Source organism: Rousettus aegyptiacus, unplaced genomic scaffold (assembly GCF_014176215.1).
Source record: "Rousettus aegyptiacus isolate mRouAeg1 unplaced genomic scaffold, mRouAeg1.p scaffold_m13_p_4, whole genome shotgun sequence".
Taxonomy (NCBI): domain Eukaryota; kingdom Metazoa; phylum Chordata; class Mammalia; order Chiroptera; family Pteropodidae; genus Rousettus; species Rousettus aegyptiacus.
Window position 1 is genome coordinate 51,222,032 of NW_023416307.1, and position 107,532 is coordinate 51,329,563.

Here is a 107,532-nt window from a genome sequence, read left to right on the forward strand (position 1 = left end):
AGACTGTCCTCCAGATAATTCTCTTGCTCTAGCTTGTAACTGTTTTGTTGCAATTAGCATTCGGAATATGCACTGTCATCTTATTAAAATTTATATTTTTTAATGGAGAAAACACATGGAGAGTTGATTGTGGAGCTGTGGCTTACCCTTGCACTTCTTAGTTACCTGTATCTAAATTAAGCTGAACCTCTGAGCCTCAGCTATTCTAAACAGGCATCAGGGTTTACTAAGGTTAATGCCTGGGGAAACATTAACCTTGCAGACATTAATCTAATTCAGTGCCATCACAAGTGTATAATGCGAGTTTGGAATTTTGCCAAAAAGCACTATTCAGATGAGCATTTAGTTGGCAAGGGGTGTGAAGGTGGGTGTGGTGTGGACAAGGGAAGAAGTCGAGAAATGGTTATAGAGGTATTTTAACGCCTTTCTGTTTCCTCTCCCCTAAGAGGTTGTTTAAATATTGCAGAGACACTCTAAATAAATCTTCAGACTATCATGAAGAAATAGTAATGAAGGTGTTTCATCTCATGGTTAAGCTTCTGATGCTCATAACCACTCAACATTCACTGAGCACCTTTTCTATCACATGGCTGACCTTGTGAGGGTGGGGACATAAAGATGAGTAATTGTCAACCATCTAGTATGCACAAGCACCTCAGGGTGCCTAATAAACGTTAGTTGAATAAAGGCAGGAGTAAGGAGGTCACAATTTGGCAAAGGTCACTTAAAGGGCCTCCAAGGGATGGGACATAGTTGTGCAATTCTAGCTTTACATAGATCATTACCAAGTCTTTGACATACAGACCGAGAAGGTTTGGGCCGCAGGTGAAGTAAGTGAGAAATAACAGCTAAGACCTTGCGCAACGGGATCCAGTGCCGGATCTCTTGATCTTCCTCTGTGCTCACATTTTGCATCTCAGTTTGCAGACACTAACAGGGTTTGCTAGTTTCAAGGCCGCAGGGTTGCCGCTTCCGGAAAAGGTGGCATTTAGGGTGGTAGAGGCCGAACGACTTGAGGTAGCTGGGAAGAGGGCGAGGGAGGAGAGGCCAAACGAAAAGGCCAAGAAATTCTAGCAGATAACCTTTCACCCAGGTCCCCGCCCCCTGCTTATCCCCAGGCCTGAAACACACACAGCCCTCGAGTCCTCCACTTCTCAGGCACTGGGCACTAATGAAGGCTGCAGGCGGACCCCGAATCCAAGAGAGTTCTGATCTTTTTCAAACTGCTATCCTCCCAGGCCCTCAGCTCGGGGCCAGTTTTCCCGGCCACGCTGTGCTGATGACACGCAGGCGCCGGAATCGAAGTCACGCTGGGTCTTGCCAGCTGCGTCCCGAGGCCAGGGAGGGCCAGCGCCGCGGAGCGCTTCCCGTGTGCGGGGCTTCCCACAATGCACCGCGCCGGCATCGGCGGCGACCGCGGCGGCACTCTAGCCGCGGCATGTCTGCGTCTCTACTGCCCTGGGAGGAGGAAGAGAAGGAGGAAGAGGAGGAGGAGGAGGAGGAGGAGGGGGAGGAAGAGGAGAAAGGCGCAGGGGTGGGAGCTGTTGCTGAAGCTGCCACAGCAAAAGTTCTTCCCCCTCCCCCCTTCCCCTCTCCTCAAGGCCCCTAGGAAGGTTGGGGCCGCCGCCGTGTGCTGTCGGTGACCGCGCGACTCGGCGCCCGCCCGCGGTAAAGAGCTCGGCCTGGCAGGCCTGGGCCCGGGGGAGGGCGGGGGAGGGGAGGGGGCGGCGCGCGGGGGCAGCGCGCGGCGGTAACGGCCTGACCCCGGGGGGAGTGCGCCGCGGCGAGGCTGCGGGTGGCCGGGGGACCGGCCGAGGCCGAGGCCAATGCAGCAGCAGGCTGAGGGGACGGGAGGAAGCGGGCGCGGATGGTGGGTTGGGGGGTTGAGAAAGGATAATGACGGGGGTGGCGGAGGTGAGCAGGCGGCCTCCGAGGCCCGAGGAGGGTGTCAGGGGTAGGGAAGGAGGTGGGATGTTTGCCTGGGGAGGGCAGTGGGTGCTCTGTGTGGGTGTGAAAAGGCTAGGGAGACACCAGGTCTCTGTCCACCTTGCCTGGTGCAGTGCTTTATGCACCGCAGGCCTCAGTCGCTGTTGCTGCCGGAGTGTGTTCTTTGGAAGCAGGGAAGGGCAGGGGTTGGAGAAAAGGGAATCCTTGCAGGAAACCTAGTGGGAGCTCGGACAAGGAGAGAGGCCGGGTAAGGGGGTGGGGGGAGAATGTCGAATAGGTGGAGGAATGCCGGGGGTGGCTGCGGAGGAGTCTTTAGGATTCTGGGGTGGAGGGGGGGAGGTGTTCATTGTGTAGATAGATATTAGGTATTTCGTGGTGGAAGGAACGGAAGCATTTCTTAAGAAAGGAAGGAATGAATATAAGGAGTTTCAGTGAATAGAAAGGATAGCGTTTGAAGCAAGAGGGAGTGTTAAATACTAGAGAATATGAAGAGAATGCATGATAGAATAGACAGATGTGGTAGAGTTAATAAATGTTGGCCCAAGGACTAAAGAGTTATTCCAGATGGGCCAGGATGGCCTAGTTCCGAAATTGTTCGGGCTCTTCTATACATGACATCTGGTAAGTGTGGGTCCCGGTAGTGTTTGGGGTCGCTGAGAATTAGGCTTCACTGTGTAGTTTGGTCTGAGACTTTTTAGAACAGCACCAGTGAATGCGAGAATCTCTGAAACAGATCTTAGCAAAACACCTGGCTCACAGCTATTCTCTAGGTCATGGAGTTTAGATTTTAGCAAATGTGAAGTCTTACCACTTACTAGGGGTTGGATGAACACTATTCTGCCAAATGCTGGAATGGAAATTACTTGACTTGGTGGTTTTCTTTTTCACTGTCCAGCTTTAATGGTCCTGGAGGACCGGTGCCACGTTATTCAGCCTGGGGTGCAGTACACAGGGTTATAGTTAATGGTGAGGGGTATTCTATGCATGGTGGTCCTTCTTTGGAGGTTCCATTTGTAGCTCAAATTAGTCTGATTGACTGGATTGGTTCCATAACTCTGGGGCTGGTGGGAGACCTTTTGCCATTCACAGTTCCTGAATGTATACTCTCACTGAGGCATGGCGATATTGAAGAAAATGCATCAGCCTACAAAGTGTGGGTAGGCAGAATAAAGGATCTAGAATATCTAGGTCTTAAGTTGCAAGGTCGGGAATTGTCTAGGGGAACCTGAAGAGGCTGGATGATTCTAGATCCGGGTTGGAGAGAGTATTAGCATTTTTATATTGGGAAATGAACCAAGGCCAGTTGGATTTGCTGAGTTCACACCAGACCAGCTTTCCAAGAGGGACTCTGGGCTAGGAGTGTGCCCTTAATATTTTATTCCCCTTGCGTACACATTATATTGTACTATTAATTCAGCTGAGGAGAGGGTAATATGAAAATTTTTTTATGAAAGTAGAGAGTGGAGAGATTAATGGGAAAGATGGAAAGAAATGTGGGAAGGGGTGGAAAAATTCTGCCATTCATTTAGCAGATATCTAAAGGAGGATGATAATTTAGCATTGGAGCAAAGAGAGGCTTTTATTAAAAATTTTCTTATAGAAATAATCCAGAATTATTTTTCAAAAGTTGGAAAACTTTCTATGTCAGTACATTATATATTACTGTAGGATGCTTTAGTATATCGCATAGTAGGACGTGCCCACTTTTATTGTCATCACAGTATGAGAGGGTCTGTTTTCTTTCCCCTCACAGGCACCGTGTTATCATCAGTTTTTTTAATTTCTGTAAGTTCATGGACTTAAATATAGTATGTCATTATTGCTTTTCTTCCCTTTTAAATGATAAGAAATAACACATGTACATAATTTAAAACTAAAATTGTACTAAAGGAGCTTATAAAGAAAAGCAATAGCCCCTGTCTCACTTGTTCAGTTGCATTTCCACTTTCCAGAGTCTACTGCTTCTAAACATTAATTTTTGTTGTTCTTATCATGCTCTTCTCCAGGTCCACAAATAATATGCACGTACTTATTATTTCTTGATTGGTCAGAATGACATTATGAAGGAGTTGAGATAGTATGAATGAAAAGGACTCATGTCACTGGCATTAATTATCTCCGCTTCTCCTGTTCAACCTTTGATAGTTACAATTTTCGCTTTTTTATTTGATGTCTTTATATCTTTAAATAATATGCTTAAATAGAGAGCTTTTAATATTAGAATGGAAATATTGAGTGAGACGATAAAGGAAAGTTTGATGGATGAACCTATGTAAGAAAGACTAGATTGTAGAAAACAACATCTTTGCAGCATAAGGGTTGCTAGTTAGAGATGAGGAGGAGTTGCTTGGCAGGGATAGTTGTTCATCTTGGAATTAGTTATCAGGTCAATTGTGCAGTATTCTTGGACAGTGGTCTGGAGAGTTTTAGTGTGGGGAGTCTGGGAATGGATTAAAATGACCCTTAATTGTTCTTTCCAGGCTTCTATGGCAATTCTGTTTTTCAGGAAGGAATTGATTAGTGTGGATATATGTTTCAGGGAGGCATGGAGAAATGTGATAAGGGGAAGGAGGATGAAGAACAGGGTATGATGAAGGTGGTGATAATTTTGTGGGAGGCTGTAGAAAAGGTAAAGAATTCTGAGGACATTTGGATATATTTGGTGTGAAGGAGATTTAAACTGCAGATTTGTTTCAGTTTTAAGGAAATTAGCATATTTAAGCCACGAATATGTTGGTAATATGGTGGAAAAAGGTGTGAGGATCACACCTTTTTAATTCATAAAATACTGTTTTTTGGAATTGTGTATGAGGTGCACCATCACCAAGTCAGTGTGACTGAGATTGAGAGAAAATTCTTGCTCCCATTTTAGGAAATCTTGTTTAAGTAACCCCACCCTTTGACATCTTCCTTACTTTGAATAAAAACAGCATTCACTTGTAGATTATATACTGCTAAATGTTGTCTTTGCTTATGGGAATTATTCTTGCTTTGCAAACGGTGGCTAGATTGTAACCTGCTCTAGAGCTGAGACTTTCTTTAATCTCACTCAAAAGTTTGATTCTTAAGTGCTCAATAAATACCTGTTGAATGACTGATAGAAAGCAGTGTTCACTGCTTTAGTAATAATAGTGGGAATGTGTGAAATTGCCGAGCACCGTATGGGTATTACAGACAAAATTGTGTGTGTGTGTGTGTGTGTGTTTGCGAATGTGAAGGACAAAGGGGATACTCAACTGGGGAAGGCCTTTAGATTTAAGGGAAAAAACAGAATGGATTAGAATAGAACCAACAGTCCTGAAAAACCATTAAAAACCTGGGACCAAAGGTTCTCTTCTAAGCTGAGGCTAGTTTAATTTGAGTAAATCTGGTCTGCAGCTGGTGAGCTGATATAATTTGGGTTTTCTTATTTTAGGCCTAAGTGACTGTTTAGAGATTTTAGTTGTTTTAAGAATCTGATTGGATTTAATTCATTTTTAAGATAATGAAAAAGTGTTAGATGAAGTTTCTTCCCTCTGGGAATTTATAATATTTATGTTCTTTTAGGGGGAGAAAGGTAGTTTTGAATTAATTCAGAAACAGTGTAAGATTTCAGAAAATTGATTTTTAGAAAACAAATATCAGGTATACCTTCGATGAGAATTTTTGTATATAGACAGTCATATTCGGAGTAGTGTTCAGAACTTTTTTGGAACACCTTTTCTGAATTATCTTCTGAGCCTCTAGCACATTCTATGCAATTTACCTATTTACTGAGTACCTATTGTGTGCTGTTGGAGGAGGGAGCCTGTAAAAGTGAGTAAAACATGGTCCCTATCTTCTAGGAGTTAATAATCCCTCCAGTTTGGCAGGGTTACAAATAATACAGGGCGTAATGTCATTCTGAATGGTCTCATTGGTGACAGATCTTTTTAATTTGAAAGATTTTATTTTTAGAAATGCTAAGAATCTGTTGATAACAAGTAGACTGGATAAAGACTAGTTTTGGTTTAAACTCACTTAGTCACAGAAATGGGAATGATTTTTTTGGTTGACTTATTAACTGACTTTGGAAAACATTCCCAAAGAGGAAGTTGGAACTATTTTGAATGTTGGTGACAGTTCACATGTAGATAATGAGGCACTAGATGAATGTTGGTTAAATGCATCAGATGGTTGGGTGAATGGAGTGAATAAATAAGTAAGTGGTAGCCTCCCAAGGTAGATATTTTAAAGAGGACCACATTGATTTTGATAATCAATAAATTCTGGGTATGTCAATAGTTTCATTACTGTGAACAAGATAGTTTATGATTAAGTTTCCAAATGAGTTTTACAGACAGTACGTGCTCTAGGAGTTCAGAGAACAGAGAAATGAATATTGGCTAAGGCTTGGCAAAAGGATTTTAACATACCATACTTTAGATATTTGCCGTAGGGACCTCAGGCGAGGAACTAAATCGCTCCAAATTTCTCTTGCAGCCCTAGAATGAACCTAGAGTCCTGATCTATTTTTGTCTGAATGCTTTCTGCCTATTTCATTTTAGCTACTCCTACTGGTTTGTTCTTTTTCAAATTCACCTTTGCTGGGTAGATTTTGAGCCCTCTGAAACAAGTTTGGGGTGGGGGGGTGGGGGAAGGGAGGTCTGTTTCCATCTATGTCTGGTGTCACTTTCAGTTTTTCCTTTTTTTGAGCCTGTACCCCACAAATTACTTGATCTCTATGAGTGAAGAGCATGAGTCAATTTGGCTCTGTTATTCTGGCATTTTCCTGCATGCTTTTCTCATAGCTGCTTTTTGCATTACAGAATAGAATAGAGAATTGAGGGCATATGTCTCGTAGACACAAGCTTGTCGAATAAATGAATGAATGAGAAAGTATCTGAGATAATTTAGTATGTGTCCTGTTTGTTCAAATTTATTTGTTCATAATCAGTCTTTTTCTACAAGAGATTTAATAGAGCTGCCAAATATATATGTACATGAATCGAAATAATTGAGGAAGTCTAGTTGAAGACAAAATAAAAGGAAAATCTGTTGAAAGGATATAAGATCTATCATTATGGATATTAGAAGACTAGGAATAAAATGGAAGATAAGCAGATGGAGAAGGAAAGATGTTAGTCGATAGAAAGTATGATTTTAAAAGAAGAAAAAGATTAATATATGACAAGTTATGTTTAGAGGAAAGTAAGAGAAGATTGAAGGTAAAGAGGATTATTTGAAATGGCAGTTTTGGGAAGGAAGATAGTAAGACTATTTCAAGGATAAGAGTTAACAGAAGTTGCAGTGTAGTAGAAATTATGTTGATTTATAACAGGTTTTGGGAAATGATTGGATGGGTTTCTTTAGTCCACAGATAATGCACATTTGTTATATGCAAAACTATTGTTAGATTCAATCAAGAATAAATCCTTTGAGATTTATATTCTAATAAGGGAGCTGGATTTGTGCACAAATAACTACACAATGATCATAAATGTATCATAAGAAAAATACCAAATGTTACTGAAGATAAAAGGGAATAAAAAACATTCGACTATGGAAAAACCTGGGACTGCATTTAGTGGCATGGAAGTGGCATTTTAGCTAGTCTTGGAAGGGCTGGATAGGATCCTGACTGGCAGAAATTACTGGAAAGAGCATTCCAACCTGAGAGATTAGCAAAAGCAAACGTTTGGAGGTAAGAAGCCAAGGCTATATGGAGAATAGTGAGTTTTAAATTATTTTACTATGACCCACAGTAAGAATATACATGTTACATCATCACCTAATATAATCATATATGGATATTTGTGGATATGTATAAAACAAAAAGTTTCAATAACAGTAACAGTCCTTACCATGTTGGATGTGCTCTGATGTTTTCTATTATGTTTGGCTAAAAAGAAAAAAAAAGATGGCTGTCAAACTGATTTCAAGACTAACTAAATAATTGATCACAACCTGTATTTTGGAATATAAGAAAGTGTTCATGAATAGGGCATAATATGATACAAGGCAGGAAAAGATTAATTTGGGATTGAGTACAAAATGGATGGCCTTGAAAGCTAAGATAAGTAGTTTTTGTTTGCTAAGATGTAGTGTTGTGCTTAGTAAGTAAACAAAAGCTGGGTTTTAGTATTGGCTCTTCTGTTTACCCATGCCGTGATTATGGAGAAAATTGCTTCCTTTCTGAGACTCGGTTTTCTCATCAGGAAACTGATAATAATTATATTGTCTGGCAAGGCTTTTAAGATTAAAGTTATTAACATGTATCATTAAAGTGTTGAGCTTTTTTGAGAATTGAATCAAGGACTGTATGTTAGATTATTTAATCTGACAATAGCTGTATCATACAGGATAGATTGGAGGCAGTGTGATGGTAGAGTAAGATTGGAGGTGAGAAGCCCAGTTAGGAGGCTACTGGAGAAACTAAGAAGGACTTGAATTAGTTTGATAGTAGCAAGTTTAGAAGTGAGGGGGGTAGGATGTGGTTGGGTGGAGAGAAAAGAGGAAGATAACTGGAAATTTAGAGTGTGAAAAGATTCAACGGCAGTAGCTAAAATTGGATTATATTTTTTGGGTAGTGGGGTACATTAAAGCAGGTTGTTATAGTTTTTTACATATAGTAGGTCCTATATTTGTTGAATGATTAAATATGTAAACTGAAAAATTGTGAGTGGAGAATGTGATGGATAGGTTTGAGAAGGTGGGGTTAGATTGAAGGTTGCTTTTGATGGGCTGAAGAATTTATTCATTCAGGGAATACTTTTGTATACTTACTGTGTGCAAAATTCCATGGTAGGCAGTGTGAAGGATATCTGTTTATATACAACACAATGCATGTTCTTTAGGAATTTCTCCAGGAACAAAAATATGTACACATCTGTCTATGACAGAAGTACTATGGCAGGTTCAACTTTGCGGAGGAATTGGTGTGTTGCTTATACCTTGAAAGATAAATAAGATTATAATAGGCAAGATGGTGAGAGTTGGTATTCCAAGAATAGGGAGTGATATGAGTGACAGAAAAGTTTTGGATATATTTAGGGATTGCGGTCCAGATTAGCTAGAATTTAGGGTTCATGTTGATGAATGGAGGGAAATAAAACTGTAAAGCAGTTGCAACATCTACAAATCCAGACTAAACTGGTTTTTAAAATTTTATTTATTAAAGGGCTCAAATCTTAAGTGTACAGGTTAATGAAATTTTTTAGGTATACAATTACATAACCACTGTTGAGTTCAATATATAGACTATTTTCCCACATCCCAGAAGGCTTTCTTCCCATATGTCACCTTCAAACTGATGTCTCCTCCAACCATGACCTGTATCGCAGTGGAGTACTTTTGTATGTTTTTGCATTTCATATAAGTGGAATTCTACTTATGTGTCTGGTTTTTTATGCTCAATATATATCTGTGAGATTCATCTATGATATGTATTGCAGTAGTTCATTCATTTTCACTGCTCAGTGAGATTCCATTTATGGATATACCACAGTGTATTTAGCCATTCCATGATCGTTGGACAATTGAGCAGTTTCTATTTATAACTTGAATCAGTATGCGGTGAGGAATACTAGTTTAAGAATACTAATCTGGTGAGCTTTTTTTTGTTGTTTGTTTTGCAATGAATAGAACCTAGTGATTAGGAGACAAAGTTAGAAGGCCGAAAAAAAAGGTAGTTAAAAGTGAAGTATTGAGAATAAATTGGGATGGTGGTAGTGGGAATAAAAGGCAAGGGATAGATATAAGAAATATTTCAAAGAAAGGAAGGATTTGATGGCACACGGGCTTTGGGAAACAGTGGAGAAAAAGTGAACAAGATAGTTATGGGAAATTCTAGGGCTTTTAACATGGGTGACAGTGAGAATGGTGGTGTCATTAACAGAAATTATAGGATCCGTTAAAACTATTTTGGTGGGGAAGAATGGCTACTTTAGTTAAGAAACATTGGCTGGTGTGTGAGGCACCAGTGGAAGTGGGAATATGTACATAGAGTTGATAATTGAAGCTACTAATTCTGAATTTGGTAGGGTGCTGATGGCTATGAAATTATTTGAACTGATAATTGAGTTGTTAATTGAAGCAATAATTGAAGAATCTAGTTAAAAAGATTCTTATTCTTCAGGAATAAATTATAACAGAGGGTGATAGTTTAAAGATTCTTTTGGGGAGCTGGGGGAAGATAACTAAGAGAAATGTAGAAGCAATGGGAAGAGATGAGACTGTGAGAGGGAGGGAAAGAGTGAGAGAAAGCTCCAGGACAGAACTTGGGGAAATACCTACTATTGGGGGTAAGAAGAGGACCAATAGTCAATGGAGACAGAAGCAGCAACTAGAGAGACCAGAGTAGAGCCTTGTGCTACAGTGACCTAAACAAAAGGAGGTAGTTTAAGGGTCATTGCCAAAGAGAGGACAAGGACTTGGTAGTAGGTCATAAGATTTGGGAATAGTTTTTTTTTTTGGTCTTCAAGAGAACAGTTCAGAAACCGGAGTGCATGGAGGTGAAGAACTGGGTAGGTTGGGAGACTGTGGAAGCACTGACTGTAGGAATTGTATTACATTTAAGAAAGAGGAACAACTCTTTTTCCAAAACTGGAGGTAAGAAGTAACAGATGAAGATACAGACTTTTAGAACTGTAAAGAGGTGGAGAAGGTGTGATTTGAGGGAATTTTGTGGAAAAGATTATTCGATGGGATTAAGGATTTCAATATAAATGATTTGGATTAGTTAATGTGATGAGAATTGTATTTAGAATAAATCTTTAGAAAAGTTGTAGATAATTTCATAGCTTTCTGGTGTTGCTTAACATCTAGTATGTGGGTGGGTGTGGAGAAAACAGTTGGTGAAAATTGTCTTTTCATTGGGGAGATACATGTTGAATATAATGGAAGGTCATGCTATTCTGGAGAGGGCAGTATTAAAATGGCTGATAGACAAATTTAAATTGTGTAGGGAGACAAGTAAAGCTAAAAGGAGTTGAAGAGCAGATGTAGAACTAGAAAATAAAGCAGTTGTGGTTAAAAAGGGTTTCTGAAGTTACAGTCATAGTGGTACAACACTTCCAATTGATGACTTGTTTTCAGCATATGTGCATGGGCGACTGGTGTACAGATGAAGGTTTTAGGACTTGAGGAAGGTCTATAGGGAGTTCTTCAGCATCATTATTTGAAGTCATTGAGAATAATGGCTGAATATGGGGCAAAGTAGAATGGGAATTATTGAGGAAGGAAGGTGGGAGAGTATTCTGGAACTTGGTAGATGTTTCAGATGGAATGATTTGAGTAATGTGAACTGCAAAGAGATTTTTTTAGTGATAGAGAATAGTGGGAGTGTCCCTGAGGAATATGAAGCAGGTGGTCCTTTTGTCAAGCTGAAGGTATAGGAGAATGGATAGCTAAGTCATGAGAGAAGCAGGTTGTCCAGGAAAAGCCAAGCTTGAGATAAAATGAGGAGGTGATCGCAACAATTTAGAGAAGAGATGATAGTGATCCGAATTTTTGTGGCACTGAAATGAAGATAGTTGGAGTTGTTCACCAGTTCTTGAAATTTTTTATAACTAGATTATACTTTCAGAATCATAACCATTCATACGTAATACACTGATGTAAATTCAGCTGAGAGATTTGTATATTATAAATGAGACAAGAAAGAAAAAAGATGGTGGTGTATTAATATGAAAGGCAAAAGACATGGGATATTTTGTTGACAAAACATGGACAAGCTGATAGAAGCTAGTAAATGGATAATATGGAAATGAATGAGGTTGGACTTGACCTGATTAGGAATAAGAGTAAGATGAAGAAGAGAGTAGCTTTTAGCAGAGTAAATATGGAGAAAATATAATGTTACCTAGGAAATAATGCCAGAAGCCTGTTTCTTCTCTGTGTGTATAAGTACAGTCCTTGCCAACCATGATGCTATAAAAGTGATAGTACATCATGCATAACTAAAAAAAAAACCCCAGCATAAATGAAAGACATTAAGATCTTTGATCTCTACTTGACTGCCTCAAAACACATCAAACTTCTTTGCAAAAACTGTGTGGAAATTGTATATGTAAAGAGGTTCAGGTAAAAAGTAGAAAGAATGAGGTGGATGGTAGGAAGGAGGTGTCCTAAGGGATCTCAAATAGCTTCTGTAGTTTTTTTTCTTCTTTGTTTAAATGACTTTTATCTCATATTTCTTAGTGTTCTTAAGAGGCTGATCTGCTGTCTTCTCATTTCATTTATTGTATATGGGTGACTTGCAGATAGGTAGTTCCGAAAATGCTTTCTTTTTCTATTTCTAGTTATTTATCATTTATTGAACATCTCTAAAGGAACTACTTTGCCAATTTAAGAAAACAATATAGCTAAAACTGAAACACTGCTACTTTTTTTTGTTTTGTTTTGCTTTTAAATCTTGGACGTTATAACCCCAGTGGTTGAAACCTTCATCATCATCCATTGATATTTGAGACTCAGACCATTTTTTGGCTTGTGTCTCTGCTCTCAAACTTTTGCAAGTTCAGTTCTACAGTAGTATTCATTTATGTCAGACTTTTTGTCCTCTGTCAACTTCCCCTCGTACTATCAAAGGTTTGACTCTCAAGTGCTTACCTAACTGGTTTTTGAGATTCTCTATCAGTGCCTTGCTGTGGTCTTGGCAACTCACATTTTAAACCATAAAGGAACCAGTGCTCTATGCTTCAGACCCTTTGTATTTGCTTTATATTCCTCACATGATTCACTTCTTCAACCTCTGAGCAAAGACTACTTTCTGACCCTTCCTGTTCACATCAGAGTTTTTGATGTTATTCTATGTTTCAGAGAGAGCATATTTAATGGCGGTGAGAAAAATATGACAAGGTACAAAATACATAGTATTGGTGTTCCATCCTGGAGCATCTTCGCTTCAAGATTAGTTCCAGAATCTAGCCCTGGGTCATTTGTCACTTTTCCCCTCTCCTTTTGGCATTTAGTCAGTTACCAAATTTAATAATGAAGGGCCTATGGGGAGACCCAGAGCTTTGAAAGCCTAAGTAGGCCCAGCGATGTCACTTTGCCCAACTCACATCTTTGTTGTAACTTGCCTGATTTGGTTTAGAATTGTTTCCAACACCAGCCTCAGACATAGCTGGGCCTTGGTGAGTAGGGGTATAATCTGAATATTTGAGTGGATTGTTTGCATTGTACTAATGATGGCTATTTTAAGGAAAGTGTTGGGAATGATTATAGTAGAAATGGAGAATGTTTTAAGTAATTATATTAATTTAACATAGATAAGTGACTTCACAGGATAGGGGTTGGATGTCTGAAAATCTTGGTTGGCAAGGAGTTTTCCTTTTAAATTTGAGAAGAGCCAATATCCAGTGGATTCAAATGAAATACACATTTGACGTTTTGCAGGGTCCTGTGTATGTATGCTTGTCAACACATACACACCTCCATGTGTAGATACATATAATGGTAGAGATAATGGGTTAATTCGATTAGGTTCTATAATTAGTTTTCAGGGAAATGAGCATGGTAGTTTTGAGTTATGAGTGATCAAATGAATTGGTAGAGAATATTTGGAAAGATCATTGTCATTTTATTGGAGGTGTGCTTAAGAAATGGATTTTCAAGTGACTGAAGTAGGTTCACAAAATTTCAGGGCAGTTTGGGGCAAGTTTGTGTGTTGTGTGTATAATAAAAATTATAAAACTTGTAGAAATGTTTGAATAGGTAAGTGGGAGATAGAAGGGATTTATGAGGAAACAGAAAAGTAAGTTTAAAGAGTAAAATTGGAAAGATGGTTTAGGGAAGATTATTCTTTTGGGAAAAGGCAATTCTTAGGTTAAAAACAGGAAGGCAAAGGCAAACTAAAATGAGGAAATTAAGGTGTGGAAAACTAAGAGGAAGGCTTAAGGAAGAGGTTACTGAAAGAGATTTCTTATTGTGTTGGGTTCTACTTTTGATTAGCAGTTCAGTAAGGAAAGGGGCTTAAATATCCATAGTTTGTAGGGGTGGGGGATTTTACTGAGGATAATTAAGTATAATAGTTTTATTTCTTAGGGAAACCGGGAAGTAGGGAGCCCTCATGTTCCTTGGGCTTTTGGAGCTCAGGCCCGATCCGACAGCCGCACGGGTGCGATTTTGCCGGCGCTCTGCTGGGCGGCGGGCGGAGCAGTGGCGTGGAGCCTCAGCAAGTTGTGGGCCCACGTCCGCCGCGCAGCCGCCGGCTCCGCCCGCTCGGCCCGCAAGGGCGGCCGAGCAAAGCCGGGCCGGTGGGCTGCCGGCCGCCGGGATCGGTGCACCTACCAGCAGCTCCCGGGGCGCTCCGGTAAGTGAGCAGGCTCCGGGCCGCGCGGCGGGGGCCGGGGGGAGGGGCTTCCTGAGCGCCCCGACTAAACCTCTGCACGCGGTTCGCACGGCTTCCTTTTGTTGTGTGTGTACGTGTGCGAATGTGCGCGCGCGTGCGTTAGTGCGCCCGTGTGCAGGGAGGCGGCGGAGGAGTGTGGAGAAGCCGGGGCTTTTCCTGCTTGGGTGGCTGGCGCGCCCGGCCCTCGGAGGGCGGTGGGGCCTCCCAGACACCGGCCTTCCGGGTCGCGGCCCGCGGCGCAGTCAGGCCCCTTCCCCCAGCGAGATGGCAAACTTTGTGAGTGGCTTCTGAGCGCTTAAAGAGTGTCTGCCTGACAGCTGGGGCCGCTGAACGTTGACACCCCCTTTTCCCTCCTAACACTGTTTTGTCAAATCTTCTGTTGGGACTGCATTGTGTTTGTGATTTTCGAAAAGGTCAGGTGGGTAACTTAGTCTGATAGACAGTAATTTTTACTTGGTATCAAGAGCAAAAAATGTACGCTGGTATTCACATACTGGTTGCGTTATAAAACCTTTATGTTTAGTGGTAAGAACAGTCCTAAGACCTTTCCCGATTTAGGCTATGGGGCATACTTTTGCTTTCCAGACTTGGCGAAGCACTTCTTACAGTGTCAGGAAAGAACTGCTTGTGTAGTAGACTTAAAGCTAGATAGAGTCAGGAAATGCAAAATTAAAGCCCTTTCCAAGAGCTTGAATTAAAAAACAGCCTTTTTCTTTTTTTTGGTTTATGTAATAATTATGAATTGTGTATCTTACATATAGTTTTGTGAAATTGGGCATAGGGATAAAAAAAGCATTTCTTATTTTATAGAGGGCGATGATAAAGGCACCACACAGTTTTGAAATTTCAAGTATGTTAAATGTTGCTATAAATAAAATCCTATTCAGATTTTTAGATTTAATAAATCTAAAAATACGTTTGCAGTTGTCCTTTGGGTGCAGGAGGAAGTCCTATGTTTCTCAGTGCTTGCTTCTGGGCACTTTTTCAGTATTGTCAGCATGATACGGGTATAGAACCTTAACCTGAGTGAATAATTTGCTTGAGATTACCAGTCTGTTTTGCAGCTGGGAATAGACTCTGGGTCTCTTATTCCCAGTCTGGTGATCTGTCCAAGAATAGACTAAGGAAACTGGGTATTTGTCTCTTTGGTGGAAAATATAGCTGAGTTGATTTTATAATGAGCATTAAAGATCCAAAAAGTGAATGTGTGAACGTTTAATTTTGTTGTAACATTTTAAGTGTGGTTTTGCCACGCTGAATGTCTTTGGCCTTTCTTCAACTACATAAAGGACTTGAGCATATTTCTCAATGTTACTTTTCATGACATATGTAGCACATTTACACTTGATTAAAACAGATGTTTATTGTGTTTAACTGTGGGTGGATGTGTTTTTCATGTGGGTATTCTCAGTGGTTAGAGAATAGCAGGTAACTTGAGAATGTTTAGTCTCACAAATGCTAGGGCGAATAATTAGTAAATTTCATTACTCTCTGATTAAAAAACCTTTGGCTTTCTTTACTGAGGATGGAATACCTGTGGATTTTCCCCTCAGCTTTTTATACTGTTATTTTCGTTATTATTACTCTATTAGCTCTGGACGAAAGTATTTGGTTAACATGTTTTTCAGTAGGCCTCATACAAAAGAGTACCTTTTCTTTTTATAGTATGTGAGTTGCAGTTGAACCTTTTTGTTTTGTTCATTCATAGCCTTTCTTATGTCATTCCTCCTTTATCACAAAAAAATGATATTTTTCTTTCTCCTTCCTATTTCCAAAGAACCCTCAAAATTTTCAATCTAGTACCAGAGGTTCTCCACCATAAGTGATATTTTGACAGTGTCTGGAGATGTTTTTGGTTGTCACACTGGGGAGTCTATTAGTATTTAGTAGATAGATGCTAGACATCCTACAATGCACACAATAGCTCCCACAACAAAGGCCTATCTAGTGCAAAATGTCAGTAGTGTTGATGTTGAGAAACCCAGATCTAATATATTGAGAATAATAATTTCCCAAATAACTTAAACCTATAAAAGTTATTTGTAATAACAGTTTTAAGTATGTAATTATATGTTATAACATTATATAGTTATATTTATAATGGTATTTCTGTATCACATCTGTTATAAATGTTTTCCAAAGGTGTCATTGGAATGATTATAGGTCAAAGGTTATAAGGCATATTTTAGAGCATCATTACATAGGACTTTGTAGTTGGAAGATTAACAAGTATTACCCTTTCAGTATGCAGATAAGGAAATGGAGTTTCAGAGAGATCGAGACTTACCCAAGGTACCACAGATAATGCAGAGCTCAGGTCTCTTGTTATTTCTATTACAGTTTAATTTTAACTTAATTAAAACTAATTTAAATTATTACTGAAGGAAACAGTATTGTATCATTTTTGCTTGATATACAAATAAAATAAATAAATAAAAATACTACATCATGAGAATGTCAGTAGTCAGTGAATTGTTGCTTTTTCACGTTCACATGTGTTGAATTCTTCAGCATGGCTTTGTAACGATTGTAAACTTGAGCATCTGCTCTTGAAAATTTAAAAAGAGCACATACAATTTAAAAACAAAATTCAAAGTTAATTATGATACCTTAGACAACATTGCGAATGCAAACCTTAACTGGGATTGTTAAAATGTCTGATGGTTTCTCGAACTTAGACATCTGATCTGTTGTGTGAGGATCACCATAATAGTTATTGTGCTGATTGTTAATCTATTCTAGCAAGAGTGTTTTGGCTAATTTTAGAAAAAGATAATGGAAATTTTGGGTGAAATGTAATCGAGTGAAATACACATTGGGTATTTAGATGAAATATTTTCAAATTAAGCTGTGTTTTGTCAGAGGAAAATGTATCTGTGGTGTTCTTTTTATGTTTAAAATTTTTAAAAGTAGTGCTACTTTTTAAAATATGAAAACAATGAGGACAAAATACCATGTGAGCAAAGATTTCTTTAAAAATTGTTTTAGATAAAAAAATAAATTTAAAATGCATATTAGCAAAAAGAAAAAAATCGATTGGAAAAGCTGCTTTTAATATTTTGATACGTGACTTTCTTATATTTTCATTAACCTTTTATAATAGAAAATCTTAAATAGCTGAAAAATAGAGTAGTATTATGAATGTCCATGTATCCTTGACCTAGCTTCAGCAGTTAGCAATTAATGGCCAGTCTTGTTTCATCTATACAGGCATACCTTATTTTGTTGTGCTCCACTTTATTGCTCCTCACAGATGTTGCATTTTTAACAAATTGAAGGCAACATCCTCCACCAGCAAAAAGATTACTACTTGCTTTATTGGAATACTTGCTTTATTGTGGTGGTCTGGAACCAAAACTGCAGTATCTCTGAGGTATGCCTATACCTCTATCCACTTTCTCTCCTCATTATTTAAAACAAACAAACAAACAAACCTTTATTTTGAAATAATTGTAGACTCACAAGAAGTTGCAGAATTAGTACAAAGTCCCATATATACTTTACCCAGCTTTCCTCCAATGGTGACATCAAAACCAGGAGATTGACACCGGTACATCACTGTTAATTAAATCATTAACTAAATTTACTCAGTTTTCAACCCAATTTTATTTTCATGTGTATAGTTCTATGTGGTTTTCTCCCTTCTATAAATTCTCGTTACTACCACCACAGCAATGATAACAGGACTGTTACACCACCATAAAGAAAACTCCTCTTGCTGCCCTTTATATTTGCACCTCAACCCAAAACTCTTTCCTGTCCCCTGCCAACCTATTCTCTCTTTATAGTTCTGTCATTTCAAGAATGGTATATGATGGTATATTAATATATACTTTGTTTAACCATTCACCTGTTGAAGGACTTTGTGAGTTATTTTGCTATTAATAAAGTGGTTATGAACATTCATGTACCAAATTTTGTGTATAATTCTCTGAGATGAAGAGTGAGCTTCCTGGTTGTGCGGCAAGGACATGTTTATTTTTATAAGAAACTTCCATAATGTTTTCCATTTTGTATCATTTTAGATTCCCATATGAGAAATCTGCTTTTTCTTCATCCTTGTCAGCATTTGTTATTACTGCTATTTTTTTGTTTTAACTGTTCAAATAGATATATAGTGATATCTTATTGTAGTTTTAATTTGCATTTCCCTAATGGCTAATGATATTGAACATCTTTATATGTACTCATTTGCTGTCTATGTCTTTTGCTCATTTTCTAATCAATTTTTTTTTTTTTTTACTATTAAGAGAGTTCTTTATATATTCTAGATAAAAGACCTTTGTCAGATACATGGTTTGCAAACATTTTTCTCTCAATCGACAGCTTGTTTATCTTTTTATCTTCTTAAACAAGGTCTTTCACAGGACAGTTTGGTTTTTTTTTTAATTTTGATGAAGTCTGGTTTATTTTCTTTTATATGGAGCATGCTTCTGGTGCCAGGTCCAAGAACCCTTTATTTTAGGTCCCGAAAGATCTTGCCTGTATTTTCTTCTAAAATTTCTATAGTTTCATGTTTAAATTCATGATTCATTTTGAATTAATTTTTGTACATGATTTAGGTCAGTACTCTTGGGTCTTTTTGCCTATGGCTGTGCAACTGTTCCAACACTGTTTGTTGAAAGGACTATTCTTCCTACACTGAATTGTCTTTGCCCCATTGTCAAAAATCAGTTGGGCATATTTGTGTTGGTCTATTTTTGGGTTCTGTATTCTGTTCTGTTGATCTATTTGTTTATCTCTCTGTCAGTACCCCACTGTCTTGTAATTGTGTAGTAAGTCTTAACATCAGGTAGAGTATTCCTCCCACTTTGTCAAGATTGCTCTAGCTATTATAGTTCCCTGCTTTTTCATATGAATTTTAGAATAATCTTGTTTGTGTGTACAAAAGACTTGCTAGGATTTTGATAGAAATAGAATAAACCTATAATTCACTTGGGAGAGAATTTATTATATATTTTCAATCTATGACCACAGGACATTTCTCCATTCTTATATATTATTTTGAAACAAATTCTAGGCATCATATAATTTTTCTTAAACAGCTTTATTGAGATATAACTCACATGCCATACAATTTACCCATTGAAAGTGTACATTTCAATCATTTTTAGTGTATTTACAGATTTGTGCCGCAATCACCATAATCAATTTTAGAACATTTTCATCACTCTAAAAAGAAACTCTGTCCATTAGCGGTCACTCTTTATTCCCCCTTTGTCCTGGTCCCTGCAGCCACTAATTTGCTTTTCTCTATGAATTTGCCTATTCTGGACATGTCATATTAATGGAATCATACAATAGGTGGTCTTTTATGTCAGGCTTCTTTAACTTAGCATAATGTTATGTGATGTAGCATGTTTCAGGAGTTCATTCCTTTTTGTTGCTTAATAGTATTCTATTATATAGATATACCACATTTTGTCTATCCATTCATCAATTGACATGGGTTGTTTCCACTTTTGGCTATTATGAATAATGCTGCTGTGAACATTCATGATGTAAGTTTTTATGTGAACATTTATATTCGATTCTCTTGGATATGTACCTAGGAGTAGAATTGCTGAATCATATTCAGTAAATCATCACCAAGACCAATGTCATGAATCTTTCCCCCTTATGCTTTCTTTTAGGGGTTTTAACTGTTTTAAATCTCATGTTGAAGTCTTTAATCCATTTTGAGTTCATTTTTGTGTCTAGTATAAGGTAAAGGTCCATTTTCATTCTTTTGATTGTGGATATCTAGTTTTTTCAGCACCATTTGTTGAAAAGCCTTTCCTTTCCTCATTGTTTATTCTTGGTATCCTTGTTTAAGATCAGTTTTTTGTGCATATGTATGTTGGTCTATTTCTGGGCTCTGTTCTCTTTCATTGGTCTGTATGTCTTTATGCGGAGACTATGCTGTTTTAATTGTAGCTTTGTAATATGGTTTGAAATTAGCAAATGTGAGACCTCTTGCTTTGTTCTTTAAAATTGTTTTGGCTTTGTGTTTCTATTTTTTTTGAGTTTCTTTGCGGTTCCATTTGATTTTTAGGATTATATTTCTATTTCAGTAAAAAGGCCATTGGGATTTCGATAGGGATTGCATTGAATCTAAATTGCTTGGGGTAGTATGGACATTTTAACAGTCCATGAATGTGGGATGTCTTTTCATTTATTTGTGTTTCCTTTCATCAGTGTTTTGTAGTTTTCAAAATACAAGTCTTTTGCCTCCTTGGTTAAGTTTATTCCTAAGTATCTATTCTTTTCTTGCTTCTTGGAGTCATATCTAAGAAGGCTTTGCCTTATCCAGGGTCACAAAGATTTCCTTCACATAATTTGGTGAAATATTTCTTCTAAGTTTTATATCTTTAGGTCTTAAATCCATTTAGATTTAATCTTGTATATGGTATGAGGAAAGCATCCAACTTGATTCTTTTGCATGTGGTTATATGTTGGTCCCAACACCATTTGTTGAAATGATTTTTTCCCCCCTGAATTGTCTTGGCATCCTATCAGAAATCATTTAACTATAAATGTAGGTATTCTATCAGAAATCTTTCGATTATAAATGTAGGTATTTATTTCTGGACTCTCAATTTTATTCCTTGATTAGTATGTCCATCTTTATGCCAGTACTGCAGTGTCTTGATTACTAAAGCTTTGTCATAAGTTCTGAAACCAGGAAGTATGCATCCTCTAACTTTGCTCTCTTTCAAGATTGTTTTGGGTATTCTGGGTCCCTTGCATTTCCTTATGAATTTTAGGATCCATTTGTCAATTTTTACAAAACTACAGTTGGGATTTTGACATGGGTTGTTTTGAATCTGCAGATTAATTTGGTGAAATATTTTTATCTTAACAATATTAAGTTTTCCAATCCATGAACACCAGATGTCTGTTTCTTTAAGTCTTTGTTAATTTCTTTCAAGTGTTTTATAGTTTTAATATGTCTTGTGCCTCTTGGTAAATTTATTGCTAAGTACTTTTGTCTTTTTGGATGCTGTATAAGTGACATTACTTTCTTAATTTTATTGATGCTTTGTTCATTGCTAGTATATAGAAATACAGTTGATTTTTGTATAATGTTCTCATAGTCTGCAAACTTGCTTGTTTATTCTTATAGTTTTTTAGTGAATTCTCTAGGGTTTTCTGTATATAAGATCATGTCATCTGCAAATAGAGACAATTCACTTCTTCTTTTTTCAGCGTGAATGCTTTTTATTTTATCTTCTTGCCTAATTCCTCTTGCTAGAAAAGTCTAGTACGGTGTTGAATAGAAATAGCAAAAGTAGACATCTTTGTCTTGTTTCTGGTCTTGGGGAAAGCATTCAGTACTTCGCTATTAGGTATAATATCAGGTCTGGGTATTTCATAGATAGTCTTTGTCAGCTTGCGGAAAGTTGCTTTTATTCCTGATTTGTTGGTATTTTTTATTGTATAAGTTTGTTGGCTTTCATCCCATGTTCTTCTGCATTTACTGAGATGATCTACAAAAAAACAAAGGTTTATGTCGTTTATTCTGTTGACATGGTGTAATAATATACTAGTTGATTTTCAGAGGTTTTTGTATTCCCAAGATAAATCTCACTTGGTCTTGGTGCATAATAGTTGTTGTGTTAGTGAAGTCAGTTTCTAGTATTGTGTTGAGGATTTTTGTGTCTATAATCATAAGAGATAATGGTTTGTCATGATCTTGTGAGGTTTTTACCTTGTTTTGGTATCAGTAACACTGACCTCTTAAATGAATTGAGGGATAGTTATCCCTTGTATATTTTTGAGAGGAATTTTACTTCTTCATTAAATTCTTGGTAGAACTCTCCACTGAAGCTTTGTGAGCCTTGAGGTTAGGTTCTTGGGGGAGTTTTATAATTTAAGAATTTATTTTTCTTTAATGGTTATAGAATTATTTAGGTAGATTATGGATTTCATTTTGGTTTAGTTTTAGTGTGATTTTGAGAAATTTGTTCATTTTTTCTAAGTGTTAACTTTAAGAGTGTGAAATTGTTTCGTAGTATTATCTTATAATCTTTTTGCTTCAAATCTGTAGTTAATAGTTCTATTTCAATCCCGATATTGGTGATTGCTGTCTTCTCTCTCTCTCTCTCTCTCTCTCTCTCTCTATTTATTTATTTATTTATTTACTTACTCACTCACTTATGCTTAAGTTTCTTTTTTAACTAATTAAATTTTATTATGATGACATTGGTTAACGATATCCAGTAAGTTTCAGGTGTACAGTACAAAAGTAAAGCATATGTATATTGCATTGTATCTCTCTATGTTTGTTAGTTAGTGGCTTATAAAATTTTGGCTTCATTGATTTTATCTATTTTAATTTCATTTATTTCTCCTCTTATTTCCTTCCTACTGCTTGCTTTGGATTTATGTTTTACCTTTTTTTTTTTTCTTACTTTTTTAGTTTCTCGGGGCAAGTAATTAAGTTACTGATTTAGGATCTTTTGTCATTTCAAGTGTAAAATATTGTGCTGTAAATTTTCTTTATAATTACTGCTTTATCTGCATTCCACATATTTTCACTTGTGTTTCTCTTCATTTATTTTTATGAATATATTTTAAAATTTTCTTTGCAGTTTCCTGTTCAGCTCATGGACTTTTTAGAAGTGTGTTGTTTTATTCTTGTATGTTTAGAAATTTTTCTGTTGTCTTTCTGGTTTGAGTCCACTATATGCTCAGATAATGAACTCAGTGTTTAAGTTCCTTTAAATTTGTTGAGGTTTATTTTATGGCCCAAGATATGGTCTGTCTTGGTGAATGTTCCATGTACTTCAAAAGAAATGTGTATCCTGCTGTCGTTGGGTGGAGTGTTCTGTATATGTCTTTTAGACCCTTGATTGATTGTTATTAACATGGCCACTTTGCTTTTTTAAAAAAAGTTGCTACAGCTTTTTCATTCTTTTACTTTCAGTGTATGTTAGAATTTCTTGTTAGCTACATATAGGTGGATAATTACAAAAATCAACCTGCTAGTCTTTTGATTGGTTTATTTAGATCATCTTCACTTGAGGTATTTATTGATATTATCACTTAAGTCTGCCATTTTATTATTTGTTTCTTTTCTGTTTTGTTTGCTTGTTTGTTTGTTTCTCTTTTCTTGCCTTCCTGCAGATTACTAGAACATTTTTTTAGGATTCCATCTTTTATAATTTATAAAAGATCTATTTATAATGTTTTTAATCTGTCACAATATACTTACGTGAGTTTTAATAGTCTGCTGGTATCCACATTTTATTTGGCTGAAGTGTCGAAACTTCTATTTTACCTTTCTCAGCTTTGAAATATAATTGTCTTATGTATCAGGTGGTGGTATAATTTTTGCTTCAATCATCAAGTGTGATTTATAAGACTATTGATGGGAAAGATAATCTGTTATATATACATATATATATATATTTTCCTTTTGTTTAGAACATTCTCTTAAGCCAGTTTTTATGGGTAGGGCTACTAGTGACATTTTTCCCCCCATTTTTCTTTTGGGAATACTTCAAAAATATATCCCCTTTGTTACTTCCTGTCATCTGAGTGTATTCTCCTGAAATTTATATGCTCAATATGATGGTATTAGGAGTTGGGGTCTTTGGGAGGTTATTAGGTCATGAATGGGGAGCTCTCATGAGTAGTATTAATACTATAATAAAAGAGGCCCCCTTTTTGTCATATGAGGAAGAGGACTCTCACCTGACTATGTTGGGACCCTGATTTTGGACTTCCAGCTTCCAGAACTGTGAGAAGTAAATTTCTCGTTTATAAACCGCCATTCTGTGGTATTTTGTTATAGCAGCCCAGATGGACTAAGACATTCTTGAAGAATAGTTTCATTCTTGGTTGGTTGGTCTTTTTCTCCTTAGTTTTCAAAAAATACTGTACCACTTTTTTTGGCCTTTGATGGTCTCAGATAAGAAATCTGGTGTCATTTGAATTGTTCTATTATAGGTGATTTGTCCTTTGTGTTTGGCTGCCTTTCAAGCTTTTTCTTTGTCTTTAGCTTTTGAACATTTAAGTATGTATTTTGGTGTAAATGTCTTTGGGTTTATCCTGTTTTGGCTTTGCTCAATTTATTGCATCTGCAAGTTTATATTTGCCACATTTGAGAAGTTCGCAGCCATTATTTCTTCAAATACTGTTTCATCCCCTCTCTCATTCTCCTTTCTATCTGGGGCTCCTGTGATATGAATGTTGGGTCTTTTGTTAGTACTTCAAGACTCTGTGCGATCAGGCAAGAGGAAGTTCTAAAAGGCATCCTAATAGGAAATGAAGAAGTCATACTGTCACTATTTGCAGATGACATGATTTCTCTATATAGAAAACCCTAAAGACTCCACAAGAACACTACTAGAAACAATAAGCAAATACAGTAAAGTCTCTGGATACAAATTCAACATTCAGAAATCCATAGCTTTCCTATACTCTAATAATGAAGTGTCAGAAAAAAGAAGTGGAAAAAATAATTCATTTTGCAATTGCAACAAAAAGAATAGACTACCTAGGAATAAATTTAATGAAACAAGTGACGGACCTATATAATGAAAACTATAAGACCCTGTTAAAAGAAATCGAAAAAGATACAAAGAAATGGAAAGATATTCCATGTTCTTGGATTGGAAGAATCAACATAGTTGAAATGACCATATTACCTAAAGCACTATACAGATTTAATGCAATCCCCATCAAAATCCCATCGGCATTTTTAAAGAAATGGAACAAAAACACATCAGATTTGTATGGAAGCACGAAAGACCCTGAATTGCCAAAGCCATCCTGAGAAAAAAGAATGAAGCTGGAGGCATCACTCTGCCTGACTTCAAATTATACTACAAAGCGACAGTAATCAAAACAGCATGGTATTGGCAGCAAAACAGACATACAGACCAGTGGAACAGAATCAAGAGTCCAGAAGTAAACCCATCTTTATATGGGCAAATAATTTTTGACAAAAAAGCCAAAAACATACATTAGAGAAAGGAAAGCCTCTTCAATAAATTGTGTTGGGAAGTCTGGGAAGCCACCTGCAAAAGAATGAAACTAGACTGTTGCTTGTTATCACATACCAAAATCACATACCAAAATCAGGTCTTATATTCATATATAAGACCTGAAACAATCAGATGCATAGAAGAAAACATAGTAACTAAACTCAGGGACTTTGGACTTAAAAAGGATTTTATGAATTTGATCTCAAAAGCCAGGGAAGTTAAAGCTAAAATAAATGAATGAGACTGCATCAATCTAAAAAGCTTCTGCTCAGCAAAAGAAATTGTCAACAAGGTAAAAAGAGAACCATCTACATGGGACAATATATTTGCAAGCAATACCTCTGATAAGGGCCTAATCTCCAAAATATACAAAGAACTCATACAACTCAATAACAACAACAACAAAAAACAAACGATCCAATCAAAAAATGGGCAGAGGACATGAACAGATACTTCTCCCTAGAGGACATACAAATGGCCAACAACTATATGAAAAGATGCTCAACATTGCTAGCTGTTAGGGAAACGCAAATCAAAACCACAATGAGATACCATCTTACACCTGTTAGAATAGCTATCATCAACAGGACAAGTAATAAGAAGTAATAACAAATGTTGGAGAGGATGCGGAGAAAATGGAACGCTCATACACCGCTGGTGGGACTTCACATTGGTACAGCCACTATGGAAAACAGTATGGAGGTTCCTCAAAAAACTAAGAATTGATCTAGCAATCCCTCTACTGGGTATTTACCCCAAAGACTTGAAAGCACATATCCGAAAAGATATTTGCATACTGACATTCATAGCAGCATTATTCACAGTGGCCAGGACATGGAAGCAGCCGAAGTGTCCTATGATAGATGATTTGCTAACGAAGCTATGGTACATATATACAATGGAGTATTAGCCATAAGAAGAGATGAAATACTGCCATTTACAACATGGATGGTCTTTGAGATAGGCATGCTTAGTGAAATAAGCCAGACAGAAAAAGTTGAAAATCACGTAATATTATATGTGGGATATAAACCTAAAAGCAACAAATGAGCAGGACAAACAGAGACTCATGGACATGGTCTATAGGCTAGTGGTTACTAGTGGGGAAGGAGAAGAGGGGGGTAGACAGGGTAAAGGGTGTAGGGGAAGGGTGAAGTGGGTAAAGGGGATCAAATATGTGGTAGCTGAAGCAAACTGGGCTTTGAGTGGTAATTACACAATAAAATATATAGATGTCAAATTATAATGTGCACCTGAAAATTATGTAATTATACTAACCAGTGTTACCCCAGTAAACTTAATTTTTTTAAAAAGGACAAAAAAAGACTTAATTTTTAAATTTTCTCTCTGTTAAGATCGGGCGAGTTTTATTTTTGTGTCAAGTACAGTGATTATCATCTCCATGTTTGTATGGAGCCTTACAGTGAGTTTTAAAATTTTCTGTTACAGTAGTTTTCCCTCATCCATGGTTTTGCTTTTCATGGTTTCAGTTTTTCATGGTAAACTGCAGTCCGAAAATACTAAAATTTCCCAAACATCAGTATTGTCTGCTGCTGACATTCAGCCATTGACATTATCATGGCTTGATGATCCAGGATCACCTGAAGCAGATGATCCTCCTTCTGACCTTTGTAGTAGCCTGATGCTACATCAGAATGCCTGTCATTTACCTCACTTCATCCCATCATGTAGGCATTTTATCATCTCACACCACATGAAGGAGAAAGGTGAATACAGTACAATAAGTTGTTTGGGGAAAGACCACATTCACATAACTTTTAATGTAGTATATTGTTATAATTATTGTATTTTATTGTTGTTAATTTCTGACTATGGTTAGCTTATAAATTAAACTTTATCAGAGGTATGTATATATAAGAAAAAACATAGAACATGTAGGGTTTGGTACTATCTGTGGTTTCAGGCATCCACTTGGGGTCTTGGAACACATCATTCACTACTGTATTGTGTTCTTCAGTTCTAGAATTTCCTTTTGCTTTTTTATAGCTTCTCCCTTGCTGAGATTTTCCTTTTTTCCCACTTGTTACAGAAAAATTTATAATTGATTGCTAAAACATTTTTATTATGATTTAAAATCCTTGTTCGATAATTCTAACATTTGATTGATCTTGTTGGCCTTAGTTGATTATCTTTTCTCATTTATGTTGTGATTTTCTTGGGTAATTTCTATTTTATTTATTATATTAGGTGGTCCTGGGCCCTATTTAACATTTTTTATCTTAGCAGGCAGTCACCCAATTTAGATTTAGCATACAGGTCTTGGCCTACTTTTGTGGGCTCTGGTTCTAGTGGCAGTTTAATTTTCAGACTCATTGGTCAGCTTGATTCATTACGATGCTACTGGGCTCACATTGGTCTTTGCTGGTGCTTCCTGAGAAAGCAAAAGGGATTTCCCCATGTCAGGCTTCTAACTATCTCTAGATGGGAGAGAATATGATGGGATCCTCCTACTGGTTCCTCTGATCCCAGCATTCATTCCTGTCTCTGAATTTCTGGGCGAGGGAGGAGAGTTTTGGACCAAACTAAGCTGCTTGCTCTGGCTGGGTCCCTTAGTTTTGCCTACTTGACTTTGTATCTCAAGGTAGAAAATGGGAGTCTCAGGCCAGGTGGGGAAGGAAGAATTGCTTCTCCTAGTCTTTGCTCTTGGCTGGGCTTCCAGTTTATCTCCCCCTGATATTGCAGAGGGACTCCATTTAATTTGGGAGAGGAATGTAACTATCTGGTCTGCCTTCAGTTGCTAAATTGGTGGTCAGGAAGTACCAGTCTGGATTGCCTTCTTCTGTTGGGTGTAGGGACGGAAAACACCCTGCTATTCTTCTGTTTGTCCTGTCTTGGGGCCCAAAACTGGCTTGCTGCCTTCTTACCACTTCTCAGAGTTTAACTTTTGTTGTCTCTTATATAATTTTCATGATTTATAGTTGTGTTTTGTGAGGCAGGGCAGGGAAAAACAGATCTCTGCCATTTGTATCCAGACAGAAAGTTCAAATCCCTTAATTTTTGTGAGCCTGCATGATCTTCATTTAGTGGGTTATTTCAGCTTTGAAAATAATGGTATATGGATATATGCTTTGTGAAGTTTTAATCAAGCACTATATAAATGTTTGCTTCAGTTATAAATCACAGCATCAGATACCTAAAAAGTTTTTGGGAGGTCAGTTATGACCAGTTCAAGAGGATGAGACGGAATAGATGCATGCTGTTTTACTAGGGTGCTATCATATAAACAGAATTTTACTATATAGTTAATTAAAATGAGATTATAAAGTCTGGGTATTTTCTTCAACGATGTGTTTGTTTAATAGATTATTTGTCTATAAGATGTTTAATAATTCCAGTAATACATGATAGTGTTTTAATATTAATAAACATTTTTCAAAACAGCACTGAAAATCTTGTATTATGCATCCAGTTTAATTTGTTTCTTTCTAATTCACAGACTGAAATGGAAAGATAAAAATCCTGCTCTTATATTTCCCAGTTTTGTAATTAAGAATAAATTGACCCAAATAAGAAAATGTCCATTCTAAATTAGTGGAAGGTAGTGTTTCTAAACAATGAGTTAACTTGCTAAATTGACTTCTAATAACAAAAAATCACTAACATATTTCATGAATTTTCAAACTTAACACAGTTACTGCAGTTAAAGAGAAATCACTGGTCTCCATTGCAGCTACTTCTTGAGAAATTCTCTGACTCTGATGGTGAATCTCAGTTTCCAAATCAGATTAAAAACCATTTTCTTTATGTATGGGCACACCTCTACATTGTGTCTAGTGCCTCGTATAATTGTGGACATGTGTTCTAGAAATAGGAGATAAGAATGATTGATTTTTGTATTGAATAAGGTGAAAATTGTCAAAAGATGAGCTGGCCTTTTATGAACTATATGCAAGTTTTTTAAATGAGAGTAATTGTATTTCATATTAGAAGTAATAATTTCAGTTTCCTCTTTGATTTTTAATAGTATTCTGACATGTTTTTGTGCTCAAAGCCTTGACACTTTAAAAAATCAAATTAAATAAACATTTGAAAATGATTATTCCTATAATCTTTTGTAGGATTCTCTTACTAGAGTGGAATAATTTTTGTGTCATAAAAATCAGATGAATTAAATTTTCTCTGATCATGTGGTAACTGTCGTTATAGATAGCATTTTAATTTCAAATTTTGTGTTCATTGATGTTAGACTTACTTCAGAGATATTTTTGTTATTATTTGACTCCCAGACCATGTCTGAGAGTAACGTTAAATATATTTTAACGTGGGAATGACTTTTCTTTTGGTGCTGTGTCAGAAGAGACATTTGTTAGGAGGTAGAGGATCTGGTTGAAGTCTTTGACTTGACACTTAGGTGTTGTGTACCCTTGTGTACTTAACCCATTGAACCCAGGTTTCAACATCTATGCAACAGAGACAAATAATAATGCCTGTCCACGTAGTTGTAAGGGTCAAATGAAACGTTACGTGTGTTTACTGGTTAGGTGATTTGAAAAGGTCAAGGGCAGATGAAAATTTCCAGTTGGTGGCTGTAGCAGTTTCTTTTTCAACTAAGTACATTAATTGCATTAATTGAAAAGTTTTGTGAGATTTTGGCTTGATTTTTGATGAGAGTAGAAATGGAAAATGGTTCTAGAAAGACCAAGGTAGGGTAATGTCTAAGGTGGTTGGTTTGAATTTGTTGGGCTGTTATTCCTCCTTGGGATGGATAGATCTAGATCTGGGTCATAAAAATTATACTGTTAGACCATCATTCAGATAGAGTTCTTAAAAGAACACATATGTCTGTGCTTTGTTGCTATTTAGAAATTCTAACCATATTCATAGAACATGCTTTTTTCTTTATTAAAAAAAACTTCATTCAGAAAGCATCATTAAATTGCAAAATAACTAATATAAAAGTAGAACTTTACTAATTACGTTAAAATAATTTTCTAGTTAAAGGATGCTAGAGGACTTTTAAAAGATGCTAAAGCATTTTTTGTTTCAGATTCTTATGCCATGTGTGCCATTATGTATTCTTTCATTGCTTTGGAGTTTTTTTCTGGATTACAGAGTAGAAGTAACCTTTTTATTTGGCAGTGCTTGTGAGAGCATAAAAGGTTAAAAATTTATAAGCATACCCATTTCAGTAAAACTTTAAAAATGAGGTTTTAAAAAAGACAATCTTAACTAACCAAATAACTATTGTTTATCAGTGAATGGCTTTTCTAGAATGGTCATTTGTAAGTGACGTTGTTTGTAGTATAATGAAGTCATTATAAAACATTTAAGTTTTGATTAGATTCTTTTTTTACGTTAAATTTTATTTATTGCTTTATAAATTTATTCTTGACAGTTTTTGTGGGGGTTTCTTTTACTAACACATTTCTTATCTGGATTTTGATACATTAATTCATAAAACCTCATCTTTTGCAGTCTTACTTTTCTAGGCAAAGATCACAGTTGAAATATAATTTGGTAGACTGAAAGTACACCCTGCAAACAATATAAAGGTATACTTTAAAAATATTCTATTAGGTAGAAGTTGTCCTAGAACTAAAACATGAAGCATGTGAGATATTCGAAAAAGCTAAAGAAACTCTTTCTACTTATTGTAAAGTGTATGCAATTTTTGTAACTTTCTAACAGAGTACTTCTGAAAACCATGTTTTACATTGCTAAGAATTATTGTTTCTGTTTGATAACTGTTTCATAAAGTTTACAGTAGACTCAATAGGTTCAATCTCTTTATCATTAAGACCTTCAAGCATTTTTAGGGAAGTTTCCCAGCTGGATGTTAATGTTGCCAGAACCTTACCAGGTTGGTTTTGATAACCAGGTTCTGCTGTTTCATTAGGTTAATGTGGCTTCTCTGGATGCCTTACTGTCATTATCTGTGATTCCATAATTGAGAGATAGTGTTGTGTGGCACTATTTTAGGTACATGAAATATATTAGTGAATAAAACAAAAATTCCTGCCCTTGTGGAGCTTATAGTTGGGGACTGTAAAACTATAAATATCATAAGTAAGTAGGTTATATATGTTAAAAGGTGGTAAATACGATTCAAAATGTATAATGGATACAAGGGGGACTGAGTGAGTGTATGTAAGGGCAGGTTACAATTTTAAATGTTATGGCAAGAAAAAGCCTCATTAACATGATGATGATTGAGCAAAGGCTTGAAGTAGGGGGGAAATTTTTAGTTTGGAGTACCTGAAATTGGGGAAGAGTGTTCCAGGCCTGGGAACTGCCAGTGCTGTAGGCCCTATGGTGACAGCACACTGGAAGATCTAGAAAGATAAAAAGGTCAGGTCAGTGAGGCATGAGTGGAGTGAGCAAGGGGAAGAGTATAGAAGGTGAGGTCTGAAAGATGACTTGGGAGTGGTGGGAGTGGTGGGGAGGAGGGGACAGCACAGTGGATTGTGAAGGGCCTTGTCGACCATCATAAGGGATAGAAACTTGGAAGGAGACATGAAATTGGTAGATAATGCTAAATGAGACAGAGGCCTTGTGGCAGGTGAGTTAGGGGAAATTGTGTGTTTCCATGGTGGAGGAAAGGTTGTGATGGGAAAGAGATTCCAAAATTTGTTTATAGATTTAGAGTTTGGGGTTGTATTATTTTGTATGTGAGAGAGTGTATGCATGTTTGAGAGAATCACGTTTATTTCTTCTCGTTTCACTATTTTAAGTTTTGTCTCTCTTTCAAATCTCTAGTTATGTTCTTTAATATATAATAGCCTTAATTTAGGCCTTTCAATAAAAAGCGATGCAAGGTGTGTAGGCTTTTTGTGAAAATGTTTTAAATAGAGTGTTAACATTTCAAAAACATTTGTCTAGTATGTAGATGCTACCGTATTATGTGACGGCATATGTAATGTCTTGATTGTGGACTAGATACATCCAGTCAATTTTTTAAAAGGCTCATAATGTAAAATATTAAAATGTATAATTTCAGATAGTTTTATTTCCTGTATGTAGACTTTGCCATCCATTTCTGTTCAACTTTATTTCTGTAGCTATGTTAGAAATTCTGAAAGTTGATTACAGTAAAGAACATGGAATACTAATAGCAGTGTAGGGTAGATAGTTGTGCTTTACTTTACCTGTTTTTAATAATGTCTACCACAACATAGTCATGTGTTGCATGAGGACACATCCTGCAGTGATGGGGACTGCATTTACAACCTTAGTCCCGTGAGATTATGATGGAGCTGAAAAATTCCTATGGCCTAGTGATGGCCTAGCCCTCCCAACTACGTCTGTTTGGCATAAGTATTATTTTAGGCTGGTTAATTTTAAGACTTGGGAGAAGCTCTAAAAACCAAGTAGAAGGTACAATTTGTAAAATACATTCGTAAGGGAAATCTCCATTAGTAAGGGTGTCTCTCTTGTTTGGGGTGGTGATCTTATCTCTAGAAACTCTCTTTAGTTCTGAGGACTTATGTCTGCATAACAATCTTATTACCCTGTCTACTGTGCTTTTACTGGTAACCTCCCATAACTGACTCCCCCAAGCCATATTTTTTTTTTGTCTTTAGTGAAATGATTTTTAAGGTAGTGGCTTCAGTTGTTTTGGTGAGTTACCCAGTTTTCCTGGGTCTCTCCCATGTATACATGTTATTAAACTTTTATTTTTCTCCTGTTTATCTGTCTCTTATTACAGGATGTCTCAGCCAAGAACCCAGAAAGGTAGAGGGGAATTTTTTTTTCCTTTTCCTACAGAGTAATAGGTGTGTAGTGGATTATACCATCTAGGTTTGTGTAAGTGCATTTTATGATGTTTGCACAACGACCTAATGACAAATTGCTCAGAACATATCCCTGTTGTTAAGTGGCACATGACTTTAGTGCATTTTATGGCTTTTATTATCTTTTTGACGATAACTATAGAAATAACATTTGAAAATAGTTTAACATAATTGAGAAGAATGGCATATATACTCTTGAATGTCTGGGAGCAAAACTTTGAGGCAGCCACTTAGAACTTAATAGAAATAATTTTTTTTTAAGATAGATTTATTTTGTTTGTAACAAAGCTGACTGGCTCAGGACTAGAAAATGCTGAATTGTCTGAAGGTTGTAGTGTTTGTAATCCCTTGATAAAATTATAGAAACACAACTTTGAATTAATAAACTTGGTTATTTTCTACAGATTTAAAGTTTTCTTAATTTTTCTGCTTTTTGTAGCTTATTGATTTGCAAGGTATTTATTGAGCCCTAAGATGTGTTAGGACTGTTATATAAAATACTTCATTATTTTCAAGTAAAAAATTATATTTGCTGTGTTGTTTCTAATAAAATTTCAACTGTTAATGTTCATTATCTCCATTTCAAATGCCAGGTAAAAATAGTTACACAAAGAAAATTATGTGTCTGATATCAGTGCAATATTAACATAAGGTGTTAATTTTCTGCATTATCCTTGGCTAAAAGATTGATTATAGCATAATTAAATACCTTTGCCTTGAAAATGTTAAATACTTTATATTTTCAGAAACGATATTCTTTTTATGTTTAGACTCGTGAGCTGAGGGGAATGTTACTGTGGGTTTTCATCAAGAAATAGTACTATTTAAGTAATGGAGGATATTGCATAAGATTTTAATGAAACACATTTTGTACTGTTTCCTATTTTAAGTTGTTTAAGATAATTCTAGGTTATTGCCTTGATTTTAAAGAAATCTTTGTCCTCAACTAGAAGTTAAATTTGAAAAAGTCTAGTTAGTGCCTGGGTCATTTTTTATATTCATGATATCATTTAGTACTGATAGGTCATTAAGTGTTAGTTGCTACTAATTTGATTTAATCTAGAAGTATTTATCATGGAAAGAATTTTATTAGACATAACACATTTAGATCCAACTATTTTACCTGACTTTAAGACTGTCTAATCCTGATTCGTTTGGAGGATAACCTGTATTTTCGTACTTTTGTAGGATAGAGGGAGGAATCAACAGCTTGGAAATTCAGCCAAGTGATCTGGCAGGATGGGTATTTGCCTGACATGTTTTATAGAGGTAATCCAACACTGTTTTCTTCAGTCTTTATTTTTTTACCTGTGTTAGATGCCCATATGCTTGTATGTGAACACACCTTTACAACTGCATTTACTAGACAATCCCTTTTCCTTTTTTATTTTTTATATGTAGCATGAATATTATTTATACATAGCATGATACCACTATATATAAATATAAATGTTTGTATCTTGAAGTGAATTAACATTACTAGTTTTATAGGATGAAGACCATTATCTTCTCTCACTTAACTAGACTACTTTCACGTCTCTTTTTTAGGCCCCAGTTTCCTTATTTTAGAAAAAGGAAGCAATTTTCTCTTTTCTTATGGCCTATGTTGTACATGTATTGGACCTGTGCTTTTATCTTTCAGAGTGAAAGCAAATCAGATATTTAACAGTTTTCATGGTATTTACATATCACTTCATGGCACACGTTTTCATGTCAGTTATTAATGGTCATAAAAATTCTAAAGTTTCTCATAAGTTTTACTTGGGAATTCTTTTAAAACAAGTATGTGAAAATATTAACAGTTTTAATGGCCATGTTTTCAGATTTTCTCCTTTTTTGCATTTTCTGGTAATTGTCGTGTTCACCATTTCTTACTCCTTACGGAGGCTTGTTATAAGAAGAGTACACATTTAAGCAGTAGGGAATTTCTAAGGTTAAAAAAAAAAAAGAGGCTTTCCTCATTTCTGCTCACTATTAACGTGTGTGTGTGTGTTTGTATGTGTGTATCCTTCCATACATTTTCTACATATGCAAGCATTTACATCTATACCTGTATTTACATATTCATCATACAAATGAGATCATACCATACATGTTGTTCAGCAACATATCTTTTTTGTTGTTGTTAACTAATATATCTTTGCATAGCATTCCTTCTTATTCTGTGTAGTATTCCAATATTTCGATGTACCATAATTATTTTAACTAGTCACATTTTACAGCTATTTAGCTTTTTAATTTTTTTTACTATAACAAATGATAATATAGTGAATATTGGGTGTGTCTTTGTACATATTTTAAAACATATTTGCAGTAGCAATTCCTAACAGAAAAATTATTGAGTGAAAGAGTGTGTATGTTTAATAATAATCTGGCAGATTAATTGCCCAACTTAAAAGATTGCCTCACTACGGCCATGCCACCTTGAACACGCTCTATCGCGTCCGATCTCAGAAGCTAAGCAGGGTCAGGCCTGGTTAGTACTTTGATGGGAGGCCACCTGGGAATACCAGGTGCTGTAGGCTTTAAAAATAAAAAACAAACAAAAAACAAAAAAGCAAAAAGATTGCCCCAATATCAGTAGTCTAGGAAAATGGGAATCTCTTCATTCCTAGCTAGTGTCAAACTTTTTAGTATTTGTCAGTTTTTTGTTGCCTAGTATTTTCAAAATTTCATTATGAGTGAGTTTGAGCATTTTTTCCATTATTATTGGCTATATGTATCTTTAGTGATCCATTTAGTCATATGTTGAGCCACTTGTCATTTGTTAGGTGGATTATTTTCAGTGAGTTTTTGCTTATCTTTTGATTTTGTTTTTGCCTTATAGAATTTTTAATTTTTTATGCTTGAATGTAATGATCTTTTCCTTCATGGCTGGGGCTGGGAAGGTTTCTGTGTAAGGTTTAGAAAGTCTTAACCTTTGATTATAGGACTCACAGTTCACTCCATATTTTAACATCTTTGAATGACATGAATCACTGGTTTGTGATGCTTTAACATTGTTATTTTCTTTCTAAGTGACACATAAAATAGTTACGTGTTTTAAAGTTGGTAGTTTTCAATTTAGTGAACTGTGGTACTTGAATAAAAGTTACACAGGTTTTTTAAATTACTTTTTATGGTTTAAATTGTTTAAAATCTTGATTAATGTAGAATATATTTGCTATTAGCAATGGATTTAGAGATTCAGTTTTACTTTTTCCTACATGGCTAACCAGTTGTCCCCATTTCAGTTATTAAATGATGGTTTTTTTTTTTTTTTTTTTTTACACGTAATCGAAATGCCACATTTATTATATACTAAATTCTCATGTTATCAGTGGGGGCAGGGGTAACCGTTTCTGAAATCAGTTCCATTCAATTCACTTGCCTGCCTATTTTTGTGCTGATAGCATTAAGAGAATTCAGTAAAAGGACTGCTTATAAAATTAATATACCTAAACAATTTTTATACAAATAGACATCAGGACTAATAATAGAAGAATAGGTATACGTTTACAAAAACAACTAAAAAGATAAAATACCTGGGGTCAATTTCCTTGAAGAAAATTTTGAAGCTCTACTGAAGGATAAGAAAGAAAATTTGAATCAATCCAAATTTTTGATAGGAAAATACGATATAAAGCTGTCATTTCACTATGGAAATATAATAGATTTCTGTTTATTGATTTAATATCTTGTGACCTTGCTGAACTTGTTTTTTAAGACCACGCTGAACTCATTTGTTAGTTTTTGTAGTTCATTTGCGCTTTCATTGGAAAATTTCTACATGCAGGATCACTAGAGAATAAAGATGGTTTTATTTCTTCCATTCTAATCTGGATCCCTTTAGTTGCTTTTATTTATTTTTACCTGCTTTATTTTACTAGCTGGAACCTTCCTTCAGTGTTGAATAGACATCCTGACTTTGAGGAGAAAAACATTTAGCGTTTAACCATTAAGTATGATGTTGTGGGTGTTTTGTAGATGCTTTTTATTAAGTTGAAGTTATCTTCTAGCCTTAGTTTACTAAGTTTTTGTCATGAATGGGTATTGAGTAGTTTACTAAGTTTTTGTCATGAATGGGTATTGAGTTTTGTCAAATCATTTTTTCTGTGTGTGTTGAGAGAGTCTTGTAGTTTTTGTCCTTTATTCTCTTAATATGGCACATTACATTAAATTGATTTTCAGTTGTTAAACCAACTTTATATTCATGCAATAAATCCTACTTGGTCATTATGTATAGGCCTTCTTATATGTTGCTGGATTAAGTTTGCTGATATTTGGTAATCATTTTTGTATTTTTGTTTGAGACATTGGTGGTGTGTAGTTTTTATGTGATGGTTTTGTCTGACTTTGGTATCAGAGAAATTCTGTTTTCATAGATGAAGTTGCAGAATATACCCTCTTCCTCTGTTTTGTGAGGGAGTCTATAAAGGTTTGGTATTTCTTCCTTAAATATTTGCTGGAATTCATCAGTGAATCCATTTGGGCCTGGTCTTTGTTTTTGTGGGAAGATTTTTAAACACTAATTCAGTTTGTTTATTTGTCATATTCAGATTTTTCTATTTCCTCTTTAGTTAGTTTTGATAATATGTCTTTTTAGGAATTTGTCTTTTGTAAAAGTTGTTTAATTTGTTGGAATAAATTTGTTTATAATATACCTTCCTTTATAAATCTCGAAAATAATTTTTTGAGGTATAATTGACCTATAAATAACATTAGTTTCAGGTTCTTAGAATACTTTAATTTGGGGACATAAATAGTAATGTCCCATCTTTCCTTCCTAATTTTGGTAATTAGAATATTTTTCTATTTGAAATTATCCAATCTACCTAAAAAATTTTTCAGTTTCATTGAGTTCTTGAAAAAGAACCAAGTTTTTCTCTATTTTTCTGTTTTATATTTCATTAATTTCTGCTTTTCTCTTTCATCTGCTCACTTTAGGGTTTAGTTTGCTCTTTTTCTGTTTTATTAAGGTAGAGAATCATGTTATTGATTTGAGACTTTTTTTTTAAATATGTACTTAGAGTTATAAATGTCCTTCTAAGTATTGCTTTAGCAGCATCTCACAAATTTTGATGTTTGTTTTGTTTTCATTCAGTTAAAAATATTCTCTGATTTCTCTCATAATTCTTGACTCCTATATTATTTAGGAGTTTGTGGAGTTTAATTTCTAGATACTTGAGAATTTTTCAGTTCCTAATTTAATTGATATCTAATTTAATTCTTTTATAGTTAGAGAACATACTTTGTATGACTTCATTTATTTTAAATTTATGAGACTTGTTTTATGGCCTAGCATTTGGTGTGTCTTGTAGAATGTTCCATGTGTGCCTGAAAATAATATATATTTTGTTGTTTGCTGTAGTTTTCTATATATGCCAGTTAAGTCTAGGTGGTTAATAGTGCGGTTCAAGTTTTCTGTATCATTGCTAATTTTTTGTCTAATTACTCTATCAGTTAGTTAGAATATTGAAATCTTCCACTATAATTGTTTAATTTTCTATATTAATTTTTAATCATCTTAGTTATTGCTTCATTATTTTGGGACACTGTTTTTAGATACATATACATTTATAATTGTTATAATGTCTTCCTGATTTATTGACTCTTTACCATTATGGAATATCATTCTTTGTCTTTAGTAATATTCATCTTAAAGTCTGTTTTGTCTAATAGTCATACAAGTATTCTCTTAAGGTTACTATTTTCATGGTATATCCTTTTTTCCCCATAATTTTACTTTAATTCTTGGATGTAAAGTTGTGTTTCTTGTTGACAACATATAGTTGAATCTTGTTTTATTGTGCAGTCTGACAGACTCTGCCTTTCCATTGAGCTGTTTAGACCATTCACATTTAATTACAGACATGTTGGATTTACATTTGCTATTTTGCCATTTGTTTATATATCTTTTATGGTTTTTATTCCTCTGTGTCGTCTTTACTGCTTCCTTTTGTGTTAAATATTTATTAGTGTGCTGTATTAATTACTCCATTGATTTTTTCTTTTTACTAAATGTAATCGAAGATTTTTTTTTGTGGTTGCTGTAGGGTTTATAAGATGTATTTTATCAATTTGCTTAATGTTAATACTAATTCATTATCAGTAAAATATTTTCTCCTTGTAGTCCATATATATTTACATATGCTGCATTTATATATACTGTAAATCTAAGAATAAAATGTTATAGTCGTTGCTTTATACATTCTTATGTCTTTTAAAGATGGTAAGAAAAATGTAGTTACACTAATGATGGGGATACATTCACAGAAATGTGCCATTACATGATTTCGTTGTTGTGCTAACATCAAAAAGTTACACAAACCTAGATGGTATAGCCTACTGCACGTGTAGGCTGTATGGTACAGCCTATAGCTCCTAGGCTACAGACCTGTACAGCATGCTACTGTACTGAATATAGTAGGCAGTTTTAATGCATTGTGTAACATTTTGACGGCTATGACCTCACTGTAATTTTTCAGCTTGATAATAAGCTTATGGGACCACTGTTGTATATGTGGCTTATCATTGACCAAAATGTTGTATGTGGTGCATGACTGTATTTATAGCCTTTTAATCTACATATTTACCATTTACGTTTTTGTTTTCTTATGTATTTGAGACTGGTGTCTTTTCCTTTCAGCTTATGGACTTCCTTATTTCTTGTTAGTCAGGTTGGCTAGCAAAAAATTCTCTCAGCTTTAATTATGTGAGACCTTATAGTGTCTTCATTTTCGAAGAATAATTTTGCTGCTTTCTTGGTTCACAGCTTTTTTCCTCCAGCTGTTTTCTGTGATTCCACTATCCTCTGGCCTCTGTTACTTCTGATTGAAAGTCAGCTTTTAATCTTGTTGATGGTCCCTGCACATGCTAAGTAATTTTTCTCCTTATGCTTACAAGATTTTTCTCTGAGTTTGCTTTCAACAGTTTGACTATGATATGTCTATGTATGGGTCTTTGTATTTATCCCACTTGAAATTCATTGAACTTCTAAGACCTGTAATTTATTTCTTAAAAAAAAATAAAATTTGAGATGTTTTAGCTAGGAGTTTATTTTAAAAATATTTTTTTTCTCCTGTCCTTTCTCTTCTCTTCTTCTGGGACTCCAGAAATATTGGTAAGTTGGTCTCTGAGGCTCAGTTCAATTTTTTTCAACGTTTTTTCTCTCTGGATAATTTCTACTGATGTGTCTTCAAGGTTATTGATTTTCTTTTGCCATCTTGAATCAGCTTCTGACCTCATTTAGTAAATTTTTTGTTTTTGTTACAGGACTCCCTAACTAGGTATTTGATATGATTTTACTGTAATCCTTTCTATTTTGGTTACATGTGCATTCTATACATGACTAGTTCTATGTTATTTGTAAGGCTTGGTGTTGTGTTTGCTTCTTTCTTCATAAACTTTATTGTATAGATATTAATAGTGTTATTAAGTGATTTCTTAATCTTTGCTTTCTCTTTTTTAACCTTTTAGGTCTGTCATCCTCTGAATTTCCTTTACCATCCCATATCTCTGAAGCTGTAGATTCCAGGTCTAGGCGAATTATTCTTTATTGGGCCATGGTTATATCACAGTTACTACTTACCTATTATATTTTTTTTCCAATTTCATACTTAAAAGCAAGTCATTGCAGTGGTCATTCAGGAATAGCTTTACTGTTCACAAAGAATGATCATTTATTATTTATACTGGTATCTCCATTTTATATTTGTATAGTATTTTTTTCCTCCATAAATAATGTGTTTTTATTTTACTTTGTTTTTATTTTTTTTTGTTTTTGTAGGTATTGGATGGCATAAGTGATTAAGGTGGTATTGAGGGTCACTGAAGCCTGAGATTCAACCATGATTTCTTTTTCAACTCTACAGCATTTCCTTCCTTGAAGTCTTCATTTTTACCTTAGTCTCAGGTAACTTCAGTACTCGTTTTTCATAATCATGAATAAGTAAAAATTTTCAAATATGAAACCATTTTTTGTATGATAGAATTATATGTTAATTTCTTTATGTTTAGGTATTTATATCCGATAGAAATTGGGATTAAATTTTTTTCCTGAGAAAGCAGTGTTAAGAGAAAATCAAAGAATAATGATATTATTTTATATTTTATGTTTAGTTCAGCACAGAAAAATATGTATAACATGCTATGTAATTTTAAGTGAAATTTAAGTGGGAAGGTGTTTTCTTCTTTAACCATTTTGCTCTGTACGTTATTATATTTTTCACCTGCCTGTCATCAACACATATACACTTAAATTCTCCAGGATTTCCAGGAAAAATATATTTTCATACATGGGAAAATTAGACTTAGAAATAAAATTTAATGGTGTTTGACACGTAATTTTTAAAATATGAAAAAACATACTAGTAACTGTACATTTATACATTGTTATGTTTGCCTATACTAATACAAAAAGCAGTTATGTAGATAATTCAGTAATCATTTATATTAGATATATAGTTAAAATATAGACTCGGTACTATGACATACTTAAAAGGTAGGAACATATTTATTTGAAAAGTCCATATAAGCAGTCTTGAGATTGTATGGAGGCTCTAGGCTTCTTTGTCTTGCTCTGCTCTTTTTAATATTTGGCTTCTGTCTTGTGGTCGAAGATGGTTACTGTCATGTCTGCCAGTAAGAAGAAGGAAAAGTGAAGAATATTTTTCTTTCCTTTAAGGGAACTTGCATACATAATTTCCACTCATATTCCAAGGGAGGCTGGGAAATGAGTCCTACCTAGGTAGCCACATGTCTTGCTTAGTATTACTTTATTGGGCAAGGAAGAGATTTGGGGAAATGGGAAACTTGCTATCTGTCACATTAGGGTTTGTGTCAGATTTCTATTTGTCTAGTTTGGACTAACGTTAAAATGTAATTTTTATTGTCCGAGACATATTAACTCTTGGCTTGGAATAATACTTGGAAAATTGTGCTTATTCAAGTTCTGAGACAATTCTAGTTTTGTGACTAGTCATCATGCCTCTACTAAACATTGCTAGTCTTAATATCATAAGATGGAGTAAAGTATTAAAAGTTAAAGTTGATTTGAGAATTCATCATTTTCTTTTACTGCCATTAGGTTGAAGTGATTTGTCTAACATTTTAGACTCCACGGCAAGAGTGGGGCCTTGAGTGGGAGGATTTTTTTTAGCTACACATATGTCTAAATGATCAGTAACTGGTTCTTCCTAATTCTAAAAATTCTAAATATTTAGATATGATCAGAACAGCTTATTCCCAAAGACATTGTATAGTTTAAATAGTTATTTTTGGACAAAAAAATATATTTTATTGCACATTATATCATATGGTTCTTATCCTGTTCTAAATACTACATTTTGAAACAAATATCAAATATTATATATTTCTACTACAGAATTTATTAAATGGTTGAAAACTAGTTGTCATTTTTCTACCATATATTGTCAACATATATTAACTTTGGCACTTGTTAAGAGAGACTTGAGATAATTAGTTTTGATAAATTCGTATACTTGTATGCAGTATTGTATACAGTATTTATATTAGGACTGTTGATTTAAGTTTCTTAACTAAATGGTTATAAGATATAGCTGTTTTCTAATGTTTAAAAAATAAAAGGTGTTGATTAAGTAGTTAACACTTTTCTGTTCTAGAGTGAGTCTTGATTACTATAATAGTACATATTAAAAATAATTTAAGTGTTTAATGTTTGTTCATAATATACAAGGAAGTTTAAGAAATATTTTTAATATTCCTTTTATTATATAAGACTGTAGAAAATTTGTAGTTTCCTAATAGGATAAGTATTTTTAATATTAGTGTTTGAATCGTTGACATAAGATATGATGGACAAAACAACTAGATCCAGCAGAATGTAGGCTTCTGTTTTGCTTGGATCTTTTTTACCCACTCTACCACGCACTCCTTTTTAAGATAAATTATAGCTGTTTCTTAAACAGTTTGAGTTGCCAGAAATTTGATATTTTACTATTTGTAAATACCACTGTTTTATTGTTAACATTGTTTTAGAAGACATTAATGATGAATATTTGAAATGCAGAATATGCTTAGATTCTACTTTTTTTGAGAGGGAGCTTCAGGCATATTGAAATGTCTGTTAACTTTGGCTTAAACACATATAAATTATTTTTCTATAGTTAAAAAATGATCACAGGTTTTTCTTTAGTTGTCATATTATATAGAACGATTGATCTTAGTCTGTAAATTCTTTTATTAAACATCTTTTTTTTTGTTGCTACCACTCACCAGAAGGACCTTTTTTGTCCAGTTGCTATTATAAATTATGCTCTTATTAGGATGTTTTAAAATACTAGCAATTTAAAAATCATCAAAGGGCATAGTTATTAGATATGCTTTATAGGTCCAAAGTGGTAGTTGTACAGAGGTATATCTTAACAAAGAATGTGCCTAGACAAGGAGTAGATTTTATTTTTAGAGGTGAAGCAGTTTTTCCTTAGATCGAACTGCTTTTGAAGGATGAGAATAGAAAACTTAGGAATGACAAATTGCAAATTATTAAATCGGTATTAAATCTTTGTCTCTTGCTTTATCTAACCAATTGATCTTAAGGTCAATTGATACTTGCATTTCTAATGCTGATATGTTAAAGTTGTAATTTTTCACTGACTTGTACATAGGTTAGAAATGTTAAAATCCAATTGAATGTAACTGGCATCCTTCAGACAACATTTAGCCGAAAATGTTCTGGATCAGAAGTAATTTGTGAAATCTAGCTTTATCTGTTTCAGAATAGGTTCTTTTGAGTGCTTTTCATTTGTCTACAAGTGAAATTTCTCTATAGGTTGAATAGGTCCTGGTACAGGTGGGGTACTATTGATTAGGAGAACCTTTTGAGTTGAAAATTACTCTTTATGGAAAAGAGTGATGTTTAGGTTCCTAAGCTTGCCCACTGTAATTTGTTTTGACTTATACAGTTGAAGTTCCACGTTGTTCATTATAAGTTGATGGAAAATGATACTCAGCCAAACTCAATAAATAAAACAAAAAAGCAGTATCTTTAAGTGAGAAATATTTCTTTCATGCTAGAATGCAGATTTAATTAAAAGTGATAAATTGCCAGATCAGTATTCATGTATATTCTGAAGCGGGGAACTAAGTGCTTTCAAGAATTGTAGAGAATTGTGGCACAAGTCTTCAAATCTGCTTTCACCTCAAAACTTACAGCTTTCTTTTCTTTGGTATAGGTATATCTTCAGCAATGCTCCTACATTGGTCAGCCATATTTAGGATTTTTAAAAATTTCCAAGTGACAATGGCAAAATAAAGAAAAGAGAAGAAGAGAGATTATCCTGAAGTAACTTAGTAAAGGTCTGAAGAAAGAATGGAAAGATTAAGAGGGTATAGGTAAACTCATGAAAAAATGAGAAATTCACTGAGGTGTAATAGATGGAAGTGGGACAATAGGCAATGGAGAGAGTGTCCATTCCTTCTGAAGGAGAAAAGAGGATTCTGTGTCACAAAGTTGTCTCATGGTAATCATAAGATGGGAGTAGCTAGTTAAGGAGAGTTGGATTGCTTTACCAAGCCAAGCAGTGGTGACAGGGTGGCCTCAGAGTAGATGGAGTTCTCTCTCAAAAGAGAATGAGTTCAATGAGTTCTTAATGTGTCCAGGGCCTTTCCCAGTCAGGAGGTAGCAGATATGGTGAAAAGTGTATTAAACCAAGTAAGTGCACCTATTTTGAAATTCCAGTTTACATCCTAGCTAGGTGACTTTGGGTAAACTCCAGTTTCTTCATTTGTTAAATGGAGACAGATTGTTACTATCTTGAGTGTTATTGTACATATTAAATGAAGAAACATAGAAATGTGCCTAGCACAGTATCTTACATCTAGAGATCCTCAACACACATTGGTTGTCCTTCCTCTCCAGGTTATGATAATCTCTGGACTTCATAATACAGACTGAAACCTATTAATAAATAATGGAAAGATATTTTTTCTCATTAATTGCATAGAACTCCTATAAGGAAAGATCTCAGGAAGCATTTTAAGTGTCTTATGTAGTTGATTAAAAATGAGTAGTAATATACAACTTGTCCATATGTTATATTTCTGTTAACTTCGTCCTCTGAAAACAAGTCTAACAGACACATCAGCTTAGGAGATAATTGTCACAAATGCTTGCTTTAAAAGCCTGTGTGTTTATTACTTCCTTATTAAAATCCTGGCCCAAAGCTTATTTACTCTATTTCAACTTACAATCTATAAAGCTTAGTTTCTAATTGCTTGCACCCAGCTGATTCGAAGCATTAAATTAGAAGGTGACAACAAGAAGAGTAAGCTGTCTCTTCTGGAAGACAAGAGAGAGTGATGGCTGGTAATTCATATTCCCTTTAAGTACAGCATTGCCATTAGGCCTAAATGACTAGGGGTTACCAAATTGACTACAATTCAGATTACTTTTACACAAAGAACCAAATATTTTTCACTGGAAAAGTATGGTAGGGGGTGTGTGTGGGAGAAGGGGAGTCAGATGGAGCAGGAAGCTGAATTGTGGCCTTCTAAATATCCCTGTTGCTGTACCTTCCAGCTTCTCTGGCAGAAAGTTGGAGATGAGAAAGAATAACAAATGGAAGGGGGAAAAGAATGCAGAGTTTGAAGTAACCTGCTAAAGAAATTGTTCCAAGGTGGTTGGGCCCCATCCTTTCTTCCTCTCTCCTGCTCTGTTCTAGTTTTTAGCAATTTCTGTTCTGGGTAACTTGAAACTACAGAGGAAGGTATACCATCCCACTTTTAGCTGAATTGGCCTTAAGGCATCATTGTGCATCCTTTCTTGGCTCTTAACAGCTCTGCCATTTTATACCGTTTGTCAGCTGCCCAAGGTCCTTTTACTTATAAAATAATGGGTCATCACAGGGAGCTCAGGTTGGCTTATTGTTTATTACTGCACCTAGTCCTTCTTCGTCCCAAGTTAGCCAGCTGCTCCTGGGAATGCAAATTAATTGTGTATTTCTTTTTTTCTTCCAGAGCAGTCTTTCAAGTAAGTGACATGGTTTAAAGGAAACATTATTTCTTTCTTCCTCACTCCTGTGTAGTATCTCTAACTCTTGAATTTTTGTTAATTGTATAGACATTTGGGACAAAAAGCACTAGGCTTTTTGAAGGTTTATCAGGAAGAGACACTTAACTATTCACATCTTTAACTAGATTGATTGCATCATTTTTCCCCCATTACACTTGTCTGATCCTGAAAATATTGAATTTAGAGAAAGTAGTATCCTGTGTTAACTTTTTAGCACAGGACCTTTTGTTGTATTCATATTTTTGAATGTTCATTGAAGAACATAAGAGCTTTGAGACCATGTATGAGTTAGAGTGGGGAAAGTTAAAGACAGTGCATGTAAGAAAGCTTCAGGGACAATAAAAAATGTACTTTCCTTACTTGAGCATTTCTTTTAGTGGAGCTTTGTACTTTCCCTTTTACCATAGGATTGGCAAAATTAACATTTTTGTTTTCGAGTGCTTTCTTTAATTTCTTGTCATGCTTACTCTGCCTAGACACTAGTTGAGAAGTGTGATACAAATATGGCTCATTTTATTTGTATATCTTCTCTTGGATTTTTTTCACTTAATGTATCTTGGGGAACTTTTCACCAAACACATATAGCTACCTCATTCCTTTAATGGCTGGGTGTGTGGTTGAATCATAATTAATAAGTCTTCTGTCAGTGGATGCCTAGATCGTTTCCAATCTTTTCTCATTAGAAGGCACCAAATTTCCTTGTACATGTATCTTTGGTTAATTTTTATGACTAAGCCCATGAATTGTATATATCCCTAGCAGTAAAGTTTCTGGGTCAAGGGTACATTTAATTTTTATTTTGATAATATTTCCAACTCTCACTTTAAAACCTTGTTAGAGCAGTGTTCATTGATATAGTATTTTGTGGTATTTCAGAGAAATTGTCTCAAAAACAGTTTTTAGGCTAAGCCAGTAACTCAAAATGCATGGCTTAATTTGGAGTCCTAGGAATAAGAAATCATACGTTAAAAAGGAAGAGAGATTCCTTTTTTCTCTGTATATGGCCTGTTGTCAAGAAAATTTTCTAAATTGTCACATTTGTCTTTCATTTATGGTATTTTCTCTTCTTTTTTCATTTACTACCTCTGTATTGAGGTGTGCTTGTTCTAAGTCCCTCGTTTTGGCACTTTATGCAGAGTTGTCTTTTTCCCCCAGATAATCTCTATCCCCAAAGTACTTTGATTCCCTTATACTTATTGTTTCAGCCTTATGTTAGGGATAAGGTTGGTGAAAATTTGTACATATTTTTGTTTGTTAATTATATTCTATATTAATACAATATTATAAAAGTGTATTTTTAAATAGTATGTATATATAGATAGTTGACCCTTGAACAACATGGCTTGAAATGCACGGGTCCCCTTGTATATGGATTTTTTCAGTAACTGTGCAATTGGCTCTTCTTATTTTTATGTTTCACATGAATGGATTCAGCCACAGAGTGAAAACAGTAGTTTTGGTCCTTGGTTAGGAATCTGCAGATGCAGAGGACCGACTGTATGCATTGTTCTACACCATTTTATATAAGGACTTGAGCAGGGATGCCAAGGGACTGTAATTAAGTTTTGGGGGAGTCAAAGACAGCATGGGGTAAGTGCCCTTAACTCTTGAGTAGTTCAAAGGTCAACTGTATTAAGATACATTAAATTTTTTAAAATTGGGAGGGTACATGATCAGGAACATTGAAGTTTGGCACTACTGCTCTAGGGAAGTATGGACTTTGTGTTAGGTTAACAAGTCAGCTTTAACTTTTGCTACTTTATTTTGTTTAACTAAGTTCGTCCTAGGTCAGTTTCTCTAAATTAATCTTCTACAGTCTTCTATGTTCTTTAAAAGACCCCTCCTTTTTTTTTTTTTAAAAAAAAAAATAGTGTTGAATATGGCAATAGCAACTGTAGCAGCAACAAAGAATTGCTATGAAGGATGGCTTTATGTGTATATAAATCCCTTTTAGGGTGTTTACAAATTCTTTAAGAAAAAAGTAAATAGAAGAATATAATTTGGTAAAGATTTACAAAGAAATGGCCAGAATAAGCAAATTTTAGCTCTAATAGACTTAAGTTTCAGTTAGTTGTAAAACAGGGTAGTTTATCCTCTAAGAAATGCTATAGATTTGATGATACATTTAAAACCTTTTCCTTTAGATTTTAAGTTTCTGCTTTAAAATTTTCAAAAGTAAAATCAGATTCTTGGTCCTTTGTCCTATATGTATTCTAGACCGATAATACCTAGTACTAGGGAAGACAAGATTAGCGAGCATGAATTACATATTTTTATTGTATTTCGCTGTTTATGTGTTTTTTTGATTTGTTTAAAGTTTTATCTCTAGAAAATGAGATGGTATTTAAATTTCAGTAGTGTATGTGTGTTGGGGGGGGGAGGGGCTCCATAGTGTAGTGTTTAGCACATCTGCTTTACATGCAGAAGGTCCTGGGTTTGCGCCCCAGGTACGCCAGATCCCCCGAGTGCACCCTGCAAACATGGGAGAGGAGATGCTCCGCCTTCAGAGATCCAGTTTGTAATGGGAAAATGGCAACATCTATAGGTCAGGGGTGGAAGTGGGGTGGAGGTGAATTAAAGAGGGGAAAAAAAAAATAAAAATAAATTTCAGTAGTGTATGTGACTTTAAATGTTTATTTATTTACCTCCGAAAGCTATGATGAAGGCAGCCACCATTACCTAACTGGTCGACTTTGGAAAGAGGTGACTAAACTAAAACACAGTTAAATACGTTTACTAATTGTGGACCTTTCTTGTTGGGTAGAGTATGCATATTTATTTCACAGTCAGATAATGGAAGTTGTTTTTAAAAAATAAACTTTGTACCAATGCTTTGACCCTCATTGAGATGTAGTTTCTTTGAATTTCATGTTTATTGTTAATATTAGTTTATAGAGTAATGCAGTGGAATATGAATTTACAGCAACCAAAGTTAAATTTAATATTATCTTGATTTTCCATAATAATAGAGAAAATAAGGGAATGCCTTAGTGTCTAGATCTTATCATGACCTATTGAATTATTTAATTACAGCTATTCAAGAATATATTAGTAATGAAAATACTGCTTTTATTTTAAATTTAAAAACATTTGTAAAATAAAATTTTATTATGGAACGTTTTCAAATTAGAGATAAATAGAAATCTGGAAAAACCTTTTTATTGAAGTGTAACAAATCACAGAAATGTGCATTTATCACAGATACACATTTTAAAATTTTATAAAGTGAGCACGCCAGTGCAGCCATCATTCAACTCAAGAAAAGAACACCCCTTTTCCTATCTCCTGTCTGCAGCCCCTCCTGGGGGTAGCCATTCTTTTATTTTTAAGAAAAACTTTATCATAAAGTTGTAATTTATGTGCAATAAAATTCACCCATTTTAGGTGTATAATTCAGTGATTTTTGGTAAATTTAGAGTTGTGCAGCTACCACTGTAGTTGTGTCAAAACATGTATGAGTATATTTTAATCAGTTTCTTTTTGTTGAATACATAGTACATTTCCAGATTTTCACTATTGTGAACACTAAAGTGATTTTTTTTATGTATATCTTTGTATATATTTCCAATTTCAGGATAGGTTCCTAAAAGTATAATCATTGGTTCAAAGAATATGCATTTATGGCAATTGGTACATGGTACCAAATTGCCTTTGAAAATAGTCGAACTAATTTATATTCTCACTGTCAGTAGATGAGTGTTTTCTTTTTTTTTTTTTTTATTTTTGGAACCACCTCAACATTGGATGTATTTTTCAGAAGTCATTACTAGTTTCGTGGATGAAACATGGTAACTCTGTTTTAATGTAATTTCTTTGATTACAGCTGCAATTGAGTTATATATTTAGTGACTTTCTAAGTTTTCTTTAGGATTTGTCTGATGGTATTCTGTCAGTTTATTTCTTAATGAATGCATTTTTAAAAATTTTTTGTTTGTGAGACATTTAAAAATATTAAAGGAGATGATCCTTTGTTATAAATACTTTTACCCAATTTGCTTTATATCAGGCTTATTTTTCATAAAAATAGATTAGGATTTTATGCTTAATGACAAAAATGAAAATTTGTGTTTTATTCTTCCAGCCATTTGGAAACTTATCTAGATAATTTAAAATTGGAGGCAATACTGAATTATATGAGTGACATTTTCTATTAAAGTGTGTACCTTTCATAATTTAAATTAAAAAATTACCAAGTAGACATATAAAACTAATGTATTATGCTTTGTTGCCAAACTTGGTCTTTCTAGGCAGTTATACTTAAGCATGAACATTGACGACAAACTGGAAGGATTATTTCTTAAATGTGGCGGCATAGACGAAATGCAGTCTTCCAGGGCAATGGTTGTAATGGGTGGAGTGTCTGGCCAGTCCACCGTGTCTGGGGAACTGCAGGAGTCGGTACTTCAAGATCGGAGTATGCCTCACCAGGAGATCCTTGCTGCAGATGAAGTTTTACAAGAAAGTGAAATGAGGCAACAGGATATGATATCACATGATGAACTCATGGTCCATGAGGAGACAGTGAAAAATGATGAAGAGCAGATGGAAACACATGAAAGACTTCCTCAAGGACTACAGTATGCACTTAATGTCCCTGTAAGTAATTCCTTTATAAGATATTAAACATATAATTAGAAACAATTTTGGATTAATACTACAAGTCACTGAAGGAATTTCAGAAAATATTTAATAACTAGTTCAAATGGATGTTTTTAAATAGATGCACTAAATAGTGACAAATCATATTTGACGAATCAAATTAAAAGGCAAAATTAAATTTTTATATTACGTACCTTCTAGAAACTTACCTTTTTCCAGGGTGACATTTATTTCTTCATCAAGATTACTGTGTATTAAATTTTAAGTGCTTAATTTTTAAAGATATTTTGTTTTAACTTCTTGGTTTCTCCTTAAAGAGTAGGAAGATTGAATCTTGATCATAGCTAGAAAAAGATCATAAACTCGGAGTGGAGAGATTTCCTTCAAATTCTGAACTCTCAGCAATTCCTGACCTCTTTATTTTTTGAAATTTTCTTTTTAATGTATATCATACCTTTAGTCTTTTCTGTTTACTGTAGACATTATGGGTCATCACCTAAGGTATTCCTTTGTAGGCACCCATAACTTTTTGCCTTTTTGTATTGTTATTTTTACTTGATAACCAGCAAAACCGCAACCATAGTGTAATCCTCTTTGTTTTTTTTTTTTTTTTTGTGATATTAAACCTGGATTCAGTACCTCTAACATACTGTATTTTTTCTTTTGCAGGACCTTCATATATCCTGCCCGTAATTTTCCCCTCAGACATAACCCCTCTTTGTTTTTTAACCTAGTTAATGCTTCATTACCATCAGCCTGCCACTTCTGTCTAGTCTAGGTTGAGTCAGTGCAATAGGGACTTGTGATTACTTGTTCATTGTGTCTCTGATAGATTGTAAGCTCTACAAGAGCATGAAATTTGTATTGCTTTCCCAGTTGTTGGCACATGATGTAAATAAATGGATAACTACTTTTAGTTGTGTTCTAATACATGTGCTTACCAAGTTTTACCTGCCTCATTGCAATGGCCTTTTTTTTAAGCCTGTCGATGTGCTGGAAAATTTAATTGATTTTTGAATGTTGAACCAGGCTTGCATACCTAAAATAAATCCCACTTAGTCGTGATATATGATTCTTTTTATACATTATTGTATTCAATTTGTTAATATTTTGTTAAGGATTTTTGCATCTACATTTATGAGATAGATCTAGTTTTATTTTCTTGTAATATTTTTGGCTAATTTTGATGTTAGAGTAATCCTGGACTCTAGGATTATAGAATGAGTTAGGAGTATTTCTCCTTCTTTCGTCTCCTGGAAAAGATTGTAGAGAATTGGTATGACATCTTCCTTTAAATGTTTGGTAGATTTTTAGCAGTGAATTCATATGGCTTGGTACTTTCTTTTTTGAAGGTTATTAATTACTGATTCAATTTCTTTAATAGATACAGACCTATTCAGATTGTTTCTTCTTCCGTGAGTTTTGGCAGATGTGTCTTCCAAAGTATTGATCTACTTCATCTTAAATGATCAAATTTGTGGGCATAGAGTTGTTTATAGTATTCTCTTTCATTCACCATAGAGTCTGTAGCGATGTTCTAACTTTCATTTTTTTGATATTATTTATGTGTTCTCACTTTTTTTCTTATCCTAGCTAGAGGTTTCCTGCTTTTTTTTAATACAATTTTTAAGTGGAAAGTAGGATTAACTATATTCACATTGTTGTAAAACACCTCTGGTACCATTTCATCTTGCAAACCTGAATCTTTATACCTACTGAACAACAATTTCCCATTTTCCCCTGCCCCCAGTAAAGGCTTACTGATTATATTGATATTTAGAAAGAACCAGCTTTTGATTTTCACGATTGATTTACAGTTCTCAGTTTCATTGATTTCTGCTCTAGCTTTTTAATGACTTGTTTTATTATTTTGGATTTAATTCGCTTTTTCTCTAGTTTTCTAAGGTGGAAGGTTAAATGATTGATTTTAGATCTTCTTTTCTGATGTATGTATTTAGTGTTATAAATTTCTTCCCTCTAAGCATTGTTTTCACTACATCCCACAAATTTTGATAAAGTTTTATTTTTATTTTCATTTTGTTCAGTATTCCTTTTAATTTCTCCTGAGATTTCTTATTTAATCCATGTGTTATTTAGAAGTGGGTTGATTAATCTCTTAAGTATTTTGGGATTTTCCAGCTATTCTTCTGTTACAGATTTCTCTAGTTAGTTCCATTATGGTTTGAGAGTTTATATGTTTTCTATTGTTTTAAATTTGCTAAAGTGTGTTTTATGGCCCTGAATATGGTCTATCCTGGAGAATGCTCCAAGTGAGCTTACAAAGAACATTTTCTGCTGTTGTGTTATGAAGTAGTCTGTAAATTACAGTAGCCTTTTTATTGGACTGACTGACTGACTATAGCCTTGTCCAATCTATATTTCAGGTAGTTTCTGTAGTGAACTTTCCAAAAGGAAATTTATTCTTCTCATTTCCCTACTAAAACTTCTTCAGAGGTTCCTTGTTTCCAGACAGCTCAAATACATCCTTTTACATGGGCTGGAAGAGCCTTTAAAATCAGTCTACTATCTTATCCAGCTTCTTACACAGAAATTTAAGCCCCTCTCCTTACTTCATTCTTTAAACATATCAAATTGCTTTAGTTGTTTAGGTCCACTATTATTTTTTTCTACTACTTCTGTACATGTCGTATGTACTTATAATATTCTTTGTGTGGCATTCTGCCATTTTTTACTTTTCAGTTTAAAAGCTTTCTCTTGTGTGTTTTTCATTATGGTTAACTAACTCTTTTTGATGGCTTTTCTTTGATGGCAAGACTATAAGATCTCTTTTCTGGATCCTGTCTTTTAACTTTGTGTTCTTTATATGTGGACGATAGTAGGCAATTAAATATGTTTTGAGTGAATGTGCGTGCATGTGTGTGTGTGTGTGTGTGTGTGTGTGTGTGTGTGTTTAATTGAACAAGGTTTAAAGTGGAATGCTCTCAGAGTTTTGACAACTGCATAAACTTACAGAACTCACAGCGCATTAAGATACAGAATATTTCCGTCATCCCAGAAGGTTCCTTTGGGGTTTTTCTTGGTCAATCCCCTCTCCAACAATTGTTCTGATTTATTTTATCCTATTGTAATTAGTTTTGTCCTTAAGAATTTTTTGTAAATGGAATCATATGTAACTTTTGTGTCTGGCTTCTTTTACTCAGCATAATGTTTTTGTAGTTTATCAATGTAGATTGAGTATATCAGTCAGTACTCCATTCTTTTTCATTGTTGATTAATATTGTATTGTGTATTATCCTAAATTTTATTCATCTCCCCTTTTATGGTTGTTTCTGTTATCTCTGGTTTTCAAAATTCTTGAATAAAGCTGCTATGTACATTCTCGTAGAAGTCTTTTAAAAATTTCTTTTGAGTACATTTTTATAGACATTAACCATTTCTCTTGTGTTTTTATTTTGTTTGATCTGGTGTTTGTCTTTGCCTCAGTATTACACTATCTTGATTGCTGTATCTTTTATAGTAAATGTTGAAATTAGGTAGTGGAGGTCCTCCAATTTTGTTATTCTTTGGCAAGACTGTTGTGACTGTTCTAGGTTATCTGCATTTCATATGAAATATAGAATCAGCCTTTCGGTTTTTAGAAAAAGAACTGGCTGGGTTTTGATTAGGATTGCATTAATTCTGTACATTGACTTCCATGAAAATCAACATTTAACAAAGTGTTTCCAATCCATGAACATGGTATATAGCTACATTTATTTAGGGTTTCTTAAATTTATCTAAGTATCGTTCTGTAGTTTTCGGAGACTTGTTGGACATATTTTGTTAAATTTACCTCTGTTTAATTTTTCGGATACAATTGTAAGTGGTATTTAAAAAATTTTAATGTCTCATTGTTCATGACTAGCATATAGATGCATTTCATTCTTTTTATTTTGACTATGTACCCTGTGACCTTGCTATATGTACTTATTAAATCTAGTAGTTATTTAGGTTTATTCATGGTTATATTATCTGTTCATATTCTTTATACATTTTATTCCCCCCCCCCCCCCATTCTGTGTCTTCTCTTTTCATATTGCATTGACTGGCTCCCCCAGTACAATGCTGAATGGAAGTGGTAAGATTAGGCATCTTTGCTTGTTCCGGATCTTTAGGGGACTGCATTCAGTTTTTCACTATTAAGAATTATTTCAGCTGTAGGTCTTAAACTATAAATAATATTTACTAGGTCGAAAAAGTTTTCTTTCTAGTTTGCTGAGCCTTTTGTTTTAGACTATGAATGGATGTATAACTCCATCAATTGTTTTTTCTCCACCTACTAGATGATCATATGAATTTTTTTCTCCTTATTAATATAGTGAATCATATTGACCTTCAAATGTTAAATCAACCTCGCGTTCCTAAGATAAACCACTCTTGGTCATGATGTGTCATCTTTCTTATGTGTTGTTGGATTCATTTTACTAATTTTTTAAAATAATTTTTTTCTGTGTTTATGAGGGATATTAGTTTTCTAATACTATCTTTGTTTTAGGTATACTGGCCTCATCATAAATGAGTTAGGAAGTAGTTCCTCCTCTGCGTTCTAAAAGTGTTTGTGTAAGATTGGTATTATCTCTACCTTATTATTTGACAGGCTTCACCAGTAAAGCTGGTCTGGGGGGTGGGTTTTCTTTGTGGGAAAGTTTTTGATACCAGATTCAATTTTTAAAACGTATATAAGGCTGCTCAAATTTAAAATTGTTTTCTTGAATCAGTTTTGGTAAGTTGTAGTTTTCAAAGAGTTTGTACATTTTGTCTTATTTATTTGAACAAAATTTTTCATAATATTTTCTTATTTTTTTTATTGTTTAAAGGATCTATAATGATTTCTTTTTTCTCATTCTTGATAATGGTAATTTGTTTTTTTCCTTAATATTCTGGGATGAGATTTATCAATTTTATTAGTCTCTTCAAAGTATCATTTTGGTTTTGTTGATTTTTTTCATTGTCATTTATTTTAACTTTCATTTTTAATCTGTTATTTCCTTCTACTTTTTAAAAAATTTGCTTTTTTTTTAGCTTTTTAAAGTAGAAGGTTAGATGACTATTTTAGACCTTTTCTTTGTTTTTAATGTAAACATTTGAAGTTCTAAACTTCTTGTTTATTTCTTTTTGACCCATCAATTATTTTGCTTAATTTCTAAATATTTTGAAATTTTCCAGATATCTTTTTTCACTGATGTTTAATGACTATGTTCAAAGAATGTACATTCTGTGATCTCATTCCTTTTCAATTTATTAACAGAGACTTGTTTTGGGGTCCAAAATATGATTGGTTGGTGAATGTTATTTATTCACTTGAAAAGAATAGTATTATGGCTGTCCTTGGGTGGGTTATTGTAAATGTCAGTTAGGTCAAGTTGGCTAGTTGTGTTCACCTCTTTTTTTTTTCCCCCCATTTTTTAAAATTAAGTATACTGGACTAACATTGGTTAATATTTATATGTTTCAGATGTACAGTTCTGCAATACAGCATTTGTATATTGCTGTGTGCTCACCATCCATATTCTAGTTTCCCTCTTGTCACCATTTATTCGACTCCTCTTCACCTATTTTATATCCTTACTAATCTATTGGTTCTCTAACAGTTAAAGTTTGTTTCCAAAAGATCCAATTCAAAATTATGTGTTGCATTAATTGTCATGTCTCTAGTTTTCTTTACTCTGCATTAGTTCTTTAAAAATTTTATGATTATAATACTTGAAAATTACTGACCATTTATTTTCTAGAATATCTGTTTGGTTTTATCTGATTTTTTTCTTTTAATGAGATTTAAGTTACTACCTTTGGTAGGGGTATTTCAAAAAGTGATGCTGTATTCTCTCCTCTTTGCATTCTAACATGTGGCACATGAATTTTATTTGCCCTGTTCCGATAATGGTTTGCTTTGATCAGTTGATTTAGGTGATGTCTGCCAGTTTTTTTCACTGTAAAGTTAATCTCATTCCTCATCCCACTTTTAAATTAATTAATTTGTGTCAGTATGGATTTAGGAGTTATATTATATATTCATTGGGTTAAAATCTATTATATAACTATTCTGTGTTTGGTTTAAGATTTAGCCAGTTGAAGCTCTTCATGCTGGCTTCTATGTTCTTTTGACATGTCTCATCAGTCTTTGAGTACTTCCTTTCTTTCTATCATAAAATGTTCTAGGTTTATCTTGTATTTTTCTTGCCTCAACCCTGGAATCAGCCGTTTCGCTGAGGAGCTCTGGTTCATTTTAGTGGAAAATGGTATTTAGAAACCAAGGTTTGGGTGCTCAGTGTGCTGCTTATTGCTATTGGAGTATAGCTGCTCCCAGGCCTGTCAGTGGACAAAGCTAGAGAATATACTTATGTATATAATTATATATATTTACATTTATATATGTACCTCCATTTACATCGGTAATTATCTCCATATCTATTCGTATTGAAAACATGAGTTCACACTGATACCTCCAGTTAGAGTTCATTAGAATACATTTTAGTTTTCTCACTTCCATATTTTATAACTCCCTTCTTGGACAGTGAGAGAAATCTGGCTTTCGTTATTCTTAATAGATTTTACTTACTTGATCAGACCCCACTAACCTCACGTGTAACTATTTTCCTTGAGCGCTGCCCCTCTTCCGACTCATGCCTTCTGCACTCTACCCAAGCTCCTATACTCCATGGCAGTGCATGCCACCCCCTGTCCTCTGCATGAATGCCTTTCTTCCCCTCCATGTGCTTTGACAACTTGAACTGGGCCTCATTACTACATGGAGCCCTCTATATACACTGTGCTGGCCCATGCCCATTGTTTTGATGCCTTCATCATCCCATGTAGCTTCTGACACCTTGCTCCAGACTGCCCTTTTCTCATAGCATCAACCCTTCCTTATGCTGCTTAGATTCTGACACCTCATGCTGAGTTGCCTTTCTATGTAGAGAACCTCCTCATTCTGCTTACACTCTTGATGTCTTGTGTTGGGTAGCCCTCCCATGCAGATGCCCTCTTCATCTGGGACCCGATACCTTGTTCTCTTCCAGCTTTTGGCTTTAGGAGTTAGTGTTTCATAAAGAATAAGTGGATAAGGGGGGACCAGAAAGTGGAAGGGACAAGAATTATCCTTTTACTTTTTCCGAGCTTAATTCGGAAATTACATAGATTCATAAGAAGTTATAAAAATAGTATAGAGAGAACCTATGTACTCTTTACCCAGTTTCCCCCAGTGGTTAAATTTTATATAACTATAATACAATCTCAGAATTAGGATATTGACATTGCTTTAATATGTCGAATGTTATATACTTTATCACACGTGTGGATATGTGTAACCACCACCACAATCAGATACAGAACTAATCCATTATTAACAAAGGCCTTGCTGTGCTATGCCTTTGCATTCATACCTCTTTTCCTTTCCATCATTTCTTACCCCTGGCTATCCTATCCCTAATCTGTTTTCCATCTCCATAATTTAGTCATTTTGAGAATGTCATATTAATGGAATTATACAGTATGTGACCTTTGAGGTTGAGTTTTTTCACTTAGCATAAAGCCCTTGAAAGCCATCTGAGTTGTGTGTACCAGTAATTTGTTCTTTTTTTATTTCAGAGTGCTATTCCATGGTGTGGATGAACTGCAGTTTACCCATTCACTTATTGAGGGACATTTTAGTTGTTTCTACATTTTGACTATCACAGATAAAGCTGCTGTGAACGTTCATGGGTACATGTTCACAAGAATATAGGTGTGCATATCTCCAAGATAAATACCCTGCTATACACCTACTACCAGATATAATCACTCCTAACATTTTGCTATATGTAATTCTGTGCTTTTTATGTGCATAGGATCATGTTGCTTTTTATCTACTCTTTTCACTTACCACCATATTTTGAACTTTTCTCAGCTCCTTATTCTTCTAATACATAATTCTTAAATGTATGCTTGATATTCCACATTTATGGATAATACATATTTTAGTCCTGTTAGTCCTAACAGACAGTGGTAAATTTGAGTTGGTTCTGAGAATGAATCCGTGAAAAGTTGATATACACCAAATAAACGGAATTTAGGGTTTATGTTACATTGCTTTATACTAGAACACAACAGGCATGAGAAATTATATTCCTTCTTAATGTATTCCTACTGATAGGGCAGAGTGGTGAAGAGCAGGTCTTGGGATTATGAGTATATATTTTTGAATTAAAGAGGGGATTTTGATCTAGAATATGATCCAAGTCTCCAAAAGTGTGAAAACTTAAGCCAGCAGGCCTTTCATCATTTCTAGATTGTTCGTGAGAGCCTTTTCAAAATAAAAATAAATGTTGAACATATTAATGGTTTTCTTTTATTTGCTTACTCACTTGTAAGTCACAACAAACTTTTTTCATATTAACTATTTTGTTAATCCAAAATAAAAAATTGAGTTTTGAGTTTTCTTAAATTGTTAGTAACAGTTTAGGTTCTGTAGCCTATGTAAACTCCCTATTGCTTTGCGACAGTTGAAGTAAAAGTTTTTCATTTGTAGCAGTTGCCAGTTTTCAGGATTTCTCTTGCCCTTCCTGCTCTAAATTAGTCGCCCAAATTCAGTGGCCCTCCATTTTGAACAGCAGTCTACAGGCCAACTTTTGAATGTCTGTAGTTTACTCATTAGAATATTGTTTTCTAATATGTTAGAAATTTGAAATAAAATTTAATACAATTAATTTTTTCAGATCCTTAGTCTTATTAGCCACATTTCAAGTGCTCAATAACCAGATGTAGTTAGTGACTTCTTTTTTGGACAGTATCAGATAAAGAACATTTCCATTATTGCTAAAAGTTTTATTGGGTGGCACTGTTAAAAAACTTCTCAACTCAGAAATTAATTTCAAAATTCAAAAAAAAATTTTGATTTATCCTTTTTTCTTATTTTCATTCAAGAGAAATTGAGAAATCGTAACTCTTTTAGGTCTTTATTTTTCCAGTTTGATGGCAAGCATGTTGAAGAGTAAAGACATGTCTGTATTGATAAAATGAAACAAATTGCAATTTATGATAAATACCACATTTGTTTTCTAGAAAATTGTTGGATTATATTACTTTAGCTAAAGGATTTTATAAATTTTGAGCTATAAAAAATGTTCTAATTATATTGATTTAATAAAATATAAAATATTATTTCAGGTATTTATAAGTCCCGCTTCAGGGTTCATGTTAGTCATGAATTTCTGTGCTGTAAAACAGCAAGAATGTAATTGTAGGCATACTTTTATGTATTTTATATTTGTGATTATTTTGTTTAATACCTGGGAAACTCAAAATATATTTGGCCAGTGGTATAAGACCTCTGTTTTGTTTTTCAGTTTTTAAATTTCCTTAAATCCTGTCATTAGTTTTAGGAGGGTTGTGTGGATGTATTCCCCAATATCTATTGCTCCAGTTAATTAATATACCCATGCTAGGAATTTGTTAATATATTTATAATGAATGACTTTTTTCCTTACTATTTAAGAAAAAAAAAGACTCATTTTACTCATTTCAGTGATTTTTAAGATAGTTATTATTTTTGCCACATATTTTTTACTCTATTGCAGAGTTCGACTGTGTTTATTGGTAACAAGTGATCTTTCATTATCCTTGAAGGTGACAAATCTGCCTTTGTATTTATCTGCTGAAGTAGTTGGTAGGCTATGTTTCTTCCTCTCTTTTTGGCTACCTCCCAACTTCATTACATAGTTTGCTTTTTCAACAAAGTCTTACAAGTTGTAGCAAATTCTTATTATTGCATTTCTGTTAAAGTTCATTTAAAGGATTCAGAAGTAATTTTATTAGTTCATATCTGTTGAGTTCTTTATCTTTTGAAGTGATGGCATCCCTTTTATTAGGGCTGTATGTTTAAGAAGTGCTTCTCCCTTGATTCAAATACTTTTTATATCAGCATATTCTTTGGATATCATTTTCAGGAATAGATTTATCAAGGGAGCTTATTTTAAGGTGAGTAGATGGTAATTTATATTAATTCTTTAGTTGTTTTTTTTTTAACCAAGATTTTACTCACATGCTGTATAGCTCTTAGAAGATGTCCCTATTTGAGAAGCAACAGTATTTAAGCAGAAAAACATGGAGTGATTTTGCTTCACAGTTTTTCTGGTGAGAGTCGTGTTATTACTTATTATTGACTTCAGCTCACCTGGTAAATAAATGAATTGAGGTATTTCTCCTAGCAGATTGTTTTAGGGAGCTAACCTGGAATGGTCTGTTTTTTAGTATACTCCCATGCTGTTTGCATAGTTTGACTCATTTTTATCATTTTTTTTTCTCCCATAGGTAGACATAAATTGTTATTGGAAGGTTTCTTTCAAGACGACTTTAATAATGTAGCCGGTCTCCTAACACTTTTCATATAGTTCTCTCTGATCTTTGGTGTCTAATTAATTAATCTGGAATTGTGAGACAGTGGTACTGAATGAGTTATATACTCTTTTACTTAGGTCAGTAGTGCACAAATGGAAATCATTATGGACAAGGCTATTTAAGGGTCAGACTAGCTAGATCCAGTCTCAGAGGTGCGTACTTTGGGTTTTTCATAATTGTATGGTATAGTGTATTATGAAACGTAATAATAGTGTATTATTTTTTTTACATAGTCATTGTAAAAAAAAATAATGTAGAAGAGAACAAAGTAAAAAGTAAAAGTGCCTTATTTCTAACAGTTGCCTACTCTAATTCCAAAGTAGTAACTACTAATGATATTCTTCTGGAAAATTTTAATTTATAAACAAACATATAGTGTATTTCTATAAAATATGTTTTGTAATTATAATGTATATTTTACAAAAATAACAAATTTTGTTTTATATAAGTTAGGTAATGCTATTTGGATGCTTTTAAAATTTGCGTTATTCAATAACATTTCCATGTTATTGCATATAAATTAGCTCATTTATTTTACTGATTAAATGATATTCCTTATTTTATTTACTCTATTGATGGATATTTACATTATTACTAGATTTGTTTGAATGAAATAGTGGTGAAAGGATCATGCTTGTATATATAGCTATAGACAGATCTCTATATACAAGCTTGTTTGTATGTATATATATCTGCACATTTGTAACACTTTCTCTAGGTGTATGTCTTTTAATTGAAATCTAAGGTTCATACAGAAAAGTGCACAAATTGTAAGTGATAAATTTTCTCAAAAGTGAACATACTTGTGTAACCACTACCCAGATCAAGACAGAACATTATCAGCATCCTAGAGGCCTTCTCTCTCTTTTATCACTCTTAGTCACAACCCTCTTCCTAAAGATTACCACTATAATCTACCACTACACTGCTATTATGGTCTGTTAGTTTTACCTGATTTTGAATTCAGTATAAATAGAATCATGCACTTTCTACCCTTTGTGTCTGATTTCTTTGTTTTACATTGTTTATGAGTTATATCCATGTTATTGCATGTAGCAGTAGTTTATTCTTTATATAACCATCAGTTGTATAAATATATCAAAATTTATTCATTCTAGTGTAGGCATTTAGATTGTTTCAAGATGTTGGCTGTTATGAAAAGTGCTGCTGTGAATATTCTTGGATGTGTCTTGCTGCATGTACATACTGATTTCTGTTGGTTATATACTTAGAATTGAATTTGTTGAGTATACATATGTTCAGCTGTAGTGGATACTGTCAAAAGTTTCTCTAAGTGGTTTTGCCAATTTATACTTCTTACTCCATATTCTTGATATTTGGTATTGTCAGGTTTTTTTGAATTTTAGGCATTGTGGTGGTTCAAATAGTATTGCTATGAGATTTTAGGTTGCATTTCACTGATAACTAATGAAATTGAATGCCTTTTCATGTTTACTGGTAATTTGGATATTGTTTTTTTGTAAGGTACATGTTTACCTTTTCATTTTTCTGTTAGGTTGTTTCTTTCTCTTACAGATTTATAGTAGTTCTTTATTTGTTGGTGATATATATGTATTGCAGTTATCTTTTCCACTATGCTTTGCCTTTTTACTCTATTGATGATAAACAAGTTAATGTTAATAAAATTCAATTTAAAAGTCTTTTACTTTGGTGTTTTTTGTATCCTGTTTAAGAATTCTCTGTCTCCTCCAAGCTCATAAAAATATTTTCCTTTGTTAATTAGAAGCTTTTATGTTTGTTGTTTTTCTCCCATTTAGATTAACAGCCTATTTGAAATAGATTTTTGCTGATGTGAAATAGGAATCAAGACTTATTTAATGTTTTTTTCCCTCCACTCACCCATAGAAATTTTTTCAGTTTTTACTTTGCTGGCTTAATGTTTTAGTTCTTAGAACAACTTAGCTATTAGGATAATGATAAGTAGATTTTTCTTTGATTAATGATAGGGATTTATATTAAGATGACTTAATATCATTTTAAGATTATGAAGTAACATACTTGTTGAGAAAATGTAAAAATTGAAAACTAAAGATAATAAAAATTGCTGTAATTTTACTACTCTAGCATATTAGTTACTAACATTTTGTTAGCAGTTTACTGTTTTCTTTTTCTGTTTGTTTTTCTGTGTGTGTATTTGTATAAAATTTACTGCATTTGTATTTGTGTGTTTGTATAAAAATGTAAAAGTATATATACATATTTTTATGTTTATCACTTAACCTTAAATCATGAGCATTTCACTGTCGTTAATATTCAAAAGTAAGATTTCTAACTGTATAATGTCATAGCTGTACTGTAATTTATCTCACTATTTCTTTATTATCGGTTATTAGACTGTACTTTTTTACTACCATATAAATAATATTGTGATGTTATATGTAGACACTGTTGTGCTGGCATTATTTTTTCATTATAGAGTTTTTAAGGTTCTTGATATATACTGGCCAATTTGTAGTCCACAAAAGTTGACCAATTCTCCTTTTGGTAGTGTATGAGATTCCTAACTTAATATCTTTATAAATGATATAAAGTAGGAAATGTGAAATATCATTTCTATATTTGCATATGATGTTGGGAAAAACAACTGGACTTGGTATTGGCTTGGGAGTGGAGAAGAAAATGAAAATATGTCTTTAGATAGACGTCTGGGTAATAAAGCATATTGAAAGATGGGGAAAATGATTGGAGTTTCTAATGTGAAAGGAAAGATTATTTCATTTTTAGCAGTACTGAGTTTTAGATAATAGAATATCTAAGTGATGTTTTGTAGAATATCTAAGTGGTGTTCTATGTACCGAAGCAATTACACATCTATAGTTATATAATAATAACCATAAATATTTGCATAGAACTTGAAGGTTTCCAAAGTGCTCTTTATATATCATTTGGTATTTTGATGTATATAAACTGGATGTTATTATTACCATTAATTAACAGATGAGGAAACAATTATGATAATAAGCGGCATCAAGAATCTACTATATACTACTATGTACAGTAGTTGATGCTTTATGTACATAATCTCTTTTAACTCTATAGAAATTCCATGAAGATTATTGCCTCCATTTTATAGATGAAGAAAGTTCCAAATGATTAAATTTTAGTTGTTCAGCCTCACATTGCTAATATTACTATTTGGGATTAGATTGTGTTTTTTTAAACTCTCAACCTATGCTTTTCTTGTTTTGCCATACTATTTCTGTAAGCAAAGTTCACCTAGAAAATAATTGGAAGGTGGGATTGAAATTTAAGTCTTAAACGTCACATAAATAGTGTTGGCATTTTGTCTATTTTGTTATTTTTAAAATTCTTTTCTTTTAGTAGTAGATATTATAGAACCACTGGAAAGTCTTTCCACATTCTGACAGTAACTAAACTGTATATGGAAAAATAAAATATATTTATGCAAAATAACTTTTAAATACATTTGAAAATTTTAGATTTATTAAGCAGTTGTAATGGAAATACTAATGCTGGATTAAAAGATACAAGATTTTGGTTTAAGTCCTAGTGTTAAAACTTAATAGCTTGGGTAAGACACCTCCCTGAAGTTTTAATTTTCTTATTGGTAACATAAGGATAAAAAGTAATTCATGGATCACAGTAGTTAGGATCTCAGTTGCTAGATTTAGAAAACTTGTTTAAATTTTGGTTTTCCCTCTTTATGAGATTTTAGAAAAATAACCTTTGTGGGTCTTAATTTTCTTATTTTTATTTATTATTATTTTTTCTTTTTTTTTTGATCCTTTTCTTTTTTTATTTTTATTATGGTGACATTGGTTAACGAAATCTAGTCTGAAGTTTCAGGTGTGCTATTCAACAGTAAGGCATAAATATTGCATTGTGCGTTCAACACCCATAGTTAGATTTCTTTCTGTCACCACATATTTGAGTTTTACTTCATCCACCTTCCATCGCCTCCCCCATTTTCTTATTTTTAGAATGTGATGAAAATACTAACCTCATAGTGTTGTCCAAGGCTTAAGTGCTATAGAGTACAGACTAGAGACTGTGTGCCTCACCCCACCAACCCCAACCCGAACTCCACCCTCACCTGTTGTCTCCTATCACCTAGGACAGTACCTGGCATATAGTAAATGTTAGGTCTTAGTTTATTACGCTGATAAAGAGGAATCACAAATTTGTAGAACACTATATAAATTTAACTTTATATTTTGAAATATTTAAGATTTATAAAAAAGTTGTAGAAATAGTACAGAGTTTACATAAACCCATCACACAGCTTTCTGTAATATCAAAACCTATTCAACTATGGTACAGTTATCAAAACCAGGAACTTAATATTGGTAAAATGCTATTAACCTATTAACTAATAGTTTTACAGACCTTATTTTAATTTGTTTTTCCCCTAATGTCCTTTTTTTTTTCCCCACACAGGATTCAGTTCAGAATCCCACAATGTATTTAATTGTATCTTCTTATGTCTCCTTTGGCAATTGGTCAGTCTTTCCTTATCTTTTATGACATTGACACTTGATGAGTATTAGTTATTTCGTAGAATTTCTCTATTTGAGTTTTTCTGATGTTTTCTCATGGTTAGATGGAAACTGCATTTTTTGACAATCTCACAGAAGTGATGTTGCGTTCTTGATGCATCATATCAAGGAATACAAAATGTGGATATGTCTTCTTACTGGTGATATTAACCTTGATTCTTCAGGTAATATCTCCCAGTTTTCTCCACTGTGAAGTCAGTAATTTTTCCTTTGTAATTGGCAAATATCTTGGAGGAGATATTTGAATTCGTTTAAATATCCTGTTTCTTTTTTTTATTTACTAATTTTAGCATCAGTCGTGGACCCTGCCTACTCATTATTAACGTATTTGGCATATTGTAATTTTATATTTTCCTCATTCCTTCTATATTTTAATTGTAGCTGTTCCTCTCTCCCATTTATTTTTTTCACATTTATGTCAGTATGGATATTCATTTTATTCTATGAGTTATAATTCAGTACTCTCATTATTTTGTTGCTTAAGTCATTTCAGTGTTGCAATTAGGAGCTCTTTGAGATTGGCTTTTGTATCCTTTGACATATGCTAATCTTTTTTCAGGCATGGGTCATCTTATATTTCCCCCTCCTCCAGTCTGGAATCAGCCACTTCAAGGAGCCCCAGTTCCTTTTTTTTGAATAATGATATTTAGAAACCGAAGTCTGTGTGCTAAGTGTGTTGGATGCTGTTGCTTCTCAGTGATCTCAGCAGATAGAGCTAAAAAGTGCATGTATGTCTACTAACCTGCAGATGTGCTCACATCTGTATTTATTCATGTTGGTGGGACCCAGGAGTCTGAATTAAGAGAGACAAATGGAGAAAAGGAAGAGAATGCAGAATATAGTTAAGACGTGTCTAGATCAGCAGTTCTTAAAATTTCTAGTCTTCCTTTACTCTCAAAAAATATTGAGGATTCCTAATAGCCCTTGCTTATTATGTTGGCTATATATATCAGTATTTACCATTTTAAAAATTAAAACTGAGAAATTTACAGTTTTTTAATTTATAAATAACCAGAAATCCCCTTATATGTTAATGTGTAACATTTTAATGAAATGTAACCCTATTTTTTGAAATAAAAAATTTAGTGAGAATTTGTTTCACAATTTTACAAATCTGTTTATCACCTGGCTTATTAAAAGGTAACTAGATTCTCATATTTGCTAATCCATTCAGTCTGTGGTGATATCACATGTTAGTTAGCTTCTGGAAAATGCCACTATGTGCTTGGAGAAGAGAGAGGAAAAAACAGGTAGTCTTAACAAAAGTATTTTTTCAGTAGTCCGTGGACCAAACTTTGAGAACCACTGGTATAGATTTACTGAAACTCTTACAAAATAAAAGTACCTATGTAATAGAAAGACGGATCCAAAAGAACTGCCATGAAGGACAGGAAAGAACTTAAATCATGGTGTTAGGAAGTTGAAAGAATAGAATTTCCAGGTAGGATGGGTGTCGGCAGCACTATTTCAGGTAGGATTATGTGATCACTTTGTCTAGTTCATCTTTGAATTATGTAAATTATAAGATGTTGAACAGTAACCCAAATGCAAATTATAGTGAGAAATATAGGAAAGTAGACTAGAATGTTGTGAACTGTGTGTGGATCCCTGAACCTTTTCAAAATCAAAGGGTAGCTAGGGACTTTCTCAAACCCTGACAAATGTAGCTTCTTTCAAAATTTTGCATCCAAACATGAATCAAGCAGAAGGGAGGATTATGGTTTATGATTCACACAAAGCTTTTTCCATCAGTGTGCTTCTGTGGCTTGGTGAGCTTTGAATTAGAAGTCTTCCTGTTGACTTGGTTACATCTAACTGTTCTTGCCAGAACCATTGTGGAAGTTCGTATATACACATACACATATATACATACATACATGCATATATGCACTTGGTCTTAAATTTCTCTTTTTTTCTGGACTCTATGAATACTCTCAAATATTTCTAATATTCTTTCTTCAGACAGTATGTTTTCAGTACAGTTAATTGTGTTATAGCTTTCTTTTCACACTTAAACATTCGTTATACTTCTGGTCACTTTGATTCCACTTGTTTCCTGGGCAATATTTTGGAAACAATTCCTTCTGTTGATAGTTAAACACGTCCTTTTTGTTTGGCTATGTACTTGTTATACTCTGAGAATAATCATTTCTCTAACTTCGGAGGCAGTTGTTTTGTCTATATACTTACTATAGATTATTCTTTCAAAAAGTTTGGCCATATAAGAAGGAAGTTGTCGGAGAATTTTGATCCATGAGAATTTATTTTATAGAGGAAATTTAAATGTGCTTTTAGGCAGAGAAGTAGCTGGTGGAGTAAGGTAAATTATTTTAGAGAGGCAGAGTAGCAGCAGAGCTCGGAGATGTGTAGGAATGGAATCCATACAGAGTGAAGAGGAAAGCACAAAAAATACCTTCTTTTTACTCAAACAGGGATGGGAAGAGGAATGAGAATACCAAAAATTAAAATCGAAAATTAAAAAGAACATGCGGCTCCAGAAATGGAGAGGAGAGTAGGTAAGGACAGATGTTTCTGCTAAGTGACCTAGGTCTTTTCTATAAAGTAGATCGTAGAGAATCTTGAAAACTGAGCTGGGGAGAATAGAATTGACACCATGGATAACAAGGAGTTACTGTAGATTCTTCACTAGAGAAGTGAGATGAAAACAGTTTTATATTAATTTATTATAAATTAATACATTTATAATAAAGAATACACTGGGGAGATGATAAAGCCCTAAAGCAGTGTAGTTTATAAGGTTAATTGGAGTGAATTGGATGCTGCTGGGTATGAATGTAGGATATGAGAATGAAAAGAAGGAAGAGTTTAAAATGATTCATTCTGAGGATTCATGTTCTTATATGGGAGTTGGGGGTAGAAGGGAAACCAAAATGTCTAAACCAAACCAAATATTCATTGCACACTGTGTCTGGCAACATTATTTTAAGTACATTTATATTTATTATATCACTTATTAACATTGAGTCTGGAAGAAAGTTGAGACGCGGAGCAGGTTTAGAAGACAAAAATGAAAGGAGGTTATATATATATATGATAAACTTGCAGTTCTGCTTGAGTCTCCTATTTTATCCATGAAGGCTTTTGCAGTTAATGACAAATCTCATAAATTTCTCGCTTTGATTCCTGCTCTTATTCCCTGTGTTATTCATTTAGGTTGAGCCCAACCTGCGCTGTCTTGAATTATTTATTTCTTTAATCATCAGAATTTCCCGTCTACATTTTAAGACCTTTGAAAAGGAGACCTTGTATTTGAAATGTGTTCCCAGTATCTGGAATTATGTTTGGCACATAATTAATAAATTTAAAGCTTTTGTTGTATTATTTTATACTGACTGAGTTTAGCACATAGTGAGCACTTACTAGATCTTGAAAGAATAAGTGAGTGAAAACTATTATGGGAAGTACCAAAGAAGAATATCGTATTTTCAGATATCAGGATAATATACAAGTACATTAGATAGTTAAATATAAAAGTAGGATAGTTGGTTAATTTCGGGGCAAGCAAGAGTGAAATAAATCTTGAAAAAGAAAGAACCATTCTAGGTTCTGGGCTTGAGCTATTAGTGATTAGAATCAAAGGAAGGACTTTTTTATTTTATTTTTTTTGACATAGAGCGGCCTCTATATTTAAAGTTGGGAAAATAAAGGGAGAGAAGATCAAAAAAGAAAAAAAACACATCAGAATAAGAATTATGTTTTAGAACTATCAAGAAAGAATCAGCTTAGTGGTGCTGAGGGGTGAGGAAGTATGACCTTATAAGGATGCTAGGGAAGAAGATGATTAAAGAACGTAGCTATGACAGGAATCATGCCTGACAGCTTCCATTGTCTCAGAGTAGGTGAAAAAGTAACACTGAGAACTTGATTTTCTTTTAAAGATAGCTCTCAGGGAAAGAGTAGATAACTTTTGGATGATTCTTGTCTCTCTTGTTATGCTTAAGAATTTTTCATGTTTTTATAGATTATTGTAGTCTTCCTTGGGCCACAGAAGATTTAAGTTCTTTCCAGACTTTCTGCAACTCATTCTTTCTAGCTGTCTTATCATACCTATCACTTTATGTTTTGGGATTTACTCACATAGTTTCTAAGCACCTTAGGCTGGACCATATACTTTGGTGTGTGGTTATGTTATATATAGAGGAGATTACTTTATTTCATTTATGAGTGATAAGCCTATTGCAACCTTATAAAAATGTAACTTGCTGTATGTCTGTTGACATTCATAATGCTTTGATCCATTGATACTTCTAGGTTTGGGTCTGTTCTTTCGCAATGGTAAAAGTGTGCCTCATATTTGAAAATCCAGGACCAATATGAACATTTTCCATATATGTAGAAATAACTGAAAGATACATGTATTAATTTTTTTCACTGTTTTACATATAAAGGCTCTTCCCTAGTTTGTGAATAGCTGCTAATTGCAGAGCTTATTTGTCTTACACTCCACTTGACACTTTTGGTAAAAAGAATTCCTCTGTTTCATATTGCTGCATGCTACATTTTCATGATTCTTTGTAATTTGTAAGCTGACAAATGTTAGAACTACCTTTTGATGTCCTTACAAAATTGGACAGAGCAGTTCAACAGCTACTTAGTTTGTTATCATTTCTCCTTGTCTCATACCCAGCCCAAATAGTTGTATTTTAGTAAACATCATTTCAGAGACGATAACATACGTGTCTGAATTCCAGGGCCTTGGTGGTGTTAATTTTACCATTCTCTTTCATGTTCAAAATAATACCAAAAGAAGCCATAAATAATGGTCAACAGTACTATTCTATAACCTAATAGAATTATGAGCTGAATAATCATTTATGTCATGTTTTTGTGCCAGTGTTCTCCTAGATTTGTGATCCCCATACTGCCTACATTTCAGGAATTTATGAAAGCTTCCAATTCCTAATTTTGTCAGTCTGAAATCCCTGGCTTATGTTGCATTTTTCTTATGAACCCCTTCTACATAGCTGTATCTTCCAGCTTCACACTGTGAATCTATAAGATGTTTATAATCTTTTGCACCTTTTTTTAGTGTGTTTTTTAAAAATGTAGCCATTAGCACATTGTACTTCTTGGATTATTATCAAGGATTTTTTTTTTTTTTAAGCTTATAAACAATTTATTTCTTACCATTCTGGAGATTGGAAGTCCATGATCAGGGTGTGAGCATCATAGGGTGAGGGCCCTCTTTTAGGTTGCAAACTTCTCCCTGTGTCCTCACATGGTGGAAAGATCAGGGATATTGTATTTCGTAGCCTGTTCAAAGTTTCTTAGTTTTAAGATTCTTATGTTTTCATTTCAAGCGTAGATAGCAAATGTAGCAGTGAGGAGTGGGTGACTGAGCATCTCTTGAGAATTGATATTACCATTAGTGATTATAGAACCTATTTGATATTACCATTAGTGATTATAGAACCTATTTTTTTTAGGACAAGCATCTCTTTGTGAGAACCGAGATCTAAATATGGGTCACATTGTTGACATCTCAATGTTTCTTAATATATTTCTATATTTATTGTGTAGTTAGCATCATGTCTTGTACATAGCAGCAGCCTAATTGCTTTCAATTTTTCCATTTCTCTTTCACCATGTCTTTTTTCTAAAAACAAACTTATTTTCTGTCTCTTTTCTTTAAAAACTAGCAGATAGTATGTAGTGCCCTTCTTCTCATTCACATTAGGTTTACTTATTTTAATATTACAGTTTTAGGAAAATTCAGTACTAATTATTTATATGCAATTCTATAAACACATAATTTGGTGATGGTTTGTTGTACAGGTCAGGAAAAAAGTGTTGAGTTTAACGATAATTAAATTTTCATTGTCTTTTTATGTGAGATGACCTTTTAGGATTTTGTGGTGTTCTCCTGATATTTTATAAATTGAGAGAAAAACGCATTGTGAAGTCTAATTACCTTTTTTATCCCCCAATATTTTATTTATTTTTGGTATTTAACCCTTTGTGTGTGTGTGTGTGTGTGTGTGTGTGTGTGTGTGTGTGTATGCCTTTAACTTCAGTGTATTTCCTTAAATGTGGGAGTGAAATTGATGTTATTGTTTTGACTTCTGCTTTATTGTAGTAGGTCTTATAATCATCTTTTCCCAGGATTTATTTAACCCTTTTTACTCAGATAGATGTTTATAAAATTGTAGTTTATCCTTCAGTTTATGTACTCTTGATTCTTATTTTTTAATTGCCTGTTAATGAAGTCTTCAGTGCACTATTGCACACAGACACACGCACATAATCTTGGGAGCACCTATATGTAGGTTTAGCAAAGGATTAAAGATGCGATGGCTTTTTTCACAGCGGACTTATTATTTACTTCTAAAGTTGGCTTTTTTTTTTTTAACAGATAAGTGTAAAGCAGGAAATTACTTTTACTGATGTATCTGAGCAACTGATGAGAGACAAAAAACAAATCAGAGAGCCAGTAGACTTGCAGAAAAAGAAGAAACGGAAACAACGTTCTCCCGCAAAAGTAAGAAATATGTTAAGGTGGTGGTCTCTAACCTGTTAATCCCAAACTTTTGGTTAATTTTATGGGCAGGAACCTGGCTGGACTATAAGGCAGATGTAACAGTGTCATGTGGCTTAGCAAAGTTGGAAGGATGCATCAGCTTCACCAGGAGGAAGAAATACATGCCTGCATGGAGGTGGTGGGCCATTGCTTTCAATTTTTCCACTTCTTTTTCACCATATCTTTTTTCTAAAAACAAACTTACTTTCTCCATGTCTCTCTTTAAAAACTGAAAGATGGTATGCAGTACCCTGCTTCTCATTCACATTAATTTTACTTATTTTAACATTGTTTTAGGAAAATTCAGTACCAATTATTCATCAGGAAAAGGTTGTGGGACACCTGTACTAGAATAGAATGTAAGCTCCATGAGGGCAGGGACTTTATTTTATTCACAGCTATATTCCAAGAACCTGGAATAGTAGGCATAATAAACCTTCAACAAATAATTTTTATGTGAATGAATGGATTAGTAAACAAATGACCCAGTAAATACAGTTAAGAATTGCTTGCCTTTTTCCCTCTCTTTACTGTATATATTACTAGTTGACAATATGTAACATTTTGGTATTCCTAGGACCTCTGTGCAGGGCGTTTACATCTTTGTAGTTATTTTTTATCTTTTGTTTTCTTTCCTTGCATGTAATGAAGACTTTTTTTAAAAGATCATATTATAACATGACCTTTTTATTTTGATTGCTGATTGTTTTTGCATTTTTTATTTGAATCATAGTTATCATTATTATTTATATATTTTGTATACTTTTGGACTCATTGGTATCCTGGAGCCAGTTTGTATGATTGTTGAGTTTCAGAAATTTCACAAGCCAGTGCTAAAACCATTGCTAGCTTAAAATTAGCCGTGTTGAGAATATTTACACCATGGAAATCAGCAAACAGATTTGATCCCTAAATCAAATCACCAAACCCTTGATCCCTAAATGTGTTGTTAAACATTTACCATCATACCTCTGATTTTGGGATATATAAGTATGACTATTATAGAAGAGTTTGAAAAACGTAGAGACTAAAATAACCCATAGTTACATTTCCTAGAGATAACTATCTTAATTTCCTGCCATATTCTTTTTCCTATCTTCATATTTGTGTAGATAGAATTTCCAGGTTTTTAACACTTAAAATATATATAATCTGTTTTTACATTTAGTTATTAATGGTTTTTATAAGGATTTTCTTAACTGCACGTTATTTTTGATATAGTCAGTGATTGCTTTGTTATAGAGAAATTGTATTCTGTTTCTCTTCATTTTAAATCATCCTGCACTTAAAATATTTGTGTATAGATATTCATGCACTACTGAATCAAAAGGCATGAACTTTAAAAAAGGTTTCTTGATAATGTTACTCTTTCCAGAGATGTTGTACCAGTCACATTGCTACCTGCAGTGGACTTAAGGTGTGTCTGTCTACTCTCTAGCCTTGAGTATGAGACTGGCTTTAAGTATATCATTTATAAGAAAATACTCCGTATATAAGAAAATACTCTAAGGTCTTTTTAGGGAATTCTTAAAGTGAGATGACCAGAAATAATACATGGCCAACAGGGGTATGAGAATAACACAAACTATTATTTTCAAATTGTTCTAGCACATTATGTGTAACAGAGTGGTTGTGGATTGTTTTTAACACAGGTCTGTGAATGATTATTGCGTCTAGAGTCTTAGAATTTTGAAGCATAATCAATGAGTTACTTTACATTTTCTTAGGCATGTGTTTAAGAGTTTACACTTCTGAATTTTCAATAAAATAACTCAATAAAGTCACTCTTTCTGCCCTTTTGAGGAGCAGGGAAAAGCTTGCTTGGGTTTGTAAATCAATATGTTGTTTGTTTTAAATTCCCTAAAAACAACCTGAACTTGCTCAAAGAGTTATAATTTATAATTGCTTAGAGTAGCGGTCCCCAACCTTTTTGGCACCAGGGACCTGTGCTCCTATGAGAATCTGATGCCTGATGATCTGAGGTAGAGTTGAGGAGATGATGCCAGCACTGGGGAGCGGCTGCAAATAAAGATGAAGCTTCGCTTGCTCACCTGCAGCTCATCTCTTGCTGTGCAGCCCAGTTCCTAATAGGCCTGGGGGTTGGGGACCCTGGGACCCTGGCTTAGAAGACTCCACTCTCCCCCAACACCTTTCCCAAATCTTGTATTTTGCCATCATGAATATTTTGAGTATGTGTCACTATTCTGTCATATTAGATTGGTGATCTGTACAGGAAGTATAACCAAAGTAATATGATAGACTTTTAGTAAAATATTAGAACTCATTTCCCATATATGTGGCTCCCTTCATGATAAATTTGTGGTAAGAAGTGCTGTATTAGTAATTCATTTTTAGCTGCCTATGAATTGTAAGCAGTAAATGCCTTCTGAGTCTTTGTCATATAGCAAAGCCTAGTTATTTTAAGGTAGATTGATACTTGAATATTGCCAAAATACATTTGGCATCATGTTTGTAGAAAAAGAGGATAATCAAGCTAGGGAACGTTATATAGGTCAAGTTATTTGGTACTATTATGGAGTAAGCTGTTTTATGAAAGTAAATATTTTGCATAATAAAAACTTGTCCCTTTTAAATGTCAAATTTAATTTTATTTTAACTGCTTTATTGGAAATCTTTTTAATGTGTTTACTTTTTAAATATAGTGCATTCGAACATGATTCAGCTTTTAATGTCTTAGGGTATGTTGTAAACATTTTTTAAAAATCATATACATTATAACCATGCCCCCTGGGAGGACTGAGATAGTAGAGCTTTTTTCTCCCCTTACCCTGAAAATCTCTGACTGCTAGATTTTGTTTTTTGATGCTTATAATAGCTTAGCTGTCTCATTCCTTAATGATGTGCTGTTCATTTTTATATTGCTATACCTATATGGTCATTTAACATCACATTCCATTGCCCCTTCGAATCTATTTTTGTTTTGTTGTGGTTAGAATTGCAGAGAACTAAAGTTATTAGAAATGTATGAAAAGTGTCAGTAGATTTTAGTCTCAGTGCATTCATGTCAGTGGTTCTCCCTCCTGGCACTGCATTAGAATCACCAATAGAGCTTTTCCAGTTAAAAATAGCTAGGCCCCATCCCTGGAGATTCTTATTCAAGGAATTTCCATATATCCTTTAAAGAGTCCAAGGTGATAGTGATTTAATTCTAAGCTTGAAAATCTCAAGTCTTGATACTAGAAGTTTCTGGAGAAATGAAGTATTATCACCTGACTTTGCTGCTCACTTTTTAGGTGAATAGGAGATAACATTTTCTACCACACAGAGTTTTATGAGGATTGTTGAGTTAAGACTGCGGAACTCTAGATCCTTTTCAGTAAAATATAACAATATTATATACATTTTTTAGGTCTTTCAAACTCTTTAGGAGTTGAATGAGATAGAGCAGGATATTTTTTAATTACTTATTTCTCCTTATTTTGAAAGGTATCTCCTTTTTCATTCTTCCAGCAAATAATTTGGATATCTGTTATGTGCCAGGATCTCTTATCAGGTACTGAAGAAACGATGAGTGTTTGTTATAACACTTTAGGTGGTCGGAACAGAAATTGATTATTCAAAGTTATGCTGAATTCAGGAAGGAAGAGTATATTCTACAAATCAAATTGATTATAAATTATATAGAGAATTTTTTCCTGGTAATTTATTATACATCATTGGTTCCCAGAAAAGATTTTTAGTTTTGATATCAAAAAGATTTAAAATTAAATGATAAAAATGAGGAAAATTGAATTAAAAGCAGCAGAGAAATAGATGTACTAGGCATTTGTCATACATTGTCCTATATGCTGACCTAATTATGGAAGGAGTGGCTTTGAAGATGAAGTACCGATTATGAGACATAGAGATATGTTTTTCTCTTAAGAGAAAAACAAGAAAAAATAGTAAAGAAATTATTAATATTTATCTGATTTTCTCAGGGAATTACATGTTCTGGATAAATAATTTTTCCACAGAACAGAATTCTAATTTAAAAATACTTTGATGTAAATTTTTCTTTAAAAATATTGCATATTTCTTTACCGAATATTTAAGAAACCATGAGAGAAACGACCTTTTCTGAAACTCAAAGTCATTATTCTGATTACCATTTATCGCACCATGCTTATGATACAGTGAGTTTCATGTTCTAGCACTGTCAAAATCTTGCCATTTAAAAATCAGTTTTGGTAGTATGTAAAATCTAATATCGAGAGACAAAATCCTGAAGAATGAAAAAAAGTGATAGTGTGAGGGTGGGATCTTAGAGATATCTGTGATGGTCAAAATGTTGTGGTGGTTATTGCTCCGGATGGCTTTGCTATTTTGTTGTATGTCTTTGGGGTTGCACTCTTCTTTCATTTCTAGTTGGATTTGAAAAGGAGAGAGAATTTTAGACCTCACTGTCCACCCCCCCTTTCAGTAAAATAACTCATAATGGTGAGAAATTTAAATGCTCTCTAAGTTGTCTTTTGAGTTTCAGTGGTTTAGAAGTTGATTCAGATTGGTTTAAGAATGTAATTTATAATCATTAGGTTAAAATATGCTTTAATAATTTTATGTAGTAGATGTAATATAGTATAAAATGGGAAAAATCTTGTCTGCCATTTAAAAGAACAAAACGTTCTCACTGAGGGGTGACCCTCAGTGTCAGTGACCCTTGAGGACTGAAAAATCTCTGAATTGAATAGGTAGCTCTTAGTGCTTTGCCTGACAAAAACTGGTATATTATGTAAGGTAACCATCACTCTATGTATAGGTAGTTAGCTAGGGAACGGATTTGGCTCAGAACAAAAAAATCTATCTACTAATGGACCATGAGATAAAGAGAGTAGATTAGTAAAGGAATTCCATGTGGTATTGAAAAGTTTTCCTGAAAAATTGTTTTAAATTTATTAAATAAAGTAGGGAAAAAATCAAGTATGTTGAGTATTATTTAGACTGTTATAAATTTTAAAAAGAATAAAGTGATGAGCTGTGAGGATGTGTGGTATGGATAGCAGGTAGCTACATCAATAGACATTTATAGTTTCACTATGTTCCAGATACTGGGTTTATAGTGGTGAGTAAAACAGACAAAATCAGGTGATTATATTTAAAACAGATTACAAATTGAAAGTGCTACTGAGACAAGATGAATTTTGCTTTGTACAAAGATGTTTGTTACTTTGGCCTAAAAAGAAAAGAAAAAGAAAAAAATGAAAATAAAATATAAAATGCCCAATTATTTGATTTTTCTGTCTTTGAACTTTATAAATATGCTCGATTTTTCAGTCTGCTATTCACAATCCAATGTTAGCTGTTTCATCTATAAAATCCACCTTGAATTAAGGTTTGAATCCACAATGAAAGGCAGCATTACCTCCAGTGCCAGAAAACAATGACCTAGAACTCCTTAATTCTTCATAAAAGGGCTTTGTACAGTTAAGGATTACATCCGTTTCACATTAAGTAACTTGGACCAGATTTGTTCCTTATAAAGCCTTTCCCTGCAGTTGCTATGCCACAGAAAGCTATTGAACCGCCATGGTTTTTGGCACATGGATCTTATTTATCAACATGTGAAAAAAAATACTTGGTACTGTCTTGTTTTTATTCTCTTTTATATGAAATGTTTAATATCTTTTTGATATTTTTTTATGTTAGAAATACTTGGAATCATATTTTAAAGATTTTGTGGAGTATTTTGGTGTGTTTGTTTTATGCAGTATTAACTTGCATATTATTTTGTGACTACGAGGGGTTGAAAAAAATTCTCAGCTGACTGACCAGAGATGAAACTTTGCACACTCACTGACTCTCTTCCATTCTGCTGCCAAATGTTTCCCACTTTGACTTTGGTGGAGACTTTGAAGCATTGTTGACCATATTGGCTGTTTTCCCAGAACCCAACTGCCCTGTATAATTTGCATAATAATTACCATTGATTTACAAATTTACAGTATAGACAGAATCGCCTTCCTAAATTTAAAGTAAAAAATTATTTTAAAAACGTAATAAAGTCTTTTTTTCTTACCTACTTTTCTTTTCTAGGTTTGAGATGGAGTCATAGCTGTGTATTTACAGGCCCTAATCAGTTTCCACGGACTTTTGTATTTCTTAAGAGGTTTCCTAGATTTCTCTACCCTCTTTTTTAATTCCTACTCTTTATGCCCCCACCTCCAGTATTTGCCTCGTACTTGCCATGTGCTTCCTGAATTTATGTCCTAGTTTTGTTTGCTGCTTATCTTCACATCATATTCTGCCATCTTTCCTGTCAATAATGAAAAAAGGGATCATTTATTATTATCATTCTGCCATGTGTCTGATGAGAGAGGCAGTTTATTGTTGCATATAGAACAAATGGTTGGTAAATTAGACTACATGAAGCCCAAATGTGGCTTCTCTCTGGCACTGTTCAGACTGGGTCCACAGTGTTCTTAACCTCAAGCCCAAGAAGAAAAGGTTGATTCCTTTGTTACTTATTTTCCTTCCCCATACCTACTCTAATTTATCTGACAAATATTTTTAGGAATATGCTTAATAACGGTTTAGTAGTCCTAGAATAACCTTAGAGATCTTGGACTGAACCCAGTTCCAAATTTTATCCTAGGATGACTTGAAAAATTAGTTTTCTCATCCTTGAAAAAGAAAATGAAAATGTAATGCCATTTATGTGGCTTAGAAAAGTGTTTTAAGTATGTACATAGTCTCTCTCTCACATATCGCCTTCCAAGTTCCCCAGCCATTGCAATTGAGGTTATACCCATTTTATGTAGATCCTTCTCAAATAGTTATTATGTATATACAAACAAATACATGTACATCTTTTGCATACAAGAAAGTATATATATGTAGTCTCTCATATATAAAAATTAGAAGAATTATATACTGGATTCTAAACTTCGTTTTGTTTTTTTTGTTTATTTGTTTTTTACTTAATCCTGGAGCTCTTTCCATATAAGTATATAGAGAGCTTTCTCATTTTACTTTGCAACCACATGACATGAAATTGTATTCATTTTCCATGATTTATTTAACCAGTCCTATACTGATTGATACTTACTTCATGTCTAAAACATAAGATTTTTGTCCTGTGTATGTGAGAATTTGAAATAGAAAATAAAGCTATCCTCACCCTAACAGAAATCACTTAGCGACTCCATCAGACATCAGCTTTGGAGAGGAGGGGGCAGAGAGCTGAGATCTTACTTAACCAGTTTCCAAAGTTTCATCAGTGATCTTTACCCATTCTGAGTCACACTGTACTTTTTGACAATATATATTAATATATTCTAACAGCCTTTTCAAAATTACTTAGGAAAAAATATTTTATAATCTTTGGTGACCATTGTTTGCATTAAAAGGCATTATCTTTTTTATATAAATTAGTACTACGTTTTTAAAACTTCTTTCTTTTGTTTTTGCCTTTTTTTTTTTAAACTAGATCCTTACAATAAATGAGGATGGATCACTTGGTTTGAAAACCCCTAAATCTCACATTTGTGAGCACTGCAATGCTGCCTTTAGAACGAACTATCACTTACAGAGACATGTCTTCATTCATACAGGTATTTCTTGAGTTAAATGGGCTTATGGCCATTAAAATTATCTTTACTATTTTATCTTCGTGTAAATGTCGTTCATTCTTAAGACCATAGCTAACCTGGCATTTCAAATCAGAGATTTTATAGGCCAGAATGTCAGAAGAAAACCAGGAAAATTTTTAAATGAGAAAATAATTAGCGTGGATGTGCAAAATTAATTAGTCTTAATTGGACACTTATTTGGCTTAATGTGTTCTTTTTAGCTAGAGAAACAGTAAAAGAATGTACTATTAAAAGCCTGTCAACATTTACTTTTCTATGCAAGATGTCCAGATGGAGTTTGAAATAAGAATTTGGGGATCAAATATAAAAGATGATAATTAAAAACATGAAATTGTAGAGAACAGAACTAAAGACTGATCATAGATCTTTGAGGAAACAGACTAGTCATATAGGTTGAATTTAAGGAGTAAGGAGGGGTCAGAGACAGAGCAATAAGGTAGGTTGATGAACTAGGAAAATACAGTTGTCCCAGAAGCCAAAAGAAGAGAAAACTGCCAAGAAGGGTATCATCAACAGTGGTACAACCTTCGGAGAGGATAGACAACTGAGAAAGCAACCAATAAAATAAATAGCAAGAAGATTATGAGTAGCTTTTTAAAAAGTAGAGTATAAGGGTTAAAGCACAAGTGGGCGGTAAAGAGTTTGAGACAGGATATACTCCCTTTCAAGGTGTGGTGAAAAAAAAAAGGCATGAAAGTAAAAAGGTAGGAGTGTTTCAGGATTTCTGGAATGTTTCTTTGCATAGAGCAGACCAAAGAATACTTCCTTTGAAAGGAAAGGCTACAGCAAAGAGAGACTGTTTGAGAATACAGAATTTTTTTAAAAAAAGGATATTTATAAAATTCTGAAGGTTCTGGAGAAAATAAGTGAAAGAACATAACCTGATGGTTGGAAGAACAAAGTGGGTGGATCTCTTCAGATAAAAAGGAAGAAAAGATGTTTAAGACACACTAGATAACCTATAGAGTCCTTTCTAGCCCTGTGATTTTTAAATTCTATTTTAAATTGTTTTATTTATTTCCTTTATTATTATTTTTTTTTACCTTGAAGGCTAGAGATCAGGTTCAATTTCATTTTTGTATGATTGTGAGAATGTGAATTTTAAAATCTTGGGGAAAAATTAAAAGGAAGTAAAGTGAATGAGCAGTTCAAAAAATTGTATGGATAATTTGGAATTTTCCAGAATTTGGGTTTCTAAGATTTATCTTTCCTGAGAAATAGTAACTATAAACTGTGTTTTATCCAGTAACTAATTTGTGGATGTGAAATTATTTTAAGGCGAAAAACCATTTCAGTGTAGTCAATGTGACATGCGTTTCATACAGAAGTACCTGCTACAGAGACATGAGAAGATTCATACTGGTGAGTGTTGCCACCCTTACTAGAGTCATTAAAACTACCCTTTCACATACAGGAGAGAATTTGTAATGAGTAGCAACAATTTATTGCCACTTTCGTTAGCTTTGTTTGTTAAGAGTATACATCACAGCTCATCTTTTTTCTTCCTTCAATAAATCAGTGTTAACTGTCAAGACTTGGCTTTAATGTCCAAGCCCATTAAATTACTTTGAAATCGTCTTTTATAATAACGTAAAATATATTTAAAGTAACAAAAGGAAGTTTTTGTGAAATAGATGTTTCCTTAGTTGTTTAACAAGTTTAGAGTAGGTGAAATTAGTCATTTACATTAATTAGCCTGGGGGAGGGAAGCAATACCACTTCTTTTTTCTTACTATTTCATGTATGTAGTTCATTCTATCAAGAAAGTTATAATAATTTGGAAACTTCAGTTTTTTAGTTAAGCTATCAATGATTTAGAAACATATTTCAGAAGATTACTATGAAGGAACCAATACTTTAAAAAGTTAAGTCTCATTTTGGAGCAAACATATATTTCTTTGTTTATTTTTGTTGTTGTTTTGGCTAATGTAAAACCAAATCTTATATGTAACCTTGATTTAGTAGACTGTCAACTTTTGATGTCTCTAAGTGTGGTGAAGTGTTTCTTTAGAATTTATTTTTAGTGTTTTACCTTTTTGTGGTGTTATAAAAGCAGAGTTGGTGGATTTGTACAGTTCAATTCTTACATTTAAATAGAGTTGAGAATGATGGTGATAATATGTGAATATTAAAAATATTAAAGTTCTTCATATTTCTCTATATTAATTAATTACTCAAGCAAGTATCTGCCCATTGTTGTCATTTAGATGTGTTCTCTTGGTACCCGCGGTACCCAGGAAAGGAGATCCATGGACAATTGTAGTTTAGAAGAAGCAACTATTTCTTCCTAATAACTTTCCTTAACTTCCTTTGCCTCTAACTAGGAAGCTTGAATGTGACTGGTCTCCTTAAATAAAACTTCAGCTATTCAGTGTATCTGTATGCTTCGATGTTCTACTTTTCAAATGCACATCACTCATTTCAGTTTAAGTAAACATTTATTCATCACTTGCAGGTGAAAGGGAGTAATACTGGGTACTTTGGGAAAAGGAACAACTTTTTTGATTTTATTGTGACTTATAGCTAAATTTAAATTTCTATACAGTAATAAAACCTGATGAGATAATGATAAATGAAAGTGGTTAATTATTTTTGTGTGTTTTTAATACCTATTAGATTTTGTTGGTTTATTAATTCATTCAACAAAAAATTGCTGAGCCTTAAGTATTTTTTAGGTACCAGAAATATAGAACTAATATAAGACAGTTTCCTTGGAGTTTATAGTCCAATAGTAGAGACACACATGTAAACAAGCACAGTGCAATAAGTGTTGTAGAGTTTTATACAAAGTGCTGTTGTGCCCTGAGGAAGAGGGAGATGTACTGTCTGTTGAAAGCTACACAGGGAAGGCAACACAAAACTGTAGGAGGCTCAGTTAGAGACGGGGGTGGGGAGGGCGGAGATGTGGAAGGGGAGGGAGGAAGAGAGAGTGAGAATCTGAAAAAAAGATTTTTGGAACAATACTTAACCTTTACTACATGCTCTGCTATTTTCTGTTCTAGTAAATTCTGGTCACAATCCTCTAATCTCACTGTTTGGGAAAACAGCTTGTGCTAGGCCATTGAGTATCTTGAAGAGCAGATATTGTGCTAAATATTTTGTTAAATATCTTATTTACTTCTCACGTTAATCTTGAAAGAGACGAGTGATTTCTGTTCCCATAAAGCACACAGAAGTCAAGAAACTTTTCTAAATGTATATGATCTAGTGTATGATGGATCCAAGATTCCAGCTCAAGTCTCTGTAACTCCAGAGTACACATGCGAAATCACTAACAATGCAGAATGGAATTAGAAGCAGAGCAGCATCTTTTGGCATTTTTGAGATTTTCTTGCTTTGCCACCAACCCTTCCTTTGGGTTTGGTAACATTTAAAAGGGGCTGAAGCAAATGCTGGAGTTCTCATAGAGAATATATTTAGAAGAATGTAAGGAATTAAAAGGAACCAGGACAAACCAGTCACTATCATTCTTTAACAGAGAAAAGTTTCTTTTGAAAAGAGACTCAGTTTTACCCCTTTGATCCTGTGTCCTCCCCACATAAGCTCTCAGGAACTTATATGTAAGGAGACTCGATTTTCTTTATTCATTTTCTTGATTCTTTGTATGGACTCTTTCTGAAGACAGATATTTTTGTCTTAGAAGCAACATACCTATAAACTATACTTATCTGGGAATATATATTTAGAACCACAAATATGTTCTTCATTATTTATTATTTTGTCCTTACTGTTTTTTTCATGTTTTAAATGACTTATTTTTGGAGGGGGTTAGTTCGCTAAAGTTTGCCTATGTCAAGGCTTTTTCTCTCTTTATACTCTTAGTTTAGAAGAATACATTGAAATAGTTATGTCAGTAAAAAAGATTTTGCTTATGTTTATCCACGTTTAAATTGTTAAGGTAATGAACCGATTATCAAAGGTTGTGTTGTGAAAAGAATGACCAGTTCTTACAGGCTTTTTCCTTATAGCCTCCCTCATCCTTTACTGTCTTCTCCAGTCTTTCAGCCTTCAAGCCCATTCTCCCCTCCATTTGCAACATGATTAAAAATCATTACCTGCTTTGCTGCTCTTGCCACCAATAAAGAAATGTTCTGTGGCTTTTTAAAAAACCCAAGACCTAGCTTGGTTTGGTTTTCAAATAGAAAATTTTAAAACTCAGCCTGGATAGACTCACTTAATTCTGTTTCCTAAATTCGTGCTAGCCTATGAAATACCATTTTAGGGGAGACTACTTTTTCATCTTGAGGCTGATCCTTGACTGCCAAAATTCAAATATACTTGGGACTGCTATTTTTAGCAGTTATGGAAGATTTGTATCTTTTCTGTGAATGTATTATAGATTCTTTGCTTATAATATATTTAGGGATACGGGAGAGAAGGTGAATTCTTGGAGCAAAGGTTGAAAATAATCCTAATTGATCATTTTGTTTAGGGTCAGAATTACTGCTCAGGTACATACATACCTAAGATAAACATTCATCATCACTGGTAGATTTACTATGTGATCAGATGCTTTTATCTGAGGTACCTTTTCCTTTCCATTTCCAAATGCATATATAGAATAAACGTTAGAATGACATATATCCAGTTGTGTTATTTTCTAGTCACCTTGTTATTTTACTCTGAGGAAATGATAGTCTTCTTGATGTTGGGAGGGAAGCATGAGTGTGAGGAGTGAAGAACTTAAGTACGATATTCAATATTTTATTTTAATTTGCTAAATTCCACTAAATAGTCAAGAATACCTATCGTGATATTCTGACTATTATGGCAAATTGTGGTTGTTTTATATAGTTGTGCCACACTTCATAATTTTTTATTTCGTTAGTAAAAATGTTATGAAGACATTTCTGTATATGGAGAAGTTTTTATAAAATGATTTTCCTCCCCCAAATAAAAGAGGTTTTGAAAATAAGCCAAGTCATTCTGAAGTATGCATATATAAGATTTCTTTTTTTTTTTTAAGGCTTTAGCTCTTGAATGCATACAATTTTATGGATATAAATGTAGTAAGAAACATTGGAAAACCTGTCTTCTATGTAAGCATTCTTCATACCTGAAAACATACGTTGATATTCTTTTCTTCTTGACTATGACTTTAACTCGCAACCATGTTGAATAGCTGAATAATAGCATTATTATTTTTTAAACCAGTTGAGCTAGTGGGGTGAAGTCAGAGAAAGTCGATTCACCCTTGACTAAGCTCAGCACTTAGTATTTCCTTCAGTATGGTTCAGTTATTAATAAAAACTATAGTTTTCTTCTGATTATTTTAAACACCTAATTTATAGTTTATTAACTATAATGGAGAAATCTTGTTAAAAGAGAGTGTTAAAGACCTAGATAGGGTTTCTCTCTTCTTTGGAAGGTGAAGGAAATGAATTTTGTTTGTGTTACTGAGAATGTTGTCTGCACTATCAGCTCCTGGCATTGTGATCGCTGAAGCCAGACGGCACTGGCATGGGCAGAGTTTGCCAAGAAAGATTAAGCAGGGAAGTACAGATTGCTGTGGCTGACATTCTCTGCTTTAACAAAGCTTTCAGAAACCAGATTTTTTTGCTCTGCAAAATTTTCAATAAGTCACACTAAAATTTGATTTTACATAAAGCGCTTGTAAAAGTTTCACACTATATAACTTCTCAGTAAAGATAGTAAAGAAACCATATACACATATACATATATATGTATGTATGTATAAAACACTATACAGTTCTTTAAAGATAACCTGCGGAGGGATAGGAAAAGTCATCCAGAAAATTATCTCCATTTTAACATGCATTTGAACTGAAATATGGAGAATGAGTTTTCAATTAAGTGTATATATTTTGTGTTTAAGTGTAATTACCCCTCCCCCTCAAATACATGTAAAGTGCTCTTCGTTGCAGTGTCTATAATTTTTAAAAAATTGTTTGTTGTTTGTCATTTGTTTCGACAAGTCTGTAGCTTAACAAACCTCTTGAAGTGGTCTCATTTTTACTTATGTATCATCATTGAATGAATGAATGTGTGAATTGTGTGACTCACAATTTGACAAATCCTATATAGTAGTATAGACAACCTGTGCTTTAGTTTACATGAAATAGACCAGTGAGGGTTCACATAGGTGGCTCCATGGAAGGGATTGAACTTAACTGGCCCTGCAAGGTAGATGTAGATTTTTTAAGTGCATGGATTACATGGGAGTCAAGTGTCACCAAAGGAACTATAAGTAGTAAAACAGAAGCACATGGAAGCTAGGACCAGGAGAAAAATTTGGGGTGTACTGAAGTTGGGAATCTTTGGGAAAGCATAGATAAACAGATAACAGATAATCAATTCAGAAACACAGAGTAGCAAGTTAAAAATCAGGCAAAGAAGCAGACATCAGAACAATTGTGGGTACTGGCTAATAGAACAAGTAGTGTGTCAAACATGCTAGTTTAAAAGAACCAGAAGGAGGCAGGTACTTTAGGATAGTTAAAAAGCTAGAAATTCCTAAGAATTTATCTCTATCATAAAGCTAATAATACTATATAAATTTATTGATTACCTATTCTAAGCACTGTATTAAACAGAATACATAAGTTATCTTACTTTGTCCTCACAAGAGTCTCGTGAGGAGGGTATTGTTGTGTTGTTGTTGCTGTTGTTATTATTATTATTAATTATTATTTTACAGATAAGAAAACTAAGGGGGCAACATGATTAAGCAATGTGCTTCAGTGAGCACTACTGGGTAATGACACAATCTAGATTTTCAAAGTTCATGTCTTTAACGAGTATGCTATTGAAAGGCGTAGACCAAGCACCAAGAAAATTTTGAGTTCACAAAAACTTTTGGAGCTTTTTATTTCATTCAGATGAAAGAGCCACTCCCGGACCTGGCCTTATGACTTGTGGGTATTTGGGTATGCTTAGCAGAAATGAAGTCTGCGGATGTAGGAGTAAGAGCATATTCCTGCTGGTATGGAGTGAGCACAGGCAAGATGGACAACTTGTAAATGACTATTCTGACTAGAGCAGAAAGTAGTGGGTAGAATAGGGATAAGGAATTAAAACTAGAATGCTTGATTTTACATTGTCAAGCCTTGCTGCCAAACTAAAGAATGTCACATTTATCCTGTAAGCACCGTATAGAACCATAGGATTTAACCTGTATGATGGAAGAATATTATTGTTTTTTAAAGAAATCTGAAAATTGGGCAAATGAGTTACTTTTTTGTTAACTATAACTAATATTTAAAATTATAATGTATTTATATAATTGCAGATTTATTAACCCCCTTTTTTTTAGATATTAAAATTTTTTTTAAAAAAATGAAAACAACAGTGTTATGCTTCAAGGAATGTAATATCACTTCAATTTTGACCAGTTTATGAGAAATACACAAAACTTGGAAACCACTGAATAGTACAGTGAAATGAAGAAGGTTATGTTTTTTGGACTTTAAATCCTCTTCATTTTTTAACAGTGCAGTATGCACTGAATTTCAGAAAAAGAACTGTAAAAGGACTCCCCAAATTTAACTTAACACATAGAACTTCCTAATTTTTTTTTAAGTTACCCTGACAACAATTTATTTTTGATTTTTTGGTTTTATTGTGGTTTTAAAAAATCATTCTCATATTTTAGAAAACATGATTAGTCTAGAACATGATAGTTTCTCTTCTTTCGTTAGTTTGCCTTCCTTAATATGGGTTCTTACCTGCTCCCCATCCCCAAATTATTTTACATTCTACAAAAGATGAAGCATTAAGAAAGTCAAGTCTAGATCTAATGCTTTGTTTTACAAATCCTTTGACACTGTGTTCATTTGGAAAAATACCCAGTTAGGTACTTGAACTTAAATAAATACCTGAAGACCTTCAGGAATCTCCAGTATTTGAAGCTGCCATTTTGACTACTACTACTTATTTTTCCAGAATTTAGTTAAATGGATGACCAGCATTCATGCCTTTCAGATCTTGAATTCATTAAGTTTTCAGATGTCTGGATTGGCTGACGACAAAATTTTATTTGTCGATAATGTTTTTTTATTTGACTGACTTTTAATGATACTTAAACTCAGAATTCATATATTTTATTTGGGCCTTTGGTGGAAGAGTGGCCGACAAAATGTGCTTTTTGATTTGGACACAGTCATGATGAAGAAATAGGATTTAGAATACTTAGGGTAATCTAAATTTACTTATGGGTCATTCATTCTTATTTTTCTGGATACTTTTTAAGATGTTTAGATGTTATCTCTGAAGAGTTTCTATTTTACAGAAATGCTTAAATGTTATTTTCAACCCCCATTTGAATTTTATAAAAGTGTCTTGACATTCTTTGAAAGCAGCCACAGTAGTAAAAACAGTTTCTACCTATTTTGTAATTTTTGATCTTCTGTAGATCTAACTTCATGATACTGTTAAGAAGCAAATGTAGGTTTTAGGATTAACATCTTAATGTGGTACTAAGTAGTTACTTCTCTATCCAGCTTCATCCCCCATGCTGCTTTTCTGCTGTTTGCATTATTGGTCACTGATGCAAGTTCTTCTCTATTTCCGATAGAACTCTTGTGTTGTCTCTCTTCACAGCTGTGTGAAAAATCTGATAACACAAATTAACCAAAAGTTTATATTTCCCCCCCCCCCATTTAATTGAACCCCTCTGTGAATTCTTTAAAGGGCTTAATTGATTCTTTACCTAAATTTTATTATCTATTTTGATTTTGCCTTTCTGATGGCACATAAAGGATGACTGTTGAGTAAGAACTTTCAGTGTGCTTTTAAAATTATTCCAGAAAATATATTCAGTCAACCCTTAATTACCTTGGGGAATTGGCCAGATTGTAGAGTATGTATTTAAAACTGGGGGAGGGGAGCAGTTGTGAAAAATTAAAATGAATACCAGCACAAAGAAAGCAACATACTTATTGCTATTGTTTGAAACCACATAGTGTTCTCCATAAGCCTTTTATACTTATGTAATAGAGGAATTCTCTTTATTCTTAAATCAGTCAGGTATGTTCTTGTCTAGTTCATCTATCTTTTAGTTCTTTATCATAGGATGGAGGAGAGGGCCATTGAGTCTGATTACCTGTTAATTCTGGGGTTTTGAGAAGGTCTAATTTTATCTTTATAGGAAAAATTTGTTTTTAAGACTTTTTTTTTATATGTGACAATTGGGGAAAATGGATGACGGAATCTGAAACTGAAAGGTATTTTTTTTTTTAAATATTAGAATTCAGTGACAAACACAAGGTGTTCCCTTATTCAGAAGCCATGAGCATAAATATTAGGGACCAAGCAAAAGACATTAAAGAGCTTAAGTGCTAAGCAAGGGTGGAGAAGAGAATTTTTACAGGGATAGGTAGAGGCTACCTATCAAAAGCATTGCTTGATGCTCTGCTTAGTTGCTGAAACATCTTCATTATTATTTAGTAGGGAAATTTGCTCAGTGGCTAGCCATCGTTACCTAGCTTTTTATAATATTGAAAAGAAATTACAACTAAGAAATACACAATGGTAACAGACTATTAGCAGAATAATAGCATTTTTAGTCATTTCACCCCTTATATTTCATGTAATATTTTATATTTCCAAGCCGTTAAATTTATTGCTTTTACGTTTTGGATGACAGTTCTTGAGTGGTAGATATATTTCTGAATAATGTAAACTTAAAGTTTACATTAAATCATTACTGTGCTGAATTGACAGTTGAAGCTACTACTTCTGTGACAGTCTGGATTTATTTGCTGAGCAGTGTTTTAGATTAATTTATTAGTTATTAATATTTTTTTTCCCACTGCAGGAAAGTAACTTCTGAAACTAATCCCACTCTTTTTTTCCACCCTCAGTGAGACAGTTGCTTTTATAATGAGATTTCTTAGGAATGCCACTGTCATACTCTAATAGAGGGCCTGAATTTACAAAGAGATACTAAGACTAGGAATTAAGTGAAGTGTTTAGAAAGATACTTCAAAGGAAGAATAAATGTTGAAATTTAATAACAATTAAATCAGAAGGAACTAAGGAGTAAAATTAGTATACGGTAATGGTTTTTAAGCTTTTATTGTGGAACCCTGGTTTTCAAATGAAATCCTACATGGAGTAACATCAATAGTCAATTAAAAAAACAAGGCAAATGATTCCAAGTGGTGTCCTTGGCTCTTGATGAGTTGACAGATGTTATCAGTACTACTCAGTCGTTAACTTATTCAAGGAGACAGTGCCAAGTTTGCAGTGACTGAAGAATTAGCCTCTATGGAACAACAATAGTCAAGAATATTATCAAAATGGAATTATACACTTTAAATGGGTGAATTGCATGGAATATGAATTAAATCTCAAGCTTTTTTCTTAAAAGAATACATGATAAAACATTTCAATATAATCTGAAATGGATTCTGCTAAAATGTGTTACAACTGATGGTAGGAGTAGTATATGTGGAGCAAAAAAAGCTTGAGAAAATGTAAAGTATTTAAAGCATACGGCTATTTATTATATTACATGAGCAGTACTTTGTGGAAACATCTGAACGTATTACATGTCATTGAACCAGTAGTGTCATCAGTAATCTACATTCACTCTGGTGGATTTAACCATCATTGGGTCCATGAATTTTTGTCTGATACAAAAGCCGGATATCCTCACTTAATCTTACTGTACAGCATTTTAATATCTTAGAATTGGTAAAGTTTTTTTATTGGGAATTTTTGAATGTAGAGTTAAGGTTAAATTTTTTCTGAATGAAATGAACCATTCTCAACCACTATTATTAAACGCTCAAGAATGGCTTTGGAAATTAGCTTTTGCTGAAGACTTGACTGTGCTTCTTAATAAAGTCAATTTACTATTAGAAGGGGAAAATAATGCTCATGTGAAACTTGTACTCTGGTAAAGTCATTTTGACAGCTGCTAACATTGAATCACAGAGTGCTGCTTTATATGCTTTTCATGATTTTACAAGTTAAAACAAGCAAAATCTCCATTCCCACACAAATATGAGGTAGATATTTTCTAAACTCAAACTACACTTTGATCGGTTTTTGGATGTTGATGCAAGTCCCTATTTCAAAATCCATTAAACTATAACCCTACCTAATCTTCATTTGGAAGTAGTTAATCTGCAACGTAATGACATGCTAAAAGGCAAATATCAAAGAGAAGAATCTAGTAGAATTTTATAAATGCCTTCCAAGTGGTGAATAATTCTTAATTAAAATTGTGTTTTTATGGATTGATATCAGGACCTATCTTTGTGACAAGAAAGTTTCGAAGATGGAATATATAAAATCTCATGCAGATGAGTATTAGTAGGTAAACATTTACAGTGGACTGATGGTAGGGAACATTAATTTCAAACTCAAGTTTGGTGAAATGCTATCTCCTCCCCTAAGAATAATTCCAGTCTTCTCATTAGTACATTTGTATGGTGAAAAATTATATTCTGTCATCATCATCATTATATTTGAATTTCATCAATGAAAAATTTGTGAGTTTTTTTCACTCATTATATGAGTATATATACAATATCCTTGGTTTGTCCCTCTTTGCCATAAAGCTTAGTAAGTATATTTACTATCTGGCCCTTTATAGAAAAAGTTTGCCAACACCTGTTAAAGTTATTTTTTGAATGTCTTCCTCAGTTCTTAAACCTCTGTTTTGTTGGTGATCTTGCTATTTATTCTACCTCACTCTTGGTCATATCTTAGACTAGTGGTTACCAAACTTCAGCCTCTTCATGACTTAAATTTCTCATTTTTCACTCATTCCTGTTCATGTCTTCTAGTACTCAATTTTCAACAAAACTTTTGTCTCCACAAAAACCTACATCCAGTAATTTTACCTCCTTTTCACTATCCCTTGTTTTTCTCATAGTTTCATCACTTTCCTTACCCAGTTTAAATTCACTCATCATTTATCATAATCACTCTCTTGCTTACATACATAGCCCTTGCTCCCTCTCATCCATAATACTCACTTGGCTGAATTGCATACAACTTTGAGAACTTTGACTCTTTCCATACCAGGAATAAAACAAAGCCATGTTAAATTGAGGTCACTTTAAACTTTAAGTGGCCCCTTAATGGCTACTGGAAATCATTTCCTTTTAGTCCATTCAGTCTACCACTCATCTAGATGCAGTCCGTATTTCAGCCCAGGGACCAGTTCCACCTGCTGCCTATTACTGTAAGTAAAATTTTATTGGAACATAAAATTTTACTTACAGTAAAATTACCCATTCCTTTATGTAATGTCTACTTCTGTTTTCTCTCTGCAGTAGCAGATTTGAGTAATTGTACCAGAGATTGTATGACCTTCAAAGTCTAAAATATTTACTGTCTGATCTTTTATAGCCTTTCTCCTAAATATTGTATACTTTCTCCTTTCCATAAACCTCCATCATTTCCTCTTGCTCTCTCACTTTCAGCTGATTGCCTGCTTCCTATTTCAGTGAGAAAATTGAAATAATCAAAAGAAAACTTCAACAAGTTCCTAGTACCATATCTATTCATCCAAGTAAAGTTTTGGTCTTTTGAAGGAGGGTGGGCTAATAGTGATTTGTTTTATTTTGCAAAATAGCCAAGGATTTTTCCTCAGGATGTTTTATAGAGATATGCATATAAATAGTTTAAATATTCACTTTCTTTTTTCATCTTAAAGCAAATATGTTTTGTTGACTCCAGACTTCATTATTTTAAATTAAGGTATAATTTACATACAGTAAGCTTTACCATTTTTAGTGTATATTCTGTGTATTTATGTACACTATATACAAATATAAAGTCTTAATAACTAAAACATTTTGGTTCTGGCTTTGAATAGCCTACCCATGGAACAGAATAGAAGGTCTAGAAAGAAACCCATGGAACTTATTAGTATATGATTATAATAAAATGATTTTTTTAAATGTGATTTTAAAAAAAGCTGAACTTCTCATAAATGGTGTTAAGAAAACTTGGATAGCCATCTGGAAAAACAAAGTTTTTTCTGTACGTCACATTCTACCCTATGATAAAGTCCAGATGTGTCAGATTTAATGTAAAAGATGAAACTACAAATGTCATTGAAAATATGGGCAGATTGGAAGAGGAAACTCCTTTCTAAATAACACTTAAAATCTAATATCCATAAAAGGAAATGTTGATAAATTCAGCTACTTAAATATTAAAATTTCTGGTAGCCAGTCAACTTCAGCCCCACTGTAAAAAAGGCCAGGAAAAAATTCTGGGACGCATACCGGCAAATGACCAGTCTCCTTACAAATCTCTTTTTCTTTAAATAATTTTTATTTTCCAGTTATAGTTGACATGCAGTATTAGTTTCAGGTGTACAACATAGTGATTAGAGATTTATATAACTTAGGAAATGATCACCTTGATAAGTCTAGTATCCATTCTAAACTAGACATAGTTATTACAGTATTATTGACTATATTTCCTATGCTGTACTTTACATCCTCATGGCTTATTTCATGACTGGCAATTTAATCCCTTCCCTCTTTTCACCTATCCCTGCAACCCCCCTCCCAGCTGGCCATCAGTTCGTTCTCTTTGTTTCTGTTTTGTTTGTTCATTTATTTTGTTTTTTTTAAATTCTACATTTAAGTGAAATCATATGGTATTTGTCTTTGACTTATTTCGCTTAGGATAATACAAAGTGATCCACGGATTGGTTGCTGCTCGTACTGGGCTTATGGCTGCTTAGCAAGAGGGATGTGGTATGCCGAGGCCAGATGATACTTGTTTGGGGTTTGTGCATCTTTGAGAGATTTTAGGAAAGTCTGTAGCCTGAGCTGAGACAGGCTGTTTGGATGGAAAAGCTGCTGGAAGAGGCTTGGGCAGGTCTACAAATTGGGTGGGACAGGGTCTCAGAAGATCACCAGGATTTGGATGAAGGATACTCATGCTTAGTGCCTATCTGTATCTGCAGGGTTGAGGGAGGGCTCAGCAGTGGAACAAATGCTTCCTGCCAGGCTGTCCCTCCAGCCCTCACCCTGAAGCCAGACAATTCAGTTGTATGTCCCAGTCAGTTTTTGAGCTCCTGCCCCAGCAATGAACCTCAGAGCTTCTGAGTCCATCAGTAAGTCTGTGCACGGGCTCTTTAAGAGGAACAAGTTGGGCTCCAGCTGCCCTCCACCCAGCCTTAATCTCTGTGGGTTTTCACAGCCAGAATTTATTTTCTGTGTCTTCAAAGTAATAGAATCCTGGGCTTAAGGATGTTGGTGTGGGCCTGGGACCCCTCGCTTCTCAGGAGGATCCTGTACACGGAGACGTCCCTATTGATTTTCAAATGCCACATGAGTGTGGGACCAGCCCATCTCACATGTCTGCCCCTCCTACCAGTCTTGTTATGGCTGCTTTTGTGTATTCTCAGTTGTAGGACTGCTATTCAGCTAGATTTCTGCTGGTTTTGGATGGCTGTTCTGTAATTTAGTTGTAATTTTGATGTCATGGGAGGAGGTGAGCACAGTGTGTACCTACTCTAATATCTTGACTGGAAATCTTAGAAAGCTTTTATAAACCATCAAGGAAAAGACCAACAGCCTAATAAAAATAATAGGTGAAAGATATGCCTAGACAGTTCACAGAAAAGAATGTATAAAATGGTTCAACCTCATACTGAGATATTGTTGTTTCACCTATTAGATTTGCAGTCATCAGGAAGTTTAAAAACATAGTAGTGTATGGCAAGGTTTTAGGGAAAGAGTCATATGGCTGATAGGGATACATATTTAAAACTGTGGAGACTAATTTGATAATGTATTTCAAAATCACAGGTTTATTCTTTGACCAGAAATTGTTTTTGATAAGTTGTCCTACAAATGTGTGAATTAATATATTTATAACATATTTGTTAACATCATTTATAATAAGATATGTTTGGAAATAATAGGGAACTGATTAAATAAATTATAGTATATTTATTAGCAGAAGATACCAGCTGTCAGCGATAGCTCTTTTTCTACTGTTAAGATCTCCAAGCTACTGAAGAAAAAAAGATTCAGAACACTGAATAAAATACGGTATTTTTGTATAAAAAAAGAGGGAAAAATAAAAATCCGTATTTTTGCTTATGATTGTGTCAAGAAGTTCTGGGGAAAAAACCACAAGTAAATAAATGTAGTAACCTATGGAGGGGCGAAGATAGAAGGAAGACTTTTTCCTTTTATGTCGTTTTGATTTTTTGTTTGTTTGAACCATATAAGTTACATTACCTAAACCACAGAGATTCTTAAAGGACAAAACCTAAGTTTAAAAAGTCTAATTTCTGAAATGGCTAGTCAGAAGACGAGAAAAATAAATGAGAAAAAGAAAGATATGAAGAAAGATGGTAGCTTAAAAAAGGGGTGGGGAATACATACTAAAGGAGGACAAAAGACAAGATTAGATGTATGGATAACGGAAGCAGGTAGTTAAAAAGATGAGTGGAAGATGAGTTTGCATTATTTCATCTTTGGCTTACTTAGCTGTCATAATTCTATTTAGTTTTGGGGAACTGTGAGGACTTGTTATTAACAACAAACATACAAATCACTTTTAAGGCATTGATATTTTGAGTACATTTTTGTTCAAGGAAATTTCTTAATTTTGCTTCTAGTTAAATAAGCTGTTAATTCTCGATCATCTATTAGAATGTGATAGATAATAAACATGAATTTTCTCTAGTTAATTTATTTTGAGTTTAATTGCTAGCTCCTTGAGAGAAATAATTTCTTGTTTACTTTGCATGGTATTGTTATCATGCAATATTTTTTTAATTGTAGCTTTATTTAGATATAATTTATAATATCAAAAACCCTACCCCTGTAAGGTGTGCAGTTAAGTAGTTTATTCAGAGTTGTTCAACTGTCACCACAATCTAATTTTTAGAACATTTTCTTCACACTAAAATGCTATGCCTGATCTTCACAATGCTTGTCAGTCTTTAATTTACTGACTGTCTCAGTGGGTTTGCTTATTCTGGACATTTCATATGAATGGAATCATACAGTAGATGGTCTTCGTGTCTACTTTTACGTCACATGTTTTACAGGTTCATTATTGTTGTAGCGTGTACTTTATTACTTATTATAGCTGAGTAATATTCCATGTATGCATATACCACATTTTGTTTATTCATCAGTTGATAGACATTTGGATTGTTGTTACTTTTTAGCTATTATGAATAATGATGCTATGAATTTTCATGTATACGTTTTGTGTGGATATATGTTTTCAGTTCTCTTGGGTTTATGCTTTGGAGCAGAATTGCTGAGTCATATGGTAACTGTGTTTAACATTTTAAGGATCTGCAAAATTGTTTTCCAAACCAGTTCTACCATTTTATAATCCTGCCAGCTATACATGAGGGTTCCTGTTTTTTTCACATCCATGCCAGCACTTGTTATTGTCCTTCCTTTAAAAAATTTTTTAACTGTCCTATTGAGTGTTGAGTGGTGTTTCATTGTTCTTCTTATAAAAATATTTTTATTACTAATTTATTTTTTTTAATCCCCTCCTCCCCCTACTTCCACCCCTGACCTACGGATGTTGCCATCTCCCCTTAAGAACTGGATCTCTGAAAGCAGGGCGTCTCCTCCCACGTGCTCACGGCGCACACCTGGGGTCTGTGGCTCTACCTGGGACACGAATCCAGGACCCTCTGCGCATAAAGCAGACATGCTGACCACTACTCTGTGACTACCTTGTTTCACTGTGTTCTTGATTTGCACTTCCCTAATGAGTAATGATGTTGAACATCTTTTCATGTACTTCTTGGCTGTTTGTATATCTTCTTTGGAAAAATGTCCGTTCAGATCCATCACCTATTTTTAAATTAGAGTATTTGTCTTTTTACTCTTTAATTGTAAGAGTTCTTTTTGTATACCAAATACATATCCCTTATCAGATATATGACTTCTGAAAGTTTTACCCCATTCCATTGGTTGCCTTTTACTTTTTTAAAAACCATAACATGAAGTTTATTATTTTAATTATATTTAAGTATACATTTTGTGGCATGAAGTACATTTACAACATTGTATAACCAAACAAAAGCCTTATAACTATTAAGCAATAGCTCAACTCTCCTTTCCTCCTTCCCCTAATTCCTGGTAACCTCTATTCTACTTTCTGTCTCTATGAATTTGGCTTACTCTAGGTGTAACTCATGTAAGTAGAATCTTCAGTATTTGTCTTTTTTGTATCTGGCTTCTTTCACTTAGCATATTTTCTTCAAGGTTCATCCATGTGGTAGCATGTTTCAGAATTTTATTCCTTTTTATGGCTTAATATTTTTTATATGTACATACTGCATTTTGTTTTCCTATTCATCTGTTTATGGACATTTGGGTTGCCTTCATCTTTAGGTTATTATAAATTATGTTGCTATGAGCAGTGGTATACGGATGTCTAAGTGAGTCTCTAAGTGAGTTCATTTCTTTTGGGCATGTACCTAGGAGAATTGTTGGGTCATATGGTATTTCTGGTTTACATTTTAAGGAACCTCCAAACTGTTTCCTACAGCAGCAATATCATTTTGTCTTCCTTTTCTTGATAATGCCCTTTGGAGCATAAAAGTTTTTAATTTTGGTGAAATACATTCTATTTATTTTTTGTTAGGTTTCTTGTGCTTTTGCTATATCTAAGAAATTATTACCTAGTCACAAGTCAAGATTTGTTCCTCTGTTTTCTTCTAATGGTTTCAGTTCTCACATTTAGGCCTGCGATCCATTTTGATTTAATTTTTATACTATTTTTGTATATTTTTGATGTGGTTTAGGAGTCCAACTCCATTCTTTTGTGTGTGGGTATCAAATTGGTCCAGCATCATTGTCGAAAAGACATTCTTTCTCCATCGAAGTGTCTTGGCACCTGTGTTGAAAATCAGTTGACCATAAATGTAGGGTTTATTTCTGGACTCTCAGTTCTTTTCCTTAATATATATGTCTATCCTTGTGCCATTATCACACTATCTTCCTTATTACTGTAGTTTTTTAGTAAGTGTTGAAATTGGGAGGTGGCGAGTCTTCCTACTTAGTTTTTCTTTTTCAGGGATTGTTTTGCCAATTCTGGATCTCTTGCATTTCCATATGAATTTTAAGATCAGGTTGTCAGTTTCTGTTGTAACTCTGTAGATCAGCTTCAGGAATATTACCATCTTAACAATATTAAGTCTTCTAATCCATGAATATCATTCAGAATTAAGTGAATTCTAAGCAATTTACTAATATTCTTTTTTATCCTTTCTCACTTTTGAGAAATGGCTTTACTTTTTGACCTTAATGAACGTTATCATCTACATTCTGTATTTAAAAATATATACCTATTCTTCTGTTAAATTGTTATCTGTACTTGCCTCTTTTCATCGTAGTCTCTCTGGGATCTCGTTCTTTTGATTATTCACCATGATATTTCATTTCAACTTTAATTCAGTATTCATAGTCAATTTTTTACTTTAATGGCTCCTTCCTCTCTGCCTTCAAATAAATGTCTCTCCATCTTCAACAATACTTACTCTTGAATGGATGCCTTATAGTTCTTTTCATCTCTTTTTTCTCTTTTCTTCATTTCCAGAATTCTTTAATAGGTGGTCTCTTCCAGCTGCCATTGCTTCGTTAGTTATTCATGCATTGTCCCCTTTGCAAAGTACCTTAACTTTTCTGGACTTCAATATTTCTTTTTTTGTAAAATAAGTGAATTGATTTATATTAGTTGTGTTAAGTCCTTATTTAGCCTCTGAGTCCTTGCAGTCATTACTCAGAGCTCTAAGTATACAGAAGTGGAACTATTCAGTTCTGGATTTTGGGTAGCATGCTTAGAGCCATTTGCCACAACAGCATTAGCCTTTGGGGCCTTTATGGAATCCCCAAGAGTATAGTTTGAAAGTTATTGCAAAGTCACTGCAGCCTTAAAACTTGGTAGCTCTATAGCAATTACTGAAGTTACATTTTTGAAAGTTTAAAATAATTTACTTGTTGCATAATTAAATTCTCATCAGGCACCATTTCTTCTGGATATTTTATATCTAAACCCTTAGTTGCTCTGTTATTCCCCCACTAACTTGCTTTTTCTTGGCTTTAATCCCATACACACAGTCTCTTCAGGTGCTACTCAGTTTAGATTCTAACACTTCCAAGAAGCTTTTCCAGTTCATACCAGCTCCCCATAACGTTTTTTCCTACTAATAATCCATTAATAATCCCTTACGCTATCAATTTGGCACTTAAAAATTGCACAAAGTATTTTGAGCTATATAAAGATAATTTAGGCCCAGATTCTGACCTAAAGAAGTGTAATCTACTAGAAGAATAGAGATGTACAATATAATTATTGAGATGAAGGCAATGAGTGCCAAAGGAGAGGTACAAATGAAGTTCTGTGGAAGTTTAAAGAAGATAAAGATAATTTTCCTCTTAGAGAATAGGGCAAAGTATCTCAGAGGAGGTGGGTTGGGTCTTGAAGGGAATGTAGTACTTTAACACGGTTGGGCATTCCTAACTGAAGGAGCAGCGTGAGTTAAGGCAGAGGTAGAAAAGTGTGAGATCATAGGTATTTTGATTTGGTTGGAGGACAAGATTAAAAAGAGAAATAGTGGGATATAAACTTGTAAAGGCAAACCAGAGCTGGACTTAGCTTTGTTATGTCTTTATGATGTGTATATCTTATTTTCCCAGTTATGTTATTGAACTCTTTTGAAGACAAGTAGTATATCTTTTAACCTCCTACGGAAGAGTTATATGGGTAGTGGAGAAGTATTTAGTAAAATTTTGTTGAGCATATGAAAGGTAGAAACAGTAGTTTCCCAAATAAGCATTTTTCAGGGTAGCTTCTTTCATACCCTTCTGTTTATTTAGATTGTAGTTTCACCAGTAAAAACTATTTTATATCCCCATAGTAATAGTTCCTTATCTCTAAGAAGTCTTTATGAGATTTTTAAAATATGGGGGCGTGGGACGGAGGTGTAGGCATGTGGTGTGTCCAATTAACAGTGCTCAGTTTTACTCATTTCCAGGACATGAGAAATGCTGGTTTGAGTTGAGAAAAATGGGATACAAACAAACTTTACTTTTGAAACTTAGTCTTGAAGCTCTTTTTATGTTTTAATAAATTAGATTAAGACTATTTTTCTAGAATTCAGATTTCATTTAACCAGAAATATTTTTTAAAGAAATGGAGAATTAAAAAGGTGTACCCAAGAATTGTGTTGAACTGTATATGGGTAACATTGCTCTCTTCAAAAATCTTTTAAAAATATTATTTTGCATGATTGAAAAAAGATTAGAAACATCAGCTACTCTACTGAAACATTGTTCATGTTGCTATAAATTCCTGGCACTATTGGTCTCTATGGAAAGAATATGTTACCTATACACATAATTGAAAGTTTCAGCAGGGAAATTGAGTATGCCTGCTTTCAGCTACTTGTTTTCAATGGCACATGCCAATCTCTCTTATTTTTATAAAGTAAAATATTTTTGAAAAATTAAATTGGAAGAAATCTTTAGGGGAGACTGTCATTTAAAAAGCAAATAATGACAACTCAAAACCCATTTATTTAGAGAGTCATTTAATTTATTATTTTACAATATTTTTGTTTTAAACTTTCTGTATCATGTACTAGGTGAAAAACCATTTCGCTGTGATGAATGTGGTATGAGATTCATACAAAAATATCATATGGAAAGGCATAAGAGAACTCACAGTGGAGAAAAACCTTACCAGTGTGAATACTGTTTACAGGTAAGAGGTGGTGTGAAATTCTTTTTTTTTTTAATCCACTTCATTGAGGTTTGAACATTTGAAAATTCTTCCATCCTAAATTAAATTATAAAATAATTCTAATAAATTAAATTAGAAACTGTTACTACTAGAACTATTTGAAGAACTTCCCAACTGCTAGTTGGTTAGATTTATAATAGATAATTGGCTTGGCAGATTAATTTAGAACTACCTACATTATTATACCTCTGTCTGTCTTTATATTAATTGCTTTTTTCTTTTTTTTTTTCCCTTGGTTGACCAAAAACACAAACTGAAACAAAAAACTCACTCTGAATTCAACAGTATTTTTCCAGAACAGATCGTGTATTGAAACATAAACGTATGTGCCATGAAAATCATGACAAAAAACTGAACAGATGTGCCATCAAAGGTGGCCTTCTGACATCTGAGGAAGATTCTGGCTTTTCTACATCACCAAAAGATAACTCACTGCCAAAAAAGAAAAGGCAGAAAACTGAGAAAAAATCATCTGGGATGGACAAAGAGAGTGCTTTGGACAAATCTGACCTAAAGAAAGACAAAAATGATTACTTGCCTCTTTATTCTTCAAGTACTAAAGTAAAAGACGAGTATATGGTAGCTGAGTATGCTGTTGAAATGCCACATTCTTCGGTTGGGGGATCGCATTTAGAAGATGCATCAGGAGAAATACATCCGCCTAAGTTGGTTCTCAAAAAAATTAACAGTAAAAGAAGTCTGAAACAGCCACTGGAGCAAAATCAAACAATTTCACCTTTATCCACATATGAAGAGAGCAAAGTTTCAAAGTATGCTTTTGAGCTTGTGGATAAACAAGCTTTACTGGACTCAGAAGGCAGTGCTGACATTGATCAGGTTGATAACTTGCAAGAGGGGCCCAGTAAACCTGTGCATAGCAGTACTAATTATGATGATGCCATGCAGTTTTTGAAAAAGAAGCGATACCTTCAGGCAGCAAGTAACACCAATAGAGAGTATGCACTAAATGTGGGTACCATAGCCTCTCAGCCTTCTGTAACACAAGCAGCTGTGGCAAGTGTCATCGATGAAAGTACCACAGCATCCATACTAGATTCACAGGCCCTGAATGTGGAGATTAAGAGTAATCATGACAAAAATGTTATTCCAGATGAGGTACTGCAGACTCTGTTGGATCATTATTCCCATAAAGCTAATGGACAGCATGAGATATCATTTAGTGTTGCGGACACAGAGGTGACTTCTAGCATATCAATAAATTCTTCAGAAGTACCTGAGGTCACCCAGTCAGAGAATGTTGGATCAAGCTCCCAAGCATCCTCATCAGATAAAGCCAACATGTTGCAGGAATACTCAAAGTTTCTGCAGCAGGCTTTGGACAGAACTAGCCAAAATGATGCCTATTTGAATAGCCCGAGCCTTAACTTTGTGACTGATAACCAGACCCTTCCAAATCAGCCAGCATTCTCTTCTATAGACAAGCAAGTCTATGCAGCCATGCCCATCAATAGCTTTCGATCAGGAATGAATTCTCCACTAAGAACAACTCCGGATAAGTCCCACTTTGGACTAATAGTTGGTGATTCACAGCACTCATTTCCCTTTTCAGGTGATGAGACAAACCATGCTTCTGCCACGTCAACACAGGACTTTCTGGATCAAGTGACTTCTCAGAAGAAAGCTGAGGCTCAGCCTGTCCACCAAGCTTACCAAATGAGCTCCTTTGAACAGCCCTTCCGTGCTCCATATCATGGATCAAGAGCTGGAATAGCTACTCAATTTAGCACTGCCAATGGACAGGTGAACCTTCGGGGACCAGGGACAAGTGCTGAATTTCCAGAATTTCCCTTGGTGAATGTAAATGATAATAGAGCTGGGATGACATCCTCACCTGATGCCACAACTGGGCAGACTTTTGGCTAAAAAAATGTGTAAATAATACTGGCACTTTAGAACAGATTAATCAAGAGTGGGGTTACTCTGTGTAAAATGGAGTGCTGTACAGATTTAAGAGCAATGCGATATAACAAGTTAAGCTGATATGAATAGCAAGATAATCCAATAACTGCATTTCGTTTGGTTAGCATTCTTTGAACTGCCTTACATGTTGTCACCTTTATAGAAGCAATGCATTACTTGTTTTAGATCAGAAACTTGCTATTCCACCTACACCACATTTAAAAGGAAAAAAAAAAAAAGACTTTCGCACAATTGTTTCCTAACTGATAACATTGTACATTCTTAGGAGGTTAGTAATTGTGTGAAATTTACTCATACTGTTTCTTAAGTTTTTCAGCATAGTCATTGCACTTCAGCAGGGAATCTGAGTATACGTTACAGAGTGAACTTAAAAGTTTAAATATCAAGAGATTATGGCTTAAATAAATTAGTGTGTCCTATGGGGGAAAAGAAACCACCTTTTAGAAAAGAATGATATGCCATATACCCTTGATTTTCATTTTGCGTTATATATTGACATGTTTTTTTTTTTTTGAGAAAAAAAAATAAAAATCTGATAGTCTAAGACTCCACTATTTAAAAGCCTAATTACTTTTAAAATATGCATACTTTCAAAACTTTTACCAAAATACGTAACTGTTGAAGCATTCACTTCTCTATGGAAGTATGCATATTGGTGTCAGTTTCTTTGTACAGTTGTACCTAGATATTTTTTATGATTTTTCATGTGCAGGTATCAAGATTTTGAAGTTTTAGTAAGAAGATATTCTGTAGATTACATTCCCAAGAACATAATGCTTACACAAAATGTATATTCCACGTTTTAAAGCTTAATTGTATTTTACTTTACATATACACTTCAGTTAACATAGAGCACTTAGAATCTATTTGGTATTTTTGATTTCTCAAAGTAAAAAGATTAGATTTTTAGGTTGATATGGTTGTGTCATAATCATCTCATAATTGACAATTTTAATTTTTGGCAATAAAAAGAAATTGGGTATCTTTGGAACTGTAAAACCTGGTTTAATCCTTTTCTTTCTTGAATCTTGATAGATTGGATAATTAAACAGTATCCAGAGAAACTAAAGAAATGGGCATTTTAATTGCTTATTTTATCTCAAGTTACTTTTTAATGAACACTGCTCATTACAGTTTTACGAACCAAAAGTGTTTACTAACTCCAGTAACTGCAGTTTCTTTTCCAGCTAGATGAGTGATCAGAAACTTTTTGTTGCATTTCAAAATCTAAATAAACTACAGACTTTATCCTTATACCACGAATGTTTTTTTTTTTTTTGATACTTTGTCTTAAAATAATACAGCATGGTACAATAAATAGTGCTTATGTATACATATATATACTTTTCTGAAGAATAATGGTTTGAGTTACACATTGGACAGTTTAAATTTTTGGAAAATAACAAGTTTTATTGATTTTATCTTATTTAATTTGTTTCAACTTTTTTTTTAAGTTTTCGTCATCTTTGTCACAGTGAACATACTAATGTAGCACCAGTGATAATCTGAAATTAATACCCTTGGAAAATGAAACTTTATTGTTAATTTCCATTTTAACTTTTATATTGGCCCTGTAGATCTGTAATCTTTGCTTTAGTATAGAACATTATACATTTAAATTATTTTTTTCTTTTATTTAATGTTATCCCAAGACTGTTCTCTCATTTAGAAGGGAACAAAGATGTACTCATCCTTAACATCTTTTACACTTATTTTGAACATATTGGTGTTTTTATTATAAGGAATATAAATTATCTTTAATATGGTTTTCTCTACACTTTGGTTATTAAGCTTTGCTTGAAATGTTCATTATTCCATTTGACAGCTTTCTTTGCTGCCATATATTTCAAGAATTTTAGATTTCTTTGAAGTAGATATTTAAGTTCTGCCATTATTGACTCTTAAAAATGGTGTGTGTTATGTTGCACATCACTTTTTCAAGAAGGCTTCATTCAGGTGAGATGTCAAAAATGAAACTGTGCGCTCCCTAGGTAGACGTTTGTATTTTTCGCATACTACTATTTGATGATAGTAGGCCTTTATTTCCTGAGTTGATTTTTTTTTTTTTGAGCCTGATCAAAAATTTCTATTTAGAACTTGGTGTAGTTCTTGGTACATTATAGTTTTTGTTTGTTTTAAGATCACCTGCACAGTTTTTAGTATGTGACTCTACTGCTGAGCAGTTAGGGTAAGCTAAAGAAGGAAAGCCTTTGAAAATGGGAGTTATGCAAACAGAAGTTCAGATATTGCATTCCTGTCTTCAGTACGTTTATTTAAATCTGTAAAATGGCAGACATTTCTACCACATTATAAGCATTTTTTAGATAAATGATATTTTGGCATAACTTATTGACTTACCATTTAAGTATAGTTATTGTTCTCTTACTGTGAAATTCTAAATGCCTACCAGAGCTACCTTGTATTATTATCATATGATAAACATCTCAACATTTTGGGTTTCCCAGTTTGGCTAGAAAGTTATTTAATTTCTGTTTGGGCATTAATAGAGAAAGCAAGTAGCATTTTGTGTTGCTTTGGATCAGAATATTGAGGATATGAGATATTCTTCTGCAATTTGTCTTTCTCATTACTTTCAGTGAGCAAATTGTTCTATTAAAACATGCTCTTACACCCTTCTACTTTTGGTCAATGTGAATGAGGTGTGCTTTTTCACTTAGGACCAACTCACGTTCGAAGATTGGAAACATCACATTAGATGAGGTAATATCTCTTGATCAGCTTCTAAAAGCCTTTTTTTTTTTTTTTTAACATTGCACACATGTTTTGTTTGGTTCAGAATATCTGAGTGGGTTTTAAATTCGGGGGGTCTACTTGCAAATTTTTTGCTTGATGCCATAGAAATCCATCCTTTTAGCTCTGAGGACTGTCAGTGGTCAGGTAATTTTCTCTTTTAGAGGCAAAAGAGGCCTTGTGCTCAGGTTGGGCTTTCATTTCCACAGGTGAGAGAAACTTGCAAAGTGCCAGCTAGGTTAGATCTTTTGCCACTTCTTTCATTTTATTAATTTCGATTTTTAAAGGGCTGTTAAAAAAAAAAAAAAGCCGGGAAACTTTAAAAGTAGGCATTACTGTAGTACTACATTTCCTAGACTTAGACCATGTTAAATTAGAACTCGATTTTTCACAGTATATTTACTTGAAGAAGCACTATTATAATCAGTGAGACCTTTTTTGATTCTGCAATTTAATTTAAACTTTTTCCGTTTCAAATTACCTTTATTTCAGGGAAATAATTTTCCAATTGTTTTTGCTATATTCTGCAAATAAAAACCGTATGTTTCCTTTATTCACTTAAACTTTGGTAGGAAACAAACTAGAGCAGACAAACATTTCTTGTGTTTGTTGCTTTCTTTAATCCAATGGATAAAAAAGTAAAACCCTGTAAACATTATTTTATTTTTTTATGCAATACCATGCTGTAAATATGGTTCATCAGATAAGGATGTACCTATGATTAAATCTTTAATTCTGCACAGTTAGAGTTTATATATAAACGTGTCTTGACAATCAAGGACTTTTATGTGAGTCTTCCTTTATGATGTTTATTAATGTTATGCATTCCATTTGTTTTGAAGTGAGTACCATTGTGCTAATTTGTATTGTCTGAAAGTATGTAATGTTTTTACAGCTTGTTTTTAATCTGTAAATATGTACAAACAAATCACAGTACTGCTTTATGTTAGAAAGCATATGATGTTGTACTGTATGTAAGCAATAATACATAGCAGTGCTAACTTTACAAGTAGCATCAGGAACGTTCTAAAAACATTTCAAGAGTTATTAATTATCCTTATTTCATTTAATAATGATTATCTTTAATCAGTTTTTTTAAGCAAATTCCATTGTTCCTCCTATTGGAACGTAACACTGTTTACACAGCATAACTGAAGTTGCAGGGGAGACAGGCTAAATCTGACTTCATCTGTATTCACTTTCACTAAGCATTGAATGGCCTTACCACTCTTCTGCAAGATGGAGGAAGACCGCAAAACTTAGTGCCCATCACACTGAAGGAAAGGGGTGGTTTTTTTTTCTGTTTCTGTACTGCTACCTAACTTCGTAGTTTGCTTTGAATTTTAATATTTGTTTCTGTTTTAGATTCAAGCCCATAAGTTTTGAGGTGACTTCAGCTCCATTGTGAAATAGTTCTCTTCATATTTCATAACTACATTTCAATAATTAACTTTCTACTTTGATTTTTAGATTCTTATTTTTCAAGCTTGATTTCTCAGCTGATGAGATGAATTTATTCAACTTCAATACAAAGAAAGACAAACCTACTGTAGTTTGAATTGAATAGATATTATACTGTACAGAACAGCTAAATATTTGAACACACACATCACTGCTTTAGAAATAAAACCGCCAATTTTTAAATGTATATGACCTACATTTTATAGGAGAAATGTTTTTAAATGCTAGTCATTTATATACATGTGCTTTGAAGGATTTGCTAGTTCACTTCTGTCACTTTTTAGTACACTGGTATCTTTTATATGTAATGTATGCTTTTTATTGTAGCAAAGCATTTCAGTAGAAAGAATTTTGCAACAATATGGGGGAAATTTTTCATTGTTGGATTTGAATTATACTGGATTTTATCTGTGTAGTCTTACTTGTCTTTATTTTAATGCTGTCTGGAAGGGAACTTGGTATCCAAATAAAGCAGGTAACCTCATTTTACTTCAAGGGCATACTGTGTAGTGCTGAATTTAATCTGGAAATCTAATGACTTTGAAGAAAAACAAGTTTATAAAAATTGTACAGAGGAAATTAAATGTGTGATGGAAATCCTGATGGTGGAACACATTGAATTTTCTGATATATAGTGTTATTTTCCTGGGATCCCCTATGCCTTCTTTGTATTTCAACTAATAAAGGAAAAGCCCTGTCACTGAAACTGGTAGGATAATAGGATATTCTGATTACACAGTATTTTTTTCCTATCCCATTTTCTGACCCTTTCTCAATCACTGTAAATTTTTATTTTCTATTTCCTATTGGTAATTAAACATGTACATAATGTAGACACTGTTGTATAGAACTGAATGAATTGAGTTGCTACGCTTGAATGGATAAATAAGCGGAAATATTACAGATATTGAGAGTTCATTAAATGCCAGAACAAATTTACAGGAAAAAGGGAGGTATCATGTGTCCTGGGAAGGTCACAGCAAATGTGTCTTTA

The 107,532-nt window shown here is 33.8% G+C and overlaps 1 protein-coding gene and 1 pseudogene across 5 annotated transcripts; both read left to right on the forward strand.

The window, feature by feature from the left end:
• Nucleotides 1–1,409: 1,409 nt before the first annotated feature.
• ZNF148 (zinc finger protein 148) lies at nt 1,410–107,153 on the forward strand. Of its 5 annotated transcripts, none has more exons than XM_016135192.2 (9): nt 1,410–1,668; nt 34,178–34,253; nt 40,753–40,878; nt 50,265–50,613; nt 71,902–72,027; nt 79,493–79,616; nt 80,934–81,017; nt 100,228–100,346; nt 100,671–107,153. In XM_016135192.2, the coding sequence occupies exons 4-9, from the start codon at nt 50,281–50,283 to the stop codon at nt 102,267–102,269; spliced, it is 2,385 nt and encodes a 794-aa protein (XP_015990678.1). In that variant the 5' UTR covers nt 1,410–1,668; nt 34,178–34,253; nt 40,753–40,878; nt 50,265–50,280; the 3' UTR covers nt 102,270–107,153. The 5 variants fall into 5 exon arrangements, with proteins under 5 accessions (XP_015990678.1, XP_015990681.1, XP_015990675.1 ...); XM_016135189.2 differs by having other exon boundaries at nt 1,444–1,668; nt 34,173–34,253; nt 100,671–107,141; XM_036219643.1 differs by lacking the exon at nt 1,410–1,668 and adding an exon at nt 1,998–2,568 and having other exon boundaries at nt 34,173–34,253.
• Nucleotides 35,391–35,509, forward strand: LOC118602666 (annotated as a pseudogene).
• Nucleotides 107,154–107,532: the final 379 nt, after the last annotated feature.

Excerpts from the sequence above, each read along its gene's own strand:
- ZNF148 (XM_016135192.2), top strand. The coding sequence starts at position 50,281 with ATGAACATTGACGACAAACTGGAAGGATTATTTCTTAAATGTGGCGGC. Across the intron at positions 81,018-100,227 it reads ACATGAGAAGATTCATACTG|GTGAAAAACCATTTCGCTGT; the intron begins GTGAGTGTTGCC and ends ATCATGTACTAG. Across the intron at positions 100,347-100,670 it reads AGTGTGAATACTGTTTACAG|TATTTTTCCAGAACAGATCG; the intron begins GTAAGAGGTGGT and ends TGAATTCAACAG.